At 40.7% G+C, this 144,179-nt stretch overlaps 1 protein-coding gene across 6 annotated transcripts; it reads left to right on the forward strand.

Annotated features, from left to right (window-relative positions):
- Nucleotides 1-48,590: 48,590 nt before the first annotated feature.
- WFDC1 (WAP four-disulfide core domain 1) lies at nt 48,591-104,106 on the forward strand. Of its 6 annotated transcripts, none has more exons than XM_072636189.1 (7): nt 48,786-49,422; nt 74,893-75,088; nt 81,822-81,905; nt 86,760-86,897; nt 87,318-87,365; nt 100,707-100,748; nt 103,699-104,106. In XM_072636189.1, exons 1-7 carry the CDS (start codon nt 49,267-49,269, stop codon nt 103,755-103,757), a joined length of 723 nt encoding a protein of 240 aa, XP_072492290.1. In that variant the 5' UTR covers nt 48,786-49,266; the 3' UTR covers nt 103,758-104,106. The 6 variants fall into 6 exon arrangements, with proteins under 6 accessions (XP_072492292.1, XP_072492290.1, XP_072492289.1 ...); XM_072636188.1 differs by having other exon boundaries at nt 48,792-49,422; nt 86,757-86,897; XM_072636191.1 differs by lacking the exon at nt 87,318-87,365 and having other exon boundaries at nt 48,591-49,422; nt 86,757-86,897.
- The last annotated feature ends 40,073 nt before the right edge of the window (nt 104,107-144,179 follow it).

The following is a 144,179-nucleotide window of genomic DNA, read 5'->3' on the forward strand; positions in this document are numbered from 1 at the left end:
ATACTATTTACATAAAAAAGAATATAAGGTCCTTAAGGGAGAGGACTGTCTTTTAAAAAATATTTTTGCCATCATTGATTAGCACAGTGCCTTGCCTATAGCAAACAATAAATACTTTTTCATTCATTCATTTGCCTCATTCTATCTTTGGACCATTCCAACTATTAGGGAGTTTTTCCTTACCCCAAGGATAAAATATGCCTCTTTCCAATTCCTCCTCATTGTTTATGGTTCTGTCCTATGGGACTGAGAATTCCTGTCATTCTACAGGGAAGCCTTTCAGAGTCTGTAGAAAACTAGCTTGTCCTTCCTCACCCCAACCCCGGCTCATTTTTCCCCCTCCAGGATAAACATCTCTAGGCTTTTTCACCATTCCTCATATGGGATGGCCAGGAGGTCCTTCACCCTATTAATTGCCTTTCTCTGGATGCTTTCCAGCATGTCCACATCTTTCCTAGAATGTACTGAACAGAGCACTGCATTCCAGATACTATCTCACAGCCTGTTATTGAGCTGAATGTTGATGTTTCTTAATTCTTCCATGTCAGTAGACAGCAAATTTTCTCCCTAACCAGACCTTTATGTCTTTATTTAACCCTGTCCTAAATATTTCAACCAACACTGCCTCTTCCCTGCACCAAATAGCTCATGAGGCTCTCTTTCCACTCTTCTCCATCTAAATGTATCTTCTCATTCTTCAAGGTTTAGGACAAGTCTATTTCTTGGACAAAGTTGCTCTGACCACTCTCCATGTCCTACAGTGATCTTTCCCTCCTTCAAATACCCATTAGTTCTGGTTGGCTGATCAGTAAACATTTATTAAGTACCTACCGTACTCTAGGCACTGTACGAAGAGCTGGGGATGCAACGAATGGCCAAGAGAAAAAACCCAGCCCTTTCTCACAAGTTCACAGTCTACTGGGGGAGATAATGTGCAAACCCCTCAAATGGCTTACATTCTAATGGGGGAGGCAACTCACAAATAATTAGATACATTCAAGATATAGACAGAGTAGATGGAAGGAAATTTCAAAGGGGAAGGACCTAGAAGCTGAGGAGACTGGAAGGGCCTTCTAGTAGAAGGTGGGGTTTGAGCTCAGTCTTGAAGAAAGCTGCAGCCACCAAGAGGTGGAGCTGAAGAAGGAGAGCATTGCAGACATGGTGAACAGCCATGACAAAGACCTGGAGATAGGAAATGGAGTATCATGTAAGTCAGTGTAGTTGACTGATAGAGTAAGAGGTAAGAAGACTGGAAGGTTAGAAAGGAGCAGGTTGTGTTCTGGGCAGGGAGGACAGTCAGAACAGAGGCATGGAAATGGGGGGTGGAGTGTCACCTTTAAGGAACAGCAAGGAGGTTCTCTCTCATGTGGAAAGGTATTGAGGAAATGAACCAAAGCCCCCTGTCCACTTTCCATTCCTCCAAACGATCCTCTGTCTTCTACCAATACTCCAACATCTTCCTGGAGCATGTAAAATCAAAATGTCCCTGGAAGCTCTTCATTGTTACAGTTGTTCAATCATTTCAGTCACATCCGACTTTTGCAAGCTTGTTTGGAGTTTTCTTGGCAAAGGTACTGGAGTGATTTGTCATTTCCTTCTCCAGTTGTTTCAGATTCTTTGTGACCCCATTTGGGGTTTTCTTGGCAAAGATACTTCGGTGGTTTGCTGTTCCCTTCTCCAGTGCATTCTACAAATGAGGAAACGAAGGCAAGCAGGGTGAAGTGACTCACCCAGGGTCACACAGCTAATAAGTTATCTGAGGCTGGATTTGAACTCATGAAGATGAGTCCTGCTGATTTCAGGTCCTGTGCTCTGTCCACTGGTCCACTTAACTGCCTCTTGAAGCTCTCCACTATTCCTTCATGACAATCCATTGACCCTTCTATATTATTTCAGTGACATGTCCTAGTAAGATTCAGTGGATTCCTCAGGGTAGAATACCTGAGAAAACTCTGGTGCTATGTCTGACCTTGCTATCTGACTGGATTTCAGAAGCCCTGGGTTTCCCTCTACACCTCTCTATTTTCCTTCCTATCCTCAGGCAAATTTCTTTCCAAAAAGAAACTAACAAGAGTTCAGATTCTCACTGGCCTGTTTTTTTTTTCATCTGTAAAATGAGGGAATTGGAGTAGATGACAGCCAGCGAGGTGGCTCAATGGATAGAGCATTGAACTTGGAGTCAAGAGGACCTGAATTCTAATCTTGCCTCAGACATTAGCTGTGTGACTCTGGACAAGTCACTTAACCACTCTCTACCTCAGTTTCCTCACCTTTAACAAAAGGGGAACAATATCTCCCAAAGTTATTGTAAGGATCAAATGAGATAATATTGTAACGGTGCAGTGAGTAGATTGCAGGGCATGGAGCCAAGAAGGCTTATCTTCCTGAGTTTAAGTCTGGCTTCAGACACTTACTAGCTGTGTAACCCTAGTTGAGTTCCCTGTTTGCCTCAGTTTAGTCATCTGTAAAAGGAGCTGGAGAAGGAAATGGCAAACCCCTCCAGTATCTTTTCCAAGAAAACCCCAAATGGGGTCACAATAAGTCAGACTGGACTGAAAAACAAGCCAACAACTTGCGAACTTTAAAGAGCTCTGTAAATACTATTATTATATTACCTCTGAGGTCTCTTCCAGCTCTGTGATCCTATAGCACAGATACGTTGTATAGGACAGAACCTGACTTCATAGGCTTTTATTTATTACTTACACTTTGCTAAAAAGCCGCAGACATTAGTAGGAGTCAGGTCACAGCTCTGTCCCTACACAGTCTTTTTCAAAAATTCAGTTTAAATGCACAATTTGAAACTTTCACCTGCCTAATGCACCCTAACTCATGGACTTTGACTTCCTTGCCTTCAGTTACTGAACCCAACCTCACACCTAACCCACTCTCTAAAACTCAACAGTCCTACTCCCACTGGAAGATCCAAGCCAGATGACTCCCTCCGAAGTCTCTGAGTCTCCTTCTGCCCTCCCTCCAATTCTGTTCCCAGGAAGCCTCTAAACCTCCCTTTCAACTGACACCAGTCCTGGGGGCTACTTCCTAATGAAAGTCTCCCTAGACGGGCAGATGTCTGCCTCATCTGCAGCCTTTGGGGCACACTGGTTTCTTCTTTATTTCTTGGCCCCATATGTGTTCCAAGAAACTTCTATCAGCCCTCAACCATGATAACTGTTTCCCCCCCTCACCTGTGGTTTATCATCTGGATCCCTGAGCTATGGTCTGTTTCTGAGCTATTTCTGCCTGTTTACTTGGCCTCCTGGTGGGGTAGTTGTCCAGTAACTGCTGCAATTTCATGCTTTTGTCTGCAGTGGGATACAGACATGTATATGGATGTTTCCTTCAACCTAACTTGGTTTGCCTGGCTCCATTATAGCCCCTGAGCCAGAAATGGTGGGGGAAAGAGACCTCCTCACCTGACTTCTGGCTCCATTATAGCCCCTGAGCCAGGAATGGTGGGGGGAAGAGACCATTCACCTCACTTCTGGCTCCCAGAAGTGCTGATCATTTGACATCTCAGCTGGCAGTTATATTGATGATCTAGTTCAGCTGGGAAAATTCCTCTAAGTTTGTCACATAGCTGTTTCATCTTCAGGCCTCTGGTCTTTATTTTAATTGTTCAGAACATGTCACCAGCTGCCTCAAATAAACTGAGGGGAAAAAAAGAAAGGTAGCAGGAAAACAGGGTGGTAAGAAATTTGATGTCCAAACCATTTAGAATACATAGGACTATTATCATCTTTGAAATAATCAGTTTTAACCTGCTGGATGGTGAATAGAAGCAGTCCCAAAGGAGAATTAAAATGATCAAGGAAATCTCTAATCTTCTGCATGGCTGTAAAAACTGCATTTCATTGGCTGTCAGCTCCCTGTCCTCAGCTACACCTCTCAGTCCCTTTGCAGAAATAAGTCTCAGGGACAATTCATCCCACTGCGTAAAGGTTAATGATGCATGAGGCCATTTCAGGTCTCACAGTGAATGATAAACTTTCAAATCTGCAAAGAGATTGGGGGCAGAGAGCCAGATTCGGAGTTTCTATCATCAGAATCATCATGAAGAAGGAATGTCTGTGAAGAGAGCAGTGGGAGGTGGCGTGAAACCTAGGAATCCATACTGCCTCTGGAGTCAGAGGGCAAGTCTGCCTCTGATACTTATTACTTGTGTGTCCTTGGACAAATTACTTCATCTCCTTGGGCCCCAGTTTCCTAAACTGTAAAATGAGATGGTTGGGCTAGAGGGATTTGAAGGTCCCTCCTGGTTCTAGATTTATGACAAGAACATGAACACAGGAATTCTAGACCTTGTTCAGCTACCAGTTGCATGACCTTGAAGTCACCAGTTGTGTGACTTCCTCTTTTGCACCTCGGTTTCCCATTCCTTTCCTTTCATAAAATAGAGGGTTGGATTAGATGATACTGAAAGTCCCTTAAGCCTCTAAAAATTTATGCTCTATCCCATTTTGTTCTTAAAAACAGCCCAGTGTCAAGGCCTTGAAAATATTAGGAGATACCATGTCAACTGTTCTTCTGGACATCAGGCTGATAAGTTAATCTTTCTAGCTTATAAAATGACATTGGTCTAGCAGGTCCTGAGGTCCCCTACAGTTCTAACCCATGAGTCTGAAGACACTGCTCCCCGAAATGTCATTGGTAGATCAGCCAAAGCTCCTTTCCATTACAAGCAATGACTGCCATGCTTGGAAGTTCATTGATTTCCTCTAACTCCTTCTGTGCGCTTTGCTAGCTCTGAACGGAGCCCTCTCCTGCAAATCATTCCCTTGCCCCACAGGACTTCTAGGCCATCTGCTGTGGGTATGCAGATGCCCTCTATTGCCATCTGGGTCCTTCACAGACAGCAAAAGGGAAGAAGAAATGCAAAAGTGGGAAGGAAAGACTACAGCAGAATTGGAATGTTACATTATATATATATACATATATATGTATACATATACATAATTGTGCCTAATGGTAGTCATCTCTAAAACAGGGTAGAAGGATAAAAAGGAAAAAAGAAAACAAAAGAAATTTATATGACTTTATCATATATTTAAAAGGAATAGTGAGTTGTACATAACAGATTTGCAGTTTTATGTGTCTTTTTTATTATACTGTGTTATGGAAATGTTTGTTTTATTCCATAAATTAAAAACAAAATTTGAAAAATTTAAAAAGAAAAAAAAGGAAGAAATGAAAATAACCTCAGCACCCTCTTGTCCAATTTCATTGAGTCCAACTCCCTCATTTTAGTTACTTGCCAAAGGTCATACAACTAGTAAGTATCAGAGGTGAGATTCTATGATGAATCTTGGAGATCATCAAGCCCAACTTTCTCATTTTATAAATGAGAAATTGACAGATAAAGTGACTTTCCCAGAGTCACACCCCTTTTGTGTCTGAGGAGAGATTTGAACTCGAGTCTTCCCAACTCCATGTCCAACACTGCCCACCATTTTATTCTTGTTTATTTTTATAATGGTTAGCACAATCCCAGCTCTTTCAGTGTGTGAGCCATGAATTCTCCTGGTTTAACAGATGTTGATTGTCTTGAAATAATCTGTTCCCTGTAAGATTGCTGATTCGAGCTGATTCCTGCTGATTCTGGAGTTTTCCATCACTAGAGAATTTCAGGGGAATCAACATGAAACAGAATAAAAAGTGCTGAATTTGGAATCCAAAGATTTCCGTTAGGATCTCACATCTGCCCCTTACCACTCTATGCAAGCTGCCTCATCTCTCTGGACTATAGTTTTTTCTATAAAGTGAGTGGGCTGTGTGATCATTTTCAGTTGTGTCTGACTCTTCATGACCCTATTTGGGATTCTCTTGGCAAAGATTCTGGAGGAATTTGCCATTTTCTTCTCCAGCTCATTTCACAGATGAGGCAAACAGGATCACACAGCTAGTAAGTGTCTGAAGCCATATTTGAACTCAGGAAAATGAGTCTTCCTTACTCCAGTCATAGTACTCTATCTACTATGCCACCTAGCTGCCCATGCCACAGCTTGTACTAGACTATTAAAAGGATTACTTAGCTCACAAATCCTTAGCATTATCCCAGTGAAAACCCTCCACCTCCTAACTACTTGGGAGTGGGGTAGAGTTCTAGAATAACCTTTGCCCTCATCTGGCCCCAGACAATATAGGGGTATTCCCCAGAGGGTCACAGGTTAAGGAAATGATTTTCTATTTAGGAATAGGACCTTGTTTTGAAACTGTAGGCCTTAATGAGTCATGTTGATTTCTTCGAGATGGAAGCTGTTTTGCTTTTTGATGGGGTAGGCTCCTCCTTGGTTCAAAACTTGGATTCAAAACTTCCTTCCTTGGAAGAGGGATACCTCTTCTCTTAACCTAGCAGATATTGATTAGATATTGATAAATCTCCAGGATGGACTGAGGAACAGCCTTGGATCCCAGCAAGAAGGTATGTTGGTATCCCACCAAGATACATGTGACCAAAAGTGACCAGTAGTGGTAGGTACAGCTTCCAGAACTTGACCTTCTAGGACTCCTTCTCTTGACTTTCTCCTTTTATGGAAGATGGAGCAGCATGGAGTATGGCGGCTTCCAAGAGTCTCATCAAGCAGATGTAGAGAGAAGGCTGGCCTTCTGTTGGGTGGAATAAAATCAGTTACCTCTTTTTCTCTTCCTCCTTGCTGTTAGTGGGTAAATACCATGACTTTGAGTCAAGGCAAGTCACCCAAGGTGCGGGACAGATATTGACTGAAAATTCTTTAGCATCCCCATTTCAGGAATAATTGTATGTATTAGATTTTCAGGATTATCATTAAAGACTATACTTACAAGTCATTTTTATTGGGTTTGCTTTATGATGCTGATCTTGGAACTGCCCCCTGATATCTCCTATGCTTGTAAAGCTTCAATTTATATTGAGTTCATCTGACCATTATTAAGCAAATATTTTCTCCAATAGTCCATTGTGCTTCATGGTTTCCATTAAATACTTCTATCTCATGCCTGCAATTGTGTCTTTGCTTTGTAGGTTTTAGTTTCCAGGCAGTCTTGGCTTTCAGGACCTGGGACATCCTGCCCCTGAAACACTGGGGATGTGAGCAGACTTGGGAGGAGCAACAGAACAGGGAAATGGAAAGCTTTCCTATCTTCTAGGAGAGGAAGATAGCAAGAGGACCTATTTCCAAGATCTCTTTCAACTTTCAAATTCTCTGGTTCTATGACCACTTACAATAGATTTTGTAGAAGGATTCCTGCATTGGTGTTGTTGGGACTAGATGGTCCCAGGCATCTCAAACATAGATATCAGGAATAATTCCTAACTGAGCACAAGCATGTAAACCTATGAAAAATTACTTCTGCATAATGAGGACAGTGAGGTAGTGCAGTGGATAGAGTGCTGGATCTGGAGTCAGGAAGACTCATCTTCTTGAGTTCAAATCTGGCCTCAGACACTTACCAGCTGTGTGAGCCCAGACAGTTTCCTCATCTGTCAAATGAGCTGATGAAGGAAAATGGCAAACCATGCCAGTTTCTCTGGCAAGAAAGCCCCAAATGGGGTTACAAAGAGTCGGACATGACTGAAAAACAACAAATGGACTTCATCAGCTCTTCTTAACCTAATCATCTAGTGGCAACAGCACTATCAGAAATGGAATTCAAGGGGAGTCTTCCAGGGGAGACTGTGACCTTAATGCAATGCCTTGCTTCAGAGAGCACAACTCCAATGGGCTGGCTATATTGTTCGAATGCAAAATGTACACTTGCCAAAAAGACTATTTTACAGAGAACTCACATGGGGTAGGTGAACACATGGTGGTCAAAAGAAGTAATACAAGGACACTCTCAAGGTCTCTCTCAAGAACTTTGGATTTGACTGTGCAACATGGGAGATACTGGCACAGGATCGCTCAGCATGGTGTACCCACATCAGAAAAGGTGCTGTGCTCTATGAGCAAAGCAGAATTGAGACAGCACGAAGAAAACATAGGATGCACAAATTTGGAGTGTCCACCCCAAATATTCATGTGAACTCTCTGTGCCCAGCCTGTGGTAGAGCATTCTGCCACAATCAGACACAATGAAACTTCACTTCATCATGGTGATGTCCTTTTGGTCCTCTTTGGGAACAAATAACAGCAACAATTGTGGTTTTTAACAAGTGACAACAGAAAGAGGTAAAAGCATGAAATACAGGAGGAAATGAAACTTCCTCTGGGATCATGCCTCCAAATCCTCATTAATAAAAACTGTCAACTTGTAGAGTTCTTTTTTTAAAAAACCAATCAGTGAACCATAATGATAAAAGCCAGATAGACTGGACTGGGAGTGGAAGTACCTATAAAAGGTGATTTGAGAGTGTCCGAAGCCCAGGTAGGATTTCAATGGATGAAGATGAGAAAGGGAACATTCTGGCCTTGGGAATGGGGAGCAAAGGCACAGAAATACAGAAAAGTATGGGATGTGTTCAAAGAATAGGTTCATAGAACTGAAAGAGAATTAACGATCAATCCTCTCATCTTTACAGAGGCATCCAGGTGACACAGCGGATTGAGCGCTGGCCCTGGAGGCAGGAAGACCTAAGTTTAAATTTGGTTTCAGGTTTGGGAGCTGTATGATACTGGGCAAGTCACTTCACTTTTGCCTCAATTTTCCCATCTGTAAAATGGGAATGGTCATCATACCTACCTCACAGGTGCTGTGAGGATCAAATGAGATAGTAACTGTAAAGTGCTTAGCCCAATGCTTGGCACATAGTAGGCACTATATAAATGGTAGCTTATATATATATATATATATATAAAATATTGACTGCTAATATATATTGTATATATATAATAATATATAATATAATACATAACATAATAATATTATATATATAATAATGAGGAGGAGGAGAATCAAATGAGATAACATTTGCAAAGCACTTTGCAAGCCTTAAAATTCTCTATAAACACTGTTTTTGTTACAGAAGAAGATACTGAGTCTCAGCCAACGTAAGTGACCTGCCTAAGGTCTCGCATGGATTCCAAATCCAGCCAAATTTCTCCTTTCCACCGTGCTACCTCAGCCTAGAGTACAAAAATAACAATAATAAAGCTAATAAAGTTAACTGACTTTGCAACAGGACTTTCCAACAGGACCCTTGCAGAGCACTTTTCTCTTGACAGTCTTGTGAAGCTAGTCATGCCAGTGTTATTACCATCCCTATTTTGCAGATGACAAAACTGAGGGATGGATAAGTTAAGTGACTTATCCACGTGACCATGTACAAGTAAAGTAAGTGGCGGAGTTTGGATGGGAAACTCAGATCTTCTGATTCCGAGGGCTCTGCTCAAGAAGGGGAATCATTTCAAATAAGGCTGGAAAGGGAGGATCATAAATTTATCTCCTTGCCTCAAACTCCCCACTCCAGCCCGTCTTCCAGTCAGCTGCCAAGCAGTCAAATTAGATCAACAAGCATTAATTAAGTGCCTACTCTGTTCTGGGCACTGGACTAAGTGTTGGAGATTCAAACAAAACAAAACAAAACATAGTTCCTGCAGTGTGTATCAATAAAATATATACAGGATAAATTGGAGAAAATTTCAAGAAGTCATAAAGATTAAAGAGGGCTAGGAAAGGATTCTTGCATTTTGTGAGCTTTAGCTGAGACTTGAAGAAAGCTGGGGGAAATTAAGAAGGAAGGGCATTCCAGGCATGGGGAACAGCCCGTCCAAATGCTTGGAGATGGGAGACTTGACAACATCAAATTGACTACTAAACAGTCTGGACTGGAATGGGAAGAAACTTAAGGCAAGGAGACGAATCTGCAGGTTGTTTTGAAAATTCAGACATGAGATGATCTTTTTAAAGCTTTGGTCTAATCATGTCACTCTCCTACTCAATAAAATCCAATGGTTCCCTATTATCTCCAAGATCAAATATAAAATTCTCAGTTTGGGTTTAGCCCTTCCCTATCTGGCCCCTTCCTAATTTTCTGGTCTTCTTGCACATTTCTCCCTTTCACATACTCTGTGAGACAATGACACTGGCCAAGAAGGCAAGAACCTGTTCTCCCTGGCTGTGTCTCATGCCTGGAATGTACCCCCTTCTCCATTCAACCTCCTGGTTTCCTTTAAGAGTCAGCTCAGTTTCCACCTTCTCTAACATTGTTAATAACCTCCCTATGTGATCACCTCCCATTCATCCTGTATTTTGTGTATTTATTTATATGTTGTCTCCTCCACTAAAATGTGAGCTTCTTGAAGATAGGAAGCATGCATGTTTCTGCCTTTCTTTGTATCCTCAGGGCTTAATCTAATGCCACAAGTAAGTGCTCAATAAATGCTTGTTAACTGACTGACTTTAAAAGTCTTCTTCCTTGTTTTGTAGGTAAAGAAATTCAGATTCCAAAGGGTGTACAAGGTCTCATAGGTAGTAAGTGGCAGAGTTACAATTTGCATCCAGATTCAGAGTTCTTGCTACTACACTATGCTGACTCCTAGAGGCTGGTGCCATATTGCCAAGGACTTTGAATGCCAGCCTGAGGTGTTCGGATTTTACCTGTTAAACAATAGGGAGCCAATGAAGGTTTTAAAGGAGGGAAGTGGCATAATCAGAGATATGTGTTAGTAAGAAAAGTCCACTGATAGATTCACTAGCACTATGGTCAATTCCATGACATCTCTTGGTTGTTCTAAAAGGATTTCCATTAATAGTTTACATTACCTCTCTTTCCCTCTATTAAGGTCAAGATTTAGGCAACAATTGCATATCAAATATTTGCACGTGAGAGACCTTGATATCAGTTTATGAGCTCTAATCCAACAAGCCCCCACAGGAAGAGAAGTAGAGATAAAATAGCACATCCTTCACTTTATGAATTGACTTCAAGAGAACTTATTAGCTCACATATTTGCTTCCAGAAATTCCATCATGCACTGTCTCCTACAAATGAATATTTGTTTCCAGAGATGCCTCACTACTCGTGAGGCAACTCCATGTGGCTTTTTGCTGTGCATTTTGTGAAATCCCTCGCCTAATCATGAGCATTCTTGTTACAGGGACCACAGAAGATTCCTCAAACAACCTTGGCAAAGATCAGCAGCCCAGAAACCAGGGAGGTGAACTATTTTTCACCTCAATAAAATATTCATTTCAAAACCATCAGTGCTTTTGAAGTGGATGTTTTTAATCACGTCGGGAGCCTTGCCAAATAAGCTCTCCATACAGCTTGAGTTTTCTGCTGTTCTAAGACTGACATAGAAATAGAGATGCACACCTGCCAAAGGTGCAGCAAGATCTCATTTGAAGGAAGGACATATGGTAAAGAGAAAAGAGCACTGGATTTGGCATCATAAGACCTGCTTTCAAATCCTACCTCTTACACTTTTTATTTATATGACCTTGGAGAAGTCATTTCCCTCATCTGAGTCTGTTTCCTCATCTACAAAATAAGTTAGACTAAAAGGTAGGTAAAGTCTCTTCCAGCTCTAAATCTATGATCAGCTGACTCAAACATGAGAGTGGTTCCCTTATCTCAGAAATTACAACCCTGGTCTCCAAGTTTTCATCTTTTGGACATGACCCTAAGTCAGTATTTTAATAATTTAATGCATCTACAATTTAATCAAATGATAGCTGATGTGACTCACAGCTCACCCCCATCTTATCTTTCATGATTCTTATTCACATCCTGACATAAATTCTTTAGCAAACTTATCCATCATACTAGAAGACTTTCTCTAGGTCTTTTAACATTCCATGAGTACTGGGGCTATGCTCCTCAGACTGTCCCTCCTTTGATCTTTGTCTGTTACCAGCCCATTTCCCTCATGATCATATGTTTCCTAGATATCATCCTTTACACCACCCCTTGCCTGCAACTCATTTTTGGTAACATGCTGCAGTCTACGTACAACCCTCCATGTGTTTCTATTTGTCCTTTGGGTCACCCATAATTTTGGTTCTTCTGAGACCACAGTGTTCTTTAATTTGTAGCCATCTGGCATCCCCAGTAGAATATTGGTGTTAAAAGCATGACAGACTTTTGTTTCAAAGAGCTGCTTGGGGTCATGGAAAGTACTGCAAATTCAATCCAGCCCACTCTCCTCTTCCTCCTCAACTATGGGCCCAGCTCACTGGCCATTTGCCATAACTGTCTATTCAAGACATATGTAATTATGCAATATTTTAATGGGTCAGTTGCATGTCATAGAGGGAACTGGACTTGGAATCAGAAGACCTGAATCTGAATCTTACTTCAGGCTCTTACCAGCTATGTGAACCTGAGCAAATAACCTCTCTCAACCTCAATGACCTTCTCTGTAAAACGTGAATAACATCTCCTATCTATCTTATACTGTTGTTAGGAGACAATATGTGTAAAACACTTTGCAGATCTCTTAAAAATATACTATGTGTGTTAGCTATTATCATTATAATAGTATAAGCAATAGTTTGGTTTTTCCAGTGGGAATTGTTAGGTTGCTTTCTTTGGAATGACTGTGAACCTCATGGAGGAGCCTTTATGTTATTTGGGGGGTTGATGTGATGATCACAGTGTCACTGCCCAGCAAGGGCATTTACAGGACCTCATCATCTTAATGAGCATCCTTTGAGCCTGAGTCTCAGTTGAAATCTTCATTTCATTCCTCTGCCTGCTGGAGAATATTCTATATCTCTAATTGAAATAGGGAGTATTCATCTACAGAACTCATTACTTCAAGCAGAAAGCTATTTCTGTCTCCTGAGTTTTGCTAGCGCTGTCTGCCTCTCGTTGAATTTTCCCATTCTGATTTATGTTGTAGTCGTGCAGTGGGTACTGGAATCTTTTGACCTTTTGACTTCTCCCCTTCTCCCCTAAACATTTGGGTTGGGAGTGGGAGGGGAAGGAGATAGCAGTGAGGAAAAGAAGCAGCATTTGTGTACCTATCTATATTCAAGAGATGCTCTATGCCTCAGGCATCAGGAAAGCACCAGATGTCTTCCTAATGTGGGTGATCCTGGATTGTGAGTGTGGCACAGTTATTGAATCACTGAAACAGAAGAGAGAAGGAGAGAGACAGAGGGACACAGAGACAGAGACATACAGAGAAAAAGAGACTGAGCATGTGATTTTATTGATTAAGGGAACTCCCAAGTATGGGCTCTACCTCTACTAACATAGACTGGAGTTTTCCCTTTGACTTAGAGATGTTTTGTTGCCTAAAGCATAAGAGTGACTTTCCTAGGGTTACATAGCCAGTGAGTGTCATTACTTGAATGTAAGCCTTCCGAGTTCTGAGACCAGCTCTCTCTCCACTTCACTAAATGTGGAAGTGGTCATGAAGATCCATGGGATTCGTTTTGGACAGACAGTCTTTATTTTACAACTCTGAATTGTTCATGTGTCTTACCCGCCTTGTATCTCTGGGAATCGTCTCTTCCTATTTTTGTACAACTAAAATGTCTCTTGCTTCCCTTCCCCATTCAGTCCTAATTAGATAGTACTTGCTTCCCCTGTCATTGTTTAAGCCTCACAATTCTTGCACATGATTGGTCTTACTGTAGTGCTTGACCTCCCCCCTCACATCCCCCACCACAACATTGGGCCATTCTTTGGTGCTATGAGTCATCAGGATTTATGCTGATTCATGCTCATTTAAACTGTATAAAAAGCTGGCACCCACAGTCAGACCTAAACCAGAGCCGTTAACATGGCATAGTGCTAGACATCTCCTGGCTAGTGAATCTATCTGTGCTACCCTGTATCCTAGAGACCCAAGGATAGATGCATGACGCTGATGTGTATCCTTCACCAAATAAACAACTTGATTCGACCTGTTAATTGGTTCAGCTCAGACATCTTGAGGGAGCCAGGCAGATCAATGTGATCGATTATTGAGAGCAGACCCAAAGTTAGAGAGTAATGAGAAGCAAGTTTAAGAGAGGAAAAGTATCTGAGTAGGTGCTCTTAGACCTGGTTCTGTTTTGACCGAGGCCTGTTTTTGGCTTTGGCTTCCTCCACTTTCTACTCCCTGATTTGGTTTATGTTTGGAAATCCATCCAATTAAGAAATCATCATGGTTGTCTCCCATGTCTAGAATGTCCTCTTCTGTCTCTGAGTCCCAGACTCTCTGCCGAGGTTCAGCTTAAGCACTGTCTCCGGATCCTTCTAGCTGCCAAGGCTTTCTTTCTCTTTCTCAAAGCGCAGGGTGTATACTTATCTCTTTATTTGTATTACTCCCCACAGAACAAAAGCTCACTGAGGGTAGGGATGACTGGATTTTTGTTTTTCTATCTCGAAAGCCTAGCATAGTGCCAGGCACATAGAAAACACTTAATAAATGTTTCTTGGTTGGTTGATTGAAATGACTTCTACGGTGAGGTAAAGGTGCATATCCTCTCTCTGTGTTGTGGATTCTGGGTTCTAGTGATCCTATCAGTATTTTGGGAGTTGTGATGATGGAGACTCAGCAGTTAAAGATGACTGATTGGCCTCTGTTGGTGTCATTCACTCATTCACTGACTAACTTGAGGTAAGTATAAGAAATGGTTGCATTTAGCTGGGAGGAGAGTGTCAGTCAGTTATTCCATAAGCATTGATTAAGCACCTACTGCTGCCAGGCATTGGACACCAATTAGACGCCAAGTAAGGCAAAAACACAGTCCCTGTTTTCAAGGAACTCACAGTCTAATGAGAAGACAACATACACACAATTGTGCACAAAGCAGATATATACACAGGATTTGCTAGGGGTAGACTCACAGGGAAGGCATTAAGATTAAGGACAAAGAAAGATGTCTTGCTGAGGGAGGGACTTGAAATAGGACAGCATGGAAAGTAGTATTTGGAGAGAGCTATTGGACTCAGTATACAGATATGTAGATATAGATATATATATGTATAGATATAGATATATAGATAGAGATAGAGATAGATACAGGCATAGAGAGAGATATAGATAGACATAGATATAGATCTATAGATATAGTATATATCTCTCTATAAAGATAGGGAGACAGATGGATAGATAAAATATATTATATATATATATATATATACACATATGCACACACACACACACACACACACACAGTAAGTGACAAATAGTGACAGGTCCTTGTGTGAATAAGCATCAGTATGTCCCTAAGTGACTGGTGAGATTGTTCTCCCCAGAAAGTATGAAGGACTGTGGGTAAGGCTGGTAACTCTTAGAAATCAGAGGAAACAGAAGTAGTAGGATGAGAGTATCCATGGAAAAGAATAGGCCTGTGGAGGTTCTGTCATTTTGCACAAGGCAGATGCAGCTGTGTGACTGGTGATGTCTAGAGTCTGGTCCTCATCTTGCCTGAGAAATGGTGTGGACCATGTTCCTGGGAGACCTGGGAGGAACAGCATGAACTCTGAGTGACTCAATGGCCAAGCACAATTCTGGAGAGCCCATGATGCTGCCGATCTTGACACATCCCACCAATCTTCTATTAGAGAGCTGATAAGCTCAAGTTGTGGAATGAATGAGTTGAACGAGTGGCATACATTTTTTGAAGATGGGCAATGTGGGAATTTGTTTTCCTTTACTATGGTGATTTGTTACAAGGGATTTGTTTTATTATTATTTTTCAAGGGGATGAGGAAGTAGAAAGAGAAACATTTGTTAATTGAAAAAAATAAATTTAAAATAAAGAAATGGAGAATCTACCCATTGGTACTTACATGAATTTCAGCAAGAGAATTTAGAAAGAAATAGCCAGCCTCTGTCAGATTGTTTTGAAAATCTAAGCCTGAAATGTCAGCAAAGGTCACAGAAGGCTTTGTGCTTAAGCTGTTAGAAATCACCTCTGTGTGATCGAATCTGTTGGATCCTTTCCCAAGAGCAAGTTTGGGAATGAGGTGGGAAGCAGGAGGGCAGAGGGGAAGCTGAAGGTGCCAAAAATTATCCTTGCCTCTTCCACAGTTTTTGTGAGTACTGGCTCTTTGCCCACCCAAAGAATTTAGGATCAATGGAGCTGAGAGTGTGTGGTATGATGATAAAAAACTTGGCTTTGGAGTCAAAGGTATTGCGTTTTAATGTGAGCCCTGAGTGACAACTTATTTCACTTTTCTGGGTCTCAGTTCCTTCATATGTAAAATGAAAGTTAGACCAGATGATCCCTAAGGCCACCCTCTTGCAGGTCTAGGGCTAAGGATCCTATGAACTCCAACTCTGAAGTACTGGAAATACAGGGTTTGTAACTCTAATAAGAAACTCTTGGAAATTCCCATTAAGAATTTAAATTGCTTTAGGCAGTATACTACATTTTTCAAATCATATTTAAAGGCTGTTGTTTTAAGAAGCCAATTCCTCTGTATCGTTCCTTCTTTCTCCCTCTTGGCCCTCTCCTGCCTTTGCCCTCAGTGCTCCAGTCCACAATAAGCATCTGGCCAGTGTTGGCTATTCGTTGACCTTGTTCTAGAATTGAACTGGGTGGCCCAGACAATCTTTATTGATACCTGCAAAGAACTCAGTTAAAAATCAGAATTCTACTGAAACTGAACTTTTGAGCTAGAAGGGACCTTCAGTGTCTGCCAGGTCACCATTTTACACTGGAGGAAACTGAGTCCCAGAGAGGCAAATTCCTCTGCAAGGATTCATAGCTAGTTAGAGACAGAACTGGAATTCATAGCCTTGTCATTAGAAGGTATGAATTCAGGTTTTAAAATGTTCTCTGTACATATAGAAAGTTGTGCGATACAGAACACAATGGGGTGATCAAGGGGTTTCCTCTTCTTTTTCAATGTTCTCTATTATTTCAAACTGCTTGTTTGCAAGTGGAGAGCAGGTCTCTATATAGAAAAAGGAAATATCAATACATATTTTCCCCACAGATCTACTTAATCACTCTCAGTCTCTGTCCTAATCTGTAAAAGGCGGATAGTAGAAGCATCTGTTTCACAGGGTTGTTGTGAGAATCCAACAGGTTAACAAATATACAGAGATCTGCAAACCTTGAAGTGCATATAAATGCATATTTGTTGTCATTATTATATAATTATATCTATATATTTGTTATAGGCAGAGGCTGAGGCTAAATGAATATTTTGCTAGTGACATGGAGGGAATCCCTGTTCAGGTACACGGGCTTTGACAATTCTGAGATGTTGTCATTGATTCTAGGGTCCTCTTATCGATGCCTTTGACTGGGGGGCTCTTCTTGGCTTTGTCACCAATCATCTCTGACAGCTTTTCAGGCATGGAGAGCAATAAGGGACCCCCTCACCATCCCAGGTGAGAATCCTTTAGTACCAAGCCAGGGAATATATGCATCCCCAAAAGCCAGCGTACACATGACCATCTTAAAAATGGACATAGACATGGACGTGGATGTGTCCACTGGCATGGACAAGATGATTTCTAAGGTTCCCTCTAGGGCTGATCTTCTGGTGTGATCACTAGAGGGGGATGAGCTCTCTGCACATGTGGTTCAGACCACCCAGCACCAGAGAGCATTGTGGGATATCTGCCAACTGGCATATTTTCTGCATTTGTGGGAGCTAATTTGCACCATGGAGCAGAGCTCAGACTCCACCTCAGAGACACTCAGCCGTTTCAAGGATGGTTTTGAAAGATTGCCCTCTCTGAGGTGGAAGGCCTGGAGGGTCTGGCAGTCAGTGGTATCATTAGCAAATCCCCAAGTTTGTAAGATAGTCACAGTTGCGAGGCAGAGGAAAACACTAGAGAGTCAGATTTATACAATTATATTTATATAGAGCAAACATAATATATTCATATATTAAATTAATTATTATAATTTAAAATGATATAATACATAAATACAATAAAATATAATTATGTAACAATAACAAATATGCATTTATACGCACTTTAAGGTTTGCAAAATTCGGTATATTTGTTAATCTGTTTGACCCTCACAACAACTCCATGAAATAGGTGTTATTATTGTCCTCCTTTTACAGATAAGGACACTGAGGCTGAGAGTGGTTAAGGGACTTTCCCAGGGTCACACAGCTAGTAAGTGTCTGAGGAAAGATTTGAACTCACGTCTGTTTCTGACTCTTAGTCCAACACTCCATCCACTGCATCCTTAGGTGCCTCTTAGGCCAAAGATCTCGCTCCAGTTCTTTTAGTATTTCGTTATGACCAATACGGAATTCAGGCTAAACTGTCCAACTGTTTTCCATTGCTGTCCTTTTCCATCTCACTCTTCTGTCCATCCTTTGCCTTTCCTATTTGTTTTGGGTCCTCAACAGTCTTGCTTCCTTGAAGATGATGGTGTTCCATGATTTAGAGTCATGTAGCATCATGTAAGAATACTGCTGTTGAAAACATAGGCCATGGTGCACAGTGAATAGGGCACCAGACCTGGAGTTAGGAGGATCTGAGTTCAAATCTGGTCTCAGACGCTTGCTAGTTGTGTGACCCTGGGCAAGTCACTTAACCCTGATTGCCTCCACAAAAAAAAATAGACCTTTGTGAGAGCCAACCAAGTGACTTAAATTAGGTAAGTGACATCTCAGTTTCCCCTACTATAGAAGGAGGAGGTTGAATGAGATAATCTCTAAGGCCTCTTCTTGGTCTAACATTCTGTGCTCTATGTTCCATGTTCAAAGCTCTCATACAGCTCTAAATCCTACGTAGCCTCTGGGAAGTCACTGAACCTCTCTAAAGTTCATCTGTACAGTGAGAGGTAAGAACTAGACCTCTACAGCAGCCTCCTTCTCTAATGTATTTGCTTTTGAATCTCCATTCCCAGAGAGGTAGAAATGCCTGTATCAGAGCCACCCTGAAGAATCTTTGCTGACTTCACAGGTTTGCTGAGGCCTGACTCTGCTGACCCATTGGATATTTTCTATCACTCCCTGTTGGGCAAACAGTATGAAAGAGTCTGGGATTTTTGCTTTATTTATTTCTTTTTAAGATAGAGGCCAAATCTAACAGAACAATTTGGAGATCCTTAAGTCACTTCTGCTTAGCTACACCGAGTGTTGCTCATGCAGGGTCTGTCTGGGCCAAAAAGATGAGAGCAGCAACCTGGGTCACTCAGATTCAAAGGCAGGAGTTCAGAGAAAATCTGTTGAGAAACAAAGCTGCACCTCCCCAAAAAGCTGAGTCTCCCAATGAAACAGCACCAACAAAATCTGGTTACATTATGATAGGTATAGACCAGTTGGATGGGAGAATATTAAAGAGAAGGATGTGGGCTTGATACGCCTGAAACAGAATGAGTACAGAGTGGCAGGGGAAGCAGGGAAGGGGGCAGAAATGGAGTCTACTTCAAACCTCAGTGAATCTAAGCTGGATCTCTCCAGGGACCATGTCTGAGTCCTCTCCATCTGAATTCATTTGACAGTGAGGATTAAAGATAGAATGTAGTAGCAGTCTTACACACACACACACACACACACACACACGTACACACACATGACATGTGTGTCATATATATGATGTATATCATTTGGAAGTTTACAAAACACTTTACATAGATTAATTAATTTGCTTTTATTACCTCCCTTTTACAGATGAGCAAACAGATTTAGAAAAGTTAAATGGCTTCCCCAGGGTCATACAGGATTCAAACCTAGGTCTTCATGACTCCAAATCCATTGGCTCTACCCATTATGCCTTTTCAGGTGATCATTGAATTCCATTCATGTTATACGTTAATGAAAACACATTAGCAAAAGATATGTTTATAGCCAATCTAGGGGCTGGGTCTCTGTGAGCCGAATGAGAAAAAAATCCTTATATTTGGACTATATTAATATGAGCTTGAAATTTCCTAAGAAATTGGTACATGTCAGAAAGAAACTGTGACTCTGGTGTATCCATACCCAGTGAAAATATCTGGTTTGTCAACTTTGATTGGAACCTACTCTAACCTATTGGAATGAAATGAAATAAGCATTTATTAAGCACCTAATATGGGCTAGGCACTATACTCTACATACATATACTCTATACATACTCTACAAAGATCATCTCATTGACGGACCTAGAAGGTAGGTGCTATTATTGTTTTTATCTTACAGATGAAGAAACTGAGGCAGGCAGCCCAGAATCACATAGCTAGTAAGTATTTGAGGCTAATTTGAACTCAGGTCTTCCCAATTCTGGGCCTAGCACTGTATCCACTGTGCCACAATGCTCTGATGACGGATCTTTGCAGAAAAGTAGCCAAAACAAAGACTAACAGTGACAGAAGTGTGTACCCACACTTCCATTTTGAAAGTAGACCTAGCGAGGTGGTGATCAATGTAGTCGATAAATCGATAAACACTTAAGTGCCAAGTGTGTGTCAAGAGCTAGCTACAGAAAGAAAGGCAAAAGACAGTCCCTGCTTTCAAGGAATTCACAGTCTGATGGAGGACATAACATGGAAACAACTATGTACAAATGTGAAATTTGTTGTTGTTTAATCACTCATCAGTCATGTCCAACTCTTCATGGCTCCATTTGGAGTTTTCTGGGCAAAAATACTGGATTAGTTGCCATTTCCTTCTCTAGCTCATTTTACATATGAGGAAACTAAGGCAAACAAGGTTGAGTGACTTGCCCAGGGTCACACAGGTAGGAAGTGTCTGAGGCCAGAATTTAAACTCATGAAGAAGAGTCTTCCTTGATTTCAAGCCCAACACTCTGTGCACCCTGGTGCCACCTGGCTCCTCAAACAAACATGAAATGGGTTAAACTGGAGATGATCAACAGAGAAAGGGCACTGGCATGAACCTAATTCTATGTGACCCCATGTTGTAGCCTGCTCAGATATTTTCATATCCTGACTCAGTCATTCAAAGCGTTAATTATACCTCCCAGTGTTGTGCTGCCTACAAACTGGGTAGGCATGCCCTTTCTGCTTTGATCCAAGTAATATATTAAAATATTAATCGGCACAGGTCCCAGCACAGACTTGTGGGGCATCTGAGAAGCCTGCCAAGTTGACACTGGGTTATTAACGATGATGTTCTGAGTCTGCCTATTCAAGTGGCTCCTCATTCACTTAATCATCATTTCTGGCATCTCTTGATTGTGTCCCTAAGAACAGCACAAGGGACTGTGGCAAATGCTTTGTTCAAATCCTGACAAACTTCAGCTCTACAGCATTCCTCTAATCCATCAACGGAGTCACCTTGTCAAAAAAGGAAATGATAAAACTACACTCGATTTTTGCGGTCACTGGTTCCCTTTCTATGTGCTCACTAGCCATCCCTTTAATAACAGACTTGAAGTTATGAGCACCTTCAGACCAGGGACTGACTTAGCCTTTTTTTGTTTCCTCAGTTCTTAGCACAGTGCCTGGCTTGTTTTGTTGTTGTCCAGTCATGTCTGACTCCCTGTGATCCCATTTGGGGTTTTCTTGGCAAAGATATTGAAGGGGTTTGCCATCTCCTTCTTTAGATCATATTTAACAGATGAGAAAACTGAGGCAAACAGGATTAAGTGACTTGCCCAGGGTCACACACAGCTAGGAAGTATCTGAAGTTAGATTTGAACTCACAAAAATGAGTTTTCCTGATTCCTAGCCCAGTACTCTATTGGCTGTATCATCTAGGTGCCTGACTCATAGTAGGCACTTAATGATGAATGGCTGACTCAATTGTATGTTCTGGAATTACACCAGGAGTTAAAGTGGCCCATAGTTTGCAGCTGGCAAAAGAAATGGCACACCATGCCAGAGGCTTTGCCAAGAAAACCCCAAATGGGGTCACAAAAAGTCAGACACAACTAAAATGACTGAAAATAGTTTGCAAGTACCATTTTTCCCTTTTTTGGAAAATTGGGAGAATAGTTTCCCTTCTGTGGGACCTCTCTAGCTCTCCACAACCTTTCAATGATCGCTGACAACAAAAGTTCCCTAATAACTGCTGCTTGTAACACTTTAAGATTGGCAAGGTACTTCACAGTGTGAATTTGTCTATGTTTTAACCTCGAAGCAAATCTGGGAGATTCATTTAGCTGAGATTTTTCTCTCTGCAGTAATGCCCCATTGCTATATTCAGGATAGTAGAATCTATCTGCCTCCATCATCTTCCCAAATTCTTGTTCATGAGTGCCCATTTCTATTGGATCTTCTTCCACTGAGTCAAAAATTTGACATATGACATCATGCTAAGGTAAAGAACATTTATTCGACTGAATCCAAGGTAAATAGCATAGTGTTAAATCAAGCAGAAGGCACACACCCCACCCATTTCCCAGACCACCACCTCCCAAATCTCCAGGGATTAAAGGCTGAAAGCATTCCTGTTTCTGTTCTCCAAACTGGCTTATCAGTTGGTCATTGCAATCTAGCAAACAGAAAAAGGAATATTACAGACTTTCCAAGTGGATGAAAACTGAAGCTTTGATGTTTGTGCAACACCTTCTCTGAACTACCTTCCCGGCTGCCTTTTGCAATGGCACGTAGAGTCCCCAGAGAAGAACTGACTCCTCCTCCTCCTTAGGGTTAATAGGTAACCATAAACTAGTCAGTGTTAGTCAGTCATGAGTACTATCAGTCATGAGCCCCAACAAGTGTGCTTCTCACTGATTATCATCTAGACTTTAATTAGCTTTTAGAAAAGGTATTTACCAAGCAGGTATGGCAAGGACAGTGGTCACAAAAGCAATCTCCCCAGACTGAGGGCACATTCCCCTCTTATATATACAAAGTCCATAGGAGGAATAGTCTTAAATTTAAAGCATAAAGACAGGGAGATACACAAGCAGAGAACATGTAGGAAAGGGGTAACCTACCATTTCTGGTATTTTTCTCCTTCTATGGAGTTTTAATGACATTCTCATTAGTTGTAGCCCTCTATGGGCTTTGAAGATCAGAGCCTTTCCAGAGTCCATACCTTATACTTCTCTCCACCCTGAGGGGTCCCGTTCTGCAAAACTGCCTTTTCTAATTTGTTCTTGATGTGTCAGCACCTGATGTACACTTCCAGAAGCCAGTACCACTCCAGAGAAGTTGTTATTACTGCCAATGGGAATTCAGATCATCTGAATTTTCCAAGTTCACAAAGGTGTCATCTGGTTGAGTTGGGGAGAGAGAAAATCTTCTTCTTCACAGCCCATGGGCAATTCCTTCTCAGGAATCTTTCATCAGTGAATTGAACCACCAATTAATTGATAGTCTCTGAACTAGTATTCTTTCAGTCAATCACAAGATATTTCTTGTGATGTCATCTGTCATCCAATAATCAAAGTACCTTATTTCTTTTAAAATAAAGACTCATTTGAATCTCATTTATACTTTCGATTGATTGATTCAACTCAGATATCTAGACCTTTTGTGATTAATTGGGTTAATTAATCTGCTCTGAATGAGAAGGCTGGAATTTTGCAGAAGGCTCATTGCTCCCTCTTGGGACCTGGAGGGGGAAACACCTCCCACTTCCACTTCTACCAGTACTGGCTGCACCTTAGTTAAAGGTCATTAAAGAGAGAATATCTCATGACTCTGGTCCAGTGGTTCTCATCCTAGGATCTATGAACTTGCTTTTCCTGAAAAAAATATTATTTTAATAACTACATTTCAATATAACTGGTTTCCTTTGTAATCCTCTGTATTTTATTGTACACATTAAAATCATTATTTTTAGAGGAATAGGGCCACAGGATTTGCTAGACTGCCAAGGAGACCAAGACACACAAAAAAGTTAAGAACCCTGGTATAGGCCCTCTTGGAACCCAGAGAGGAATATCTTCTGCTGATACTTCTACTGAGATCACTATGCCTTTTGAGCTGGACTACATTCAGGAGAGATGCTTTCACTGGTTCTAGCGTGAATGGGGCTCAGCTCCCCATCTCTTTCTTTTCCTCTTCCTTGATCTTGTTCCTTCAAATGCTTTCTGTCTATAGTTTCTTCTTGAGAATCCACGTCACCTTCTTTTCAACACCTTTGTGGATCACAGAGACTGTCTCCTAATCACCTACAAATATTCCACAGAAGCTACATATCCCCATTTTCTAGATGGAGAGACTGAGGCTCAGAGGGGTTAAGTGACTTGTCTCTGATCACACAACTGCAGCCAGAGGCACAATTCAAACCCATGCCAAAGAGTTTTCATTATTCCCAGGAATCTGGGATGCTAAAGGATGGATTTTTTAAAATTTATTTTTTGTTCTAGTGCAGGCAGTCCTTCCATATCTTCAGTACTTAGCACAATGCCTAGCATATAGTAAGCATTTAATAAATGCTTGTTTCCTTCCTTGCTCCCTCCCATCTCTCCATTCTTTCTTCTCTTTCTTCTCTTCCACCCTCCTTCCCTCTCTTCCTTTTTCCCTCTCCCTCCCTCCTGCCCCTCCACCCTCCCTTCTGTTGTTATTGATGCCAATGAGAATTCCAGATTGTCTGACTGTTAAAAGTTCACAAGACTGTCACCTGGTCAAGAACAGGGGAGATGGTTATGTAAAGGTTAAATCATTCTAAGCCAATAGCTTTACATTGGGAGTCAAGAGTCGGGTGGTGAGTTCATTAAATATAGATCTTTTGTGGACCAGTTAAGGCGATTACTGGGTCTGAGAATTCTCAGGATTAAGGATCAGAACAGCCCATGGAGCTTTTCCCTTGGCAACATGAGGCACCTTTGTCAGGAATGTGGGGAATGCTCATGCCTGCCCAAGCTCAGACGTTAGCCCATATTTTGAGCGAACATTGCTCTCTACCAGCAAAACAGTAGGCTGTCAACCTCTGACCTTCAGCATCATGGGATTTGGAACTGAAAGGGACCTTGAAGTTATTCCAACACTTGACAGAATAAGGAGGAAACTGAGGCCTAGGCAACTTAAATGATTTGCCAAATGTCTCTCAGGGAGTTGAAGTGTGGGTAAGAGATTGTGTTGACATCTCTTGTAACGGAAAATGATAGTCATGCTCATTTACTTGTCACTGGTGGTACTCATCTACACTTGTCTACGCTATTAGTCTACTTATGAAACTGCATGACCCAAAAGGTGTATAATATGGTCTGGGATCTGAGCACATGGATTTCCTTCACACCTGGACTCCTTCATAGGTTACCCTGAACAGCTGAGCTAACCTGAGCCTAAGAGGATGTTAAATCTCCTACTTCCACATAGGATTTTGGGACCACTGGTACTAGGGTAGGAAGAGGGACAAAAAAAGCCAAACTATGAGGGGTATGGAGAGGGAAAGCACTTGATCCCACACCCAGTTAGAAGATCTATATTCCAATACTAGATCTGATATTTATTCCCTGTGTTCCTGAAGATGCTTAAAGCCTCTGGGATTCAGTGTCTTCCTCTGAAAAATGAAGGGATTGGACCAGGTGATCTTGGAGTTTCCCTGCCTCTTTTAAATCCAGTGATGATCCTTCAATGACCTCAGAGAAGATCTTGTTCAGCTCTTTTAGGTCAGAGATTTCTAGCTGGAAAGAGTCTTAGAGGCCAACTGGTCCAGCCTCCTCATTTTACTTGTAATCTGGGTTTCTAGTCAAACCTGGAGAATTTTCTAATTGATAGAGAAAATGATGACATGACAATTTTACACTGTGCTGGTAACACATACACACACACACACACACACACACACAGAGACACACACAGATGGAGAGAGACAAAAAGAAACAGACATACAAAGACAGACACAGAGAGAAATGGAGAGACAGATAGAGACAGACACAGAGACCAGAGATAGACACAGATACAGAGAGAGAGGGAAACACACACACACACACACACACACACACACACACACACACACACAGAGAGAGAGAGAGAGAGAGAGAGAGAGAGAGAGAGAGAGAGAGAGAGAGAGAGAGAGAGAGAGAGAGAGAGCAAACTTTGGGTTAATTCCAGGGAGAGGAAAGAAAAAAGACTTTGGAAGTGGCAAACCTGCAGAGGAAGCCTGTTCCTCAACAACATCACCTCTAGCTTGCCTCTCTAGAGATTTCAGGGAATTTTCTTATGAGTGAGACTGGGACCTCTCTTTGTTGAACTATCTTGATCCCACTGGAAGAGCTCATTCATTCTGTGTATTTTCCATTGTATTCTAAGTCATAGAACTACAGTTTCTGTTTGCTGTCTGCTTGGATAAATGGGTTGGCTTCTTATGTATTATTTGTAATGGTGTTTTATATAACTTGAATTTTATGGGAAGGAGCCAACCCATTGGGTATAAGCTTGAGGTACCTTTCCTTTTAAGAGATAACATAAACAGGAAAGCAACAGGAACCTAAAATTATCCTCCTAGACAAGTGATACGGGTGAGCGGGTGGAGGGCAACACATAGATGTAATTCTTGTCCAGTGCCCTTTCAAAAGAGAACAAAGAGGAAGTAGCCTTGTGGCTCCTTCTCCCTTCAAAGCTAGAATCAGTCTCCCATTGAGAGGCATGGGCAAGATACTAGAAATATCTATCCATGCCTTCCTTCAAGTCACCTATTTAAGCATCCTATGTGGACACATGCATCTTTCATGGGAAGTATACCCCTTACATACAGATAAAGAAATCGAGATCTAGAGAGGGTCTGACTGAACCAAAGTTATGCAGAGTCAGGAGAAGCGCCAAGATTGCAACCCGAGTTTCCCTGCCCCTATTCCAAATCCAATTATACTAAGAGTTGATACAGCTTGAAAATATAAACTAATTTAACATAAGTTTACATAAAGTTGTGGACAGAGTCACAATGGGAAGCGAGGATATTACAGAACATTCCCAAATTTTGGAGATTGAAGCCAAGGAGTCTGATGTCTTCCCATCTCACAACATGTAGATTCACTATTCCTAGAGTGGACCCTGTGCCTTCCTATGCCTTTGTTTCCCCATCTGTAATTTTATCACTCCCCATCACTCCAATTTTTATTTACCAAAATCACACCTATAAGAAGCTGCATCCATACTGGTAGTTCCCTACCAATTAAACATGGACATTGATTTAAAAAAAAAAAAAACCCAGCATAGCAGAAAGAGTTCTGGAGGCAGAAATGTGGGCTCAAATCCTGGCTCTGATATTTATTACCCAAGTGAACTTTTCCTGCCTTAGTTTCCTTATCTGAAAAATGAGGGAATTAGGCTAGGGGATCTCTAAGGTCCTATTTATCCCTAAATCCTAAATTCTTTCAGGGTCCAACTCAAATACTATCTATTCAGTGAAGCCTTCCCAGATCCCCCTAGCCAGAGGTAATTTCTCCTGTCTCTTTGTTTCTATGACAATATCTCTTATGACATTTACAACATTCTACCTGACTTGATTGATCATTATTTGAGAGGATGCATGGTGCAGTGGAGAGGGTACTTGTTATCTCAGGGTAGGTTAAACATTCCCCTTGTAATCTTGTTTTAATTTTAAATTCTCTTAGTAAATCCTTTTTTTTTTGTAGACATTCTAAAGATTAAACAACTCTGTTCTTGTAAAAATATCACAAAATCCAGGTAAGCAAACTTGGGAATAAGTCCCTGAAAGTTTTTTGTTGTTGCTGTTCATTTTTGTATTTTTTTTTTCTGAATTGTAGAATCTTTTATTTCATTTGATGAATATCTTCTTTACTCAGTCTGCGTGGCTGCAGCCCAGCAGAGGGGGCTGAAGGTTCACTACCTTAGTCACTAAAATTTTCCACTCTAGTGAGGGTTCATGGTTTACCTTGAGAGCATCAATGAGATCCTTGATACTTTCAGCAGAATGCTTGCATTTTCCCCATGTCCATGCTCATCTTTCCTCTATTATACCACAGGTTCTGATCTGTATTTTTCAGTTGTGTTGGGGTTGAGGAGTATAGTGAGGTGAAAACATTGCCAACAAGGTATAGTGGCCCCATGCATAGGACACAGGATTTAAAATTTGAAGGAAATTTAGAGAGCATTTCCTTCCTCTTCCTTTGATAGATGAGGAAACTGAGGCCGAGAGGTCACATGACTTGTCCAAAGTTACACAAGCCACAAGCAGCAGAGCTAGATTGTGAATTCAGATACTGAACCTAAAAATGACTTCCCTGGATTAACAATATTTAGGAAGGAGTAGATAGTCTGGCATCCCCTCTCTGAAGAGATCAGAGAGGCCAGACTCATGATTCCAAACTCCTGCTTCCTATCTGACAGGAATCAAGGTCTCCCTTGGAGAAAGGGTGACCCAAGATGATGCTAGAGACCATCTATCCATGCCTCCTTGAGATCTATCTCTAGGCAGAGCCACATGGACACATGTAGCTACATAGGTATATGTATGCATGCATACACACACACACACACACACACACACACACATCTTACACCAGCACAATACTGAAAATCAGTTCTATGTCAGCAGGGAGGCAGTTCCCCAGTGTGTAGAATGAGTTATGTTATTGACCATGAAATAAATACAGCTCACTTATTTTGTGAGCACTTCAAGAGGAATAGAACTCATTTACATGTGTAAATCCTATTGTGTTTCTTTAAAAAAAAAATCACATGGCTTCATAAATAGTAGTACCCCGTCATCTATTCTGGCTAGATCATACCCCAGGGGATTCTGAGTCTGCATCTCAGTCACTTCCTGGGAAACAGGAATAGTCAAGAACTCGACCTTTTGGGTTGATGCAATAAACGCTGAGTAATGCTTTGGTTCCCCACCCTATGAAAGCTGAAAGGGTGGGAAGGATGGGGAGGACTGCATTAAATTAAGAAAATTGTCCACTAAATCAGGAAGAGTGACCCATTCAGTAGACTTTAAAGGAAATGACTCTGTCCTCTGTTTCTCTTTTCCTCTCTGCAGAACATGTCAACATTCTTTGATCCTCTTCCTGGTGGGGAAGAAGAGGGACTACCTTTCTCCCAACTTGGCAGGATGGCAGCTGAGAACATGTGTTGGATTAAGTGAGCCTGAGATCATGGATCTCAAAGCTCTTGTTGCTTCTTCTGCTTTGTGTTTCTTTCCTTAGAAGAGATGACTGAGCAGCGGTCCTTAGGTGGATATTTCCAGTCTTGATGCCAACCTTGTGGGTTTAAAAACTCCTGAGGTCCTCAGATGTTGCCAGCTATCACCACTTGGAGATGAGCTCTACAGGAGGATGAACCTAACCCCTGTCCTGGCTTGCCAGAAGACTTGGACTTGGAGGGATTTGTTTGGGCAGTATAGAGCTGAGTAAAGGTGGAATGCAGATCCAGCAGTTCCACAAATTTTTTCACATTCTGATGTTTTAAGTAGCAACTTCCAGGAAAAGCATAACAGTGTAACACCCATTAGAAGGCAAATAAGGTGGGTACCAGCTTCCCTTGGGTGTCCATGGCTTGGTGGCTCCAGTCTGCCATTCAAAAGTCCATACCCCAACTCTCTGTCTCTCTTTTTACCCATCTCTCTCAAGATCCTGCCTTGAAGTTTATATAGCAAGTAAGTCTCTTCACTTATGCAGTGTCTGGGTTCAGCATTCTCTCAGCTAATCAGGAATCACATCCCCTTTTCAGTAGGGCGAAGTCTATGAATCACTTCTCAGAAAAATGTTTGTTTTTTTTAAACACACAAAGTAAAATACATAGAATTACAGAGGAAACTAATCGTATTGAAATTGATTTTTTTTTTCCAGTTACACACATGTAAGTCAGGAAAAACTGGTCACCTCTCTTGGGTGAGAACGGATGTCATGACAGGAGAAGCAGAGAAGCAGAGAGACAGAGAAAGAGGCAGAAAGAGCCAGAGCCAGAGAAAGAGAGACAAAAACAGAGATAGAGATAAGTAGACAGATATGTAAGTAGACAGACAGATAGAAAGACAGATAGATAGATAGACAGAATGAACGTATGCTTAGAATGTGCCAGGCAGTGTCCTATGCACCAATGATACTACCATTACTACTACTACTACTACTACTACTACTACTACTACTACTACTACTACTACTACTACTACTGCTACTACTACTACCACCATCACCACTACTACTACTACTACTACTACTACTACTGCTACTACTACTACCACCATCACCACTACTACTACTAGCCCACATTTATATAGCACTTAGGATATCCCCACCACTGTGCTAAGCACTTTGCAATTACGATCTCATTTAATCCTCCTTACAACCTTCGGAAGTAGGTGCTATTATGAGCCCCAGGCTCAGGATGGGGAGTACAAAGAACCAGAGAGTATGAGGAAAGAAAGGCCCTAGCCTTTCCTTCAGAGACCAGGCTATTTAGGACCAAAGCAGGTTTACAGAAGCTTGGCTCAAGAGCTGAGAGGGCCCCCTTAGTGGAAAGGGAGATGATCAGCACCCTCGCTGGGTCCAACAGCAGCTTTTATTGTTAAAATAATCATTTCTTGTGTAGGGGGAAGTGGCAAGAAGGGGCACAGTAGAAAGCGTTCTTCTTGGGAGTCATGAGACCTGGGTGCTATTTCTGGATCTGCCACTAACTAGATAACCTTTACTATTTCTCCTCTTCGGTCTCAGTTTCCTCATTTCTAAAAGGTAGGGGTCTCCACAGTCCCTTCTAGCTCTGATATCATATGACTTCAGACTTTAAGGTGATAGATACTCTAGAACTCTACATAGGAAGCATCCTCACTCCCCCCACCCCCATTTTGATTTTATTGTTTTGATCAATTAACAAATTGGATCCGGCTTTCCACAAACAGAAAGATGGTATGTAAATAAAATATATTTACTTTCATTCTTGGAATGGCAGCAATGTAATCCAGTTGCCTGGTGCTTTCCAGAGGTTGATTGATTTTTTTCTCTTTCATTCTGATCACTATTCACTGTTCATTCAATGGCTACCTAAGGAACATCTTACAAGGTACAAGTCATTGTGGGGGGCAAGTAGGCGGGGCAGTGGATAGAGTGCTGGCCCTGCTCATCTTCCTGAATTCAAATATGACCTCAGACACTTAGTAGCTGTGTGGTCCTAGGCAAGTCACTTACCCCTGTTTGCCTCAGTTCTTTATCTGTAAAAAATGGCAAACCACTCCAGTCTCCTTGTCAAGAAAACCTCAAATGGGGTCAAGGAGAGTCAGATAGGATTGATAAATGACTTAACAAGAATTCTTTCTACTGCTTGCTTTGGAAGGGGAGATGTGTCATTAGGCAACTTCCCTGCCCTCAGGTAGCTCCAATTCCCGTGGGGGTGAGAGGACCTATTGATGTGATTGAGAAATCTCTGGGAATCAATTTCCTCATCAGTCAACACATATTTATTAAGCTCTTACTGCACAGAGAATAAGAGAGGTTGCCTAGATAACCTCTAAAGTTCCTTTCAACTCTAAATCCTAGGATTTCAATTCAATGAAACAAACATTTATTAAGCACCGACTGTATGCCAGACACTATGCTAAGCACTGGGGATACAAAATGAGGCTACAAACAGAGCCTGGAAGGAGTTCAGGATCTCATGGTGGAGGCAAGCATAGAAACTAGAAGCAATGTATAGGAGAAATAGGAAATAATTAACAGAAAAGATCCTAGAATTAAGAAGGGGTGGTGAAGGCTTTCTATAGGAGGTGGGATTTTCACTGAGACTTGAAGCCAGGGAGGTTAGTAGTAGGCATGGAGGAGGGAGAGCATTCCAGGCATATGGAGGACAGCCAGAGAAAACACCCAGAGCTAAGAGATGGAGTGTCCTGTTCATGGACTAGCTAGGAAGCCAGTGTCCCTGGATCGAAGAGTACATGTTGAGGGTGAGGATCCAAGAGGATGTAACAACAAGGCAGAATGTGCTAAGTAAGCAGAGGAGAGACAGTGTGGTGAACACACCCCTCAAACTGGTGCCAGGAGGTTTAGGTTCAAATACTGAATCAGGTCATGGGAAAATTCCCTAATCTCTCTGAGCCTGTTTCCTCATCCATAAAATGGGCATGACAATCCTTTTACCACCTACCTCATGGGGTTGTTGTACAGAAAGAGTTTTGCAGATCTTAAGATATAATAGAAATGTGCACTACCATTTTTATAGTTTCTAATCATAATAAGGGTGGCAGAAAGAAATTCTTAGACCAGTTCAACTACTTGTGTTTTTCCAAGGAAGCTAAATCCCAGAGAGCCGGGTCAAGTCCCTCAGGGTTAGCTGAAGTGTGTTTTGGCCCTTATAAGGCAGATGAGTTCTTGCCTGTTGAGTTTTCCAGCTATGAGCTCCTTACACTGTGAACAGCTCTAGGCACTTCCTTTTATCTTCCTTGAAAGGGAAGAGTAAGGGGGAGGGGCCTCTTGGGATTTGGGTTGGGAGTTCTAGGAAGCATGGAGCCTTTGCCAAACAGATGGCCTGACCTGTGGGGGATATGACCTTGGGGGAATGAGTAGAACTGTCAGGGAAACTAATCTCCCTTGCAGTCAATATGTTTAGGCAGCTGGACCTGTTGGTAAGGTGTCTAGAGACCTGGGACAGGGTTTTCATCCTGGCTCTGCAATTAGCTAAATGTGTGTCCTAGGGCAAGTTGCTGGCTCTTTCTGGGCTAGAGTTTCTTTATTTATAAATGCTTTGGACGAAGGCCATTGATTCTTAACCTTTTCTGTGCCATGAAACCCTCTAGTGAAACCCATGGACTCCTCAGAATAATGGTTTTAAAAGCCTAAAACGAAATACATAGAATTACAAAGGGAACCAATTCTATAGAAATAAAGATAAATTTTTTCCCATCCAATTTCATGGACCACCCTAAAAATATTCATAGGACCCCCTGAGGTGTCCATGGACCCCAGTTAACAACCCCTGGAGCAGGGGTTTTTTAAAGTCTCTTCTAGCCTCTGCCATGTGGTAATTCTCTAAGTGCTGATATTCCAAACAGCCTTTCCATCTCACTTTTGTTTTTCTCTTACTCTGTTTTCTCTTACTCTGAGCTGCCTCAAGCTCCAATATCTCACCCTGCCATGACCAAGTAAGTGCATATGTTTCTTCCATCATGGGAAATGCAACCCAAGATAAATCCCAGGGGAGACGAGAAGATGGGAGCCACATGATGGGTCCAGGGATTTCTGTGAAGAAATCTTTGTAAACCTAAAAAAAAAAAAGCCCTATAGAAACGGGGGCTAAAGTGAAATGATAATGATAATTCATATTTCTACAGTGCCTCACAAGACTTCATCCATACATCCACGGAAACAGCTGCGTATAGCGTAAAGACCCTTGGATTAGGAATCAACTGAAGGATTCGAGCCAGAATCGTTCCCACCTCTATAACCTGAGGCAAATCACTTCCTTTCTTGAGTTTCATTTTCCTGGTCTGTAAAATAAAGATGCATAAGTAGATAATTTTTTAGGTTCCATCTACTTCAAAATCCTAAAACAAACTATTTTGGGGGGAGCAGTTCTTTTTTTCTCTTTTTCCTTCCTTCCTCTCTCTCTCTCTCTCTCTCTCTCTCTCTCTCTCTCTCTCTCTCTCTCTCTCTCTCTCTTCCTTTCTTTCCTTTTTTTTTTGCCAGACCTATGATGTCATCCCTGATGGACTCTGAAAGTATTTTTTAAAAGTTTCTTAATTCATGTCCTAATACATCCCTGCCTCCACTCCTACCGAATGAGCACTCTCTTGTGTAATGGATAATCCCCAGAGTTGGAGGTATGCGTAGGCTCCTTATCTTGGGGATTGTACCCTGAGTCCTCACCAAAGAACAAGGATATTAATCTCCTTCAGTGGGATAGGAGTTAAAGCTTGAGATAACTCAGAAACTCCTTATTTGTCCCTCAGAAGGAGGGAAGGAAGGAAATAAGTATTTGTTCAACAATCCTAGGAGGTAGGCACTATTGTTACTCTTGTTTTACAAATGGAGAAACTGAGATAGGTTAAATGACTTGTCCGGGGTCATACATCTAGGAAGTATCTGAGGTCACTTTTGAACTCAGGTCTACCTAACTCCAGGCCCAGAATATGATTGGTGGCGAAGTACAGAGAATACTTCACCGGACTGAAGTCGGGAATCTGCCTTTCATATTTACTGGCTGTGTGACCTCAGACAAGATATTTAACCTCTCTGAGACTCAGTTTTCCTCATCTGTAAAATGAGTGGGCTGCACTTAATGGCCTATGTAAGTCCTTACAGATCTAAATACTCATTCCTATGGTTTTATCTACTCTCCCTTGGTACAAGCAGAAAGAATAGAGGTTTCCTTCCCTTCTCCATCCCCAGTAGGAGTGGAGACTATGAGCCCATGACTATGAGAATATGGGCTTGCCCAGGTAAGCCTGAGTCTGTACCTCAGTTCTGCCTCTTTTCGCTTTGCATTTCCTACCTTGAGCACAGGTTATCAGATTTTGGTCCTGCAAAATGGATGTTCTCAGCCCTAGCAGTGACCTCGTGACCTAGAGAAATCACAAGTTCCTGAGTTGAGTACTGGCTGCCTAGCAGGAGGTGATTTTCACCACAACTTCTAGGAGAAGACTTGGGTAAATCTAGAAGAAAGAGTGAGGCTGACAACTTGGTGCAGCCCTGCCTCACTTAAATCCAATCCACGCACAAGTCAAGTCATCACGCTGTGATGTCATGGGTCCTCTTCAAGAAGGAAGGACAGAAAACAGGGAGGAAGAGGACACGCAGCTAGGAGCATTCTTCTGTTCAGGCTAACGCCAAAGCCTCCTCTGGAGATCTGGGCATCCTGAGTTCCTGAGGGAATATGACTCGGCTGTGAACATGCAATATGTGTTCAGAAGTCTCACAAAATCATGTTTACCTCCTAGTTCGTTCATTACACATTCAATACGGGTGATGAATTATTGTTGATTTTTAAAGTATTTCTTAATGTCTTAAGTTAAAAAGACTTTTGAGTCTTATTATTCTTTTATTTATATTATATTTATTGTTATTTTTATTATTTTGTTATTAATATATTTATTATATTGCATTTATTATTCGATTATCCTAAGTATTTCTTTTATATAGTGGAAGAAAGAAATAGTTGTGCCATGCCTGGTATTTCCTTCATACTTTTTCTAGAAGGAATCTCTTTTAAGGTAGACCCTAGAAATGAGCCCTTCTTAGTCTTGGTTTTAGAGATTATCCTCTGCACCTCTAGTCTAGAGTAAGAGTGTAACAAGTCAGAAAACCCAAGAAGACTCTGATTCTCTGATTTGTTGTAAGGTTGTCCCCAGGATGAATCTGGGCTGGGTGTGAGTCCAGAGTAGGAGTTCCCTTTCCTGGAAGGGTCTCCTCCTGGATAATACTATTAAAAAAGATTGGGAAAGGAAAAGAGGAAAAGAGAAATTCAGCAAAACAAACCAATGCGTCAATCATGATTGTCGGCATATGAAGTATTCCACACACATGATCTCCCTCCTCCATTTTAAATATTATCAATCCATCATTTGACAGATGAGGAAACTGGGTGTGACTTGCCCCAGGTCCAAGTGAGTTAGCAGCAGAGGCAAGGCTCCTGATTCCCAGTGGTCTTTTCCAGTTTGCAAGCCATAGTGTGGGAGATTTGTGGAAGGTTTCTTCAACCAGCCATCGTCCCAATAATAAGGAGAGACACCTTCAGGGATCTCAGAAAGGGTTAATAAAAACATGATGGGAAGAAGGAAATAAAAGAGGAGGAAAGAGGGAGATGGAGTAGTTGAATAAGAAGAGAGGAAGGGGAAAGAAAAATAGGAAAAAAGAGAGAAAAAAGAGGAGTGTTCCTGGGGGCAGAGAGGGATGGCAAAGTATAGTCTCACCCTTCTATGATGGAGGGACATTTTCAATAGACACTCAGCCAGTGGTTGAGTTCATCATTTTCTGAATTTAGGTACATGTCAGATAATGATTTATTGCAGGACAATATGTTTTTGCCAAGTGATGCATTTCTTCCTCTAGGTGTTGAATTATTAGGGTCAAGGAGATGAAAAACCAAACCAAACTAAACCCTGATGCCAAATTAAAGTGCTGGTCCAGATCTGTTGCTTGGGAAGACTGTGCTGCTACAAGTCCTGCATGTCCTCTATCGGATCCTCTTTTCCAAACTGCATCAGTCTTTGACCCTGAGGTAGGGAGAAGAAAGAAATTCCGTTCAAGGCCTGAGACAGTCCTGACAAAAGCATCCACTCAACTGCAAGAACTCAATACATGAGCTCTCCTAATCTCCAACCCCACAGGCCAGGCCAGTTTGGATAACTGTCAGCACTAAGCCCAATTGTCAAGCTTTCTTTCAGATGAAGAATGCTTTTGTTTTCAGAAAGACTCATTTCCCCGCCTCTCTAAATGCTGTAAGTGAGGTTCATGGGACAGTGCCATTTTCCTGTTCACCAGGCTGGAAACTTTGAAGTCAGCCTTGACTCCTCTTTCTCCTCCCTCTTCCTCATCACCAGTCAGTTGTCAATTCATTGACCATTCTTTGAAATGACTCTTGAATCCTTCCCTTTCCCTCTATTCTCACAGAGTCTCCTCACTCTAGGACTGGTTGATTTAAAATAACTTCCTAATTGGTCTCCTTTCCTCCAGTCTTTCCCCTCTCCAATTCAAGCTGCTTGAGGGAGTACAATATAGAGGAAAGATCCCAAAATCTTGCTTTGTTGATGACTGGCTATGAGACCTTGGACAAGTCAACTAACCACTCGATGCCTCATATTTCCTCATTCTCAAGGGGTTAGATCAAATAAACTTCCACTTTTAAATCATAGGATAATAGATTTTTAATGTGGGTTCAAATCCTAGCTTTACCATTGATTGGTCATGTAACCTTAGGCAAGTCACCTCAAGAAAGGTTTGAATAAGTGATCTCATTCAAACTAAACCCTGATGCCAAATTAAAGTGCTGGTCCAGCACTTTAAGATAGAGATCTAATGGTAGAAGAGAATGGTAGGTAGGATTTGCATTCCAGAGCTAAATTCGAAGAATTTAATGTCAGGGAAGTCAATTGTTTCTTCCCACAAACTGTCCCCGATTTTGAATTTGATGCAAGATGGAAGATCTTTTTGTCTTGTACCTTTGACCCCTAAAAAGTTGATTCACTGGGCAGCTAGGAGTTGCTATAGATAAAATGTTGGACCTGGAGTCAGGAGACTCATCTTTCTGAGTACAAATCCAGCCCCAGATACTTATTAGCTGTGTGACTCTGTGCAAGTCACTTACCCCTGTTTGCCTCAGTTTTCTCATCTGTAAAATGAACTGGAGACGGAAATGGCAAACCACTCCAGTAAAGATTTGCCAAGAAAATCCAAATGGGGTCACCAAGACTCAGATATGACTGAAACAACTGAACAACAACTTAATTCTTTGAACAAAAGTATTTGGGTCCACAAGGCTCCTGTAAAATTTGACCTCACAAAGCGAACGTTGTCTCCTTTTTTCAGGATCTGTGATTTTGGTGGCATGGGTACTGATACTCACTCCTCCAATGCCAACTGCAACCCCTCTGTACCTAAGCTGATGCTTCCATGAGTTGTGGTAGCTAGCCTTCTTGGGATCAGCTTCTCCAAAACCAGCTCTGGTGGCCTTTTCACATCAAGCATATAGTCTATCACTTGGTCCATATTTGAGACCTTTTCAGCTTAGTAGGGTTTATGGGTTAGTAGCTGAGAGCCCAGGGTTATCTCAGGGCCATGATGAGGCATCAGAGGAGGACTGCAGTCAGGGAAGGAGTGGGCCATAATTGAGAAAAGACCTAGCTTGGAGCAATAGAGGCTTGCCTCAAGGTACTGGCATGAAGAATGGAGATAGGAGCAGGGGCTTCCTCCCCAAGGTGTCCCCTCTTCCATGTAGTTTTCTGTGGCTTTATCCTGTAGTCTTTTTTACCACCTTTGGGGATTTTACCCAGGCTGCCTAGGGTCCTGCTGCCATGTTAACCCTTTCCCAGGCAACCAGGTCTCACAGAGTAACTCTCCCAATAAAGATACTTTTCCCCTGACTCTTCCCCCTACCCATAGTGGCACAGATGGACTCTCATGGGGAGAATGGAGTTGGTTGCCATATCTCTCTGCCCCTGTACCTGGTGCTCACTCTCCTCTATGTTACTGACAACTAAATTAGTCCCAGGTAGTTATTCATAGCTACAGTTCTGGAGGATCAGCAGAGCTAAGGTTAGCATTTGTCTCTTTTTCTCTGTCTTTACCCCCTTCCTTATTTGTGTAACATTCCCTCCTCCCCCTACATCATGTGCCCAATGCCCTTCTTCTGTCCAAATCTGGGGACAAGGTGAGCTCTGATTATTCCTCAAGCCTAGTTCTGAGCATGTCTCATTCCCCTAGAGGCTCCGGGGTCCTATGGGGACTCTAGGCTTCCAGTCAAATCCAAGAACTCTTAGATTTTTATTATTTATATTTTAGTGTGACTATGTTTGTCTGTCCTATCTCCCAGGGGTATTTGTAGCTTAAGCCCGAACTCTCCTTGTCAAAGGACTTTTACTTCCTCAGCCCTCTATAATAGGATTTCCAATATCAGGGAGCAGGCAAGGGCTTTATTTGGGGCAGGAGACCAGCTGCCTAGCTGGAAGGGACCTCATTACTCAATCCAACCCATTCATTTGACATATGCAGAAACAGACCCAAGGGAAGGAGGTGACTTATTCAAGGACTCACCGGGGTCAGAGGCAGGATAAAACACTTAGTGCAGAAAGCACTAGCTTTGGAATCAGAGGACCTGGGTTTAAATTCTGCTTTTGCCACCTACTTGGATAACCTTGCCTTGGTTCCCTCATCTGTGAAAACCATCCCCCATCTAATGAGGTGGAGATGGGGGATGGGGGGTGGACCAGGTCACCTCCTAGGTTCCTTCCGGCTCTCAATCTATGATCCCATGTCTCTCTTCCCTGAACTACATCCAGCTGCCTCTTCAAGACCCTGTAGGTGGGCAGGCTTTGGCTGGAACAAGTCCCCAAAGTCTTCCTACCATTTATTAAGAAGGAAGCCCATTTCCTCCTCTTTGAACAGAGTCTTCGGCAGCTCCCAGCTGTCAGGAGCACAGCGGGCAGGCTTCACAATCAGGTACTCTCCGAGCAGAGGAGATGAAAGAGACTCACCATATTCCCCAGGGTTTGCTCGATGGAATCCAAGCCTGGCTAATCTTTAGGAAATTGCACTAATGAGTTCAGTCAGAGGGGACCCTGCAGGAGGGCTCCGGCTCTCATCTTAGAAATCACATTGGAGTCCTCACAGCTCGAATGACCCAGAAAAAAGGCCCCATAACCCCCTTGAACAAGAAAGCTCATGGCTTTAGGAGAACAGTGGGCTAAGCCATACCTCCAAGTGCTGATCCCTTAATTTCCCAAGTCCTCAAAGATTACATGCAATTAAATTGGTTACTGAGCAGAGAATTGTAATTTGCAAAGGATCAAAGGAAGATGGCTTGTATTTTTGTAACAAGGACTTTTTGTTCCAAGGGGAGAAACGGAACTTTTATTTCCATTCAAAAAAAATTTTTTTAATTGGCTGGATGTGGTGGTCAATGTCTGCAGTCCCTGAGAGTGAGTTTCCTGGATCATCGAAGCTCTCAGATTATGGACTACAGATGGTCTGAAGTCCAACAGGTGCCGGCACTTTGTATGGAAACAATGTAGCAAGCCCTTAAATGCAGCGGGGCATGAATCTGACCAAAGAGGGCTGAGCTGGCCACAGTTAGAAATGGAGCTAATCAAAGCTTCCAAGCCCATCAGTGGTGGAACTGGGCCAAGAGTGGCCTCTGTTCCTTTACCGTAGGTACAACAGGAAGACCTAGTCGATACAAATAAACTGTAATGATAATAAAAGCTCACATCTGTATGGTGCTTCAAGATTTGCAAAGTACTTTACAGCTACTATCTTATTTTATGTTCATAACACCCCCACAGGGAAGTGCTATTATTATCAACCCCATTTTACAAGGGAGAAAATTGAGGCAGAGAAGTTAAATGATTTCCCCAGGATTATACAAGCTAGTAAGGGTCTGAGGCTGCATTTGAATTCAGGTCCTCAGATCTTCCTGATTGTAGGATCAGAGCTCTATCCACTATTATTTTAAATATGTATACAGACAATGGAGTAACACTTGAATTGAAGAAGAGACTTGTCTTCCTGAGTTCAAATCTGGTCTTAGACCCTTCCTAGCTGTGTGACCCTAGGCAAGTCACTTAACTGTTTGCTTCAGTTTTCTTATATGCAAAATGAGCTGGAGAAGGAAATGACACACCACTCCAGTGTTTTTGCCAAGAAAACCCCCAGTGGAGTCATGAAGAGTTGGACATGACTGAAATGCCTGAAAAACTATGCACATACATATGCATTAAGCACACATTTGTGTAGACACTTAAGCATATGATTATATGTAAGACATGTTTCATATATACTATATACACTATATAGCATATCTAAACACTATATTTTCTTACCTAGCACATATATATTATACATATATACAGATACATAGAGATTTATGGACCTATCTCAATATATACATATATCTACACACATATGTATATAGACACATACATATACAGGAAGTATGTGTGTAGATATATATATATACATCTATGTGTGCGTGTGTATGTATACTTCAAAGTCCGCATCCCTTCTTTTAAATCCTTTGGAATACTGAGCACTTAGAGGTTTACTACCAGAACCAGAGAACCAGAGAGCAGAAGAATGCTCCTTGTCTTTTATTTGCCCTAAAGAAAACAGCCTGTAGGCATTCTTACGCTTGAAATACTCTCCAAAAAACACAAGCCAACTTTTCTATTTGCTATTATTTAGGATGCTGAAAACTCAGGAGGATCAGAGATTTAGAGCTAGAAGACTCCAGTCCAACCTCCTCATTTTTACAGATGAGGAAAATTCAACCAGAGTTAAATGTCTTAACCAAGGCCATACAGGCAGAAAACCAACATCCCCGACTTGAGATCCAGTGCTTATCCAGGAAATGAGTTCAAGAATCCTAGAGGTACTTATTGAGCGAGTGCCTATATCTGTGAAGTATACTAGGTTAAGCTCAGTAGAATACAAGTGTAAATCCATGGCCAAAGGCTCCCTCCCATCCCTATTCACACAGACTAGAACCAGTCCTAGGGTTCTGACCCTAAAGGGTTATTTCCTCTCCCCCACCTGCAGTTATTCCCAGAAAATCTCCAAAATAAAGCTTTCAGTTCATATCTAGATTTCCTCAACTGTGGGCAAAAGGGGTCTCTAGCCCTCCTCCATGCATTGAAGATAATGAATGTAATTCAGAATAAAATAAAAATATAGAATAGAAGAAAATAGAAAATAAAGACGATTCAAAAGACCCATAAAAGCTCACAAACAGATACAGAAACCCATAAAGCATTCAAAATAGTTCATAAGGTCCGTCAGAAGGGAAATGAATTTGGGGTTTTCATCAGGGCAAACTCTGATATAGTCTCTCTTCCCACCCCAGATTCCTTTGGAAAGTGGTGATGCTTTGGTGATGCTGAGCAAACAATCCTCTTCGCATCAGACCTGCACTGTCTAGAGAGCTCACTGGAATATCTAGGAATGGTAACATTCAGGGTAATTAATATTTTATTGTGTTTTATATTCAAGAGTTAAAAATATTTTCTTCCATGTAGTAATGTAAACAGTTCAGCTTCAGGAGTCTTTTATGATTTTTCATTTCTGTTTACCTTTTCATGCTTGTCTTGATTCTAGTCTTCGGAAGTCAGATTTTTAAATACAGATCTGGTCTTTTCCTCAACATGAAATCCTGAAAGTCGTCTATATCACTGAATGACCATTTTTTCCCTTGAAGTATTATATTCAGATTTGCGGGGGAGGTGATTCTTGGTTTCAATCCCAGTTCCTTTGACTTCTGAAACACCCCATGTGTTTTATATTCAAAATATAGAAATAATGCCTCTCTTTTCCCCCCTTGAAAAAGCCTTTGGTAGGAAATGAGCTATTTCCCTCTGATCCACAACAAATCATGATTCTTTTCTCAGAGTCAATTTTTCTTCTAGGTCTCAGGTCACTTTTCACTGTTCCTTCAGCTGCGGGGACCATAAGGGTAATCCTCTTTTGTCACGAAATACTTTGGACCAAGAAATCTCCTTACTCTCAGGGGTTCTTGACCTTGGTTGTATCTTGGACCCTGCTGGTGGTCTGGTGAAATAATGAAAGTCTCAGAATAATGACAAAAATAGAATAATACACAAATGCATGCAAAAACAATTATATTGAAATATAACTTCAATATAATTGAATTTTTAAAGAACTGGTTTACAAGTCCCAGGTTAAGAATGTTTGAAGATGTCCAGTTCCCAAATTCTTAACTTTCCAATATGAGATTGCCCTATGAGGCTTTCCCCAGGCCTTTCAATGTCCAGGAAGTCTTCTTTCACAGGCTTGTGGGCTAGATTCCAGGCTCATGTTGCCTCAAAATTCAAAATCTCCCCTCTTCTGCCCAGGAGGTTGGGCTTTGTGAGTGTCATTCATGAACTTGGCTTGTGGACCAAGTGAACGCACACATGTCTTCTCCTGTCATGCACATCTACAGGGGGGTCTATTAGCCCCTTGCAGATGCCATCTGTTGGACCAGGAGCCATTCTCAAGAACTCTGCTTGCAGGTCATTTGCAAATACTTGTAACTTGTTTGTGTCCCAACTTAACAAATTTCTAGTTCCTGGGGAGAAAAACCAGGAAGAGATCCAAATGGGTCTCTGAGATTGCTTCTAAGAACCTCCAACAAGAATCCATCCTCCTGAATCCCATTCAGGCAATCAGTTTGGAGGTAGCCCCAGTCACTGGTAACCACTCAGTAATTCCCTACGTCCTCTCAGCAAGGCATCAATGATCATGTCCATAGGGAGAACCCCTCAGATGTTTCCAAACAAAAGAATAGGGCCTTTAATCAGTCAGCATTCAGTCAACAACATTTATGACACATTTACTTGGACCAGGGACCATACTAAAGGTATGGTGATTAGAAAGAAAGGCAAAAACATGGTTTTTATTCTCCAGAAGTGTTCGTTCTGGTGGGGGAGACAACATTCTAACAATTTTACAAATAAAATTCATGCAGTGCGAATAGAAGTAAATTTCCGAGGGAAGGTGCTAGTAGTGAAGGAGGTGAGGGAGGAACAGAGAAAGAAAAGACCTTTGCAGAGGTGAAATTTGGGCTGAAACATGTCATCAAGATAATTGGGACCTCACCAAATTGAATCAAAGCAAGCAATCTCCATTTATTGAAGAAAAAGTGTATAGGGGGAGTTAGGTGGCACAGTGACAGGGCCCTGACCCTGGAGTCAGGAGGACCTGAGTTCAAATCCAGCTTCAGATACTTGACACTTACTAGCTGCATGGCCTTGGGCAAGTCACTTAACCCTGATTGCTGTGCCGTGCCCCTCCAAAAAAAAAAAAAAGTATGGCCCCTGCCCTTATGGAGTTTATATTCTAGCAAGGGATAAGAGTGACACTGATTAAAATACAAAGGATAAAATTATGTCAGCCAGTCAGTAAACATTGATTAAGTGCTTACTATGTGCCAAGTAAGCAGGTAGGTGGCACCATGGTGGATAGAGCGCTGGGCTTGGAATCAGAAAGATTCTTCTTCATGAGTTCAAATCCAGCCTAAGACACTTACTAGCTATGTGACCCTGGGCAAGTCACTTCACCCTGTTTGCCTCAGTTTCCTCATCTGTCAAATGAGCTGGAGAAGGAAACAGTGAATCATTCCATAATCTTTGCCAAGAAAACCCCCCAAATGTGCTAAGTGCTGGAAATACAAAGAAATGTCTAGGACATTCCCTGCCCTCTAGGAACTCACAGACTAATGGGAGAGGCAGCAGCAAACAACTATGTGTGAACAAACTTTATTCAGGATAAATTGGAAGTAGCCAACAGCCGGAAGGTGGAAGGTTCTGGTATTAAGAGGAATCAGGGTATTACAAATAATGGCATTTTTGTAGGTTTATGCTAAATTAGAGGTGCTAATTACTTACTGTACTCCTCCCCTCTGTCTACTCCCTTTCATCTTGAAGAGAAAGGTCTTTAATACTACAGGAAACCAGGATTTCTTTGGCACCACTTCCAAGGTAGATGGCAATTCCCCCCATTCCCCAAGGGCCCCCCCATGTCCTAGTAGATCATTTTCCAGCAAGTTACTAGATTGGAAGTATTCATCACCTGTGGCCAATCTAGTGATAAGTCTCTCCACATTTAGCTCATCCTCAAATGGAAGGCTCATGATCTGTTACCTCCTGGACAGTTTTCCAGCTTGGCAGGGCTTGGCAGACCTTACATCCTACTGAACAGCCTTCAATAACCCAGAATTACCTCCATGCCATAATTAGGCTTCAGATGAGGATGTTCATGGAGAAGGGAGCATGATTAGTCTTATTACCAGTCTCCACCAAGGTCTTCCTTTGATGCTTTGGCCAGCTCTTCAAAGGTTCTATATACTCACATGGAAATTATAAAGCTGGAAGAGATAGTCCCTGGGTTTATTCTCTCAATACTCAGCCAAGACCAATTTCTCAGAATACTAATACCTATCCATCCATCCATCCATCCATCCATCCATCCATCCATCCATCCATCCACCTATTATCTGTCTATTTATCCATCTGTCTATCTATCCATATGTCTATATGTTTGCCTATGTAGTTTATCATTTTTATATGGAACTATCATTTGTTTATCTGTATATGTAGTTATCTGTCAATTATATCAACCTCTCTATCTACATACCTATATCTATATCACTATATCCATATTTATATGGAGAAATATAAGTGTATACATTCATAGAGTGCTTTCTGATTTGTAAAGCAACATGTGAGGTGGGTAGAAAGTATGATCAGACCTGTCCCTCCATTTTATAGATCAGAAAATGGAGGCCTCTAGAGGTAAAGTGACCTGTTTATGGTCATACAACTAATATATGGTATAGACAGGACATGGACACAGATCTTCTCCATCTCTGGGCCTATTTCTTTATCTGTAAAATGGCATGATTGGATTAGAACAGGGTTCTTAAACTGCTTCATTTCACAGACCCCTTTGGCAAACTGGCAAAGAATATGGACCCTTTCTCAGAATGCTGAGAATTAAATTGAAGGAAATTCTAAATTTCAGTTAGAAGTTAGTGAAAATACTGAAGTGATGCTTTTTCTCATGAACTCCTTGAAATCTATTCCTGCCCCTTAGGGGTCCATGGATGAACAGGTTAGGAACCCATGGACTAGATGATCTCTAAGGTTCCTTCCAGCTTTGACATTTTATGTTCCAAAGACCCTTCCAGCCCCCAATCCTGTGAATTTCCTAGGATAAGGGAAGGTCAAGGTCTTGCATTTTCCGCCTACCTTATGCTTATCTCCTTCTGTTCTTAGTCTGAAATGACTCCTCTCTTTTGCTTCCAAGCCCAGTTAAGCAACCTGACTCCTCCTGCATTCCAGATTTTCCAGGTTTAGTAACCCAATTCTAATCCCTTGTGTCCTGGCCATTTCCTATTTGCCTCAACGTCTACACTCAGATCTTGGTCTCTTGTGTTTCTAACCCTGATCTGGTCATAGTCAATGTCACTTGGCATTATTGACCAGGGATTAACACTGCCCTTCCCTCCCAGTCCCCAGGTCCCACCATTTCCCAAATAGAGCAATGTGTCTCTCTGTGATAAAAGAAATATTTGTTGAGTGCCTGTCATGTTGCAAGACTTTGTACTGGGCAAGATAAAGATCCCTCAAAAAAGAGTTTAAAGTGGGATCTTTTCCATATACTTTATTAGGAAAGATAAATCCATATAATAGTCAAAATAGCTGACATTTATGTAGGTTTTAAGATTTACAAGGCACTTTGTATAATCTGAAATAGATATTATAATTATTACCTCTAATAGATAAGGAAATTGTGACTCAGAATAAATAATTTGTCCATGATTACACAGTTAATTGTGAGTATGATAAATGAGACACAAACCCAGGTTTCAACTTTAGTGTTCTTTCTACCATGACCCTATACAGTACAGATCAGGAGGACCTGAGTTCAAATCTCACCTCAGACACTTGACAATCACTAGCTGTGCGACCTTGGGCAAGTCACTTAACCCCAATTGCCTCATCTTGGGTCATCTCCAGTCATCCTGATGAATATCTGGTCACTGGATTCAGATGGTTCTGGAGAAGAAGTGAGGCTGGTGACCTGCACAGTCCTCCCTCACTCAAAACAAAGTCAAGTGAAAGTCATGTCATTATTTCTCTGATGGCATGGTCTTTTTCGGCAACGAAGGATGAACACACATACAGAAAAAACTGGGATGTAGAAAATGCAATGACCATTTATTAAACCTCTACTGTGTATGGAGCACCTTGCTAGGAGCTAGGAAAGATATGAAGTTTATATAGGATACAGTGCATGCCTTCAAGGAGCTTACAATCTAATGGGGGGATGACAAAAAAACTCAGTTATCTATGATATACAATATTTCAAAGCTCTTCATTTAGCAGCTCTCTAAAGTGCTTACCATGTGATATTTTGTGTGTGTTTGTGTGTGTGTGTGTGTGTATTGATGGACAAGCTCTACAGATTCAGCTAATGGATTTGTGTGTCAAAATCTGGACGATAGACATTTTTCATCCAGTTGTTTTTTCTTTTATGAATCCTTTATGGATCATTAGGTCAAACTCTTTTTAGAGCTCTTCCAGAAGGCTCTGCAGTTCTAGCATTTGAAGGAATCAGCATAATGGTATTTGCAAATAGGATCATTCAGAGGACTGAACCATTTATATGCAAGTTGGATTCTGTGCTGGACTTCCTCCATGATAGTGGTGAATATTTTTGTTGAGCATGTCTCCCTGATTTAATGCCTTGCTTGATATTAATTAATAATAATATTAATGATAATGACATTAATTAGTGGTTGTCAAACACAGTGATCTCTGTTGCTACATCTTTCACAGAATCTTGAATAATTTTAATGTATGGGTGGGAGACACCTTGTTGGAAGTGGAACATCAAAGTGGCATTTGGCTCTATGAAATCGAATGATTTTTAAAAATAAACAACAAACTAAGTACAGTGGGATCAGTAGGATGTTGAATTCTCTATATCTTTCAGCCAAATGTATGACGATAAATATGTGTGGCTGTACTGTGCAATATTGCTAGCAAATACTTTCCTGTTACTTATTCATCTTCTCATTGAGGATGCCTTCATGCATGTGCAGATATTCTCATAACATTTCTAAAAAGATAAAAAATAAGCATGTAAGTTGGTCCTTGCCAACAAATTTTCTTGGTTGTCTTTTTGGGGTTTTATCATATACCGTATGATAGACCTATAAATCTGATTCTAGACAGCTTGCATAGCATATAATCTATATGAATGTGGGCTGAGAGATTCTCCAAACCTTTGGTATTTTCTATTCCTTCATCTACTTTATGAATAGATTCCTCAGTTCCCTCAATGTGTCACCAGTTCCAGCATGGAACCCTTTGATGTACAATTGGTTTACTCCAGCTGGGTTTCTGATGTTTGTTTTCTGTAGCACCGTTTCTGCTTTTTCTATAAGCATGTTTGGAAATTGTGATGTTGGAGTTCAAGTATGGTTGCTTTATTACACTTGATGGTGAAAAGAGCTTGCATTAGATATTGTAGACATTTTCCATTTTTCTTCTGTTTGTTGAGCATACTTCCATTTTCATCCTTAAATATTTTTAGATTGATTGCTTACTTGGGTCCCTCACTAAACTCTCTTTAAAGGGACTTGACCCTCCATTGCTTCTCTTTACTTTATGAGATTATATTTTCTATCATTCTGGATATGGATCCACCCATTAGATTGTGAATTCCTTGAGGGCAGGGACTATGTTTTGCCTTTTTTTTTTTTTTTGTATCCCTAGCATTTAGCACAGTGGTAGCATATGGTAGGTGCTTAATAAATGTTTACTGAGTAACTGGTCATCTAACTCCATAAGATTTTACAAATGGGTTTATATTTTAAACTAGTGTCATCCTTGGTTGCCATACCTTTCTTCTGCTTGATGAGTAAGTTAAGTATTTTCTGTCTAGAATTCTTTTTAAAATTCTTTTGATGATTTTATTATTATGGCAATTGATCTTTATCTGTTACATTTGTTTTTTAAACCTACGCCAGTTAAAATTCTGTAGTCTGAGTTAATGTTCTTTTTCCTGTCCATATCCTATTTTTTAAAAATCGATAATTTGTTTAAAGAGTTCAGGACAGAGTTGTTTTAATTGCACACCATGTAGTTCCCTCATTTTTGTTCTTCCTTCTAGGTTTGGGCTAATTTCAACCTTTGCTCTAACAAGTAGGTGGTCTGACTATAGACAGAGAATTGATTCAGTTATCAAGAATTATTCGTTTAAATAAGAAGCCAATTCTTGGAGTCAAAGGGAATTCTTACCAGAGATTTCCTGGTTTTCTGGGATCACTATATCCTACCACCAGCACCTTTTAAGCTGCTTGTCCTGGACTCTCTTTTTAGTAGTATTTGCCCTAGGTGTAAAAATTCCCAGTTACAGCTCTCTAGGGAGTGTGAGAGGGCAGCTAGGTGATGTGTTGGATAAAACACTGACCCTGGAGTCAGGAAGATTCATCTTTTTGAGTTCAAATCTGGTCTCATCCACTTATTAGCTGTGTGACCCTGGACAAGTCACTTAAATTAACCCTCTTCGCTTCAGTTTCCTCATCTATAAAAGTGAGCTGGAAAAGGAAATGGCAAAGATACTCCAGTATCTTCGCTAAGAAAACTCCAAAATGGGGTCAGGAAGAGTTGAACAAGAACTGGGAGAGGGAGGGGGGGAGGTTCCGTGGAGGAGACTACATGTGAATTAAATTTTGGAGAAAGGAAGGCACTTCACCAGCTGGAAATGGGAGGAGTGGAGGGAGATGATGTGAACAAATGAAAAATTAGAACATAGATGAGGAGTGAAACTTAACTAAAAAGTGCTGTAGAAATAGGAGTTAATATTTTCACGAAGAAGGGTGGTTTCTTTCTCCTTTAATGCTTTTTCTCTGGTTAAAGGAGTTTTCCAATTGTAAAAGACCAACTTGATTTCATCAGCAACAGTTAAGTTAATACATGTGTTTCTACATTTTGTGGAAATGAAGGCTTATGAGTTCGGGACGTTTCCCCTCCTGGTACAAATCCACTGAACAGCACACCTCCGGGGAGGGGACGGAATGTCCATGGGAAGTGCTTATTATCTTGGAAAGCCTGGGAAGGCCGCTTATTAGAGGCGGCTCTGCCCACGTCTGTCTGCAAGCAGGGCTCCCCCCGCCCCTCTCCCCCCGCAGCTGTCGTCTGATCTGACGCTGGAGCTTTGAACGCAGCTCTCTTGCGTGCCAGATGTGGAGCAAGACTAAAAATAATCTCCCAGGCTATCAGTGAGGGAGAGACACGTGCTCGGGGTGAGCTCGGGATCCCAGGACCCCCATCCAAGTGGCCCAGCCTGCGGTCCCAAGGCCGAGCTCTGGGCAGAACCCCCGCGGGGGGAGTTGGTCCCCTCCCAGTCCAGGCTGCCTGCCTCCTCCGAACCCTTCGCAGCTCGGGCTCCGCTTTTTGCGTTGCCTGTGAAGAAAATGGTCCCCAGAAGTTTCAGCCAAGGAAGCCTGGCCCGGGGCTGGGGAACAGTCTTCCCGCACGCTCTGTGCATCATCTTGTTGCTATCAGAGACGAGCTCTGCCCGAGGGCTATGGAAACGGGCGGCGCACCTGAAGTTGGCAGAGAAAACCCAAGTAAGTCCCTGGGTGAGGGAGGACCCGTTACCTGGCCCGGGGCGGGTTGGTGTCCGGCAGTGACAAGGGAGGATAAGTTGGGGCTGGAGCCAGAGGTGCAGGCTCTGGAAAGTCGATTGTTAAATTTTCAGGGTGAACACTTACACCTGAGCAATCCACGCGCTGCCAACCGGGGCTAGATTTCATTGCTTTGGTGATTCTCCAGACTTTAAAAAGTGATGGAGAAAATGTTGGAAATGCAGACGAAATTTAAGTGTGTCCTGCAGTCAAGTGTGAATCATTGACCAGCAAACTCGTGGGGATAACATAGACAGCTTTGCTGTACCCTATTACACACAAGCCTATTAGAAAGATGCAAAACAAAAAACTGTGAGACCCAGTCAGGATGGTTGTTGGCAAACAAATCAGGAAAGTCTTCCTGGAGGAGGTAGCATCTGAGATAGGGTTTAGCGGAAAAGACAATGTCCGTGGAATCGGAAGACCTGAATTCAGATCACAACAGCTACTTAGACCTGTGTGTGTATGAGTAACCTCTTTAAATCTCAGTTTTCTCCTCTACAAAATTAGAGAACTGGACTAAAGGATCTAAAAATAATGGATGGAAGTTCGATAAGCAAAGGGAAGGGAGGGCATTCCAGGGATAGGGAATAATGTGGGCCAAAGTCTTTGTTGGGAAGGGTGGATTTGGGGGATAGGGAATAGCCCAGATTGGTTGGTGCAGGGATTTTATTGAAGGAAGTAATGTGGTTTAAGCTGGAAGGGCAGGGTAGAATAACATTATGAAAACTCAGTGGAGGAGTTTGGATTGACTCAGGAAGCAATTGTTGTTGTGCCTGAATGGGGTAACTCAGCTCCTCTTCTCCTGTCTGCCCCCGCCTCCCCTTCCTTCTCCTTTCCAAAGGAAGGCAAATTTAAATGGCCAAACGATGCCCACTTGACATGGGTTTCTCTCTCCTCTCCTCTCCTCCCCTTCTCTTTGCTCCCTTCCCCTCTCCGTCCCTCCTCTCCCCTCTCCTCTTCTCCCACAACCTTAGAGGTACTGCACTCAGAAGCTCAGATGCCCCTGGGCTCCTGCCTAAGGGCTCTTCTGGACCCACCTGACTTCAAAGTTATTCTCAGTAGTAACTGTTGCTGTTTCCCTCCCAGCCTGATGTCTTTCTTTTTCTTTGCCTCATTAAAGGGGCCATGCCCTGGCTACTTCTTAAACAGACCTATTCAATGAATAGTTTTACCTCACCCTAAGTGAGTAACTGCATAGCCTTGGGCCTTTTGGGGCAAGGTCTTCCAGTGCATCCTGGATCATCTCCAGTCATCCTGATGAATATATGGTCACTTGATTCACATGACTCTAGAAGAGACTTGAGACTGGTGACATTGCAAAGACCTCCCTCACTCAAAACAATGTCAAGTGCAAGTCATGTCATCATTTCTCTGATGGCATGGTCTTCTTAGGCAGTGCACAAACACAATTTGTTGTTGTTGTTCAGTCATTTTCAGTTGTGTCTAACCCTATGTGGGGTTTTCATGGCAGAGATACTCTAATGGTTTGCCATTTCCTTCCTCAACTCATTTTTATGGATGAGGAAACTGAGGCAAAGAGGGTGAAGTGACTTGCCCAGGGTCCCAGAGCAAGGAAGTGTCTGAGGTCACATTTGAACTCAGGACCATCCATCTTCCTGACTCCAGGAATTGCACTCTATCCACTATACCATGTAACTGCCCCCCAGGAAGCAGTGGGGAGCCACTGAAGATTTATTTTGAGCTGAAAGTTGACATGAACCGATATATGTAATATATGTATGTTATATATTATGTATACATACATACACACATAAACACACATATGTCTATGTACACATGCATATGTATAATATACACATGTATATATGAAAGGTTTTGGCAGCAGTGTGATGTGAAGGCTACCCAGAGAAGAAGGAAAGAATTGAAGTAAATATGTGAAAGGAAAAATGTGTCTTTTTTTTTTTTTTATAACTACTAGGAGATTCCCAAAATATAGAGGTTTGTCTGAAGGATCAAAGTGTATTGAAACTGAATGCGTTGTCCTAACTGAATGAATCAGCTAACATTTCTGAGTTCTACAATGTGTAAAGCATTCTTCCAGGTTTTGTGGAGTTATAGAGATGCATGAGATGCCTCTGATGCCCTAGAGAAGCTTGTAGTTTTATAAAGGTTGAGACCTACATACAGAAAAAAAGACTACCAGTACAAGATAGTGGATGATCTGTGCTAAATGAGGGAGTCAGAAAGCAAATTAAGAGAGGAGAAGGACCATTGTGGTCAGGGAGTGGTGCCTGAGATGGACAGTGATTAAGGGGAAAAGAGAGAGCACCCCCTGAAAATGGCAAGGTACAAAGGAAAAAGTTGGGAAGGCCAGTCTGGTGGAGTGGAGAGGCTGTTCTCCAGTCTGAGTCTCCTCTGTGCCCTTTCCTCTTCTCCTGACAAGAAGATTTATTTCTGTGGTTTATATAGAGCCTTTTATTCCTAAGAATTCAAAGGACTTTCTCATATATCATCCAATGATATCCCCAAGATGTCCCTAATGGAACAAATTTTATTATCCCCAGTGGAAGGAGGTGATGATATCCAAAAGAAAGGAGATAATATTTGGTAATGTTGACCAGTGTAAAACTGGTGACTCAAATTAGTTGAGCGATATGACAGAAAAAACACTAAATGGGGAGCTCAAAGACCTAGGTTCTTGCTCAGCCTCCACCATGTACTAGCTTTGTGACTTGGGGCTAGTCTCCTGTCTTGCCTACGCTTCAGTGGCTTCTTGTGTAAAATAGTTGACTCTGAATTCCCTTCCAACTTGAAGTCTTTGATCAAAAGTTACATGAGCTACCAATCTTTATAGGTGGTGCAGTGCGGGACATGGATTCAGGAAGACCTGAGTTCAAATCTGGCCTTAGACACTTCCTAGCTATGCGATAATAAAAATTGTTTGCTTCCCTCCTTCCAAAGTGGGAGATCCCTCCACTGATAGGTCTGAACTCAAATAAGAATAATAATGACAAAGAGTAAAATGATGGGTAATTAATACTTTTTTTCCTTGGAGATCTTTGATTTCATTTGTTTAGGAAGCTCCTGGCACTTTCTCTGCAATATGGAGTTGTTGAGAATTTTCTGGAATGCTGAGAGATTAAAGGTCTTGTCCAGGGTCACATAGCCAGTATGTGTTAGACATAAAACTTGAACCCACGTCTTTCTGATCCTGAAGGCCAGAGCTCTAGCTAATTCCGTGCTAACTCACTGTAGCTAATGTCACAGGAACATGAATTTAGATCTAGAAGGGACCTTAGAGGTTATGTATTCGGACTCTTGTACAGATGAGGAGACTGAGGTCCAGGGGATTAAGTGATGTACCCAAAGTAATATAGGTGGGATTTGAACCCACCTTCTCTAGCCCCAAATTCAGTGCTATGCCTATAACTTAAGGGACAGACTCATTAGCCTTTGAAAGGCAGTGTTATGCTCTCATGTTCAGTGACACAAACCTGACCTATGTTACTTTATACCAACCTCCTATCCCATTGGCTTAGCACTACTATGCTTGGCCTGGGATCCATGCAGAGGGAGGAAGGAAGGAAGAAAGGAAAGGAAAGGAAAGGAAGGAAGGAAGGAAGGAAGGAAGGAAGGAAGGAAGGAAGGAAGGAAGGAAGGGAGGGAGAGAGAGGGAGGGAGGAAGAGTGAGTGAAAAAGAAAAAGAAAAGGAAGGAAGGAAGGAGAAAGGAAGAAAGAAAATAGAAAGGAAGGAAAGGAGAAATAGAGAGGGAGAGAGGAAGACAGAGAAGAACAGAGGAAGGGAGGAAAAAGAAAGAAAGAGAAGGGGAGAGAGCCAGGGAGATGGTGCTCTGGATTCACCAGAGTAGCCTCCTGGAGGATGATGTCATCCCAGTTGCAGAAGGATCCCGAGTGTGACTCTGCCCCCTCCCTGGTCCTTGCAGCCTTATGCATTTGTGTTCAGTCTTCAAAGCTTCTGTGAGAACTTGGCAGCAGCCCCCAAAGTTCCACTGCCTTGTTGGGAGGCTGTGATGCCCAATAGGAAATCTTGCTAGGCTTCAGTGGGTTTGGCACGACCGTCTACATTCTGGTGCCTGTTAATTTCTTGAAAGTCTCCAAGTTTGTACTTTCACGATGCTCAGGTTCTGGCCCAGCCCAGGACCACAAAGCGGGGACCCTACCAGGGGACAGGAAGAAAAGGTCTGGCGTTTTCCCTGCCCCCTCCATGAGCTCTAGAATTCCATTTTCATATTTGGCCTCTTCTGATTACAGTGTAAACCACATACTTGAGGGTGTCTTGAATAAAGCAGGAAGCCATATGTTTGTAAATGGTTGGATCACTTTCTGCAGAGGTGGCCAGCTCAGAGGGGCAAATGCTTACTATTTCCAGTGCATCCTGAGGCTTCTCATGACTCTTGAGCGTCTCTGTCGTGTAGGCATGGTCTTGAAGATGCTTCTATTTGTTCAAGTGTCTTCATTGGAGGGAGTGAGTAGAGATTTCTAGTTCTAAACTTAGTATCTTGCATAGTGAACTGGGTAACATCAGGCCAACCGGGATGTGAAAAGTTAGTAGGGAAAGAAAAGCAAAGTGTAAAACATTCAGGAGTCCTGATTCTGTCTCTGTGCCGCTGCCTGACTTCGATCTCTCTCCCTTTCTCTCCTTGAGCTCAGTTTCCTTATCTGTAAAATGGGTGGCTTTTCTCTACTTCAATGAAATTAGAACTGGGAGGGACCCAAGAGATGATCAAGACTGATAACAATCTAAAACTGCCTAACTGTGTCTTGGTACCATCTTTGTTAGAATAAAGGGGACCCTGGACAATCTAGGGGAAAATGCTTAGTTTAAAGAAGTCTAGATGGCTCAGTGGATAGAGTATTGGGTTTGGAGTCAGGAAGACCTGAGTTCAAATCCACTTCATACACTTACTGTGTGACCCTGGGCAAGTCACTTAACTCCTTTTGCCTCAGTTTCCTCACCTATAAAATGAGCTGGAGAAGAAAATGTCAAATCACTCCAGTATCTTTGCCAAGAAAACCTCAGATGGGGTCACAAAGAGTCAGACATGACTGAGAAAGGACTGAACAAGCTACAACCAATTGATTATAAGCAGGGCCTAAATCAAAACTAAAATCCTGTGCCTTTGTGCAACGTGTTCACTCAAAACAATGAACATGGAATCACTGGATCTTATGAAAAGTACCACTGTGGTGTTGAGGGAAGATATTGGATCTGGAGTCTGAAGGTCTGGGTGCAAATCCCAGTTCTGCTACTTACCAGCTGGGCAAATCACATAATTCTCTGTGGCTCCAGACTTCTAGTATGTAACATGAGAGACTTGGAGTAAAGTACCTCTAAGAGACTTTCCAAAAGGCAGCTGCATGATAGAGTGGTTAAGACCTAGACTTGTAGTTCCAGAAGCCCTGAGTTCAAATCTTGCCTGGATACTTACTATCTGTGTGATCATGGGCAAGTCACTTAAACACTCTGCTTGTTTCCTGATCTTAAAATGGAGATAATAATAGCACCTCCCTTACAGGGTTATTGTGAATATCTAATATCACAGGTATATAAACCTTAAAGCCATCTACAAATACTGGATATCACTGTTATAATAAAAATAATATAATTAAATCATATTATAAATATTAAATAAATAGGTATTAAACAACAAATAAAATGATATATAACCCCATGTAAATATTAGTTATTGTTATAACAAAAATTATAGTATAATATTTTGAATAATATCATAATAAGCTCTTTATAAATGCTCACTATTATTATTATAAATAATAATTACAATATATTTAAAATAATATATAAACCCGATGTAAGTATTAGCTATTGTCATAATAAAATAATTATAATTAAATAGTACTATATTATTAATTAGATATTAAACAACAAATAAAAATAATATTATAGGACACCATGTAAATACTAGCTATTGTTATAACAGTCATTATAGTATAATATTTTAAATTCTATCCTACATAAGCTCCTTATAAATGCTCACCATTATTGTTACAAATGGTAATTACAATATATTTAAATAACATAAGCCCTATATAATATGAAAATAAATAGTAAATATTATTGTTATAATTATAATATAAATAATATATAATATAATTATAAGTGCAAATAATAATATTGCTCTCTATCTATGATTCTACCGCAACAGAGTTGTGAGGAATAACCAAAATAATGTATGTAAAATTCTTTGTTAAAGGCATCCATAGCCAAAAGTCACGTGATTGGCAGCTCATTCCCTTAAAATATGATATGGTAGAAGTCAACATGGTGCTGAATCCAAAGCGCTGGGTGTGGAGTCATAAAGCCTGGGTTCAAATTCCAGTTCTGTTACTTAATAGTTCTGTGAATGGGTAAATCACTTAATCTGTGACTCATTCTTTTCATCTGTAAAATAAAGAGTTTTGGATTAAATGACCTCTAAGGTGTCTTCCAGTACAGAATCCTGTTATCTTTGTAATATGCAGGTTGAGTCTTACTACCACGCTGACTCCTATACTCATACCATCGAGTCAACAACAAGCATTTATTAAGCACTTACTGTTTGCCCAGGCAAATACAAGAAGAAAGACACCAGTGTTAAGAGGAAGCTGGAAAGGGCAGGGAGGGTACCCCATGATTTGTCATGAAAAGAGAAAGTATGAAGGGTTGGGAGTTCAGCCTGGAGGAAAATGAAGACATGACTGGCCAGGGCCATCCATACCATGGAGGTTCTGGAGGAATTAGCCAATCAGAGAAAGGAGCTGCAGGGGCAGAAGGTATTTCCAGGGTGAAAAGTCCAAGGTGAAGAGGTTTCTGAGGCTTAGCAGAGGGAGTCTGGAGAGTTAGGAGTGCATCCTGGTGTGGGAACTTGAGAATGAGAACAGTGACACAACTATAACCTATTGGAGCTATATGAGATCCTATGTCAACTACTTCAACCTCTTCGTTTTGCAAATGAGGAAACTGAAGGAGTCCCAGAGAAGGGAAATGATTTACCCAAGGTCACTTGGCTATTTAGATGGGGAACTGGTCTAGAACAAGTTCTCCTGATTCCCAGTCTTATATGGTTTTTGAGTATAGAATTTCTCCTGGTGTAGGCTCCAACCCCAGTCAGCCCCATGGTAAGTCCTGGTCTTTGGAAAATAGCATAGTAGTGACTGTCTGTGAATTTGTCCTGACCCGTGGGACTTTTGTTCTACAGAGAAATGTATTCAGGCGTTTGACGTCTGCATTCCAGAGGAAGAGTAAATAATGTTTGAAGGAAAACTGGCTTGCTTTCTCAATCAGGGAAGATTGTTGTGAGTTGTGGTTTTTTTGTTTTTTTTTTTAAGATGGGTTGGTAAGTCTGTTATAATCTTCCAAAGAAAGTCAAGGGCCTCTTACATCGGAGGTAAAGAGATTGGGGAGGGCAGAAATCCTCATTTCCTGTGGTTTCATCCAAATGTGCCCTTCTTATTAGCCTAAGAGTTAAGTAACTGAATTAAGCCTTCCCTGGCTGAACTCTTTCTCCTGTGAAGAACTCATTTTGGAAATCTTCTTGGAGTTTAAGATTGGTCCTTTCCCAATGAAAAGTATCCAAAAGGTTATAAACCCTGAGCAAACCTGAGGCCAGAATTTGAGGTTAGGAAATCCAGGTCAGAGACAAGCAATGGTTACGTTCACAAGGCATTTTGAAAATAAACTTGCAAAGCAACTCAGAGGCAGTGTGAGCTGGTGATAGGAACCCTAGATTTGGAAGTCTGAGGGCCTGGTTTGGACTCTTGGCCCTTGGCCCTACTCTCTGTTAGATGTGTGATGTTGGATAAACTACTTCCCAGTCTGTGCCAGGGGTTCCTCCTTTGCAAGAGGACTGGGTTGGATTAGATTAGAAATTCCTAATTCAGAGGTCCATGAACTTTTTTCTTTTAAATATTTTGGTATTTACATTTCAAAAGAATTGATTTTTTTTGTAACCCTATGTATTTTTTGTTATGCATTTAAAAACACAATTCTGAGATAGAGTCCACATTCTTTACTAGACTTCCAGAACGAGAAACAGTTAAGATCCCTTGGATTAAAGGATCTCTAAGATCCCTTTGAGTTCTATTAGTCAATCAAGAAGCATTTATTTAGCACTCACTTATGTTCCAGTCACTTGATTAGGTGCTATCAATACAAAGAGAAAAGAAAAATTGTTCTTGCCTTCAGGGAGCTTACATTCTTCCTGAGGGGGTGACCTGTATATGTCTAATTCTAATAACAGATGGTGGGTCCAAGGAGCTGAGGCAATGAACCTATCCCCATTCTACTAATGGTCCGCTTTCTAGTCTGGACCCTCACACACAGTTCAGACCAGGTTCAGTCTTTGGGGACACTGGATTCTAATGACAAGAGTAGGCGCTGTTTTCTCAATTCTTAGTGTGTTCATTACACCTCCACATTAGTACCTCAGGGATGACTAACTTATAGCTTAGATTTTGTTTCCTATCTAGGGTCTTCCCAAAAGGAGAGCAGGAAGATACTCAGAGGTATGATAAATATATTTCCTATGCACTAACAGAATGCTAAAAGATGCTAAAGACTTACTTATAACAATGATAAGACCTAGACATAACATCTAGCTGCTATTAAAATCTGCCAGGAGGTTGAGCCATAAGCATCAGGACATGAAGCACTTTGTAAAACCACTGTATAGGTATTTCCCATTTCACCTCGCCTCTGTACTGCCTCCCTCAATTGTTATGTCCTTTAACCATCCAGCCAGGTATTGAAACCCTTCCCCTTCCTGGTGACATCTTTTCTGATATCCTCTGGGATATCCTTTCTCATAAAATGTCCCCTGTTCCCAGGCATCTCCACTTGAAGGATTCAAGACCTGTGAACCTTTCAAATTCATAAGTTGGCCTTCAAACCTAGACACATCCAAACTGAATCCATTCTCATTCCCCTGAGGTCAAAATCAAAAGGGCAGCCTCGTATCCAGGTCCAGCTCACAGTGTTTTAACTGTGATGGTGCCTGGGTAGTCTGACATTTCTGCTGGAGTGCAGAAGGGTCATTCCTGCCCCCACCCCTCAGAGGGTTTCAGTATCACATAGGGAGTTGAAAGAAGGAAGGGACAAAGGCAGAGACATCATCTTTTTAAAAGTCAGGTGAATCATTCTTCCTGCTCAGGAGCCAATAAGACGATGCTTCTGTATCTCCAAGCACAAATCTTGTCAGTTGTAAGTTATGGTCAACATGTGCTTAGAAGCAAGAGGAGCTTTGTATGTGCCCTGTTCAACCCCCATTAAACACATTTAGATATAATTAAAATACATTTTTGGAGAAAATGGCATCAGCGTTTGAGGGTATCAGAAAAGGTTGCATAGAAGGTAATGCTTGAGCTGAGTTTTAAGGGACTAGGGCTCCTAGAAGGTGATGGTGAAGAGGGAGCAGATTCCAAGCTCAGAGGAGTCAGTACAAAACCTCAGAGTTGGGAAATGGAATGTCAGTGCATGAAACATGCTAACTAAATTTTGTGACTCTAAATATGCAGAATGAGTTTTATTTATTCCTTTTAAAAATTATCGGTTCCTGTATTTATATCTCAGTCGTTTCTTGATGTACCCACCCATTCAGTACAAACAATTAGCTTTTCCTTGCAACAGTATAAAACATCTGTCTTTAACAAAGAAAAACAGTCATCAGTTCAGTGACTGTGCTTGGAACATCACCCATCCATGTTCTCTACTTCACCAATGAAAGGGAGAAAACATACTTCTCTTCCTCAGGGTCAAGAATGTACCCCATTTAGAGTGGTTCAGGATTCTTTTCTTTTACAGTACAGTAAATTACAATTTTAGGTGGTGTAGTAGATAGAGGGCCAGGCCTATAATCAGGAAGACTCATATTCCTGAGTTAAAATCTGGCCTCAGACACTTACTAGCTGTGGGACCCTAGGCAAGTCACTTAATTCTGTTTGCCTCAGTTTCCTCATCTGTCAGATGAGTTGGAGAAGGAAATGGCAAACCACTCCAGTATCTTTGCCAAGAAAATGTCAAACGGGGTCATGAAGAGTCAGACATGACTGAAATAATCGAACAACAACATATGCCAGGTACTGTGCTAATCCAGCCTGATGGAGAGGTCAAAGAAAGGAGTTCAAAATGAATGAAGCTGAGTGGGAAATGGGGCAGTGCTAGCAAATAGCAGAAGTCAGAATCTTTGGCACTCAGGGGCAACGCCTTCAGGTGTGCTCCATTGCCTTAGGTAATGTCTAAGGTACCCTCCGGCCCTAATGATGCATTTACTCTAAGACCTCCAAGCCAGATGGTTGATCCCACATCCCCATTCTCTTGGATTTTCTGGAATTCTCAGGAGAGAGGAGATTATAGCAAGTACTGGAGTTCCCACATTCTGTCTCCATGGACAAGGAAACCCTTCAGCAGCCCCTCATCTCAAATCTTGAGGTTCAAAGAAGGCAGAGTATAAAGCTTATCAAAAAGATGCTGGTACCAGTTGGGTTCAAGCTAGAACTGGGTCCTTAAGTGATAACCCTGAGCACTCTAGAGAATAAAACTTATAATTTCTTAGTTCTAGAACCAAGATTACTGACTCCTTTGGGGAAAAAAGCTCAGCAGCAGCAAATCCACACGCAGAGTGAGACATTTTAGAGTGGCATCTTCTCAAATTCTTAGAGGATAATGTTCACATGCCCTGAGCATGTTCTGGATGAAAATTTAGGAAGGAAACAGGCAGGGTTTTACAAGATAGACCTAGAGGTGAAGGGCAAAGATGTTAAACACATAGCCATCCACGCCCACAACCCTCCTGAGTTTGGCTTAACCAGATTAAAATGTAATTGGGAAATATTTAATAAAATAAATGAAATATAATTAAATATAGGTTATATTACATTTTAAAATTAAGTCACTGAACTGTCCCTCAATATCATTCCAATACATTCGTGTATCACAATTTATTTAGACATCCCCAATCTTTGGGTATCTACTTTGTTTCCAGTTCTTTGCTCCCACAAAAAGTGTGGTTATAAATATTTTCATGTTCTTCTTGTCAGTGACCTCCTTTACTTCCATGCCTAGCAGTGGAACCTCTGAGTCAAAGAGTAGGGCCATTTGAGTCACCTTATTTGCATAATTCCAAATGGATTTTTAACTACTCCAAGCTTCCCTTTAAAACAAAGGTCCATCTGTTCAACACCAATGTTCTTCCAGTGATGCTGGGTGGCCTCAAGCCCTGTTATACTAGAGTCTCTGAAAAATTTAAGTTGAGGGTTACTAGAAAGGCAGTGGAGAGGTCCATGGTGGGAGTGTGCAGACTGGAACATGGGACAAATGAACAATGAATTTTCCAGGAGGAGAAAGAAGAAAGGATGTCTTCATAGATAAATACATTGGATAAATAGAAATGAGAAATAACCAACTTTTCCCTAACATGCTCTGGTTAGCATTCAAAGCTGTTCACAAGTTCAACCCCTTCTTACTTTTTTAATTTTCTTCTGTGTTACTTCCTGTACTCTATAAGTCAATTCATCCTCTTCCCTTGTTACTTTTTCTTTGTACATCACCAAGTCATGGAATATCTGAGTTACAAGAGACTTTGGAAGGTGTCCTGTCCACCATGTACTTTACCAGGAATCCTCTCTAGAACAGTCCTTGAAAGCTGTCATTTGGCTTTTATTTGAGGACCTCAAGTGAGGGGAACCTCCTACTTCCCATTAGAGCCCCTTTCATATTGAGATGTCTTTCTTTGTTCAGTAGATTTTTCTTACATTACATTTATTAAGCACCTACTATGTGCCAGTCGCCATGCTAAACACTGGAGACACAAGGAAGGGAAAAGACAGATCATGATCTCAGGGAGTTCATAATCTAATGGAACAAACAACATACAAACAATTACGTGCAGACAGGCTGAAATAGAGATAAACTCAGAAGATGCTACTATTAATAGGGTTGGGGAAAGGTTTCTCGTACAAGGTAAGATTTTGGCTGGGACTTGGAGGAAGTCAAGAAGACATGTTGGGGAGGGAGAGAGTTCCAGGCATGAGGGAGAAATAGAAGATATGGAATTAGGAGTGTCCTGTTCAAGAAACAGCAAGGTGACAAGTGTCGCTTTGCCAATCACAAAGTATTTGCCAAGATTTGTCAGACTGCTGATCACATGGGGTGAGTAAGTTGTTAAAAGCCTGGAAAAGAGGGGGAGGGGCCAGGTTATGAAGAGCTTGAAAAGCCAAACAGAAGGTTTTATATTTGATCCTGGAGATAACTGGGAGACATTGGAGTTTATTGGGTATTGATATGGTCAGACTTTAGGAAGACCAATTTGACAGCTGAGTATAAGATGGGCTGTGATGGGGAGAGGTAGTCCAGATAGGAGGTGATGAGAACTTCTGCCAGAGTGGTAACATCATCAGAGGAGAGAAGGGGATATATATGAGAGAAGCTATAGAGTAGAAATGGCAAAACTTGGCAACATATTGGATATCGGGTAGGGTAGGGTGAGAGAGAGGTGTCACAGCTGACATAACTGGGAGGATGGTGGTCCCCTCAACAATCATAGGGAAGTTAGGAAGAGGTGAAGTTTCGGGGGGAAAGATATGGGTTTAGTTTGGGAAATGTTGGGTTTAAGATGTCTGGGACATCCAGTATGAGATGTCCAATAGGCAATTGGATATGTAAATCTGAGAGTTTAGGGCTGAATAAGTAAATTTGAGAATCATTAGCATAGAGATGATAATTGAATCCATTGGAGCTGATGAGATTGCCAGTTGAAATAATATTAAGGGAGAAGAGAAGGAGGCATAGGACAGAGCCTTGGGGACACCCACCATTAGTAGACTTGACCTGGATGGGAATCGTTTCCTTACCATAATCCTCTGGAGTAGGTAGGATGAAGTCCAGACTCTCCACTGTGGCATCAGAGGCTCTGAACAATATTGCCTTTCTGGTTTTCTCATCAAGTTTTATTATTCCCTCATATCCTGTGTCTGCACCTTTGCTCATTCCATCCCTCTACTTCTAATGCTCTTCCCCATCCTTTCTTCAAGGCCCATCTCATAGATTTTGTAGGATGTAGGTTTAGAACATTCCCAAGACTCTTCGGATCTAACCCCTTCATTTTACAGAAGTAGAAACCAGGGCCCAGAGAAAAGAAATAACCCCACCACCGCCACAGACCACACCAGCAGCTATACAGCAAAGCTGGGATTTAAAATCTTCCCTTCCCAAGAGTCTTTTTTGATCACTCTCTGCTACCCCCAATCAGATTTTCCCTCTGAATTTTTTTTTCACTCTTTATTTTCCATCACTTATGGATTTCTCACATTTTGCCTTACTCCAGTTTATTGTAAACCTGTTTTATCTTGCCTGTTAATTGAAAATTTTATGAAGGCAGAGCCTGTGTTTTGTATGTTTTGCACTTTTGTATACCCTACAATACTTTACACATAATAGATGCCTTATAACTGTTTGCTGAATTGAATCTGAGATATGTAGGGGGAGGTGAGCTTGAGATTCGATCATTGGAGGAGTACATTTTCTTCTGAAGCCTAGTACAAGGTATAAGAGAGATAATGTGATTTTTGAGAGAAGTGAAAATCAGAGAATAACTCTTATGTTCTTATTTATGGAAGGAAGAAAGCCTTGGCTATGTTGGGTGGATCCCTGTGGTGAGTTCACTTCTGGGAGCATATGGATAAGAGTTGAACAGGGGGAAGAAGAGGAGGAGGAGGGAGAAGGGAAGGGGATAAGCATCTATATAGTACCAGTTATGTGCCAGGCACTGTGCTAGGCAGCCTACAAATAGAGCCTTGCAAAAATCTTACAACAATCCTATGAAGTAGGTACTATTTATTATCCTCATTTTACAGTTGAGGAAAACTGAGGCAAACACAGGATCTTACCCAGGATCACACATCTTGCAAGTGTCTGAGCTGGATTTGAACACAGAGCTTTTTGCTCCAAGTCTAGTACTCTAGCCTCTGCATCACCTCGATGCGAGGTGGTCATCCTACAGGAAAGGCAGACATGGATGGGTTGTAATCTGGAGGGGACCCCATCCAATTGATGAGATCATAGAAGTTGTAGAAGTAGAAGGAGAAAGGAGATGTTAAAGAGTCTTTCTATGATCTCATAACAGTGTATGAATAAATTCCTTTTTCAGTTTGAGAAGATTCTAGAAGCTTGGCCATTGGATAAAGACAATTGACACCATACCAGAAATATGGCATGCTCCTTGACCACATATAAAAAAGAAATAAATCATTTAGCCCTTGAGAAGCCTTGGCTTAGGGGCTTTGTTGAGGAAACCACTATATGGGCAGAGGAGAGGACTTTTTCTCCTCTCCTTCCCTTCCTGCACCCCACATCAACCGTGCCACCAGAACTACTGGACACATAACAAATAATGGACCCTGGAAGCCCAGTTGTGTGGCCCACCAAACAGAACTGTTGTACTCAAGGGGAGATATGTGAAAGTTCTGGAAGTAGACCATGCTCTACAGTTCCAAGAGTCATGAATTGTTTGGGCCATATATGCTCCTTACATATCTGCTCCACTACTTCAAGTTTGTGCCCACTTTCCCTACAGACGTAATATATATTTGTGGAAGAGTTATGCTCCAGATTATGGAGAGGGCATTGTTTTTACTATGTCCCTTGAGTAAATGCCTTTGCTAAGAACTAATTAATCCTACTGGGTAATTGTTAATGGGAAACACCAGTGGGGGCTCATGAACTACAGGAATAGGAGTAGTCATCCACAAGATTATTCCTAGAACCTGAGAGAGCTGCCACTCTTTGGAGATTCAACCTTTGAGTGCAGATTGGGGGGAATATTCCAAAGGGAGTGTTACAACTACATATAAAAATTAAATAAGTTTAGAGTACAGTTTCCAAGTCATAATTAAGAAAGATGTGGTAGAGTGGAAAGCACTGGATTAGGAGTCAGAAGACCTTCCATCCAATTTGAAATCTAATCATCCTTTGAATGAACAAAATCACTGAGTAATCATATTCAATTACCCATGGGAATTTATGGCATCCTGTCCATAAATTTCCAGTGGTGAAAGTGTCTGGGGATTACATTGATCTTAGGAAGCTATTCCATCAAACAAAGACCTTAAACCATCCTGATTCATCAAAAGAGAAAGTTAAAGGACACACTCACTAAGTTCTCTTTCAGACCTAGAGTCTAGGATCCTATAAGAAAGTTGTGTTTCTATTTTGTGGCCGCTGTCACCATATGGTGCAATGTGTCCTCAACTTGTTATATCCACATACTTTTAAGACTTTTCCCAGTTTATTCATTTTTTGAATGAGGAAGGGAAAAAAGAAGGCAGAAAAGAAAGAAGAAAGTGAGGAAGAAAGGGAAGGAAGAAGAGAAGGAGGGAGGGAGGGAGGGAGGAAAGGAAGGAAAGAAGGGAAGGAAGAAGGCTGGAAAGGAGGGGGAAGGAGAGAGAGAAGAAGAAAGGAAGGGAGAGAAGGAGAGAGGGAGGAAGGAAACAAGCATTTATTAAGTGCCTACTATTTATCAGGCCCTATGCTAACCGTTTTACAAATATTATCTCACTTGATCCTCACAACAACCCTGGGTGGAAGGTGTCATCATTATCCCTGTTATATAGTTAAAGAACTGAGTCAGACAAAGGTTAAGTGACTTGTCCAGGGACACACAGTTGCTAAGTGTCTGAGGACAAATTGGAACTCAGGTCTTCCTGACTCCAGGCTCAGTGCTCTATGCTTCATCCTGGCTCTGACATTCTTTATTCAGTTCTGACATTCTGAATTTGAAGGACCCTTCTATGTTTTGTCCCCAAAATTTATTCATTTGTTTTCAGTTTTCAACAATCACTACCAATTTCCAAGTTTTCTTCCCCTCCTTCCCCGCTCCATCTACTCTACACATACATTCCTATTAAACACATTTTCACATCAGTCATGTTGTATAGAAGAATTAAAACGAAAGGGAGAAACCACGAGAAAAACAAAACATCACAAAAGAGAAAATAGTCTGCTTCATTCTGTGTTCTGACTCCACAATTCTTTCTCTGAATGTGGATGGCATTTTGCATCATGAGTCCTTTGGAAATGTTTTAGGTCCTTGCATTGCTAAGGGCTAAGTCTTTTAGAAAGAGTCCTTGCACACTGTGGCTGTTACTGTGTACAATGTTCTCCCGGTTCTGCTCACTTCACTCAGCATCAATTCATTTAAGTCTTTCCAGGTTTTTCTGAAGTCTGCCTGTTCATTATTTCTTATAGCACTATAGTATTATTGCATTCTTATATCACAACTTGTTTGGCCTTTCCCCAACTGATGGGCATCCCCTCAATTTCCAGTTCTTGGCCACCACAAAAAGAGCTGCTATAAATATTTTTGTACATGTGGGTCTTTTCCCCATTTTTATGATCTCTTTGGGATGCAGCCCTAGAAGTGGTATTGCTGGGTCAAAGCCCTTTTTGAAGCCCTTTGGGCATAGTTTCAAATTGCTCTCCGGAATGGTTGGATCAGCTCATAGCTCCACCAACAATGAATTAGTGTTCTAACTCTCCCATATCTTCTCCAACATTTATCATTTTCCTGTTTTGTCATGTTAGCCAATCTGATAGGTGTGATGCACTACCTCAGAGTTGTTTTGGTTTGCATCTCTCTCATCAATAGTTATTTAGAGCATTTTTTTATATGGCTATAGATAGCTTTAATTTCTTCCTCTGAAAACTGTCTGTTCATATCCTTTGATTATTTATCAATTGAGGAATGACTTATGGTTTTGTAAATTTAACTCAGTTCTCTATGTATTTTAGAAATGAAGCCTTTTTCACAGACGCTAGTTATAAAAATTCCCAGTTTTCTGCTTCCCTCCTGTTCTTGGTTGCATTAGCTTTGTTTATGCAAAAACCTTTCAATTTAATGTAATCAAAGTTATCCATTTTTTGTTCTGAGGATAACATGAGAACATGGAATGTGAAGCCCCTTGAAGCCATAAAAGGTTTAGGTGATTATTCTTTCAATCGATGGACATTCTTTCTCAGATTTTGGTTATTCCCCCACCTCAGAACTTTCTGGAATCTCTCCTAGACCCTAAACTCCAGGAAAGGAAGGGCTGAACTAATTTGCACTTGGTATTTCTACTCTATCCCCCATGCCTTGTAACGCTCCACACTTCATCCTATTGTTGCTGTCAATTCAGTTGTGTCCTACTCTTCATGACCCCATTTGGGGTTTTCTTGGCAAAGATACTGGAATGGTTTGCCATTTTCTTCTCCAGCTCCTTCTACAGATGAGGAAACTGAGGCAAGCAGGGTTAAGTATCTAGCCCAGCGTTACACAGATAGTAAGCGTCTGAAGCTAAGTTTGAACTCAAGAAGATGAGTCTTTCTGTCTCCAGGCTCATGAAGTCTATATATAAAGTCCATAAAGTTCAGGAACTTTATGCACTGTGCCACCTAGCTGTCTATACATCATAGCCACTTGATAAATTTTTTTGAATGATTTACAGAGTATACGCATATCCATTTTTAAAAATTATTTATTTTTTCCTGAATTTAGCAAGCACTAAAGCAAACAGGTATTTCAAGATACATAGCAGAAGAAAAAAAGAGGGTTGTTCATGGCAAATATCCATTCCTAGAGTTATTCAACAACAATCTTACCCTTTCTTAAAAACCTGTCACCAAAACATTACCTCGCAGGACATGAAATAGTAAAAAATACTCAACCCTTCCCTCATACCTCCCTGGACTAGTGGTTCTTGGTCATTCATCACCATCCATTGTTACAGCAAATAACCAGTAGAGACTTTATTTCTAAGATACTAACCTCATCTGTGCTATAAAGTGAGAGAAGACACATTGGATCTTTCCCCTTAAGGACAAGGGAACTTCCCAATGGATAATATTCACAGATTCATTTTTGCTGTTCATGCACAGAAAACCATCTCACAGCAATTTAGCAAATTAAAAACCGTTTTAGTTTCTACTCTTAATTTACTTGGAACTTTCAAGTGATAAAGCCTGATAAAAACACACCAAGTGGAAAAGTTATCCTCTCTCGCCTAGACACATGTAGGCAATGTACTCTTTATTTGTTTCTAAAGCAGAGAGCTCAGCCTGTCAGATTAACATGCAAATAATTTTGTGATCAGCTTGTTTGAGTCCCGTTTCATTAATTCCATAGGAAATGAGATAACAGGGAAAGGAACTGAGTTGTTTCTGCTGCTTACATCTTGAAAATTACTGACTGCAACCTAGCAATTAGGCAGTAAACGACTAGTTCTCCGATTAGCGGAAAGTGTCGTAGATAAAATGCTGGGGCCTAAAGTCAAGAAGACTCATCTTCATGAGTTCAAATCTGGCCTCAGACTGACTCTGTGACCTTGGGCAAGTCACTTCACCCTGTTTGCCTTACAGATGAATTTCTTCATCTGTAAAATGAGCTGGAGAAGGAAATGCCAAATCACTCCAATATCTTTGCCAAGAAAACCTTAAATGGGATCATGAAGAGTCAGACCTGACTGAATAACTACTGAACCCAGAATCTCATCTCTGCTTTGTCACTGATTAGACAAAGATCTTGAACAAATCAGTTCAGCTCAAAAAGGATACAGGAAAGCAGTGGATATAGGAGCAGAAGACCTGGACTCAAATCCTGAATCTTTTCCTTACTACCTGTGTGATTATGGACAAGACATAGAATCTATAGAATCCTAGAATTTCAGAATTGAGAAGGACCTCAATCCAGCTTGAATCTTGATAAATAATGACTAACATTCCCCAGAAGGCTACAAAAATGTGCATATCCTTTGACCCAGCAGTATTGCTTTTGGGAATGTAGCCCAAAGAAATCATAAAAATGGGAAAGGGTCCCATGTGTACAAAAATATTTATAGCAACTCTCTTTATGTTGGCCAAGAACTGGAAATCAAGAGGATGCCCATCAACTGGGGAATGGCTGAACAAGTTGTAGTATATGAATGTAATGGAATACTATTGTGCTATAAGAAATGATGAACAGGACGACTTCAGAGAGGCCTGGAAGGACTTACATGAACTGATGCTGAGTGAAAGGAGCAATACCAGGAGATCGTTGTACACAGTAACAACCACAATATGTGAGAAAATTTTCTGGTAGACTTAGCTCTTCACAGAAATGCAAGGACCTAAAACATTCCCAAAGGACTCTTGAGGCAAAATGCCATCCACATCCAGGGAAAGAACTATGGAATTGGAACACAGAATGAAGCAGAATGTTTTCTCTTGCGTTTTGTTTTGTTTGGGTTTTTCTCATGGTTTCTCTCATTCATTTTAATTCTTCTATGCAACATGGGTAATATGAAGATATGTATAATAAGGATGTGTGTGTAGAACCCATATAAGATTGCATGCCATCTTGGGGAGGGAGGGGGGGGAAAGGGGGGGAATATCTCAGACTTTATGAAAGTGCAAAATTACAAATTAATTTTAAAAAATAATAGCATGAATATAACACTTTATATGCATTATCACATTTGAGTCTCAGTGTCCCTAGGTGGTAAAGTGCTATTATTTATTATACCCTTTTTATAGGGCAGAAACAGGGAAGTTAAGTGACTTTCTCAGGGTTCCCCACTTTGTTAGCATCTCAGGCGGGCTTTAAAATTGGTCTTCTTGATGCCAAGCTGAATGCTCTGTCCACGGTACCACCGAGATGTCTGTAAGAATCTCACTCAATATATCAATAATCGGCTGCTCCATGACCTCCTGTGGCAGCCCATTCCATGATGGGAGAGCTCTGACTTTTAAATCTTTTCCCTTCTATTGAGCCTTTGCTGACCTCAATATTTTCCTGCAGACTCTTGGTTTTGGATTAGATGGAAATTCCCTTTCTGTTTTATGAATCTCTTTCTAGTCATTGACAAAATTGTAGTTGCCCAAACTCTCAACTGTGAACTGAAGCCATCTGCAGGGAACTGAGAGCAATTGGCCATCTTTGTTAACACCACCTCTCAGATGCTCCTTGTTTTTAAAGCTGAGAAGGAGGGGTCAATTAGTCCTCTCTGGATAGTCAAACAAGCCCCCTTTAAAATGCAGACAACAGTCCTTTGCCACAGATTGACAGGAGATCCCTTCTTGCAAAAGATGCTTGGCTGGTCAGACTCCTACCTTTCTCCCATCTTCTCCTATCCTTTTCTTTTTCCTTCCCCATCACCACATTTACCTCTGCCTGTAACTACCAACCAGTCTTTCCCCTGACATCAACATTGTCTTCTTCTGACAGGCATCAGGTTATTTGTTTTTTCCTCTGCTACGGTGGGTGGAATCCTGGACTTGGAATCAGGAGGATGGAGATCTGTGTCTGATGCTGACCAGAATTATGTGACTGGGCAAATCACTTAACTTCTCTGTAAAATGGGGCTCATAATACATGCAGGACGACCTTTGGGGTGCTTGAGATAATATGCATGGAGTGTTTTGCAAAAACATAAAACACTATACCAAAAACTTTGGCAGAGAGGTGGTACAGTGGATAGAGCTTTGTACACAGAGTCAGAAGGACCTGATTTTGAATCCTGCCTCAGACACCAGCTGTGTAACCCTGGGCAAGTCATTTGATGTCCCTGTGTTTTCTCATCTGTAAAATGGGAACAGTAACAGCACCCACCTTTCAGGGTTATTGTGAGGATCAAATGAGATAACATATGAAATGTTTTGCAAACTTTTAATTGTTATATAGACACTAGCTACTACTTTATTATATATGACATAAATGTCAGTTAAGATTATCCTAGCACCTGTGCCTACGGAAGGGAACGATCAGGTTGTTGTGTTTGTCCTTCGTTCTCAAAGAGGACATGACATCAAGATGATGACATGACTTTGAGTTGACTTTGATTTGAGTGAGGGAGGGCTGTGCAAGGTCACCAGCCTCACTTCTCTAGAGCCATTTGAGTTCAGTGGCCTGATATTCATCAGGAAGACTGAAGATGGCCCAGGATGCAATGGGAGACCCTGGCCCTTTTAGGCTGAGGTCTTATCACATTCTCACTTTGAGTGAGATACACCCATCCAATGAATAGGTCTCTTTAAGTAGTTACTCAAGGGATGGCCCCTTTTAATAAAAAAAAAAAATCATGCTAGGAGGGGAAGACCCTCAGTGTTCCTGGGTAAAAGAGAAATAGTTACTATTTAGTATTTATCTAGAAAGATCAGGTATTTAGAACTAGAAAGGACTTTCCTCTAGTCCAGCCCTTTCATTTTGCAACGGGAAAAAAGGTGAAATGACATCCACAGTCACACAGCTAGCCAGGGCCAGGTTTGAACTCCGCTCATCTGGTTTCATATCCAGCCTTCTTCCCATTATATCATGCTTGGGGTAAATGGGTGGGAAGGAAAAATTTGGAAGAAAAAGAAATATCTGCAAACTCAAGATAATAAATAAAAAGGTTGAAGGGACCTCAAGGGCCACCTAGTCCAACCTCCTTAATTTTAAATTTGAGGAAGCTGAAGCTCCAGAAGTTCAAATGACTTGCCCAAAGTCCCTGGAGGTAGTAAGTATCAGAGGCAGAATTTGTACTCGGATTCTCTGACTGCAGTCCGGGTGCTCTTCCTGCTCTGCCACAACTTTCCCCTTAGCTGGGGTGCAAGACCAGAATTTGGAGTCAGATGACCTGAGTTCGAATCTGGATTCTTTTGCTTGTTGCCTCTATAACCTTGGCTAATTCACTGCCCTGCATGGGCTCTTACTTTCCCCATTTGCAAAATAAAGAACCAGGTCCTTTCCAGCTCCTAAGTCCTATCATCCTAGGTTATACCAGATGAATTTTTCCCTGGGATATTTAAGTTTTTCTAGGAAATATTTAATATTTAATTTAATTTAATTAATTTAATTTAATTTAATATTTAATTTAAAAGTTTAAAGGTTTCAGGAAGTAAAAGATTTTTTTCCATCTTGCTTAATTTCCTGGGTATGGCCCCCATGCTGTCCCCCTCCAGGTCTTCCTATGGCTGCTTGGATCTCCAAAGTTTATGTTGGTGGGGGCTCAGAGATGATGGGAAGCAGGATCATGAGATTTAGCCCTTAAAGGGACCCTAGAGAGGAGAGGGTTCACATCCAGACCAAAGGATTATGGGCTTAAAGATAGAAGATGTCCATCAAAGGTCATTTAAAATGACTCCCTCATTTTAAAAATAAGGAAACTGAGGTCCAAAGAGGTCAAATAATTTACACAAGTAGCAACAATCAGAATTCAAACTTAGGTCCTCTGATTTTACGTCTGGTGCTTCTTCCATTATACTATCCTGGACCTCAGTTTCCCTGTCTATAAAATGGGTATGTGTGTTAAAAGTGACTTTCTCTAGATCACACATTTTCAGAGGCAGTATTCAAACCCAGGTGTATTCTGAAAAACAGATCTACTGCTCAGAGGTCCTGGGTTCAAATTCTAGTTCTCCTTCTTATTACTTATGGGACCTTGGGTAAAGTACTTGACCTTTCCAGCCATCAGCTTCATCTATTAAATGAGGGATCTGAACAAAAGGTCCCTTCCAACCCCAAATGTGTCCATACAGCCCCAGGTTTTTCAAAATTGGACTCCATGGGGTGATAAAACCTCAGCCCTGTCGAGTTTCTCTCTGAGTTCTTCCAGTATCTTAGCTAGTCAGCCACAGGCTACAAATGGTCAGAAGGTAGAAGAGTCTGCAGTTTGAGGTGACACAGTCACCAAAGGAACCAGACCCTTCCACATGTGGAGATAGATACCACCCAGGAGCTGTTCACTTGGCTAGTGGGGGGTGCCTGACATCCCTACATTTCCATGGTGGAAAGCTTTTAATGCAATGCCAGTCCCCATCAGAGGAACCAATTCCTCCAGGTACTTCCTTAGAGTCTAAGTTCCTTGAGGGCAGGGACTATCTTTTGCTTCTTTTGGCTTCCCCAGAGTTTAGTATAGTGCCTGGTGCTTAATACATGTTTATTGAAGGACAGTCCACTCAGGAACAAACTAGCTAGAATAAAGCTTAGGTAGGTAAGTGAAGGGAACAGAGTTTCAGATTTCTTTTTCTTACAATAGGATAGAAGCAAGCACTTTCTCTCGGTTCCTGGTGGCTGGGTTTCAGAAATTCTGTGAAAGAATTTTACTTGCTATTAATAACTGCTCAACTAGATGAGCTCAGACAAGCATTGTGCTGGTTTCCTCAGTGGGGAGAGAAGGTTTGGGAGCAAACTTGGAATCAGAGCAGGTCTTAGCTCCCTAGAGGCTCCCCAGGGAGGAAGCCAGACCCCATTCATGGCACCTCCTTCTGTCATCTTGGAGTGGATTCCAGGGTCAGAGGAGAGTCAGAGGACACAGACACCTCATCCTTTCCTTTAGACAGTAGAACAGGGCTAAATATGCTGACTTCCCAGGCCATTACCGGAGATGAGAGTTGAGGCCTCAGAGGAGAGAAGAGGGAAGAGATTTTTGCTGAAAGAAAATAGGTCACCATTCATTACTTTAAAAAGTAACAAGGCACTTAACTGCCTGGAACTCAGTGTCCTCCTAGGAGGTGGTTGGAATAGATCAGGGGTTCATATCTTTTTGTATATGTCCTGGGCACCCTTGCCAGTCTAATGCAGCCAATAGACCCCTTCTCAAAATAATATTTTCAAAGGCATAAAATAAAGTGGATGGAATTACAAAGGAGACCAATTTTATTAAGATATAGTTATCAAAATAAATATAATTTTCAAAAACTGAGTTCATGGACCCCAGTTTTAGAACCCATATGCTGGAGGGTCTCCAAAGGTCTCAATCAATTCTGCCATCTTATGAATTTGTTTGGGAAAAAAAACATTTTAAAAAATAAAGGAGGGGCAGCTAGGTGGTACAGTGGATAGAGCACCAGCCCTGGAGTCAGGAGGACTTGAGTTCAAATTTGTCCTCTGACATTTCCTAGCTGTATGACTCTGGGCAAGTCACTTAACCCCAATTGCCTCAATAAACAAACACATAAGTAAACAGATAGATGAATGAATGCATGAGTGAATACATAAATAAAGCGATGTTTCAGTCCAGGGCTATCACCATATTGGAACATTTAGGACATTTTTGTGCATTAAAAGCTTTATTCTGAGAAGGGGCCCATTGGCTTCACGAGACTACAAAAAATCTCCATGACACAGAAAAGGTTAAGAACCCCTGATTTAGAGTCAGAGGGAGGGATGTTTCCATTGTTTCTTTCCCACAAAGAAATAATAGTCTTCCCTCATGACAAAGATAAATTGAGGTAAATCACCCCACAAACCTTTATCAAACAGCTACTGTCTACAACAGTGGTGTCAAACTCAAATAGAAATGAGGCTGCATGTGGCACTGTGATGGATACCTCTGGTACACAAGGTCCTTGTGTTTAGCATGAGGGATACAAAGATAGATTTGACACAAATCCTCTCCTCAAGGAGTTTATGTTTTTGAAAGGGAGAAAGACATATATTCATACAGAAAATTCACCTAGCCCTTTTAGGCCTTGATTTTCCTATCTGTAAATGAAGGAATTACACAAGATGATCTCTAAGCTTTCTTTAAGCTCTAAATTACAAGAATGTTTGTACTATGATACAAACAGATTGATAAGTTAATGAGGACATGAGCATAGACCAAAGTATGAATGAGAAGTCCAGGCAAAGTGCTTATTTATTAGCAATCACATTCATTTTAGGAAGGCTTAGCAAAGACGTTACAGAGGAAATGATATCTGCCTTGAGTATTGAGAAAAAGAGAGGGATCTTGAGACCCAGAGAAACCATTATAATCTGGAGAGTGTTAACAAAGTAACAGGATAAAGCAGAATGGATACCAGAGACTGAAAATAGTAATAATGAGAGCCAACACTTATATAACATCTTAAGATTTGCAAAGTATTATTCCATGTTATTTGATTTTCAAATCATTCTAATGAAGCAAGTGCTGTTAATGTCCCCATTTTACAGATGAGGAAATTGAGGTTGAGTGGTTAAAAGGGACTTGCCCATGGTCACATAACTGGTCTCTAAGGCAGCTTTGAATTCATTGCTGGGATTTTAAGTCCACTGTTACCTACCTACTGTAGTTCAGAAAGGCTGTAATATAAAGTCCATGAGAGAAGTCAAATGAGAGAAAGCTGGAAAGTTAAGTTGGAGCCATATTCTAGAAAGCATTGAATGCCAAGATAAGGAATTTAGACGTTTATGATTTAGAAGAATTTATTCAATGGTACTGGCATAAAGGATATGTTATAAAAAGGTGGCAGGAAGACCAGTTAGGAATCCATCCTAGTAGACTGGGGAGAGGAGGAAAGAATGAGAGCCTGAACTGAGATAGCTGCAGTAGGGTGGTCCATACCCTCATAAATGACAATATGAAAAAGTATGAACTATTTCTGAATACACATTTAATTCCATTTTACTCAAAATGAATGTTTCTCTTTCTTTCATGTTCTCTCTGTCTTTGGGGGGAATCAAGGATTATGAATACCCCCTCCATACTCATGGTGGCCACCATCCCCGGAGTGAGCGCTGTCCCCCACCCCCTCAAACATTACCCAAAGGGGCTTGTGAAGTGACCAGCTGCCGCTCAGATTCAGTGTGTGAAAGGCACAAGCGTTGCTGCTTCAATGGGTGCATCTATGCCTGTCTGGAATCAGTGCAGCCTCCACCAGGTAAGCGTCAGAGTTAGGGTCAAGAGGAACAGTTTCCTTCAGTTCCACAATGGGGGTGGAGGTGGGGAATGAAGCAAGGAGAGAAGCCCTTTAATATAGCTTTTAGTAGATGCAGTATTTTTAATGCCTGAAAATCTCATCCTCCGTAATACATCTGGCAGTGAATGAATGAATGCATGCATGAATGAAGCCAAATCCTATGTGTTGAAATGGAGGTTCAAAGCCTCAGGGAAATAAATTGCATTGGGGATGTAGACTTTTTATACCCAGGATGAGGGTACATAATTTTTGAACCTTGCCTAGGTCATTAGAATGCCTTGTCCCTTCTCTGCCAGGATCCCAGCAGCATCACTCAGAATAGATCACTAGAGGTACCAGGTTAAATAGGAGGCAGCTAGGTGGTGCATTCCTGGAGACAGGAAGACCTGAGTTCAAATTTGACCTCAGTATTTCCTAGCTGTGAGATTGTTTGCCTCAGTTTCTTCATGTGTATAATGAACTGGAGAAGGAAATGGCAAACCACCACAGTATCTTTGTCAAGAAAACTCCAAATGGGATCATGAAGAGTCAGGCACAACTGAAAACAACTGAACAACATGTTAAAAAGAAAGAATTTAATGCATTCCATTGGTAGTTATGTTGGTGTGGCAAGAACACCAGATTTGGAATCAGGAGATCTGAATTTCCATCTCAGACACTCTTTGTGTGACCTTGGGCAAGTCACTTCCTTTGCTCTGGAACTCAGTTTCTCCATCTGTAAAATGAAAGGGTTGGAATACATGACCGCTAAGATCCCATCCATTTCTAAATCCCATGATCCCAAATGAAAGCTTTGTGGGGAGAACTGGATTTTTCTGTTCTTTATGTCCATCATGAAACCAATTTGCCCACAGTCAGCTTCCAGTCCCTTCCCTGGGGTGTGATTTCAGGTACCCCCTCCCCAAACATCTCACTGTCTTCTAAATTGTCCCCCCACTGACTGGTACCTGAGAATTCTGAGATACTTAGAGAGCATAAGGGCACACAAAAGGAGATATGGGAATGTCACACCTTCTTTGAACTGCTATTAGTGCCGAGATGCCTTAGTGTGGTTATCAGAGTCATTCCTGAGCACATAACAGAGCATGATTGGCAGTGAGTATGTGGACACCAGATTCTAAAGAGGGTGAGGAAGGACCCCTTGGCATGGAGGAGTTAGCTGGCATTGATATAGCCCTCTAAGATTTGCAGAGTATTTTACATATTTTATCTCATTTGAGCCTCACAGCATCTTTTGAGAGGCAAGAGGCATTATGCCCATTTTGCAGAATGGGCATGGGGATGGATGCACTGGAAGACAAAAATTCTTTCCTTCCCTATTCTGTAGGGCTGACCTACCTGCTAAGAGCCCTTGAAGGTGACTCATACCTTGCCTTTGTGGAGTGCTCATCACAGAGCTGCTGAGATCATTCCATAGCCCTATTCATTTTCCCCACTGAAAAGGATATTGAGCAACTATTTCCCTTTGAGAAGGCGTATTTACGAGAAATCGTTACCAGCCTCCATAGTAAGTGGTGACAGAATTAGAAATAGAGACTCATGTTCAGGCTAACTTCAAAGTCATGGGGGAGGACACATAGGACACAGTGTCTCCTGACTGTACCTTCGCATGCTCACTTTACTCTTCTTGAGGTGAGTGACCTCTTTCACCCCTCCTTCCTTCCTTTCTTCCTTGCTTCCTTCCTTTCCTTTCTTTCTTCCTTCCTTCCTTCCTTCCTTCTTGAACCTGTGATTTTATTGCTGTAAGAAACTCCCAGGTAAGAAAACTACTTCAGCCAATGTAGGCTGGCATCTTCTCTGAAGTCTGTCATCTTATGTCACCCAGAGCACTGGAAGGTTAAGTGAATTGGCTAAGGTCATGCAGCCAGTATGGCTGGTTTCTAGGCTGACTCCCTATCCACTTCACAGTGCTGCCTCTCTAACTATCATCATCACCATCATAACTATCACCACCATCAACACCACCACCACCACCACCACCATCATCTTTATCACCATTGTCATCGTTATTGGATTATTCTAGCATGAATGAATCTCTACCTAGATCTATCGAGGGCAAAGTAGGACTAGGGCTTCCTACTGATGAGTGCCTTGGGCTTCCCATTGTCAAATGAGGTGGGCATTTTCCTTTGATGTCTTTGTTTTTTGTCTGTTTTTTCCTAGAATATTAGTTTATAGTATTTTCTAAAGAACTGGAAAGGTCCTTAGAGATCATATAATTTGACACCCTCATTGTATGGTAGAGAAAACTTGGGTCCTCCAAGGAAAGTTAAACTAAGCTAAGAAATGGCAGAACCAGATACTATAACCTGGCTGTCCTGATTCCCATCCAGCCCCACTTTATCATTTTTCCCACATGGGAAACAAGGCCTGTAAGCCAAGGCTGCAGCAAGCAGGTATTCTTGGCTTTACAAGATGGCAGGCTGTTTGGATGTGGCTCCCGTATTTCCTTCTCCCATTGCCAATTTTTGTCCAGCCTACTAATATGTACTAGTTCTCTATGTATTTTTCAAAAAATATATTAAGAAATTTCTACAATGTCTTTAGGATAGCAGACTCTTACTAGTTGTGTGACCCTGGGGAAGTCACTTAACTCTATTTGCCTCAGTTTCCTCATCTGTAAAGTGGAGGCTATAATAGTCCCCTGTCTCACAGGGTTGTTTTGAGGATCAAATGGGATAATATGTGTAAAGCCCTCTGCAAAACTTAAAGACATATGTAAATGTGAGCTATTTTTACTGTTCATGCTCAAAAAAATGTTTCGAATAAATTTACATCTATACATGTACAAGTATCCCCTATGTAGAATTCTTCCCCATTCATAACCCCTATTCTTTTCTGCCTAGTGTTTAGTACACAAAGGAAAAACAAAGAAACGAAAGCACTTTAAGTCAGAAGACCTAAATTCTAGTCACACCTTTCCTTCTTACTAACTGTGTGATCAAGGGCCAGTCTTTTCATCCTCTCCCTGAGACTCAGTTTCCCCATCTGTAAAATGGACATAATATTTGCACTGACTGTGCCTATTCCTCATGGGATTGTCCAGGACTCTCTTCTCTTCTCCTTCTATACCATCTCTCATGGTGATCACACCAGTTCCCATGGATTTGGATATCATCTCTATGCAGATGATTCCTAGGTCTATACATAGCCAATCCTAACCTGTCTCCTGACCTCCATTCTCACACCACCTGTTGCCTCTTAGACATTTTGAACTAGATGTCCCCTAGGCATCTCAAACTCAACATGTCCTAAACAGAATTTTTATCTTCCCTGTCCACCTTCTTCCCAGCTTTCCAGTTATTATGGAGGACAGGGGTCCTCTGGAGCCAGCTCTAAACAGCTTGCAAGGGCCAAGTGTCAGATTTTCAGTGAGAGCCTTTATTCCTGAGAAATCAGCAGGGCCTGGGCTACTGTTACGTGACTGACTAGACTTAAGAAACTGTTATCAATGCATAGTAAACTTACAAGTGTATGTGCACACATTTTATACCTTTTTCTCCCAAAAGCCCAGCTGTTCATCCTTTTCCAGCACATTCCTGTGTTGCTCCATGAACATTGCCCTGGGTTCAGTGCGAGTGCCGTGGAAGGATTGGGAAAGGGATCATCACCAGGGTAGAGGCCTGGGGACCAGAGTTGATTTTCAGTTTCCTCTAGTTCTACCTCTAGGCATCGACAATGCTCCTAGAAAGACTTCCCTAGTTATTACTAGCAACAACGATGATGATGATGAAGATGATGATGACAGCTAGCGTTTATGTAGCACTTTAAAGTTGGCAAAGTGGCTTTAAATCATTATCTCATTTGAGGCTCACAGCACCCTAGCCTAGGGTACCACCCTTCCTTCATTCATTCAGGCTTCTCCCTCTCACTCACTCCACGTATCCAGTCTGTTGTCCAAGCTTGTCATTCCTGGATGATTGCAGTGGCTTTCTAACTGGCCTCCCTACCTCATCTCTTCCCAACACCAATCAATTCTCCACTTTGTTTCCAAACTAATATTTCTAAGCAGTCTGATCAAGTCACACCTCCTTCCTCAATAAACTCCTGTGACTCCCTATTACCTTAAGGATCAAATATAAAGTCTTTTGGTCAACATTTAAAGTCCCTCAGCTTGGATATTTCCAGTCTTGTCTTTCTTCTTGTGCTTCCCTTTCCTGCAAGCTCCCTTCCTTTTAGGTACACTGGTCTAGTGATTGTTCCTCACACAAGACACTTCATGCCTCAGGGAGGGGATAAATATGGATATGGTTCATATTATGATTGGGGGATATACATTAGGATACCACCAACACACGTGTAAGTACTGAGTAAATGAAGCATGTTGGAACGGGTTGCACAGAAAGTGTTTGACCAGGGAAGTCTTCTTGGAAGCAGTTCCTGGTGGTGGAATCGGCTCTGAACATTGGCATTGCCCCTATTGAAATTTTTGCTTCACCGGTCACTTCCTTGCATTCAAAAGCTATGAATGTTTCCACCTGACACAGACAGACTCTGTCACAAAGTCTGGGATAAAAGCTTTAGGAGAGAGAGTGCTGGAAGAAGTATTTACTATGGGGAGAGTACCATGTTGAGTACATGCTTACTAAAGTGTTAGTGACTTCCTTGGATATATTCACATTTTAAAAGAGGAATGAGAAAGGGAAGTGCTCAACCCAAAGGAGAGTCATAGAATTTTAAGACTGGAAAGGCCCTTAGAGACCATCTAGTTTTCTCATTCCTTCCTGATCCCTTTGAACAGGCAAGTTCTTCCCTCCTCTAGGTCTTCCTGTCCTCCTCTACCAGACAAGACCTGGACTATTTAGAGTGTGTGAATGCTACTGCACTTAAAACCTTTGAAGTTCCTTCCAGCTCTCAGCACCTAAGATATGAGGTGGCAGCTAGAGGTGCCATGGAGACTAATTTGTATCAGAAAGAGGACTTGAGTAGGACCCAAGATCTACAAAATTAGGAACTGGGCAAAGTTCAATCCCCCACTCTCCTTTCTGGAATGTTCAGTGCCTTGGGAGGCAATTAGGTGGTGAGGTGAATAGAGGGTTGAGCTTTGAGTCAGTAAGACCTGAGTTCAAATCCTGCTTTAAACAGCGGTTATGGAATTCTGGGGAAGACAGAACTTCTCTCTTGGAGTCACTTTTTTTTCATCTATAAAATGGAAATAATAACACCTACCTCACAGGTTGGTTGTGAGCGTCAAATGAGTGTGTGTATGTATCCACACATACATATACACACATGCATATACACACGTATATATATATATAACTACAGGTGCATATGCATGCACCCATGCAATACATGTATACCTTGCATGCATGCATACACATGTATACCGCACATGATATGTATATACATATCATATGCATAGATATATATATGTACAGTGTGCTTGCATATATACACAAGCTTGTGTGTGCATGTGCATGTGTGTGTGCATGTATACACACATATTTGTGGGTATATAAAACTAGGTGGCCCAGGTGGCTAGAGGGTTAAATTTAGAGCCAGCAAGAACTAATTATAAAATACCCAGCACTTATGTGGCTCGTTAAAGTGTACAAAGCACCACAATGTGAAGTAGATCGTGTCATCCCTGTTTTGTCAATGAGAAAACTGAGGCTGAGCTAGGTTGGATGACTTCCCTGGGGCCACATGTCTGAGGCAGGATTTGAATTCAAATCTTTCTGATTTCACAGACAGCACTGTCTTTATATAAACATACATGTGTGTATATGTGTATATATGGATGTGCCCATATTCACATGTACAGGCACATACACGTGTATTGTTACCAAATGGATCCTCTCACGACCTAAGCTCAAAATGATACCTCAAACGATTACTAGCGGCGTGATGTTGGCCAAGTCACTTAACCCCTGCCTGCCTCAGTTTCCCCATCTTTAAATGGAGGCAGTAATAGCACCTACCTCCCAGGTGGTTGTGAGGCTCAAGTGAGACTATATATAAAGCATTTTGCAAAGCTTAAAGAGCCGTAAAGGTGAGCTGTTATTTCTGCTAAATTCACTCTATTCAGTTCAATAAACATGTCTTGCTCCTGTGGTGTGCTAGGTGCCTTCCCACTAAGATGCTGGGAATTTCATGTGTTAGAACTCCAGAGTTATTTGTATTTTTACAAAGATTGAGAAGGGGGTGTGTTTAACTTAAAGCAATGACTCACCAAATTTTGATTCAACACATTTATATGTTTTTAAAATATTTTCTCTCAGTTACATATAAAGACAATTTTGAACATTCATTTTTAAAAATTGAGTTTCCAGTTTATTTTTCCCTCCCTTTCCTCCCTTCCTCCCTGAGACAGTAAGCAGTTTGACATAGGTTATATGTATACATTTATTTGTTAAGTAAACCAAATTTCAGAGAAGGCCTTCATTTGAGTCCCCAGCCCTGCATTCTAGGTCTCAGTGGGCAAATGAGCTGGATGGTGGGAGTGCGTCTTCCCATGATCCCTTGCATCTCATCACCTAGGCCCAGCCCCAGGTCCCATAGGTCCTGTTTGCCCTTCAGCCAAAGGTCCTTCCCATTTTCTAAGTTTTTCTACCTCTTGTGAGTTGATTTAGGGATTATTGGGGGGAGGGAGTGTGCTCCTGGAAATAGGGCCCAGCCAGCAAAGAAGCGTTTTTTATTGGAATTGCCATGATATGACAAGTGATTAACATGTGACCGTGTGTTTTATTAGTTCTAGACTGGCTGGTGCAGCCCAAACCACGCTGGCTGGGGGGCAATGGCTGGCTGCTTGATGGACCGGAGGAGGTTTTACAAGGTACATTGTGTGGTCTTCCCTGGTGTAGCTGACCGGGCTTATCCTTAGTTTATATGTTGCTGATCGGATGTCGAGATTCTGGGCCTGCCAAGTGAAAATTTCAGAATGGACCTGGTAACCCTTGGGAAGGCATTGTACCAAACATCTCCAACAAGGAAGGAAGGAAAGAAGGATTATATTTGTGAAGCACCTACTACATGTCAGGCACTTTGTTAAATATTATCACATTTGACCCTTGAAACAACCCTGGGAAGAGGGTGTATTTATTATCCTCATTTTGCGGATGAGGAAACTCAGGCAAGCAATCTTGTCCAGCTTGTAAGTGTCTGAGCCAGGTCTTCCTGACTCCAGGCCCAGCACTCTACCACTGAGTTATCTAGTGACCTCAGTAAACACAAAGAAAACTGCTCTTTGATATGAACTTGCAGATATCCTTGGTGTTACTTATACTGAATCAGTAGGAACCTTCAAATCATGCTTTATGAGGGTCCATTGAAGGGATGGGCAGCCTGGGGAGGGAACCATTTGGAGGAGGGGGTATGACAGCTATCTTCAAGTACCTGAAGAACTAAGTTGAAATAAAGACCTACATTTATTCTGCTGGATCCCAGAGGGCAGAGTTACCATGGATGGAGCTATGGAGAGGCAGATTTCAACTCAATACACATCAATCAGTCTGTCAATGAACATTTATTAAGTTTTTCCTATAGGGCGGCTAGGTGGATAGAATGCCGGGCTTGGAGTCAGAAAGGCTCCTCTTCCTGAGTTCAAATCCAGCCTCAGACACTTACTAGCTGGGTGACCCTGGGCAAGTTACTTGACCTTGTTTGCCTCAGTTTCCTGATCTGTAAAATGAGTTGGAGAAGGAAATGGCAAACAGTTCCAGTGTCTTTACCAAGAAAAACCTCCAATGGTGTCATGAAGAGTAGGACATGACTGAAAAAGTGACTAAGTAAGAACTGAATGAGGCAGATACTTGGCTAAACACTGGGAATACAAATGACAGCCCCTACCCTCAAGGCAGCTGAGGTGGGTTGGGGGTGGGGGGGTTGGGGGTTGGGGGAGGGGAGGGACCTGGTGATGATGATGATGGAGAAGTCCAGATGACCGCAGCATGATGGGAAATGAAGGCGCAGCTGGTGTGGGCACCTTCCTTAAATGGAGCTGTCTTACAGCGTACTGGGCATTTTGACAGCAGATTTGAGGGGCAGCTAGGTGGTGCAGTGGATAGAACACTGTCCCTGGAGTAGGAGGATGTGAGTTCAGATACAGCCTCAGAGACTTACTAGCTGTATGACCCTAAGCAAGTCACTTAACCCTTATTACTTCTAAAAAAAAAAGAAAGACATTAGATTTGAGATGGATAGGAATCTTAGATGTCATCTAATTTAACCCTCCTCATTTTTTTGTATGAGGAAACTGAGGTTTGGACCTAAAATGATTAGCCCAAATTTGTTCCACCAGTAATTGGTGGAGCTAGGATTTGAACACAGGTCCAGAGAACTTTCCACTACTGCTGCTAGGAACATGGAACCAGGCTGTCGCATTAGTTAGTGAGTTCCCCTGTTGTTGAGTGTGTATTCATGCTGTGACTGGATGTCCACCTGTTAGAGATGTTCTTAAATCTCCAACCCCTTCTCCCTCCCCCCTCCCCATAATGACTGAATGAGCTCTAAGTCTATAATTCACTTAAGTTCTTGGTGTCAAAGAACATAGCTTTGGGAGATAATACGTTCATCTAGCCTGTGGCACTTACTCATTATAAATGAGCAATACGCTCTTAGGGTAGAGGTTGAAATGCCATACAATTGGCCTAGGATTCAGTGGCTTTATTAGCTTACCTGGCACAATTCACTCACCTTTGTACCTGGTGTTTTTCCTAAAGTGTTGTTGTACAGTTGTTTTTCAGTCATGTCCAACTCTTCGTGTTGCCATCTGGGCATTTTTGGCAAAAACACTGGAGTGGTTTGCCATTTCTTTCTCCAGCTCATTTTCCAGATGAGTAAACTGAGACAAACTTGTCCAGGGTCACGTGGCTAGAAAGTGTTTAAGACCAGATTCGAGCTCAGGATGATGAGCCTTCCTGACTCCAGACCCGGTACTCTATCCACTCTAGCTGCTCAATATTGGGTATTAGTAGATGCTATAAGTATCCTCATTTTACAGGTGAGGAAACTGAGGCAAGCACAGGTTAGAGACTTGCCTAGGGTCACACAGCTAGTAAGTAATTGTCCAAAGCCAGATCTGAACTCAGTTCTTTCTGACTCCAGACCCACTGCACCACCTGAATGCCTTTGGGGAATGGGATGCTCCCATTGCAGCACAACTGGACCCATCCATGGTCAAACTGCCTCTCTAACCGCATTAAATTGAACTAAATTTGACCTCCAAATTCCTAGTTCCAGCTATCCAGCTGTGGTCCTACTTTCCAGTCTAAGCTAGCCTCCACTGGGCCCTAATTTTTTTGATTTACTTGACCTGCATGTTAGGAATGGACAGTCTTTGAAATTTGCCTTGGATTACTTTCTGCACTCAAAACTGTCTCTGGGGAGATGGGTGGGATGACTGCTTATCCTTCTTCCTCCTTCCCTCTTCCCCATCCTGGCAACTGGTAACTGGGCTGAGGGAGGGAGGCAGGCAGTGGGGAGAAAGAAATTGTTCAAGGGAATGGTGCATTAAAAAAAAAAAAAAAAGTCCTGGGATACACCTTCCTATCAGACTGCCTTCACCGAGACACCCAGTAGAGAGAAGTAGGGTAGAGAAGATGGGAATCTGATGCCCCCTTTTGGCCCTTGTGTGTACTTCTTGAACACTTACATCAAAATTTGTGAAACACACACAGGCACGTACACACACACACACACACACACACACACACACACACACACACACACACACACACACACACACACACACACACACACACACACACACACACACACACACACACACACACACACACACACACACACACACACACACACACACCCTCCCTCCCTCCCTTGCTCTTAAGGAAAGAAACATTTCTTTTCTCTCTGGTGTCTGTTTTAACTTGGAATTTTTCTTCCTTGATGATAAGTGTTCAGAGGAGGAAGTTAGTCCTCATTTTCCTCAGTTTCATCATCTGTACAATGGAGCCATTGCACCATCTCTAAGATCACTTCCAACCCTGACTCTATCCCTAAGTCCTTCTCCTTCTCTGGCAGGTTATATACTAAGGTCCCTCGGCATTCTGTGATTTTCACAATTCTCTCCCCTCTCCCCTTCTTTCTCCTTCATCCTCAGAGGCTCAGTATCCTCTGAGAACCTGGAGTCAGGAAGACCTAAATTCAAATCCAACCCAGCTGTGTGTCCATGGGCAAGCCTCTGTTTGCCTCAGTGTCCTCACCTATAAAATAAGGATAGTGATGACACCCACCCCCAGGATTGTTGTGAAGACCAAGTGAGAGAATCATTGTAAAGAGCTTAGCACAAAGTGCCTGGCTCGTAGTATAAACATTAGCCATTGTTGGGGATGGCTTGACCCGCACATGAATTGGATTTAAGCGAGGCAGTGCTGGGCAGAGTCATCAGCCTCACTCTCTTCTCCAGACCCTTCCAGGGTCTCAGAAACCATTCTCTAGAAAGTAGTTGACAAATTCATTACCTTAAAGATGTAAATGGATGATAAGGGGGAACGTTCTTGGGGTAGGGGAACCGGAGAGACTTGCATTGTAATAGGGATTAAAATCTTAAGCCAGAGGACTGAGGCTCTCGGTGGAATTTCAGGCTTCAGCAGTTCAGTTAGCCAACAAGCATTTGTTAAATACCAATGATGTATACCAGGCACTGTGCTAAGCAAGAGGGATACAAAGAAAGACAAAAGATAGCCCCTTTCCTGGAGCGGGGAGACAATATGAAAACAACTGGGTACAAACAAGGTATAGATAGGATAATTAGAGATAATTAGAGGGAAGATACTAATGTCAAAGGAGATAGGGAGTGTCTTCTTATACAAGGTAGAATTTCAGCTGAGACTTGAAGGAAGCCAAGGAAGCTGGGAGGCAGGTGAGAAATGTCTTCAAGTATTTGAAAGGATACCATGAAAGCCAAAGTAGCATAATGGATAGAGAGTCAGAAAGCTCTGGGTTCAAATCTTGCCTCTGGCATAGACTGTGTTACCCTGGGCAAGTCCCTTAACCTCTTGGTGTCCCCGTTTGTTTATCTGGGTGTTCCCAATACAAACTAATGAAATCATAGATCCAATCCCTATCCTCTTAGGGGAAAAAAGGAATAGACTTGTTCTAAGCTGAGCCAAGAACACTTGGTTGAAATTGAAAGGAGGCATTAGCCTTCTTTGTAAAGAAAAACTTCCAACATTTAGTGCCGTCTAAAAGCGAAATGTGTTACCTTGGTAGGTAATGAGTTCCCCATCACTGGAGGAAGTACTCAAGTGGGAGAAGTCCAATACTCACTTGTTGGGAATGTTGTAGAGGGAATTCTTGCTTAGGTGTAGGTTGGCCTAGAAATCATAGGTTCTTAGCCTGAGGTATATGAACTTGGGTTAATTTTAAAAATCTATTTTGAAAACTGTATTTCAATAGAATTGGCCTCCCTGGTAATCTCATGTATTTTATTTTATGTATTTAAAAGCCATGATTCTGAGAAGACGTCCTCAGGCTTCATCCAGGACACCAAAAATGGTTCAGAACCTCTGGTCTGGATGACCCTGAGTGCCCTTTCAGTTTTGTGTCCTTCTTGGGAGCCTGAGGGACTAGCTGAATGAGGTGAAGCCAGGCCTTGCAGAAAGGGGCCACTTGGCTGACCTTGCACTGGACAATAAGCCGGGTCTTCTCTCTCTGTCTCTTCTAGCAGAGGCCTGCAGCACCACGGAGGATGGGGCCGAACCTCTCCACTGCCCCACAGGCTACGAATGTCACATCCTAAACCCCGGCAACTCTGCGGAGGGCATCCCCAACAGAGGGCAATGTATCAAGCAACGGAAGGCTTCTGGTCAGTTCCTCAGCAGTGGCACCTACCACATAAGGGGCATTGAGCTCAGCACAGAGGAGACACAGCTGGCCCAGTTCCTGCCCTAAAGGAGCTTCTGGTCTGATAGGGGGAAGGAGGCAGGTGCAGCCTATACTCAGACAGCCAGTAGAAGGTAGAAGGTGATGGGGCAAAAGAAAGATCTAAACAGTGTTGAAGGAAAAAGGAGAGAGCTCTGTCACACTGGGAGGGCTGGAGAAGTCTTCATGGATGGGAAAGCATCTGAGCTGGGTCTTTAAGAAAAATAGGGACTGGAACACAGGAGGACAGAGGGAAGGAGGAAGGAGGTTATTCCAGGAATGAGAATGACTTGGGAAAGGCATGGAGTTGGGTGAAAAAGAACAGGTGATGGGGGTTGGCCTGACTTGTTTAATTTCCTTGCAGTGATTTCAAAGACCTTTTCCTTTACTGAAGTCCTAGCTCCTAAGGCAGGTCAGAAAACATTGGTATATTCCTACTCCAGCCTTTTTCTAATTCCAATATTCATTAGCTCAACCTGTCTCTCCTTCCTTCCTTCTTTCCTTCCTTCCTTCCTTCCTTCCTTCCTTCCTTCCTTCCTTCCTTCCTTCCTTCCTTCCTTCCTCTCTCCCTTTCTCTCTTTCTCTCTCTCTTTCTTTCTTTCTTCCTTCCTTTCTTAGTAAATCGGTTATTAACCAGTAATCAGAATTAGGTGACTTGTCCATGATCACACAGCTAGTAAGTATATGGAGTTCAAATTCAAACTCAGGTCTTCCTGACTCCAGGGCTGATACTCTATGCCCTGCTCCACCTAGCTGGCCCCACCTTTGCTTCCTGTAAATTCTTTCCATCCTTCACAGGTCTACTGAACTCACAGGATCAATGGATTTAAGGTTCTACTTTCCCTGTGAAGAGTTCCCTAACCCTTCTATTCTGCCCCACACTCGAACTCCTCTAGACCTGCGTCAGAGATCAAGTACCTGTTCTCCAGTTGTTTCATGTATGAATCCAGACCCCATCCCATCAGCTACCTCTCAGATAGATTGTATGTTCCCTGGGGCTAGGACCAGAGGCAGGTGATATGGGAGCCCTTTCCAGATGAACATTGTTCTTCTGTTACTTGCATTTTCTAATACAGGTCATTCAGCCTTCTTATTACTGACAATTAATTTGACTAATTATTAATTACAATTAATAGTTCCTTAAGAATTCAAAAGTGATTTATGTGTACACATACACACACACACACACACACACACACACACACACACACACACATATATATATCACCTCATTTGACCCTCATAACAACACTTTGAAGTAGATGTTATTATTATCCCTATTTTACAGAAGAGGAAACTAAGTCTGAGAGCAATTTAGTGACTTTTTCAGGGTCACGCAGCTAGTATGGATCTAAGAAAGGACTTAAATTCAGGACTTCCTGGCTTGAAGTCAAACACTCTCTCTCCCTGTGCCACCGTAACTCCATTAAAAGGTCATGTGTGTTACCTCAGAAATCAGGAATCTTTAAAAATTGTATAAAAGCCCATTGAAATCACATTCAGATATTCTGATCTTAAAAAACTGAAGTCTTACTTTTGTTTCCTTGGTTTTATGGAACAATCAACCCATGAACAAGAATTAATTGAATACTCATGTGTATGCTAACTGGGTGCTTTTAAAAATGTATATAATAAATTTTACACATAACTTTCAAAACTGTCTGCCTTCTCTGTACACCCTTCTTAATTTCCTTCTGTTCCTTTCTATGCATTAAAAAAATTTCTGTGACCCTCCTTTTTCAAAATCACTATTGATAACCCCTTGCCCCCTCAACTCCCTCCTTTCCAGCTAAAAGAAAAGGAAAAAAACCCCACCCTTGTCACAAATGAACATAATCAGGTCACACAATAGCCATGTCCAAAAATATAAACCTCTTTCTGTACCTTCTGTCTGTCAACATGCTTCTACCATGCAACATATCTGTTGCATTCTGTCTGTGCAACATGTCTCTGTCAACATGCTTCATCACTGGTCCTAAGCAGACATGACTGGTCATTGCATTGAAAGGAGTTCTTAAGTCTGTCAAAGTTGTTTTTTCTTTAGAATGTCGCTGTCCTTGTATAAATAATTCTCCTGGTTCTGATCACTTTGCTCTACGAGTTCATATTACCCAGGATTCTCTGAAATCATCTCTTTTATCATCTCTTTTATGGTGCAATAATATTCCATTACATTCATTTGCTTCAGTTTGTTCAGTCATTCCCCAGTTGTCTAAGAGATGACCTGAGGTACCTGCTAAGATTCTTTTTTTTTTCCCTTTATAATCCCTCCCTTAGGATCAGGAAGTTTGCTTTGCTTGTGACCGTTCCCTACATTATTCTCCCTCTTGACTCTTTCCCCACCCCTGCTTGTTTTCTATTGACACTGATATATTTCTATATTAAAGTGTTTGTATGAATGTGTATATTATATTCAACACTCCTTTGTCCATTTCAGCTGATGGTCACTCTCCCACTCTTTTCTCCATGTTTGTATATTTTTCTTCTCATATGCCCCAATTATGATAAATGACAAAGTCTTCTTTCTATACTAATGTGTTCCTTCCCCTTGCCCCATCCTCTTTTCCCTCTCCAAACCCTCAGACTAAAATCAGGACTTCTGTTTTTCTTATTTAACTCTCTCAGTGTCTTTTGCAAGGCTTTTATTGCTCTTCCCAGTTTTTCCTCCACCTCTCTAACATAATTTTGAAAATTTTTTGAGCTCTTTATGGCCTTTTCCCAGAACTGATCCCATTGAGTGGGCTGGGATGTAGAAGCACTGACTTCCGTGTCTTCCCCTGATGGTGAGCACCGTTCTTCCTCATCAGAAGGGAGGGGAGGAGAAACCTGCTCACCAAGAAAGTAACCCTCAATAGTCTTGGTTTTTTTCCCTTTTCTGGGCATTTTCCCAGCCAGTGACTTGAGCTCTGAATATTCTCCTCACACCCACCTCACCTCCGGATCCTCCCAGGCAGTGCTTGGGGTCTGAGGCTCAAATGCTGCTTCCCAGCCTCAGGGCTTTGGGCGGGGGCAGGGCTGCTATTCAGTGTGAGATCAAGTTCAGCTGCCTGGGTGGGAGTAGGGCCGCCTTGCGGGCTCAGTTCCCTCAGGGGGTTTATGCAGAGACCTTCAACAATGGATCCGGGCTCCTGCCTGCTTGGGGAGCTCCAGTCTGCTTCCACCTCCGCTGTTGCCTCCCGAGGGGGCCTGAGTATGGGGGCACCCCACTCCCCTCTTGACCCACCAAAGAGACCTTCTCACCGACCCCCGTCACCTGTGGGTGGAGGGACCCGCGCGGCCGCTGGAGATCCCGTCCCTGAAGTCCACTCGGATCTGTTCCCCTCGGTGCCGGGACAGAACAGGGCTGGGCTGGGCTCCGCGTCCGCAGCGCGACGGACCTTTTGTGAGAGGTTTGCAGGTCCCTCTGGAACAGAAATCTTATCCGCTCTGCTGTTATGTGGCTTCTCCTGTTCCCGAATTTATTGGCAGCTCTATACTACAGATATTTCATGGGCTGTGGGTTTGGAGCTAGCGTATTTGTGTGTTTCTACTCCGCCATCTTGGCTCCGCCCCCCCTCAATGTCTTTTGAAGAATACATTATCATACAACCCCATTCCAATTGCTCAAATTAAAAAAAAAAAACAAAAAACAAACACCTTTCTAGGTTTCTCTGCACTCATATTTGTATTTCAAAGTTCCTCCTCAGCTCTGGTCTTTTTCTCATAAATGTTTGAAAGTCCTTTGTTCCATTAAAAGTCTATTTCCCCTCTCCCCCTTTAGGATTATATTCAGTTTTGCAGGGTAAATTAATCTTGGCTGTAAGCCTACCTTTTGCTTTTTGGAAGATTGAATTACAGGATCTCCTCTGTTTTATGGTAGGAGTTACCTGGTCTTGAGTAATTCTGACTGTAGTTCCTTGGTACTTGAATTATTTATTTCAGGATGTATGCAGCATTTTTTTAATGTGGAACCTCTGAATTTTGACTATAATGTTCCTGGAACCTGTCTTGGTTCTTGGTTCCTAACGAAGGGATCAGGGATCTTCACTTTGTCTTTTGGTTATAATAGAGCTGAACAATTTTCATTTTGTACTTTTTTGATATATAATAACCAGACTTTTTTTAAAAGAAATGGTTTTCAGGAAGTCCACCAATTCTTAAATTATCTCTTCTTGACTAGCTTTCCAGGTCAACTGTGTTTTATATCAGATCTTAAATTTTTTTCCTATCTTTTATTTATTTTTTTATTTACTATATGATGGAGCCAATGATTTCTTTTTGGTCTATTCTAACTTTCAGAGTCCATTTCTTGATTCACATTTACCATTTCCTCTTCTAAACTATCAATTCTTCTTCCATTTCTTTCCTCCAGAAAATTTTTTTAATTTATTGTTTCCTTTCGTCTAATTATTTGGTGTAGTCCTTGTAGAAAATCCATTTTTTTCCTTTGGGTATCTGTTTGCAGTTGCTGATGAGCTCTCTCATTTTGGAGAACCTCTCATTTGTAATATTTTTTATACTGCCTAGTGTTGTCTTTGATTTACTGATCTCTTCAGCTTTAGTTCCTGAATTAGGGTTTTGTGTAAAGGACCAGGCTCACCATCTGCTACCCTTTTGGATCAGATGGTTGACCCTGCTCAATCTCATGCTGGTTCTTGCACTGATGTGGCCTTCTTGGATCTCTGAAGTTCAGAATGCTAGATCCTTAGGCCCTTTTCTGGTGTGCTTGTTGACGGTCTGAGGACATTGCTTGATGGCCCTTTTAGTATAGATTAATAATAATGATAATAGCTGATTCCAAAATGTCTCTCTTACCAGTGACCATTTGTTTCTTGTCCAGTGAGATGTAGGCTGTTGCACTGACTATGGTAATATTTTGTCAGGTTGTTCATTGCTTGCCATGTCCAGTGCACTTTGGCTCTCTCATAAAGGAAATATTGGTGATACTTGCCTAGTGTGTCTTAGAAGATTCTTATTCAGGTACAGGTTGGACATGATGGCTCCATTGTCCCTTTTATCTCAGAGATTTTACAGTATATACATTTGAGAATCCAGCCCAGTTTACAAGCTCCCACTTTTCTTTCATTTGTTAGTTCTAAATCATTTTTTTTCCGACATAATATTTACCATCCTCCCCATATCTACATTCACATTGATTTGGAGGACCTTGACACAGCAGAGTGGAAAGCTGAACCTAGAGTCAAGAAGATCTGAATTCAGATTCAGCATCACACACTTACTACTTGCATGACCCTGGGCAAGTCATTTAACTCTGTTTGCCTCAGTTTCTTCATCTGTCAAATGAGCCAAATAAAAAAATAGCAAACTACTCTGGTATCTATGCCAAGAAAACCCCAAACGGGGTCACCAAGAGTCAAACATGACTGACTAACAGCAACACATTCTTCATGTAATTTGTTCTTTGCCACGGATGTTCACTCATAAGCTGCAGTTATCTCTATCGTGGGTCCATCATGAACACTTCAAGGCAAAAAGACCAAAATGACAGGAATATATCGTTATCCAAAATATGTCTCTTATGAGTGAGAATTTAACATTTCTTTCACTTCAAATAAAAATGGTATATTCATTTTCATTATATACTTTAATTTTACTATTTTTCTCATATCAAGAATATAATTTGTATAGCTAGGTCCCAATTAGTCCAGATAAGGAATCCTCTGAAGTAGCTGCATTATTTAAATTTCCACTTTTTGAAGTTATAATATGGTCATCGGTTCAGGCCAATGAAAACATGCAATGAACGTTTTAATCTGTTTATCAACATAACAGTAAAGGAAAAGAACAACGTATTTTTGATTCAATCTTATTACAAAGTAATAGTGCAGTTATGGGAAGCAAAATTGAAAAATTATTGAATATTGTACCTAAAGATAAGCATACACTGATGATATGGCACAAAGAGCTTTATTGTTTAAAATGCTTTAGCGGCATAGACTTCTCTCCTGAAATCTTCAGAGGTACACTGGACAGTGCAGAGAGTTGTATACACTTCAAGGGGAATTTACATGTTCACATCCTCACACAATGAACCAAGTATAATCAGATGACCTGGGATTTTATCTCAAATCAGCAATACCTTGGACGTGATATCGTTGTCCTTGAAATGTTTTCTAGTAGCTGGGCAGGGAGGAGAAGTGAGGCTGGTGACCTGCACAGCCCTCCCTCACTCAAAACAAAGTCAAGCGCAAGTCATGTCGTCATTTCTCTGATGGCATGGTCTTCCTCAGCAATGAAGGATGAGCACAAGTAGCTGGGCTAAAATCCTTGTAAACTAGTCTTTAAAAACAGCTTTAGTCACCCATGCTTTCTTATTTAACCACCAAAGGAGTGGAAGGGATTGATGCTATTAGACTCTCAAAGCAAGGATTTCAAAACCAGTTGATTTTAAGATCCCCTTCTGCATTTCAGTCAGTTGTTCATCTGTGTCTGATTCTTCATGATCCCGTTTGGGTTTTTCTTGGCAAAGTTACTGGAGAGATTTGCCATTTCCTTCTCCAGCTCATTTTACAGATGAGGAAACTGAGACAGACAGGATGAAGTGACTTGCTGAGGGTCACACAGCTAGGAGGTGTCTGAGAGCCTACCTCCCATTAAAAATGTTAGATAATCTTGAGACATTTAAGATCTAGGCTGAGTCTTTTCTTTCTTCAAAAATGTGAGTTCTAGAAAGTATCTCTTTCCAGAATAAACCTGCATCATTCACATTAACATTTTGTTGATCAGTGCATCCCCCTTCTTTGATTATTGTCTTTAAAAGATCAAGATATTTAGCTGCTACGTCCTCATCTGCACCAGACACCTCTCCAGTAATTTTAGCATTATACAATTGAATGAAATTTTAAAAGTAATCAAGCAAACCAGCACTTGCAGTAAAAGTTTCTTTGCTGTCCACTTAATTTCCCCTTTCTTTCACTGCCTTAAATATACTCAAAACTTTTGTCTGAAAAGCTGCTCTGCTAAGAGGAATTCATCTTTTAATGACAATCTTCAATCCATGCAACTAAAAGAAGCTCCATTTCTCTTCCTTATAATAGTCTGCAAACCACAAAAAGGGGGCTCAATTCTGCTTTTTTCTTTTAGTTTGTTTGCATGTTTTAAAATATTCTATAGGCATGCTTACATCTCATTCTATATTAGAATTACTATGGCCATGTTCGTGCCATTCAGTTATATCATATTCCTGTTTTAATGCAATAATAAGTCTCTTCTTTTTTGCACTGGCAATGCTTCCCTCTGAAGTATTCTTTCTTTTGTCCATTTTGTTAAGGGCTCTTTAATAAAAAAATAACATAACTTTTGGAAATATGGTATACATCCACACAAGATGATAGATGTGCACACTAACCACTTAGGGAAACATTAAAACCCTTAACTGTTCATCAATTGATAAAATTGATAAAATATTTAAGGCTTATTATGCACCTCATACTATGCTAAGGGCTAAGGATACGGAGTCAAAAGACAGTTCCTGACCTCAAGGAGCTTACAGTGTAACTGAAGAGCTCACAACATATAACGGGACTAGCTCACACGAATTTGGTTCACATTAGATGTGACCTGATATCATTTCATAATTCATATCAAATTAAATTTTGCCTAATTAGATTTCTTTCTAATACTGACCTAGCTTTACTCAGCTAGGTGGTACAGTGGATAGAGCATTGGACCTGGGGTCAGAAAAGTTCATGTTCCTGAGTTCAAATGTGACCTCAGATTTCTACTAGCTGTGTGACCAAGTCACCCATCCCTATTTGCAAGTCACTTTGCCCTATTTGCCTCAGTTTCCTCCTCTGTCAGATGAGCTGGAGAAGAAAATGGCAAACCACTCCAGTGTCTTTGCCAAGAAAACCCCAAATGAGGTCATAGCGAGTCAAACATGACTTAACAACTAATAACGAGCAGTACTCAAGTCTTGTAGCATCCAGATTTGGTGAGAAGGAGGGAAGTTGAGGGGAGAGGAAGATATGTGGCTTGTAGTATTTAAACCAATATGATACTTTTAGGAAACAACATTTAAGCCTAATTTATGCATCTTCCAGTTTTACTACCTAAACTTAAGATATTTCTGATAAAAGTGTAGTCTGCCAAAATGATTCTCAAATTTCCTCTTCAAATTGGAGCAGAGGAGGAGAAAGATAACTAGTGATTTCTTTGTGGTTATATGTATATATATATATATATATATATATATATATATACATATATATATATATATATACACACACACACACATACATATGTGCATATATATACATATATACATACATAGTTATATATACATATACACATATCTTTAAGAGAAGTTAGAAGGTATAGAAATCATGGGATTTAGAGCTGGAAAGAACCTTATGGAGAGTCTAGTCCAAGACCCTCATTTTATAGAGGAAAAACAGACCCAGGGAGAGCTCAAGGTCACACAGCAAATAGACATCAGAGCTGAAATTCCAGCTAACATATTCTACCACCAGATTCTTTCAACTAGACCAGTGGTTCTCAAACTATGGTCTGCAGATCTCTGTGAGTCCCCAAGACACTTTGAAGGGATCTGCAAAGTCAAAATTATTTTCACAATAATACTAAGATATGATTTGCCTATTAAAATACTCTTCTCTTTTCCAACTACATATCTGTGTGAAACCAGACTTTCTTCATATACTTCAACCAAAACAACATGTCACAACAGACTGAATGCAGAAGCAAATAAGAAAATCCAAAGAAATTTGCAAAAAATATGCAAAACAATGTCACTTTTCTCACTAATTTTTTTTTTGTTTTGGAAAATATGGTTATTTTTTCATTAAAATATGTTATTTATGTTAATGCTGTAGATTTACCATGATTATTTTAATTCAACCAGCAAATAAATATTTTTAAAATGTATCAGGTTTTAATTTCTAATATGGTAAATATTGCAATATGTCTTATGTATAATTAATGTTTATTATAATGATAATATATTTAACACTTGTTCATATTTTATTCTAAAATTATACATAAAATAATATAATATGTTATAATATAAATTATATATAATTGTATATAATATATAATTACATATTATAACAAACAAAATAATACATACTATATAAATAAGACAAATTTAAAATAACACTTTACAAATAAATTGAAATAAATATATAAAAGATATATTTTACAAATAAAAACAAATACACAAAATATGTATTTTACAACTAAATAAAAATAAATATTAAAATATACATTTTACAAATAAATAAAAACTCTTTGAGATGTCAGTAATTTTTAAGTGAGTAAAGGGATCCTGAGACCACAAAGCTTGAGAACTACTGGACTGGACCAATCTAATTTGACCCTATGGCAATAACAATTATACAAAACAAACATTGCTTAAGTAACTACTGTATACAGGGAGTATAATTTTAGATTCTGAACTTAAATGTCGTGTCTTTATAACTACACTGCATGAAATCAGTCGTAAAAATGAGTCAGACTCTTTTTACAACTTCTTGTCTCATGAATTCACCTAACAAACAAAACAAACAGGAACTCCAGTGACAAATTTAAACTTTAATTAGCACTAGTCTAACTTTATGGCCGAAGTGATCCATAAAAGGCTCCTTAACAGAGACTTCATTTGTAATCTGGTTACAATTTTATTTCCTGCTTCTACGATAACTAGATCAAATGAAAGTTACTGTGATGGTGTCGAGGAAAGTGAGCTGTCTTCAGATTCTGAATCTGTTACTTAATCCATGCACTTTGGGCAAATCGTGGTTTGGTAGAAAAGGCATTGGACTTAGGGAGGTACAAATCTTGGCTTCAGATCCAGCTCTCACACTCAGTCACTAGCTGTGAGACTGTAGGCAAGTCACTTCACTCTATAAACCTCAGTTTCCCCATCTATAAACTGGGGACAAGAATTCCTATAGTTCATGGGAAAGCACTTAGTAAAATGTAAAGGGCTATAGAAATGTGAATAATTATTGGTGATGACAATGTTGATATTAAGCTGGACAATTTCTAAATTCCCTTCCGGCTCTAAACTCTAGGATCCTGTGTTTCAGTATAATTTATTTAATATAACATAACACATTACCTTACATTTTATTCTATTATTAAATTATATTATTAATATAATTTGTAATTTGTAAAGATGCTTACCTAATAGCATGTTTATAACTGTCCTCATTTTATCTTTTGACAGACCTTGAGGTTTTTTCTTTATTTTGGTTAAAAAATTTTCCTTTTTTTATTATTACAACTTGATAAACATGAACATCCCCATATACAAAGAAGAGCAGAAAAAGAGGAATTGAAGTATATATCGAATTTAATGTTATAGTAACAGCACTGCCCTCGTTGTCTGTGACCCTTCTGAACTTCCTTCTGCTCTCTTCTGAGTATTGTTAAGTTATTTCATTGATGTTCTTTGTTCGTTTCTTTGCCCTCTGTATGTGTAGGACATACGTGTTGTCCATGAAGGCCATGTGTAGGACATGTGTGTTGCCCATGAAGGTCATGTGTATATATACATGCTTTGTCTAATCGAGGCTCACAAGGAGGCATAAATGTCAGGAATCTTGCCAGATCTGACCCTGAAATCATAGTTTGCTAACCTGCTCTAATAATAATACATGGTCAATTTTTCTTAAAGTGCCATACGCTACTGAAAAATATGTATATTTCTTTTCCAAAAAATGCATATTCCTTTGCCTAGAGGCAAACAAATGGTGCACTAGATAGAGTGCTAGACCTAAAATTCCAGTTTTTTGATCCCAGGTAAGTTATTTAACCTTTCTATCTCATTTTCCTCAATTGTAAAATGAACAATAATAACACCTCCCTCTCTGGGTTGTTATGTGGATCAAATGAGATAATATTTATAAAGCACTTGTCACAGTGCTTAGTAGTTAGTAGGTTCTTAATAAATGCTTATTTCCTTCCCTTCCTTCTTCCCCTTTCCCAGTTCTATCATATCTAAGTTTTCTAAAACTCTTTCAGATCCTAAACATATTTCTTATTTATCTTTTTGTTAGAATTGTCTAGTTCTGAAAGGGGTACATTGAGGTCCCCAACTATTATAATTTTGTTATTTCTCCCTATAACTGAATTAGATTTTTTGTGATATATATATATACATATATGTATACATTCACATTGAATAGCATAAAAAAGCGAATTGAATATGAAGCCCACTCCCAGATGATGGGTTATACAAGGATAAGTAGACAGAGACAGGTCAAAGCAAGCAGCTGCCTTTGACCAATAGGAGATAAAGGCATATCCATATCTATATGGATATAGATATATATATGAAGCTAATTGAATATGACTATTCAATGAGCATACACATATATATGTGTAGGTATACACACAAAATATAGGTATATACATATATAAATACACACATATATATAAATGATATTATTTCATTACCTGTGTTACCTTCAAGCATAATATAGTTTTCCTCTTTTAAGCATCTCTGTTTTTGCTATTGCCTCATTTGAGACCATGATAGCTGCTCCTGTTCATTTGTTTTTTAACTCAGATGAGAGAAAAAATTCTACTTCAACAGAATGCCAAAATGTTCCTCATTTTAATCTTATATTTCAATTGTGTTTTCTTAAATAATATATGGCTAGATTCTACTTTCTAATTCAACTTCCTTTTGATGGATGAACTCATCCTATTCCCACCCATTACTGATTGAGTTTTTTCCATGATTATATCTTCTTTTACTTTTTCTTCTCTTTTCCCCTATTCCCTCTTTACAAGGAAGAAGGTGACAAATGAAAAGAAATGTTATCAGCTTTAGTTATTTATAACTCAAATGGTCTTATTCCATTCCTCTCTTTCTCTTAACCTTGCCCAGAAGCATCCATTCTTACACTTATTTCCTCTCCCTCTATAGAATCTTAGCACTTCATCATCATTTAGCCCATTTCAGTTGTTCAAATGTATTAACTCTTTTGTGTTTCTCTTGTTTCCAATATTTTCATTTCAGTGTTTATACTGTACCCAGCTCTGATCTTTTTTACAAGAAATAATTGAAAGTCCTCTGTTCTATTAAACACCCATTTCCCCTGTGTAATTATACTTGGTTTTTCAGCATGTTACTTTTGGCTGTAAACCCTTTTTTGTTTGTTTGTTTAGAATTTGGTATGACCAGGTTTTTTTGCTTGCATAGTAGTAACAGTGTTGTCTTGTGTGATCATGACTGTGCTTTCTTGGTATTTGAACGTTTTCTCTCTGGCTTGTCTACACTATTTTTACGCTTCATCTTGTAAGCTCTGGATTTGGGCTATCATGTTCCTGGGTATTTTCAGTTTAGGAGTTCTTTCAGAAGGTGACTAGTAAATTCTTTCTATTTTGTTTTCTTTCGGGAGATGCCTAGTAAAGTCTTTATATTTTCACTGTCCATTTTGCCCTTTAAGAGAGCTGGGCAATTTATTTCATGACTCTTCAAAAATAAGGCATCATGGTTTTTTTTCCTTTTACGTTTTCAGGGAGTACAATATTTCTTAAATCATCTTTCTTTGACTTTTGATAGGTCAGTTGTTTTTAATAGTAGATACCGTCTGTGTTCTAATTCCTCTATCTTTTGACTTCTATTTTTTTATTGTTTCTTGAAATCACTGAATTCTGTTTGCTCTGTTGTATTTTTGAGGGAATCTACTACTTGCATAAGCTTTCCTACTTTCTATTCTAAGCTATTTTATTCTCCTTCCAATTTTTTCCTCAAGCACTCTACTTTTACTTTTTCTTTCACTGCATTTCTTCTAATCATTTTTAAACTCCTTGTGGTTAAGCCATTCTTTTGAAGTTCTGCTAGCAACTTTTTTTGGAGTAACTCTTTTCTTCTTGGATCACTTCTCAGACTTCTCTTCATCCATAGTATTTCTATAATGTATTCAAAATTTTATTCTACTTCCTCATATTTCTAGCCTCTGGTCCTAGATTGACATTCCAGGCTCTGCTCCATCTGGAACTATTGGAGGTGGTAGTCAGATCTCTTCAAGTCCTCTAGCCTCCCCTTAGTCTGGATGCTGCTGCCAATCTAGCTCTGGATTTTGTGGCTGAGGTAATGCAACATCCTCTTCCACAATCCCAGGCTTCTGCCTTTATCTTGTTTCTGCCAAAGGCAGCTGCTTGCTTTGTCCTGTCTCTGTCTACCTGTCCTTGTACCGCCTATCATCTGGAGTGGGCTTTATCCCTTTCTATGGCCCTGATAAGTTGCAATATAATGTCAGAAATTGCTCAGGATTCCCGCAAGGTCTCCTGGAGCATGTGTGTGACTGGTTTTTGAACTTTCCCTGTTTTCTGCTTATAGTAATGAGTGCTCCAAAGCATATTCTGCTTAGCCTCAACTCCCTGTACAAAGATCTACTGGAGACTAGTTCTCCCCTCACCAACAGGACTGTTCCAAGAGATCAGGACCCAAGATCCCACTGGTTTAAGATCCTGTTTGTGAGAGATTGTCCTAGCCTCTCCTCCAGTGCATCTGGTTTCAGGCTCTGTTGATTGGATCCATACTCTATTCCCATCCCCAACCCCCATACCCTTTCCAAGTGCCTGCAGGCTTTTGGCCATATTTGTGGGTCTTTCTAGACTGCATGGAGGAGTCTACTGATGTTTCTCTTTGTTCCCCTTTATCTTTGTTCCATCTGGTGCCCTTTTAGATCTTTGCTGGGGTGTTTATGGGGGAGCTAAGTTTCTTTAGGACCTTTCAAGTTACCATACTAACCAGAAGTCTTTCTTGTTAACTTTCCAGATGGACAAAACCTAAAACATAAAACTTACAAGGAAGTTGTGGGTAAGACAAAAGTGTGTCCTTCTTTTGTTCATTCCTGTGTTGTGAGCACATGAAAGAAGGCAGAGTGCCTTGTTGTGGTTGAGGAATGAAATGACAGTTGCCAAAGGAAAAAAAAAAGACTTGAAGTCAAACAGATCTGGGTTTGAATCCCAGCATTGTCTCTTACTAGCTCTGGTCCTCTGGCCAGTCATTAAATTTTTCTGATACCTCCCCCCACTTTTTTTTTTCCATTTATATAGTGGTGGTAATGCTTACAAAACCTCCTTCACTGAGTTGTTTTAAGAATTAACTAGCATAATCTGCTATGAAAGTTCTCCTCTGGTAGCCCATTATGACATGGGAATGACCCTGGGCTCTGAAAGGCAATACCAGCTAGGCATAACCTTAGAAGGTCCTGCCAGACTGGGAGGGATTTAATTACTGGCCAGAGAGTGGCATTATAGCTGTCACCTGAGGACCATGTTTGTATATTTTTATGTATCCCTAATACTTAGGGGCTTAATATATGCTCTTTTCAGCCAAATGACTCTTTTCCTTCTCTTTCTTTCCCCCTCCCCCCATCTTCCCTTCTTCCTCCATCCTTGCCAGTCAAGGGAAGATGCCTTTTGAAATAAGAAAATTTACATGCTAATCTGTTTTTGGAAGCTGCTCTTATGTATCCAATTTTCTTAAGATTAATGGAAGGCTGTGAGATTTGATACTGCTTTGATACTGATTTTTAAAAAATCTGTGATTAAATTTAATCTCATAGTGTAAATTAAGTGTGAAAAGGGGCAGGAATCTTAAAGGTAATCTGGTCCATCTCCCTTAGTATATAGCCTATGTCTTATAGCTTAATGAGTGGCAGAAACCAGATGAAAATTCAAGCCTTCTTCACACCCTGTCCATTGCTCTTGGCATTAGACCACAGTGCCTTTCTATTTACATTTGTGTCTTCTAGTCCTTCCTTCCTTCCTCCCTCCCTCCCTTTCTTCCTTCCCTCCTTCCTTCCTTCCTTCCTTCTTTCCTTTCTTCTTTGCCTCCTTCCTTCCATCTTACTGTTCACTCAGCCACTATCGGTGTTGTTCCAACTGTGCTCAAGGCATTGTGCTGGGTGCTGTGCAGGATACAAAGTTGTTCAAGATACAGTCCCTGCTCTCATAGAACTTAGAGTCTGGTATTTATTTAAATGCTTCAGTGTGGGCTCTCCTTTCCCTAGTGCAGATCAGAATCTCTCCATGTCTTCTTACTGTGAGTGATTCTTATCCATGCCTTTCCATAAGTCCTCCTTGGATGACTGATTCAAGGCTTCCAAAAGCCCTGAGTTCCTTTATATTTCATGGCTTATGGCAGGGCATTCGGGCTGTCAATCTGCTAACCATTAATTGGACCTCTATGATCATCCTACCTCCTTTTCCAGACATCACTGTCCTTCAGGATGTCTTTTCCACCAAGCACAGTGGATACAATGTTAGATTTGTTCTTAAGACTTGGGTTCAAATTTCCCCACTGCTACTAGGTATCAGCATTTTTAGGAAGGTCACTTAACTCTGTTGGGCCTCAGTTTCTCTCTCTGTAAAATTAAGGCATGGGCCAGATAAGCTCTGAGGTCCCTTGTAGCTCTAAGTCTATGATGCTATGGTCCTAGGGACAGGCTCCCTTCTACTTATACGTACCACATTCCTTTCTCTTGTCCATTGTATTATCTGTCATTGGGATTCCTCTGGGATCATAATACCCCATGATTCATAACCACAGTGCGTCAGTTAGAGAATTTAGATATTAGAAATGGGTTCTGGCAGCTCAGAGCAGCTGGGGTTCATTGAGATGGTCTAATATGGGAAATGTATATATATATACATATAATTCTATATTACATACATATATACGTATATATGTATATATATAGTACCTAGATACAAGGCAGAATGTGATGTGACCTACATAAACACCAGAAGCTACAGGAATGAATATAAGTAAGAGAGAAGGAGAAGTCCATAAAGGAAAGCTTCTTGGAGATGGTGGCATTTGAGTTAGGCCTCAAAGGAGTTTGATAGATTTGGGAGGACATTGGATGGATATTGCAGTGATGAGAATGACAAGTCAGGGAGGAATAAAGAATGTTTGAGGAATGGTAATTAGTCTAGAAAGGTTGGGTTGCATAGAATGTAGAATGCAACAGATAACAGAAAAGGCAGATTGAGGCCAGGGCTTTGAGGGCATTGTGAAGGCCCAAAACAGGAGTTATTTTGGTGACAGTAATAAAAATAGTTACCATTCTGTAGTGTTTTATAGTTTACAAAAGAAATTTCTCACAACCACCCCATGAGGTTGGCAATACTATGTATCTGATATTTGTGTGGCATTTTAAAGTTTGCAAAATGCTTTACATGCATTTTCTCATGTGAATCTCACAACTACCCTAAGAGATGTAGGTAGAATAGATATTATTCTATTTTTAGAATGAGGAAGTGAGGCTTAAAGATCTTTTAAAAATGACTTATCCTTGGTAACACAGCTACTAAATATCAGAAGTGATTTTGGGACCCAGGGTCTTCCTATCTTGGAATCTATCCACTACTCATCTGTTAAATGTGGACAATAACACCTAAATCATGGGCTGTTGTGTGACTCAAAAGGGTTAACGTGGAAAATGCCTTGCAAAATCTTTAAATGCTATATAAATGCTAAATATAATTATTACCATTATTATACCAAGGTGCCCTTTTTTCACATAATGAAACGGAAGCACAAAGACCATGAGGTGACTTGCCTAGAGTCATACAACTAATATCAGAACTGATTCAAAATGAGGTCTTTCAAATGTAAAAGCAACATCCTTTCCACTGTACTGGTCTGTAGGGAGTAGGGAGATACTGAAGGCTTTGTTTGTTTGTTGTGAGGGGAGTCTGAAGGGAGAGAGGGGAAAGTTAATAGAATTATTTTGATCTAATTATCATTTGTTTTACAGGAAGTAATTCAAATTTTGTGGTCCGCTATGAGAAAGAACAACAGAAGCGTTTGCATTAATCCAACAGACGAATTAAAAATGAGTGGACAAATGAAAAGTTATGCAAACTTGGTCCCAAAGAAGAGATATGAGAATGCAACACCCTCCTTGCTTCATAGAGGTGGGGGACTATGAGTACGGAGCATTTCATGCAATGTTTAACTTGATTTGTTTGTTAGCTAGTTTTGCTGAATTATTTTCAGATATTTTTCAGAATTTTCAAAATTCACTATTTTCAGAATTATGAAAAAATAATTTTTTAATTCTTTATTCTAAGGATGGCTCTATGCAGGAGGAGGGAAAGGTATATTGAGGAATGTAGATGATATAAAAACAAAGATTATCAATAAAATTGTTTTGAAATTAAAAGGTATGAATTTTAATATGAAGGAATTTTCATCTTGGGGCAGTTTTGACCAATAAGAGAGAACTCAAGATCTTTGTTGTTCAATAGAGGAATAGGAGAGGGGTCTGTCACCATTTTAAAGATTTCTAAATGAGTAGGTACTTTTCCTACAGACAGACTTGATGGAAATTTCTGGAAATCACACAGAATTCAGAACAAGAAGACTTGGTTTGACTCCTTGGGCAAGTTCCATTATCATTCGGAATCTCAATCTCTTCTTTCCATAAAAGGGAGAGTTTAGTTTTTTCCAACTCTGAGCTCTAACAGTCCATAAACTTAGGACTGTCTATTTCAAGCTGCAAGAGACTTTAGAGACTATTTAGCCCAACCCTCATTTTACAGATGAAGACCCCAAAGAAGTAAGTGATGGTCCCGTGGTAGAGTGAAATAGTCAGGATTTGAGCTCAGTTCTTCTGACTCTAAATTCATTCTTCTTCCCATTATATTAGGTCAACTTTTTATTATTGCCTTAAAGGAGTTTATGGGGCAGGTGTAAGATATTTCATATGCTGTAGCCACAATATCTCAAGATTGGAAGAGCCCTTAAATGTCACCACATTCAATTCCTCTCCAAATCATGCATTCCTCTCATATGAATCATACAAAGTAAGCACTTGGGTCCTGTAGATGAGACATGAATCACCTGGGTCAAAGAGTGGACAAGGAAAGCAGAATGAACAAGGTAGTGCTTGAGTCTTGAAGAATGAATAGATTCTTTATGTTTCTGGACCTAAATGCCAAGAATGTTCTCTAACTCTCCTGAGCTCTTTCCTTCTTTTACCCCTTATCTTTCCTGAATAGAATGACCACTGACCCATACTGTCACAGATTTGAGAGAATAGCAAATAATCCCTTGATTCATATTTGGGGACCAGATTTGGAAGTAACCATCCCACAAAATATTAGAACAGGAAAGGATCTTAGAGGTATCTAGTCCAGCTCTCTAATTTTGCACTTGAGAAGATTGAAGCCAGGAGAGGGGAAATAATTTGACCATAGTCACGTACCCAATATGAGTTGGGATCTTAACCTGAATCTTCAATATCTTTGGACTCCAAGTCCAATTCTTTCCATTTTACCAAGCTTCCTGCATCTTCTGGGATCAATGGGACCCCAGGGTAGGAGAATTCTTATGTTTAGACAGCTAGATGGTGTAGTGGAAAGAGTGCAGGACCTAGAGTCAGAAAGATCCAAGCTCAGATTCTCCCTCAGACACTAGCAGTGTAACCTTGGCCAAATCACTTACCCTTTGTTTGCCTCAATTTCCTCAACTGTAAAATGGGGATCATAATAGCACCTACCTCCCAGGATTGCTATGAGAATCAAATGGGACAATATTTGTAAAGTGTTTAGTATGATGCCTAGTAGGTGATTAATGAATACTTGCTCTCTTCCCCTTCTGCCCCACCCAGCATGATTTATTAAGGATGTTGTTGCTCTGTCTGACAAAGTAAAGAGCAAATCCCACCAGACTGGATTTTCCTAAGGCCAAATATATGAGAACACCCTGTCTTCCACTTGTGACTATTTAGACATTGGCCAAAAGGGGGAAAAAAGGTCATGTTATACCAAACCCCTTTCTCTTTGTTTGCTTCTTCCACTTTCACAGTTTGTTCCAGATTAAATTGAATATTGAATGCTGGTGGATTGAGAGGGTAACGTTCAGCTGGGGAAGGGTGAGAAAGGGCAAGGAGAGAAATAGGAAATGCATCAACCAATAAGATTTAGAACTAGTTCAGTCACACACTGTTTTATAGGAAGAAACCTTGTCCCAGGTGGCATTGTTTCCAAGGTCACAAACATGGAAAATAGCACAGCTAGAAACTCAGCCCAGATCCTTTGACTCCAGACTCCAGAGCTGTGCTCTTTCCTTCACACCAAGGGGTCTTCTCAATTGACTTTGTGTTTCTTATACAATAGGCATTGGAGGCAAGATACTCATCGGCAATAGTGTCTTCCCTCAGGGAGTTTGCAGTGCAGTTAGGAGACTGACTCCAGAAACTAATATGGGAGAAAAGATACCACAAAGTAAAAAGGAGCATGGGCCAAGTGCCCAAGGAATGGTGCAGATGGGAGAGAGTACCTGAGGGTGAAGTCAGCAGACAAGGATTCATGGAGAAGGGGGTAGAGGGATTATGTGTGTGTGTGTGTGTGTGTGTGTGTGTGTGTGTGTGTGTGTGCGTGCGTGCGTGCGCTCGTCCTTTGTTGCTGAAGAAGACCATGCCATCAGAGAAATAATGACATGACTTGCACTTGACTTGGTTTTGAGTGAGGGAGGGCTGTGCAGGTCACCAGCCTCACTTCTCCTCTAGAGTCATCTGAATCCAGTGACCAGATGTTCATCAAGATGACTGGAGATGACCCAGGATGAGGCAATTGGGATTAAGTGACTTGCCCAAGGTCACACAGTTAGTGAGTATCAAGTGTCTGAGGTGAGATTTGAACTCAGGTCCTCCTGACTCCTGCACTGGTGCTGTAGCCACTGCACCATCTAGCTGCCCCAGGTGGGGGGGGGGGGGGTGGGGATTGATCTAAGCCTGAAGGATGAGTAGGAGCAGGATTTCAATAAGTAGGAGATAGAGAAGAAGGGATTCCAGGTAGGGGGTACATCATGAGCAAAGGCATGCTAGGAAAGCTCAGGCTTTGTTGGAGGAAACAATGAATTAATAAAATTGGAAAATCCCCCTCCCAAAAAAACCCAGCGTTTAAGATACCTTCCTATCCATTAATACCTAAACTTGTCATTCAGGGTAGGTGTGCCCTATGTGCACTAGGGTGTCTCCACACCTACTTATATGCCATTTTGAATGCTGGCCCCCTACATGATGGTGAAAAAGACAACATTCCCTCCTGTCTCCTTTTTTCTATCTGAGTGTCTGTCATTTTGAATCTCCTCATTCAGCTGGTTATCAACCTGTTCCTGTGTTAGCCTCCAAGTATGATCTTTCACTTAATCCTACTTGCCTCAGTTTCCCCATCTGTAAAATGAGCTGGAGAAGGAAATGGCAAACCATTCTAGTATCTTTGTCAAGAGAACCCCAAATAGGGTCACAGAGAATAAATAAATAACCTTTCTCTGGAGTTTTGGCATAGTAAGATATTTAGAAGACCTTAAGAAATGATTCTAATGGTAGAATTTCAAGTCACTGGGAAGATATTTTGAGGAGTGGGTTCCCTTTTTACATGGCTTCTCTCAAATTATGCTGTGTAGTCTCTCCATATGCCTTTTTCTTATTCTGGTTCTAACCCTGTCATCATCTAATCAAATACCTTTATTTATTTATTTATTGGAAAAATCAGCTCAGGCCCAGAAGGTAGAAATTACTTTCTCAAGGTAAAAATAAAAAAGATAAACAGCAGAGCTGAAATTTGAAACCAGTTCCTGAAATGCCAGAAGAATCTTTTCTTCATTACTCCACACCAGAGACAGTCTCTGAAGTCAGTCAACTAAGATATCCCTGTTACATGCTCTCTTCAGGTCCCACTCAGGCACTGAACAGAGCCAGCTCATGGAATCTCAGAATCATGGACAGATCTGTCTCTGAGCTTCTTGATTTGGGGAACTACATAGAACTATTGCTGATACTGCTGACAGACACTGGCCAAAAAAGGTCATGTTACATGCAATCCTTTGCCAAACATGCCTCTTCCACATAGAGTGTCAGAACTGGAAGGAACTTCAGAAAGCATCTTGTCCAACCCTCCATGCTACAGATGGGGAAAGTAAAGTCAAGAAGGGGCATTTGACTTAACCCAAGTCACACGGCTCATTTTCAGCAGAGCCAGGGCTAGAACTGAGTTCTCCTAATGACTGGAGCATTGCTATTTCCCCTTTACTATGCTCCCCATCTCTGTTAAGTGCAGTGTAGTGTACTGGGTAGTAGGTAGTACCGAGTACCATATAAAAGGCAATTGAATCCTAAATCTGATGATGATGAGAACAATGATAGAACATTTATGAAGCATTTACTATTGCCAGGCATTGAGACTATAAATCCAAGAAAGCAAGATAGCTCCTGCCCTCAAGGACTTTATAATCTAATGGGAAAAGACAATCTGTAAAGGCGAGCAGGAAAGGGGTGTGTGTGACGTATTTCCATGTCTGCAATGCTCTGCGTCTTCAATTCTGCTGATTAATTTCCAAGCCCCATCTGTTACAGGAAGCTTTTCTCAACCCTGTAATTCTGGTGCCTTCCCTCTGTTAATTATTTCCCATGTATCCGGTATGTAGCTTGCTCCGTATATTTGTCTGCACATTGTTTCTTGCATTAGATTGGAAGTTCCTTGCCTTTGAATTCAGGGCCTGTCTTTATCTCTTCTTATAGTCCCAGTGCTTTGCACAGTGCCTGGCACAGAGTAGGTGCTTAATAAATGTTTAGTGATTGATTGATTGGCTGATAAAGGTGGGGCATAAGTAGGGCAGTATGGTTGGGAAATGGTGACGTGGACGTGTCCCAGAGGTCTGGCTTCTGGTAAAAATAAAGCAAAGTTTAACAATCAAACTCTGGAGTGATTCCATGGGCAGAGAGTCCAAGGGTCGGTCTCTCTTCTCTCTCTCTCTCTCTCTCTCTCTCTCTCTCTCTCTCTCTCTCTCTCTCTCTCTCTCTCTCTCTCTATCTATCTATCTAATAGTATTTTCTTTTGCCCCTAGTGAGTTCAAGGTCCTTGTGTGATCTGGATGAGAAGGATGAGGATGAGTACAATGGGGCATTAGAGGAAGTATTAATGTGATTTACCCTGGTGCTAAATTTTTCCCTTCCCCTGACATCCCTGTATGTAGCAGAGAGGAAGTCCTTTAAGACGAGGATTAGGATTCTCAGTTAATCAGACTATTTGATCAATCTGCTTCCCCAACCACCCTGAAGGAAGGCAAGGGCGATTTATGTTCTGACTAAACAGTTAAAGTGAACGAAGCCTCCTGACATTTTCAACTATGACCTTGAAGAGAGAGAGTCTGACTCAGGGCATCAGAATGTCTCTTCCTATATCTCTTATTAAAATCTTAATAAAATCAACAGCACTTGGAGATTGAGGTTTTTTTTCCCCCTCTTGTGGTTAGTTATTAACATCTGATGAAAAGACTAAAGTATAAAAAGTCACCTGGTCCAACCCATTTCTGAACACGCCTGCCCTTTACGATATGTTTGAAGAACGGTCATTCAATTATTTGTTCCAAACCTTACAGGGAGGAAGTGCAGAGCTGGGACTCAATCCCCACTCAGTTTCACAGAGAATTGGAATGGACCTCAGCTGCTATTTAACTCACACCATACATGAAAAGAATCTTTACTGTATCACACCCAGAATGCTAACATTCAGCCCAGCCTCAGCTTCAAGGTTTCCAAGGAGGGGGCACCCCCATTTCTCACTTGTATAATTCCAGATCCATTACTCTTTCCATTATATCATAAGCCCAGATCACCTGGCACCAAGTCCAGTGTTTTTCAACTATACCATGCCACCTGGAAGAAATACTAATCCCATATCTAATAATAGCTCACATTCCTATAATTTAATGAGGTTTGCAGAACGCTTTCCTTAAAGTAGCCTCATAAAAGAGGTAGCATGTTATCCAATGTGGTGCCCCATATGGCACCCACACTCCCCTTTGAACATTTTATGTACTCTCTCCAACCTATTTTCATGATGCCAAGTATAGAAAGTTTTTGGGGGCAAGGAGGCATACCATGGTCATTTTGCAGCTGCAACTCACTTTTAGCGGTCATTCTGGTATGGGGAATTACATGTCTACACTCATAGGCATAGCTCCCATTTACTTAAATCAGTCACAAATATTTACTAAATGAGAAGAAAAAGCAAAAATAATCATAAAAAATTACAGTAGAGACAAAATCAAGACTACTTGATAACATCTTCCCCCAAACCTGGGTCATATTCTTCCACACAACGTCAGGGGCACAGGAGGAAAAAGTGGATGAAACTTAGAGAAATCTAACTGGGAGATACATGAACAGGGAAATGCACAAGCCCAAGGCAACTTATGACTCTAGACTGTGTCTCTTTAGGGAATAATCTGCACCCTGTGTCACATGTTGGTTGGGACTACTCCTCTTTAGGGTTTCTCCATTGCTTATCTGCTGAAGACACTTCTTTACTACTCTTGGGCCATTAAAGTAGCATTACACTCTTTAGCTAACAGCAGTCTTAGGTCTGAGTCTTCAGTTTCCAAAATCTGCTCCTTCAACTAGGTCATGAGAGAGTGTAACCCTCATTCAGTAAAAAAGGGAACCCTTTACATCTGGGGTCTGTGAAACTATTCAGGTTGACACTCTCAAGCCATGGAATGCAGAAAATGTCAAAAGAGACAAGTCTTTGAGAGATTTCCCCCTCTCAAGTTGTAGATGCTAGAAGACAAGGAATCCTTTCCTCCACTCAGCTCTTTATTCATCACAACGGGTTTACCTTTCCTCCAACCACTTCTTTCAAACAGCAGAACTCCAATCAGATCCACTCTGTGTCTCAACAGGAGCACTTCCTGGTCAGCCTCTCAGTGACTTGGCTTCACAGCTGTGTGGGCTAAAGTATTATTTCTTCTGCCTTCTTATGTCCTAGCTTCTTTAATCTGTTTCCTAGACTGTTTCTTTGGTCACTGACTCCTCATTTGGTTCTCATCTAGAGCTGTCTATAATATTTTAAATAGCTTTTCCTTCAGATTTAATTCTAATAATTTAATCTCCAAATACTCCACTATTTATTGACATTTAATTCTATGTAGTCTTTTCTTTTACGAAAGTCATGCTAGTCAGGTTCCAATTACTTTCTGAAAGTCCTATATTAGAATGTTAGATATCTTCTGGCATTTTACAGAAAATGGATGGGATTTTTATCTTTTTCCTCATACACACACCCATGTTCCCCTTTTCTCTCTTTATGGACTAGCTTACTTCCTCCAATCTATACCCAAAATGCCAAGTACAGGAGCTTTTCTCGTTTGGAAAGCTATGGCCTTGGCTACTATTTGGCTATAACTTGCACTCAGATTCTTAGGGATAATCCTGGTTTAGACCAGGATTTAGACAATTACATATCTACACTAAAAACTGTAACTTCTTAGCCCCCACACGTGTTCTTCCTATTTATAGAAGTAAGTCACAATGACATCATTAACTCTTAAACATGAAACATTTAGTAGACAAAAATGCAAAAGTAATAATCGAAACATAAAGCCCTTTCAGAAACCTAGGTTATAAGTAAAACCATTATTGCCCCTCTTTTACAGATGGGAAACTGTCATGGAGAGGACAAGTGATTCAATTTCCCAGGACCACAGAGTGCAAACCTGGCAGAGGTAGTATTCAATTTCAGGGTCTTGAGTATAAGCACAGTTTTACTGTACCATAGCTGCCTCTGTCAATCAAAAGAAAACTAAGGTGTAAGATTCATGAATTCTCTTCAGATGCACTTGATTTGACTCTCATTGAGATTTTGATGACTGATGATTGAGATTTTGGACTTTTAAAATATGAGTGTTTTCAATATGCTTTGAAGAATATATTTCCAAGGGATAATGAAGTGATTAAAAAACAAACATTGTAATGAATAAATCCTAAAAAGGAATTTTAGAATTTAATCTTTCCTGAAATGGAGTATGCCTCTGAAAGGAAGGGCACTTGTATAAGGCATGTATGTCACTGTAAGTTTTGTACAGGCCCTGAAGTGTTTTAATGCTTCCCCCCTGCCACTGCCTTAACTTCAAACCAAGAAAGCCCAGCTAGTATGTGGTTTTCAAAGTTTTTCACTTCTGTAGGACTGCAAATAATAATAATTACGGCAAACCACTCCAGTATCTTTGCCAGGAAAACCCCAAATGGTGTCACAGAGAGTCACCTAAATGACCAAACAACAAACAAGCAGACCTCTGATCACTAACAAATGCATCATTTCACATGGCCAAGTACCCATCTAAAGTATGTTTTAAAATGAGATGTTATTATAATTTAGACATAAATTGACTGCTTTATGGGATTTGGGGACACATAGTCCTTGAAAATCCCTCCCTCACTGTCAGGTGGGGTTGACACATATAGAACTGGTTTGGGGAGGAAAAAGATTAAGTTCAGTCAATCATTTTAAAAACAACCCATTTGGAATTTGACTCACTACCTGCTAATGGCATTCATTATTTCAGAACACGTTTATGAAGTCCTTATTAACATGTCAAGCACTGTTCTGGAGCTGAAGAGGTACAAAGGATTTTTTTAAAAAAGACATTAACCCTTCTCTCAATGAACTTACAGTAAAGAGGTCAAGACGATTATACAAATACACATAAATTAAATAAGAATATGGTCATTAATAATATACAGCTATCTACTTAAAGCCACCACATCTTTTCCCAATTAATCAGTAAACATTTATTAAGTACCCACTATGAGACAGGCACTATACTAAGCACTAGAAATACAAAAGAGGCAAAAAGATAGCCTCTACCCTCAAAGAATTCACAGAATGGGGGAGACAACAAACAAAGAAACATGCAAATAGAACAAATTGGAAATAATTAAAAGAGAAGAGGCACTGAAATTAAGAGGGGTTGGGAAAAGCTTCCTATAGAAGAAAGGATTTTAGTTGGTACTTAAAGGAAACCAGGGAGATCAGTAGGAGCAGAGGAGTGAGAGCATTCTAGGCTTGGGGGACAGCCAGAGAAGAAGCCCGGAGGCAAAAGATGGAGAGTCTTGTTGGAGGAATACCATGGAAGTCAATGTCACTGAGTCAAAGAGTACAGGGTGGGTTGTGTTGTAAGAAGATGGGAAAGGTAGGAAGGGCTCAGGTTAGGAAGGGCTTTGAATGTCAGAGGATTTTGTGTTAGTTCCTGAAACTGATAAGGAACCACTGGAGTTTACTGAGTAGGGAAGAGTAGTGACATGGCCAGACAAGAAGTGGTATAAAATATATTATTTATGGTGTATATACTCAGAAAATGAGGTAGGCTGGTGAAAGAAGCATCGCCATCAAGGACATCACAGATTTATTGAGGGATTGTGATAGTTGGTGAGAAGAATACATTGTGCTATTATCTGTAAAACTCCCTCAATCTCTGGTCTTCCACTGCACTCATGAGCACTCATTTTTTAAAAGACAAACTCTACATCTTATTGGAATAAATTCAAACTGAAGCATTTTTTCAAAACAAAACTTTGTGGCAGACATCATTACTTCCCAAGGCTATGATTTAACACATTAAATTTAACCTTCATGGTATCACTTTTCTGACAACCTAATACAAAGAACTGTGTTTAAAACTCATGAAACAATAGAAAATATAATCAATGATTTTCAAGGATGTGGAATGCTAAAATTCATGACTGGCTAAAAAATGACATGGAATTTTGTTTCGGTGGGAAAGAAAGATAGCTTCCTCTCAGAAGAAAGAACTTAATTAAAAGCACTAAAGTATCTCAATGGGGATTTCTACAGATGTCATCCAACAGATTTAATTATACATCGCTGGTAGTTACACACATTCCACATTTCCATAGCGCTTTTATTAACAAGAGAACCAAAAAACAAAAAGAGAACCCAACCTAAAAGCCATCTGAGTCAGCAGATCTTTGACTAAGCAGATATATTTTCTATAAGAAATGATGAGCAGACAGATTTCAGAAGAATTTGGAAAGAACTTCATGAATTAATACTGAATGAAGTTTGAAGACCCAGGAGAATTTTGTACACAGTAATAGCAACATTGTAGGATGACCAACCATGATAGACTGAACTCTCCTCAGCAGTATAATGATCTAAGACAACTCCAAAAGACTCATGATGGAAAATGCTATCCACATCCAGGGAAAGGACTATGGAGTCTGAATGCAGATGGAAGGACACTATTTTCTCTTATTTTGTGGTTGTTTTTTATTTCTCATGGTTCTTCCCTTTTATTCTGATTCTTCTTTCACAACATGACTAAATGTAGCCAAGGACAACATTTGTTTAAAATGTAAACTTGTGTAAAATCTAATAGATAGGATGGTGCAAGATTATAAGTAACACTGCATCGTAAAACATAGGGAGAAACTTTATAGGAGGAAGCTTTTTGACAGTGGAGGAAAAGTCCAACTTGAAGAGAGTTTGGCAAGAGATAAAAATAAGCAAAGTTATCCTAAGAGCATTTAAAGGTGAAAATGAAGGACCACAAATAAATGCAAGATGGAAAAGATCTGAATACTTGTTTGTTTAGAACAAACAATAAATCCTCTTCATCATTAAAGATGGTGGAACCAAGACATTCAGACTACTCTAAATGTAATATTCCATAGCATTTATTTTTATCATACACAATGGATTGTAAGATACAGAGTACAAGATCCCTTACTTTTTGGTGTGTTTACCACAGAAAGGCATTTGATTCAGTAGTGCAACATACCACCTGGCCCTTCTTCCTCCAAGGTGACTCTAAGACATATGTAAAAATTATACAAGACTCCTTGAAATACATAACAACAGAGATAACCTTGATCAATGACCCTCCAATGATTAATAACAAGCAGGGCACTAAATGGAGTGGTATGTGTCCCAAAGCTGTACAATTCAACAGTGAGATGTAGCAGAGGATGCAAAATGAGGAGGGATTTCCTAACAGTAATGCAATCTTCCAAATGCCCTTTTTCTACATGTCATTGTACATCTTGCACCAAAGCCTGGAACATTGTAGAATCTTCTTAATTAGATCCATATACACTCAAACTATTAACTATTCACACAAGAAAAACTAAGTGGATGAGTAATAGCTACGGTCCAGATTATGCTGTTGAATGAACAATTTATAGAAGTCATACATTTGTATGTGTATACATGCACATACATATATACACACACATATATACACATACACATGTACATACATATATTTGCAATTATGTGTGCTTGTGTGTATGTCTATATGTTGAATGTGCGTTCGTCTCTTGTTGCCAAAGAAGACCATGCCATCAGAGAAATAATGACATGACTTGCACTTGACTTTGTTTTGAGTGAGAAAGGGCTGTGCAGGTCACCAGCCTCACTTCTCCTCCAGAGCCATCTGAATCCAGTGACCAGATATTCATCAGGATGACTGGAGATGACCCAGAACCCATCCTGGGTCATGTCTATATGTATGCACACATGTGTATAGGTGTCTGTGTATATGATAGACACTATAAACTGATAATGAGTCTTACCTGGAATTGAATAGGAGTTGAAGAACAGGCTGGATAGCCTTCAGGAAACTGTAAATCTCTTTTAATGACCCTAATCTTCTTCCTAAAACAGAGTCCAATCTTTATAACATCAGTGTTCTTCTAATGTTATTGAGTGACTACAAGTCAAGGAACACTACAGTCACAAAGAATTGAAGTTGAGGACCATCCAAAGGACAATAAAAGGGGTAAAAAGTAACTGCAATCTGGCCAGAACATACTTCAGACAAGGGATTATGAAGGAGGTGGGGTGAAAAGGATGTCAACAAAGAAATGGCTGAGTAAAAAAGAAGAAAGATGGTCTTATTATATGACATGTGAGAAATAACCAAGGAACAGCCTTTAGGCTCCATTAGTGTTCAAAGGTGCCAAGAGAAATCAAGAAAGCCCCCCAGAGCACTGGGTCTACTATGTGTAGAGAGCTCTGGGGAGAAGAAAGACAAGAGCGCCCCAGGAAGGACAGGCACTGATGAGTTGTGATGGGCATCACTAGAGATAAACCCACATCAATGAGCTCATAGTTCAGTTTGAGTGTGGAGTACAGCACGTTAAGATTTACAAAGTACTTTATTCCTAATGTCCTTGGAAGGTACTTATTGCTAGTTTTATTTTGTCCAATTTTTTTTTAAACTCATGATTTCTTCAGTGTGAGGCATTCCAAATGAAGAGCTTTCTCCCCCAAAGACCAGCATCTCCTCTACAATTTATAGTTTTAGGAAGGAAGCAAGTATTTACTTAACACCTACTATGTGCCAGCCATTGTGTGCTAAGTATTGGTGGGGTTTATTTTGGTTTTACAAATATTATCTCATGTTTAGCATGACTGTACATGCTTAATCTATATCAAATTACTTGCCTTCTCAAGAAGTGGGAGGAAAGAAGGGAGAGAATTTGGAACTTGAAACTTTAAAAAACAAATGTTAAAAATTGGTTTATGTATAATTGAAAAAACATTAAAAAATTAAACAAGAACAAAAAAACCCAAAAGAAGCAAACACCTCACAACCCCAGGAGATCGCAGTCCCAATTTGCAGATGAGGAAACTGAGGCAGGTAAAGGTTAAATGACTTGCCCAGGGTCACACAGCTTAGTAAGTATATGAGTCAGGATATGCTCTCAGGTCTTCCTGACTCCAGGTCCAGAACTCTATCCATTTGGACCCAAGTGTTAAGTCCCAGTTTCTGACTCTAAAACCAGCTTTTCTACACCATTTCACAATTGAAGAAATTGAGTGAATTACCCACAGTTCTGCAGCCTGGAGCCCAAGCCACGTTCACCTATGCCCAGTGCCTGACATGTATATAGTAAGCATTTAACATATGCTGTCTCTGTCTCTGACTGCTTCTCCCCAAACCCTCAATTTCTATGTTAGGCACTATTGAAATGAGCTCTTTTGCAGGACCCTTTCTTGATTTTCTGTGGGGACAGTGGAGTTTAGCTGGGATTCACTGCTATCACCTTGGTCTCAGTTGTTGACTTCCCCAGGTCACTGTCCAGAAAAATCTTCCCTTCCCCCTGGTCTGAATACCCGCCCCCCGCCACTCCCACCCCCCCAGGAGGATCATCTAACAAGGCCTAGTAGACATTTATAACAGCTGACCTATAACCAAGCCCCTAAATGTTCAGCTATAGCTAGGCTTTAGCATTTCTAGCTCAAACTGCCTGTTCTTAAGATAGGGTGATCAGCTCCTCATTTGAAACTATTACAGGAAATCTTACTTCTGTCCCACCATCAAATAAAACGCAAAGGAATCTGGTGGAGCCCTTCATGCTGAAGTTATAAATGACCTACTCAGGTTATACCTCAAGTTACAAGTGACACTCTTCTCTCTCACCCAATCGTTGGCAAGTGTTACTGATTCCACCTCCTCACTAACCCTTGAATTCATCCCCTTCCCTCTACTAATACCAAACCACCTGGGTTCAGACCTTCACCAGCTCCTGCCTACACCATCACAACATGCTCCCAGTTGATATCCTTGCACCCAGTCATTTCTCTCTTCCACATAGATATCAAATGGATATTCCAAAAAGCTCAGGTCACTCCCAGTACTTCCAGCACTCAGCACAGTGCCTGGGCACATAATAACATGTACTTAATGTTCATTGACTGACTGACTGACTGAGAGACTGACTCTGCTGCTTAAGAGCCTTCAGTGACTCCCCATTGCCTTTTGGATAAAATACAATCTCCTCTATCTGCCATTTAAAGTCTTCCACAGTCTGACTCCAATCTATCTTTACAGGCTGATTATATATTATTCCTCCTCATGTACTCTGTAGTCCAGTCAAACGGGCCTACCTTCTCCCTGTACATAACATTTCATCTCTAAACTTTGTGTCTTTGCATAGTCTGATTCCATGATTGGTATGCTCTCCTTCCTCATCTCCACCTCTTCGAAACTCTGGCTATCATCAAGGCTCAATGGTCCTTCAAAGGGTCTTCTTTTTCTTCTACTTCTTCTCCTCCTCCTCCTTTCCTCCTCCTCTTTTTTCTGGGTTAAGTGACTTGTCCAGGGTCACATAGCTAGTAACAGGACCTTTCTCAATGTCACTTGTTAACTTCCCCACACCCCCATAATCATTGCTTATATACTGTCATTTGACTATATTTGCTTATCCATGTATAGGCAGTATCCCACCAGTAGAAAGTAAGTTTCTTGAGGGCAGGGATTGTGTCACTTTTTTAAAAAACATAATTCTGTCTCCAATGCCTAGTAGAATGTCTGTTTCTCCTCTCTTAAGTGACAGAATTGAACTAGATGATTTCCAGGTGCCCTTCCAACTCTAAAATGACATATTTCTACAAATGAAGCTCTAATTTATAGAATTTGAGGCATCATCCAACTAGATGGTAAAGATATTTAGAAAAAAGGAAGACCCCATTCTCAACTCCAAATTCTCTCTTCCTCTGCTGACACAATAAGAAAATATTTATTTAATCTTTGTTGGGGGTGTAAGCTCAGTTCCATGTGGACAGTCTCGGGCGGGTAAAGGTGAGAGCTTCTAAACCTTAGAGTTCTCATGAGGCCCCCCAGGGAACAGCAGGGAATTGAGGTGTGAGACCAAGCATTTCCGCCTCTTCCTGTGAGAAAAGTGCTGGGAGAGAGCATCCCCGCCCTCGAGATTGACCCAGATCTGAGCACACCTATTGTTATCTAACAGGCACGGTATTCAGGTGCAAACTATGCGGCAGGAGAGCTTAAGTAGGGTCAGGAAAGCCTGAAGGCTCTTAGCGCTGAGGGGCCCTTAGAGGACAGAAGGCCCCTCTTCCCTTTTCCTCTCTTCTTTCTTCCCTCTACCCTCTCTCCCCACTTCCACTTCTGCTTTCATTCTCTTACTGTAAGATCTTTGCCTCCTTGGGAGATTTCCCTCTCTCCTAAGGAAGAGTTCCCCCTGCACATGTAACCAAGACCCTGAATAAAGCCTAACCCTCGTTCGACTCTGGAAAGTCTCTTCTCTCATACGTTCATCCGGTTTGGCCAGCCGAAGACCTGCGATAGGTAAGGTAAGACTCAGGTAGCCCTCAGGCCTCTAGGCCTCGCAAATCTTTGTATCAGAAATGCCCTTCTGACTTGATTGTCCCAACTGCATTTTTAAGGGACTTCCCATTTCTCTGGTATATTGCCCCCACAAAGATAATCTTGGAATTTCAATACCTAATACTGCTCCGTCCAAGATTTAGTAACAAATTTCCTTTAAAAGCACACAGGCTGGACTTCTAGGAGCCAAGATGCCTGAGTAAGCAGTAAACTGCTGCAACTTTCCCATAGTTACCTCCAAACAACCATAAAATAGAGCCCCCAGACAAATCCTGGAACAGCAGAACCAGCAAAAAGATGAGGTGAAACCATCTTTTAGCCCAAGAAACTTAGTCCAAGGATCAGCAAGAATGCTCCCATTTCACTGAGGTGAAAAGGGAGTGCAATCCAGGATAGGGAGTGTCCCAGCAAGCCAGCAGCAAGCCACACCTCAACAAACCAGTGGGAGATCTTGGGCCCCAATGTGGTGGAACAGGCAAACAGCAACACCAGGACTCCACATGAGCCTTAGCATAGCCAGGAAAACAGGCAGGCTCCAGCTCCAAGAAATACCATGTGCATCAGTGTAGCCCCAGGCAAACAGGAATCCTCCAGATGCCAGACCTTCACATGCTTCAGCACAGTCCCAGGCAAACAGGTAGACTCCTACCCTGTGGGTGCCTAAGCAAACAGGCATGCTAGCATGGCCCGAGCAGGCAAACAGGCATCCTCCAGAGGCCTGACCACTATGTGCTTCAATGTAGATATGGGGAAATATAGAAGCACCCCATGAGCCTCAGCACACTCCAGACACCACCACTGGGACCGCAGCTCAGTGCCAGGTAAGCTTGCCAGAACCCTACATTTTCCAACAGTGCCAGCCAACTCCCATCACACCCTCTCAGCTCAATACCAGACATGAGAGTCCCCTTCATGGGCTTCAGGGAAACATCAGCACAGTACCACGTAAACAGCCAATACAACCACTAGCACAGGAAACCAGAGGAAGTGCCCCTGCACCCTGGGAGCAGAGGTCAAATTCAAAAGAAAGGGAAAGGCAAAAACAAAAAGAATGAGCAGAAAATAACAACAACAAAAGAAGTTGACCACAAAAAATTCTTATGGTGACAGGGAAGACCAAGACACAACCTTAGAAGAGCACAACAATGTCAAAACAGCTATGGGCAAAACCATAAAGAAAAATGGGAAGTGATCTCAAGTCCAGAAAGATCACATGGAAGAGCTCAAAAAGGAGCTTAAAAATTATATGAGAGAGAGAAGAAAAATTGGGAAAAGAAATGAGAGTGATGAAAGAGAATTATGAAAAAAAATCTCAATAGCTTGGAAAAAGAAAACAATTGCTCAAAAAGTAGAGTTGGCCAAATGGAAAAGGAGATAGAAAAATCCACTGAAGAAAACAATTCCTTAAAGAGTGTACAATTGGCCAAATGGAAAAGAAAGTACAAAAGTTGATTGAGAAAAACAACACCTTAAAAGGTAAAATTGGGCAAGTGGAAGCTAATGATTCTATGAGACATCATGAATCAATCAGACAAATTCAAAAGAATGAAAAAATGGAAGAAAATGTAAAATATTTCATAGGAAAAACAACTAATAAGGAAAATAGTTCCAGGAGAGACAATATCAGAATTATTGGACTACCTGAAAGCCATAATCAAAAGGAGGACTGAAATAACATCTTTCAAGAAATTATCAAAGACAACTGCCCCAATGTCCTGGAACCAGAAGGCAAAATAGGCATGGAAAGAATCCACTGATCACCACAGGAAAGAGGTTCCAAGATAAAACCCCCATGGAACATTATAGCCAAATTTCAGAATTATCAGGTTAAGGAAAAAATACTACAAGTAGCTGGAAAGAAACAATTAAAATATCAAGGAGTCACTATCAGAATCACACAGGACCTGACAGCTGCAACATTAACAGAATGGGGGTCGTGAAACATGATATTCTACAAGGCAAAAGAGCTAAGACTACAACCAAGAATCACTACCTAATAAAACAGAGCATAACATATCAAGGTGGAAAAGTGGTCATTTAATGAAACAGAAGGATTACAAGCCTTCATAAGAAGACCAGAACTAAGCCAAAAATTTGACTTCCAGTATCAAGATCTAAGAAAAGCATAAACAGGTAAAAAGTGAAAGGAAAATTTAAGGAATTTAATAGAACTAAACAGTTTACAGCCTCACACAGGAAGATGATACTTGTAACTCTTAAATATTGTGTCACTAACAGTATAGATAGGAAGAATATACATAGACAGATGATACATGTATAAGGTGAATTTGAGGAAATAATATAAAAAATTAAAGGATGAGAAAGAGGGTACAATGGGTGCAGAAGGAGTGGAGAGATAGAATGGGGCAAATTATCTCACATGAAGAGGCGAGAAAGACCTAATTACAGTGGAAGGGAAGATGGGAGGGTGGAAGATGAGCATTACTTGAAACCTATTTTCATGAGTATTGACTCAAAGAGGGGATAATATACACAATCAGTTGAATGTAGCAATCTATCTTATCTGACAGGAAATTGGGAGGGGAAGAAATTAAGTAAAGGGGGTGGGATGGGACACTGACATAAGGGAGGGCAGACTGGGGAGGTGGTAAACAGAAGCAAAACACTGTTAAGGAGGCAAAGGCTAAAAGGAGAGAGAAGACAAACAGGAAGAAGAATAGGATGGAGGGAAATACTCGGTTGGTAATCATAACTGTGAATGTGAATGTGAATGGTATGAACTCTCCCATAAAACTGAATTGGATACCAGAGTAAATAAGAAACCAGAAGCCTACAATATGTTGCTTACAAGAAACACACTTGAAGTAGAGAGACATACATGGAGTAAAGGTAAAGACTTGGAGCAGAATCTATTATGCTTCAGGATTGCTAAAAGAAGTGAAAGCAATCCTGATATTAGATAAAGTAAAACCAAAAATAGATCTAAATAAAAGAGATAAGAAAGGAAACTACATTGTACTATCAAAGACAATGAAGCAATAAAATTAGGAGATCAAGAAATAGCCTACATATCAGATCTATGGGGGAAAGGAAGAATTCAGGACCAAACAAGAGAGAGAGAGAAATACAAAATGTAGAATAAATAATTTTGATCATATTAAATGGGAAAGCTTTTATACAAACAAAGCCAATGAACCAAGATTAGAAGGAAAACAGAAATCTGGGAAACAATCTTCACAGTGTCTCTGATAAAGACGTCATTTATCAAATATGTAGAGAACTGAGTCAAGTTTATAAGAATACAAACCATGCCCTAATTGATAAATGGCCAAAGGATATGGATGGGCACTTTTCAGGTGAAGAAATCAAAGCTGTCTGTAAGCATATGAAGAAATGCTCTAAATCACTTTTGATTAGAGAAATGCAAATTATGACAACTCTGAGGTACCACCTCACACCAATCAAAAAATATGACAAAAAAGGAAAATGATAAATGTTGAAAAGGATGTGGGAAAATTGTGACACTAATGCACAGTAGGTGGAGTTGTGGATTGATCTAACCATTCTAGACATCAATTTGGAACTATATCCAAAGGGTTATAAATCTGTGCATACCCTTTGACCCAGCAATACCACTGCTAGGTCTGTATCCCGAAGAGATCGTAAAAATGGGAAAATGTTCAAAAACATTTATAGAAGTCCTTTTTGATGGTAGCAAAATATTGGAAACTGAGAAAATGCCCATCAATTGGGGAATGGTTGAACAAGTTGTGGTATGTGAATGTAATGAAATATTATTGTGCAATAAAAAATGATGAACAGGAAAATTTTAGAAAAACCTGCAAAGAGTTGTATGAACTGATGCAAAGTAAAATGAGCAGAACCAAGAAACCATAGTACATAGTATCAACAATGTTGTGTGATGATCAGCTATGAATGATTCAGTTTTTCTCTGCAACACAATGATCCAAAACAAGCACAAAGGACTCACAGAGGAAAATGCTATCCATATCCAGACAAAGAATAGATGAACTCGGAATGCAGATTGAATCACATTTTTAAATTTACCTTATTCTTTCTTACGGTTTTATTTCTTTTTGATCTGTTTCTTCTTCCACAGCTGTGAAGAATATGGAAATATGTTTTACATGAAGCACATGTAGAGAGTATATCAAACTGCCTACCATTTTCAGAAGGGGGAGGGGAGTGAGGGAAAATATTTGGAACTCAAAATCATGTAAAAATGAATGCTAAATTTTCTTGATATGTAATTGGGGAAAAAATAAAATAACATTTTAATTTTTTTTTAAAATCACAATCTCACAAAGCTTATTGACAAGTCAAGGGGAGCAAATACAATACAAATCATCATCCATTGTAGAGAACTGAACAAGCATGTATTAATATTCGTACTATGTGCTACGTATTGTACTAGGTACCTTATAAATATTTGATTTGATCCTCACAACAACCATAGAAGGTAAGTACTGTTATTATTCTCATTTTACAGTGGAAAAAATTGAGGCAGGAAGAGAGGTTAAGTGACTTGCCCTGAGTTACATAGCAAACTTCAGGTACAGCATGCTGTGCACTATTCTACCTAGCTGCCTCATTGAAGGGAAAACCATTTCTAACAGTGGATCCCAGTGGATATCCCCTTTCTCAAAAGTCTGTACTATCACAGTTGCTAGCAATATTGCGCTATGTAGGACTCCAGCAGGGAATGCCTGCCAAGGGATGAGGTGGGGTGTTGTTCCTCCACACTGGTACTTCTTACCATAGCTACCTTCCTTGATGTGTTATTTTTCCTATAGTTTACACCTCTAGAACAGTCAGGAGATATCAATAGATTTGGCTCCCTATTGGAGTTCTTTCTATGATCCTACATTAACTGCTGGGTAGCTCAGCTCTTCTGCAGTTCTCCTCAGTTGCCAGAAGATGGCAATCACTCCCTTTCCCAGGGGACCAGCTCTCCATCTTCAGAATTCCTGGTATCTTGCATCACAGTTCAGTGTCTCTGCTTCTAAACTCACAGAGGTGGTTCTTGCAGGCCTCAGGAACGACTTGTCCAGTATTCAGTTAGCTTAGGGTAACAATGAAGTTTGATGCTTTCACTCTTTTAGTAACATGTGTCTGCCTTTGTCACTGCCTCCCACAGACTCCCAGTTTTAGAGGCTTGGGGGAGAGAGAGCAGTCAGCGTTTTCCCTAATTGTCTCTATGTTCAGAGCTTTTTCCTGAGCCAGTCAGCCAGAACAATTCAAATAATTCAAGTCTGCTTTTGGTAAAACAGAGGAAGAAGCTCGGAGAAAGAATGGGAAACTTTCCTCACTAGGGAGAAAAAAAAATTATAGTCTCTGCTATGCTTGTAAGGAAGTTGTTCAGATATTTCAATCATGTTCAACTCTTTGGGACTGAAATTGGGGTATTGTTGGCAAAGATACTGGAGTGATTTGTCATTTCCTTTTCTAACTCATTTTATAGATGAGAAAACTGAGGCAAACAGGGTTAAGTGACTTGCCCAGAGTAACACAGGTAGTAAGTATCTGAGGCAGGATTTGAATTCACGTCTTCTTGACTCCAGGCCTGGTGTTCTATCCACAGTGCCACCTAGCTACTCCTAGAATCTTTTAGAAGATGGTTTTCTTTAGAATGTTTGTGCACATTTGTTCAGGGTTCCACTTTGCCTATTTTTTTTTTACAAGCCCTTCCTCCCTCTCCCTACCTTTGACCTCAACTTTAGCAGGTGTCTACATTTCTAGACAGCTGGTATTAGGTAGTTTCTGAATCATTGTCAAAGGACTTCTTCAAAACTAGGTAGTTTTCAAGGTAGATGATGTCACTTTTCTCTCAAGCCCAGAATAGTGATCACAGTTGGAGAGTAGCAGAATGGTTCAATAGAGAGTGACCTTCTCAGTTTGGATCACTAAGTTCATCACCCTCATTCTGCAGAAGTGGAAACTGAGGCCCATACCATAGATCCAATGTATCACCCACTCATGACAGAAATACTAATGATCACTGATTTTAATGACAATTTAAAGTTTTGAAGGTCCATCTAATGCAGAGTGAAGTAAGAAAAGTCAGGAATACATTGTACACCATGGCTACAACAATGAAAATGGAAAGAACATGGGTAGACCAGTGGAATAGGTTAGGTACTCGAGACACAGTAGACAATGAATATAGTAATTTGTTGTTGCTTGATAAATCCAAGGACCCCAGTTTCTGGGATGAGAACTCACTGTTTGACAAAAACTACTGGGATAACTAGATAACAATGTGGCGAAAACTGGACATAGACCAATGCCTCACACTGTACACAAGAATAAAGTCCCAATGGATACATGATCTAGGTATAAAGAGTGATACTATAAACAAATTAGGGGAGCAAAGAATAGTGTATTTGTCAGATTTATGGAGAATGGAGAAATTTATGACCAAACAAGAGATAGTAAACATTATGAAGTGCAAAATGGATAATTTTGATTACATTAAATTGAAAAGATTTTGCACAAACAAACTCCATGCAAACAAGATTAGGAGGGAAGTAGAAAACTGGGAAAGAATTTTTGCAACTAGTGTCTATGATAAAGGCCTCATTTCTAAAACATGGAGAAGTGAGTTAAATGTACAAGAATACAAGTCATTCCCCAATTGATAAATTGTCAAAGAATATGAACAGACAGTTTTCAAAGGAAGAAATTAAAGCTATCTATAGTCATATGAAAAAAATGCTCTAAATCAATATTGATTAGAGAGATGCAAATCAAAACAACTCTGAGGTACATCACACCTATCAGATTGACTAACATGACAAAACAGGAAGATAATAATGTTGAAGAAGAAAGTTGGAACACTAATTCATTGTTGGTGGAGCTATGATCTGATCCACCCATTCTGGAGAGCAATTTGGAATTATGCTCAAATGACTACAAAAATGGGCATACCCTTTGACCCAGCAATATTGCTTCTAGGTCTGTATCCCAAAGAAATCATAAAAATGAGAAAAGGGTCCCACATATACAAAAATATTTATAGTAGCTCTCTTTGTGGTGGCCAAGAACTGGAAATCGAGGGGATGCCCATCAATTGGGGAATGGCTGAACAAGTTGTGGCATATGAATGTAATGGAATACTATTGTGCTGTAAGAAATAATGAACAGAAGGACTTCAGAGAGGCTTGGAAGGACTGATGAACTGATGCTGAGTGAAAGGAGCAGAACCAGGAGATCATAGTACACAGTAACAACCACAGTGTGCAAGGAATTTTTCTGGTAGACTTAGCCCTTCACAGCAATGCAAGGACCTAAAACATTCCCAAAGGTCTCTTGAGGCAAAATGCCATCCACATCCAAGTAAAGAACTATGGAATTGGAACGCAGAATGAAGCAAAATATTTTATCTTGTGTTATGTTTTGTTTTGTTGGGTTTTTTCTCATGGTTTCTCCCTTTCATTTTAATTCTTCTGTGCAACATGACTAATGTGAAAGTGTGTTTAATAGAATATATGTATAGAACCTATATAAGATTGTATGCTATCTCGGGGAGGGAGAGAGGAAGGAGAGGGAGAAAATATAAGACTTATGGAAGTGATTGTAGAAAACTAAAAACAAATATATTAATAATAAAAAAGAAAATGTGAACAACCACAAAAACAAAATCAAGTGAATCTTGTAAAATTATAAAGAAAACACAATATGGTTCAAAAGAAGAGCTATAAGAAGACATTCCCACCCCCAGCACTTTGCAGAGATGGGAGGTTCATATGTGTTGTACAATGCAGATATTTTCAGATTTTTTCATTGTATCCATCAGTTATACTGATTTTTCCCTTTCTTTTTCTTTTTTTTAATCTTTAAAAAATACTGTTTTTTTTATGGGATGGATCTCTGGGATGGAGAGGTTAAGGAATTCTGGGAGAAACTATGGTGATACTAAAAAAAAGACATCAACAAAACCTCACTTGAAAAAACAAAACGTTTTTAAGGACATTTGTGTGAACTTTCATTTAAACCTCGCAACAACCCTGAGAAGCATATACCACAGATAATATCCCTATTTTACAGATGAGGAAACTGAGGATCAAAGGGATGAAGAGACTTGCCCTAGGTCATTTGGTTAGTGTCAGATGCAGGATTTGAATAAATTTTGGGCAGCATTTTCTGCCCAATTTCTGTATTGTATACACAATACCACTAGACCCAGTTTTCCTAGGTCTCTAATACTTTCCATTACAACATAGAACCTCATAGTGAGAAAGATTGAAATTGTGTGGCCTGCCCTCTACCTGATTTGTGGTATGACTTCCTTCTTGTCCACACTGAAGGATGAGAGTGCACCTGGCTGGGGAGAGGCAAGAAAGTGTTTGTGGAGCTTGGGAAATAAGGGTGATATGAAAGTAAACAGCACTGTTTACCTTTTTACGATAAGCAAAGAGCATTCTAAAAATCAGCTTAGTCAAGTTTAATTGAGTGTTCCTTTGTCCCTGAAGTGGAACAGAGCATTCATGAGGGTCTAGATCAGTGTGGAAACCACAAGGACTGGGACTAGTCGGTAGTAGTATTGCCTAAATCTACTTGGGAAACAATTCATGTCCTGAGAAGACGACCAGGGTCATTCAGAAGCAGTGCAAATCATGGCTATCTGGAGAGTCTAAAGAAATAATAAAAATATCTTTGTTCTTCAGTAGAGTTAACATTAATGTGTTTCTTGTGGGATTTCCCCCTACATAGCTGCCAATATTTGCTTCGTTGTCCCCCCAAATCTTTCCTCTACCATAAGAGAACACTTAGAAAGAAAAAAGTTGGGATCCAATTCCACAAACGTTGAGCTCTGCTGTATGTCAGGAGCTGTCCCCAAGCCAGATTGCAAAAGTGAAAACCAATACAGACCCTCCCCTCAGGAGCTTACTATCTACTGAGATTAGCTGCCAGACGCAGCTAAGTGGAAAAGTGGATGAAGTGCCGGACTTCTGGTCTAGACCTGAGTTAAATCCAACCTTACACACTTTCCAGCTCTAATGACCCTTAGGAAGTTATTTATTACTAGTAATTTGCAGATTACTAGTAAGATAAGACTTCTGGAAGTTAGAGACAAGGAGGGAACATGTTGTAGATACGGGGAATGTCTTACATGGATGTACAGAGAGAGGAGACTTCAGATCCAATTTAAGAATAAGCTAACAGCATACCTTGGCTGGCATACAGATTGAGTGGGGGGGAATAATGTGAACTACAGCTGGAAAGGTAGTTGGGCTTGCGATTGTAGATGACCTTAAAAGCCAGAGAAATGAGTTTGGTATTATCCTGGAGACCATGGAAATTCTTTGAAGGTATCTGAGCAGGTGCATAATACAGTCAAACTTACTTTTTAGAAAGATTGTTTTATTAGCTTGTGTGCAGAAGGGATTGTGAATAGTGAAAAATCATTTAGGAGACTACTACAATAGGACCATGGCTATGTCTTGAATAGGGGTTGTTTCATTAAATGTATGTCTCTGGTGACTATCAAAGTACTTGATACATAAGAGGCACTTAATAAATGTTTATAGGTTGAGAGAGTGAATGGAAAGAAGGAAACATTTAAGAAATGTAGAGGGACACAAGGGGCAACTGGGAAAGGAAGAGTCAAAGGCTGGGATTTTGAGCCTAGATAAATGGAATAATGGTGCCATCATCAACAGAAATTATGAAGATGGGAGGATGGAAAATGTCTTTTTCTTAAAGGCAGAAAATGTTGAATTTGAGGCATTAATTGGATATCTGGATGGAAATAAATGTCCAGAAGGCAATTGGGAGCAACTAGATGGCACAGTGGATAGAATACTAGGCCTGGAGTCAGGGAGACTCATTTCCTTGAGTTCAAATCTGTCCTGAGACACTTACTATCTATAAGACCCTGGGCAAGTCACTTCAACCTGTTTGCCTCAGTTTTCTTCTCTGTAAAGTGAGCTGGAGAAGGAAATGAAACTCACTCCACTATCTTTGCAAAGAAAATCCCAGACAGAGTCATGAAGAGTCAGACATCATTGAAATGACTGAGTAATAGCAATAAAAGCTGGAAATGCAGAACTGGAGTTTAGGGGATGGGCCTCTAACATCGCAGACTCGTAGAGTTGGAAGATCTCCCACAGGTTGAATTTCCTTCACATATCTCTCCTAAATGGCAACCCAGTGTCTGCCTAAAAACCAGAGACCAGCTACCCCAATAATATAGCCCATTCTATTTTGGGGAGCTAGTCATTGTTAGAAAGCTCTTACTTGCATTAAACCTAAAATTCACTTCAGCAACTTCTACCTTTTGCCTCCATCTACGTTAGACCTCTGGTCCCAAGCAAAATAAGTCTGTGATGGGACCAGGGTTCCCCCACTTTCCTGTAAAAAGGATTAGTTTTCTCTATGAGGCAACAAAGCTTTCTCTGGAACCTGATAGTCTCTGCTTCTCTTGAAAGAATTTCCTGGTCACCTAAAGACATAAGCAGTCCCACCCTTGAGAATTTGGTGTCCCTCTGACTTGGTGAATTTCTGCAGGAGTCTATATGAGTCACCATGCCCTGCCTTACTAATTAGATGAGTTTCCTTATGGGTAGGAGGAGATGGGGATAAGTCCAGAGAAGCTAAAATGTCACTCCTTTGTTACATATCCTTGCCGTGCTGGGACAAAGTAAACCTCCTTTTGTGAACTGTTAAATGACTTGAAAGTGTTTTGTTTTGTCCCAACATCAAACCTGAACTAACATGTATTGACATTACACCTGCCTCTGTAAAGTCCAATACCTCTGAAACATTCCGGTTCTTTAAATACTTGAACATAGTTATCATGTCTTGCCAGTTTTACCTCCCAAACATCTTTTGGATCTATGCCCTTTCCACAAATCAGTAGTTCTGGCCATCAACACCTTCCACCTGTACTATTATAACAGCTTTGTAATTGTTCTTTTTTCCATTCTCTCTGCTGTCCAGAGAATTCTTTTCAGAGACAATCTGGGTTAAGTGACTTGCCCAGGGTTATACAAATAGCAAGTGTCTGAGGCTGGATTTGAACTCAGGTCCTCCTGACTTCAGGCCAGTGCTCTATCTACTATACCACCTAGCAACCCCCAAAATAACATTCTTAAGAGACAGTTCTGATCATACTATTCCTCTGCTCAAAACCCTATAGTTACTCTTTGCTTCTAGAATAAAATATCATTCCTCTACCTGACATTTAAGTCATTCCATAATCAGGTTCTAACATACTTTTTTAGCCTTATTTCATATTATCCCTTTCATAAACTCCATTCTCCTATCAAATTGGATTACTACCTGTTCCCTGAACTCAATATCCCATCTCCCATCACTGTACATTTGCCCAAGTTGCTCCCATTTCTAAAATGCTGTCACTTTTCATTTCTTGCTTTGAGAATACTTATCTTCCTTCAAGACTCAGCTCAGGTTCTGTCTTCTCTATGAAACCTACCCTGATTGCCTTAATAGTTCTTTCTCCTTTCTAGTCTATATTTACTTATGTATGCATGCTTATATGCATATATGTTAATATTCCTGTAGAAGAACAATGATAATAGCTGGCATTTATAAATATCATCTCATATAATCCTCATATAATCTCCTTGGTGATATTGACACTTTTATCCTTGTCATTGCATCTTCCGTGCCTAACATAGCACCCTGCGCATACCGGTTACTTAGTGAATATTTGTTGAACTGATTCAAATGTCTCCCCTTCCTGCCAAGTCTCTTGTCTCTGGGCTAAGCAGTTCCAGTACCTTCAGCTGTTCCTCATATGACATGATCTCAAGGTCCTTACTTCTGGATATGCTCCAGCCTTCCTAAGATGTGGCAGTCAGAACTGTACACCATATTCCATATGTGTTCTCACCTGGGCTGTTGTTGTTATTTGTCCTTTGTTCTTGGGGAGGAGGACCGTGACATCAGGGAGATATGCCATGACATGCGAGTGAATTGGATTTAAGTGAGGCAAGCCTGTGCAAAGTCACCAGCTTCACTTTCTCCTCAAGAGCCATCTGGGTCCAGTGGCAAGATATAGATCAGAATGACTAGAGATGACCCTGGAAACAGTGGGAGACCTTGGCATTAGGACTATTACCTCCTTGTTCCTGGAAGATCTGTCTTTCCCCATGTAGTCTAAGAGCACATATCACATTCCTGACTTCTATGGGGCTAAAAGTCCATTAAATCCCTAGATTCTGACATACAAAAAAAATTCTTTTCTATGACACAAAGGTGCATTATATATTCCTTATCAGTGTTCCGCTCCCATGCTGTCTTCCTGTTATCAGTAAGTGTAGGTTTCAGGTTCATTTAGAATATAGTTGAGGTTTATTAGAACAGGTTGAACAGGGATAATGAGGTAAGAGTACAACACCCCTGCCTATAATCTAAGGTAAGGCTTTGTCCTCAGTGTAGTTTATAAGCTTCAGGTCATTTTAAGATTCTTTTTTTAAATCACCTTGGGTTCTAAGCTTAAAGGAAAGTTTGGAGTCCTGTTGAAGGTGAAGGAATCCTAGGGTTTGGTTAGAAAGAAACTTAGTGACCAGATAACCCAACTCTATTTTACAGAAATTTTACAGAAACTGAGCCCCAGGATGGGGAAGGGATGAGCCCAAAACCATCCAGGTACTTAATAGGGAAGATGGTATTTGAACTTAGGAACTCTGATTCCCATTTCACCATGCTGCTAAAAGAGAGGTTAGATCAACCTGCCCTGTCTCCCATACCACAGTGTCCTATACTTTGCATACTTTTGTTAATACCCCTTCAAAGACTTCCAGGAGCCAAGATGGCAGAGTAAGCAGTAAATCACTGTAACTCTCTCATACAAACCTCCAAACAAAAATAAAATAATGCCCCAAAACAAATCCTGGTACAGCAGAACCAGCAAAAAGAGGAGGTCAAACAATTTTTTAGCCCAAGAAACTTGGAAGGTCTATAAGAAAGCTCTGTTCCTAGGGTGGGAGGGGAACTGTCTTAGGCTTCTAGTGCTTGGGGCTACAGGCCTTGGCTGTTTAGAAGCCTGGGACAGTGCCCCTTCCACCCCAGGAGCAGAGTTCAAGTTTAAAAGAAAGGGAAAAGGCCAAAAAAAGAACAAAGAATAACAAAAAAGTAATCAGACTGCAGAAAGTTATTATGATGATAGGGAAGGCCAAAATACAAACTCAGAAGAGGACAGCAATGTCAAAACACCTATGGGCAAAACCCCAAAGAAAAAATGGGAAGTGTTCTCAAGCCCAGAAAGAACTCATAGAAGAGCTTAAAATCACATAAGAGAGATAGAAGAAAAACTGGGAAAAGAAATGAAAATGATGCAAGAAAATTATGAAAAAAGACTCAACAGCTTGGAAAACTGCTTAAAAAGTAGAATTGTCCACATGGAAAAGGACAAATCCACTAAAGAAGACAACCCCTTAAAGAGTACAATTGGGAAAATGGAAAAGAAAGTACAAAAGCTAATTGAGGAAAACAATACCTTAAAGTTCAACTTGAGAAAGTGGAAGCTAATGACTCTATGAGACATTATGAATGAATCAAACACATTTTTTTTAAAAAATGAAAAAAATGTAAAATACCTCATGGGAAAACAACTGACCTGGCAAATAGATCCAGGAGAGACAATATCAGAATTATTGGACTACCTGAAATCACAGGTTGGACTATCATAATCACAAGGAGGATCTGGACAATATTTTCAAGAAATTATCACGGAAAACTATCCTGATGTCCTGGAACCAGAAGGCAAAATAGTCATTAATAAAATCCCCTGATCATCTCAGGAGAGAGATCCCAAAATAAAAACCCCAAGGAACATTATAGCCAAATTTCAGAACTGTCAGGCCAAAGAAGAAAATACTAGAAGTGTCCAGAGAGAAACTATTAAAATATCAAGGAGTCACAATTAGGATCACACAGAACTTGGCATCAGAGGTAATGGAACACGATATTCTGGAGGACAAAGGAGCTAGGACCACAACCAAGAATTATTTACTTGGCAAAATAATACATCATAATACATCAAGGGATAAAGTAGTCATTCAATGAAACAGAAGGATTTCGAACCTTCATAAGGAGAAGACTAGAACTAAACTAAAAATTTGATCTCCAATATCAAGACCTAAGAGAAGCATAAACATTTAAAAAGGGGAAAGAAAACATAAGGGATTCAATAGAACTATACTGTTTACATCTCTACACAGAAAAATGCAACTTTTAAAAATTGTATCACTAACAGTACAGATAGAAGGAACATACATACATAGATGATACAGTATAACATGAATGTGAAGAAATGGCAAAAAAAATTAAGGGATGAGAAAGAGGAGCATAATGGGTGCAGAAGGAAGGGAGAGGGAGAGGTGGAATGGGAGAAATCACCTCACATGAAGAGGTGAGAAAGACCTATTATGGGGGGGAGGAGAATGGAAGGGTGGGCAATGGGCATTGCTTGAACTTTACTTTCATCAGTATTGGGTCAAACGTTGAATAATATGCACAACCAGTTGAATATAGAAATGTATCATGCCTGACAGGGAAGTAGGAGGGGAGGAGATTAAGGAAAGTCTGGTGGGAGGGACTAACAGAAGAGAGGCCAGACTAGGGGAGGTGGTAGACAGAAACAAAACACTGTCGAGGAGGGAAAGGGTAAAAGGAGAGAGATGAGAAACAGGAGGAAAAATAAGATAGTCAGTAATCATAACTGTGAATGGGAATAGGATGAACACTCCCATAAAATGGAAGCAGACAGCAGAATAAATTAAAAATACCAGAATCCTACAATATGTTGTTTACAAGAAACACACTTAAAACAGACACACACACACACACACACACACACACACACAGAGAATAAAGGTAAAGGCCTAGAGTAGAATCTATTAAGCTTCAGTTGAAATTAAAAAAAAAAATCAGAAATCCTGATCTCAGATAAAGTAAAAGCAAAAATAGACTTAATTAAAAAAGATAAGGGAGGAAACTACGTCTTGCTAAAAGGTATCACAGACAACGAAGTAATATCAATACTAAACATATATTCACCAAGTGGTATAGCATCCAGATAGATAGAGAACATTAAGAAATGTAAAATGGATAATTTTGATTATATTAAATTTAAAAGCTTTTGCACAAACAAAACCAATTCACCCAAGATTAGAAGGAAAGCAGAAAGCTGGGGAACAATCTTTAGAGAAAGTGTCTTTGATAAAGGCCTCCTTTCTTAAATATATAGGAAACTGAGTCAAGTTTATAAGAATACAAACCATTCCCCAACTGGTTAAATAGGTTTAAATGGTTAAAGGTTATGAGCAGGCAGTTTTCAGATGAAGAAATCAAAGCTGTCTGTAGGTATATGAAGAAGTGCTCTAAATTACTTTTGATTAGAGAAATGCAAACTAAAACAACTGTGAAGTATCATTTCATACCTATCAGAATGGCTAATATGACAAAAAAGGAAAATGATAAATGTTGGAGAACATGTAGAAAAATACACAATGTGGGGCGGAGCCAAGATGGTGGAGTAGAAAGACACACATACGCTAGCTCTGAACCCACAGCCCATAAAATATCTGTAGAAAAGAACTCCCAACAAATTCTGGAGCAGCAGAAGCCACAGAACAACAGAGCAGACGAGATTTCTGTTCCAGAGTGACCTGAAAACCTCTCGCAAAAGGTCCTTCACGCTGTGGACCTGGAGCCAAGCCCAGCCCTGCCTTGGCCACGTGGTGCTGAGAGAAACAGATCCGAGCAGGCTTCAGGGACAGAATCTCCAGCAGCCACGCAGGTCCCTCCACCCACGGGCCCCAAAGGATGGTGAGAGGGTCTCTTTGGTGGGTCGAGAGGGGAGTGGGGTGCCCCCATAACTCAGGCCCCTCAGGAGGCAGCAACAGAGGTGGGAGCAGACAGGGGCTCCCCAAGCAGGCAGGAGCCTGGATCCATTGTTGAAAGTCTCCGCATAAACCCCCTGAGGGAACTGAGCCTGTGAGGCAGCCCTGCCCCCACCTGAGCACCTGAACTTAATCTCACATTGAATAGCAGCCCTGCCCCCATCAAAAGCCCTGAGGCTGGGAAACAGCATTTGAATCTCAGACCCCAAGTGCTGGCTGGGTGGATCTGGAGGCCAAGTGGGTGTGAAGGGAATATTCAGAAGTCAAGTCACTGGCTGGGAAAATTCCCAGAAAGGGGAAAATAAATAAGACTATAGAAGGTTACTTTCTTGGTGAACAGGTATTTCCTCCCTTCCTTTCTGATGAGGAAGAACAACGCTTACCATCAGGGAAAGACACAGAAGTCAAGGCTTCTGTATCCCAGCCGACTCAATGGGCTCAGGCCATGGAAGAGCTCAAAAAGGATTTTGAAAATCAAGTTACAGAGGTGGAGGAAAAACTGGGAAGAGAAATGAGAGACATGCAAGCAAAGCATGAAAAACAAGTAAACACCCTGCTAAAGGAGACCCAAAAAAATGCTGAAGAAAATAACACCTTAAAAAATAGGCTAACTCAATTGGAAAAAGAGGTTCAAAAAGCCAATGAGGAGAAGAACGCTTTCAAAAGCAGAATTAGCCAAATGGAAAAGGAGATTCAAAGCTCACTGAAGAAAATAGTTCTTTCAAAATTAGAATGGAGCAGATGGAGGCTAATAACTGTATGAGAAACCAAGAAATCACAAAACAAAACCAAAAGAATGAAAAAATGGAAGATAATGGGAAATATCTCATTGGAAAAACCACTGACCTGGAAAATAGATCCAGGAGAGACAATTTAAAAATTATGGGCCTACCTGAAAGCCATGATCAAAAAAAGAGCCTAGACATCATCTTTCATGAAATTATCAAGGAAAACTGCCCTGAGATTCTAGAACCAGAGGGCAAAATAAGTATTCAAGGAATCCACAGATTGCTGCCTGAAAGAGATCCAAAAAGAGAAACTCCTAGGAGCATTGTGGCCAAATTCCAGAGTTCCCAGGTCAAGGAGAAAATATTGCAAGCAGCTAGAAAGAAACAATTCAAGTATTGTGGAAATGCAATCAGGATAATACAAGATCTAGCAGCTTCTACGTTAAGGGATCGAAGGGCGTGGAATAGGATATTCCAGAAGAAAAATACACAATGCACTGTAGGTGGAGGTGTGAACTGATCAACAATTCTGGAAAGCAATTTGGAATTATGCCTAAAGGGCAACCAAACTGTGTATACCGTTGGACCCAGAAATACCACTACTAGATCTGTATCCCAAAGAGTTCATAAAAAAAGGGAAAAGGACATACATCTGCAAAAAATATTTATAGTAGCTCTTTTTGTGGTGGTCAAGAACTGGAAATTGAGGGGATGCCTATCATTTGGGGAATGGTTGAACAAATTGTGGTATATGAATATAACGGAATCCTATTGTGCAATAAGAAATGATGAGTAGGCAAATTTCAGAAAAACCTGGAAAAACTTGTATGAACTGATGCAAAATGAAATAGTAGAATCAGAAAAATGTTGCACCCAGTATCTGTAACATTTTGTGATAATCAGTATGAATGACTCATCTCTTCTCAGCAACACAGTGATCTAAGACAAATATAAAGGACTCATGAAGGAAAATGCTATCCATATTCAGATATAGAACTGATACACTCTAAATGCAGATTGAAGCATATTTTTTTCTCCTTATTGTTTCTGTGGTAATTTTCTTTTGATCTGTTTTTTTCTTTCACAACTGTGACTAATATGAAAATGTTTTACATGATAGCACATGTACAATCTATATCAAAGTGTATACCATTTTCAGAAGAGGGAAAGGGAGGAAAGGAGGGAGAAAAGGGAGAAAAAAAGAGAGGAAAGGGAGGGTGAAACTCAAAAATCTTGTAAGAAGAAATGCTGAAAAACAATTTCAACAAATAATAGGGAAAAAATAAAATACTATTTAAAAAAACCCAAAAACTCAACCCTATAAAATGGTTCCATAAGAATTTTTATGCTTATCTTACAGGTGAGGAAACTGAGGTTTGGGGAGCTTTGTTCAGGGTCACAGAGCTGGTTAGAGTTAGAGCTAGCTAGCATCAGAATGTAAATTTCTTTGTTTCAAGTCCAGTGTTCTAAAATGAATGTCCCCATGACCCTCATTCAGTCAGTAAATATTAATTAAAAACCTCCTATGTGTCAGAACAGATGATAAGTGCTGGAGATACAAAGAAAAGCAAAAAACATTCTGCTCACAAGAAAATTATAGTCTAAAGGGGGGAACAACATGAGAATAGCAAGGTACAAAGGAACTACATACGAGATACATTGAAAATAATCAGGAGGAAAGGCAGTAGAATTAAGAAAGATTAGTGAAGGTCTCTCTCTAGAAGGTATGATTTATCTGGGACTTGAAGGAGGCCAGAGAAGCCAGGAGGCAGGGCTGAAGAGGGAGAGCATTCCAGGTATGGGGGACAGCTGCTAAAAATGCCCAGTTTCTGGAGATGAAATGTCTTGTTTGAAGAACTGAAGTGCCTATCATTGGATTGTGAGAGTACTTGGTAGGAGTCAGGGGAATAGGAGTAAGATGTAAGAAGGCTGGAAAGGTTGGGGTAGGTCCTGGTTAGGAAGGGCTTTTAACATCCAAGGATTTTATATTTGATTCTGGAGATGATGGGGAATGACTGGGATTTATTGGGAGGTGACATGGTTAAACCTATGCTTTATGAAGATCCCTTTAACAACTGAGTAGAGGATGATTTGTGGTAGGGAGCGATTTGTGGAAGAACAACCAGCAGGCTATGGCAATCGTCCAAGCAGGAGGTGATCACCTGTGTCAAGGTGGTGATAGTGTTCAAAGATGAGAAGGGATCACATTCAAGAGGTGTTATTGCCTGGGCAATAGATGGGAAATGGGGAGTGAGAAAGAGTGACGTGTTGAAGAGGATACCTATTTGTAAGTCTGGGAGACTGGGAAGATGGTGGTACCCTCAAACAGTAATAGGAAAGTCAGGAAGAGGGGAGAATTGGAGGGGAACAAATGAGTTCAGTTTTGGACATGTAAGTTTTAGCTATCTACAAGACATCTTGTCTGAGCCATCCAATAAGTGGTTGGTTATGAAAGACTAGAGATCAGTGGAGATTAGGGCTGGATAAGTAAATTTGAGAATCATTGGCATAGAAACAATCATGGAATCCATAAGAGCCAAAGTGAAATCCTATCAAGGAAGAAGAGAAGAAGGTCCAGGACTGAGCCCTGGGGGCACTCTGGTTTCTTCATCTATGACATGGGGATTATAATCCCTGACCTCATATGAATATTCCTGAATCAATGCCAGAAGGAAATACTCTTAGCTATTTTCCTTGTTAGACAGATGACAGTGTTGAGCAATCCCCAGCCCAATAATATATAATAAGTGCTTAATATCGTTAAACATATCATTTGATTTGAGATCTGAGAACCATTCTTCCGTGCAAAGGAAGCCAACTCATACAGGGATTAATTTTGTTATTTTGGGTCTGATACACTGATATTTTAAGCCAACCTACTTCAGAGAAGGATTAAAATGGACCATTGACATTTTAGGTAAGACAATCCCTTCACTCGGTGACTATGTTAAAGGATTTAAGTTCAGAAATAATCAAATTCAGAAGCCTTTGGTTACAGTCTTAGCTCTGCTGCTAACTAGGTGGGCAATTGTGGGCGTCATTTAACCTCTGAACCTCTTATTCTCTAAAATTGGGACAATAATGCGCAAAGTGTTGGTGCACTGTGTAGAATACCAGCCCTAGATTCAGGAAGCCCCAAGTTCAAATCCTGCCTCAAAAACTTCCTAGCTGTGTGACCCTGGGCAAGTCATTTAACCCTATATGCCTCAGTTCCTCACCTGTAAAATGAGTTGGAGAAGGAAATAGCAAACCACTCCAGTATCTTTGCCAAGAAAACTCCAAATGGGGTCACAAAGAGTCTGATATGACTGAAATGACTGAACGGTAACAAGAAAATGCTCTAATTACCAAGCTCAGAGTTGTGATGAAGTTCTTTGTACAAAGGTGAGTCACCCAGAACTGAGAATCAGACCTCCTAACACATCCCACCTCCCAGTTGAACTTCTTCTGAAAAAACATCTTAACTGTGTAATCCTCTTCCCTTTGAATGGGAACAGATTTAGTGAAGACTTCTCAGCAGTATGGAGACTCCTCCCTAGAATACAAGAGACCTTAGGTTTCAATTCCTCCGGAGTCAGGTGATTTTCATATAAGGCTATACAGTGCTTTAGGATCAATAATTGGCTATGGCTCACTAACTCCTCAATACCTAATTTGCATATGCGCACACAGTCTGCAGTCCTCACTTTGGTCCGCCTGATTTGCATAAGTTCTCAATGCCCAATTTGCATGAGTCATCAATGCTCATTTGCATATGTTTTCAATGCCTAATTGGCATATGATGATGTGTATTTTGGGGGCTTTGTAACAGTCTGGGGAACGTGAAATCTGAACTGGGTTGCAAAAGGGATTGGTTAGATTTCGCTCCTGGAATGTAAGACCATGCTTCTCAACCAATGAGAATAATGGCCAGCGGTGGGAGGGGCACTTCTGCGTCAGGGTCTATATAAATTGCCATTCTGCTTCTGTAAGGCGCCTCCCAACTCCAGCTTTACTGCTGAGGGGATCGCCTGCTTCTCAGGAGAACCTAATACAAGAGATTTTCTGTTTTCACTTTGAGATGCCTCTGAGCAGTCAATTTGAGTAAGGGGCAGGGCGGGGCGGGGGTCGTGCAATCCCACACACCTCCAAGGACTAAGGCTTCAAGTTCAGAGATCATCAAATTTAGAATTGTACAGAGCCTTAGAGATCATCTAAGTCTAATCTTCTCTTTTTTAAGGTGAGGAAACTGAGGCCCCAGTAGGGGAAGGGAAGCATAGTATGTGCTTTAAAAAAAATGCTTGTTGAAGCTTAAAACAAAGGGAGTAACTGACTGGGACTTGAACCCTGGTCTTATCACTGTAAATCCAACAGGCTCTTACTACCAGGGGTAGGCGACTCTGCCACCAGGACCTACCCATACTCATCTCTCATCCCCCTTATTCTCCAAGTTTGCAGCCAGCCTCTCTCTCCGACTTCAGTTGCACTTGTCCTGAAAATGAATGAAAAAGAATTTGGACACTTTCAAAAGGAGAGTAAGAATAACTGGCTTTAATTATAGCTTTGAGGTTTGAAAAATGCTTTACCTAGATTAGCTTTTGATATGTCTAGTTATTTCCCTCTTGTCTACCTTCATTAAAATGAAAGGTTCTGGAAGGTTGGAATTGGTTTTGTCTACCTTTGGAGCCCCAACACTTAAATGTTTCTTGATGATCTAATTTGATTTGCATAAGTCCTTAATGTTATCTATGGCAGCAGTATCCTCATTTTGAAGATGAAGAAACTGTGGTTTAGAGGAAGTTAATAAATTGCTCCTGTTCGTACAGCAGCTTTGCAAACCTTAAAGGGATATATAAATGCTAGCTGTAAGCTGTAAGTCAACAGATTTCATTAGCTTGATTAAAGAAACATGTATATATTTGCATATATATGAATATTATATACTTTAACAAAATAATTCCTTGCTCTGTGTCCCCTACAGCTGTCTTTCTGTGTATTTGTGTCTCTCTGTCTCTTTCTCTTTTTCTGTCTCTCTGTCTGTCTGTCTCCCTCTGTTTCCATTTCTCTGTCCCTGTCTCCGTCTCTCTGTCCCTGTCTCTCTGGCTCTGTCTCCTCCCCCTCAAAGGACTTTCTGGGTTTTGTTACTCTTTTTTTTGCCCTTCCCACTAAAATCTTCCCTCAAATCTCATCATACCATGAACACTGGCTTGTCGAATACTATGCTAGTGTCTGTGATGGGCCAAGCATCAGTCACTAGAGGATCAGCTTTGCTAGATAGAGAAGCTCAACTATATCCACTCTTCGTATTCTGCTGTACAGATGGGTGATTGTGGGTCTGGTAAGTTAGAGAGGGGCAGCTCCTGGTACTTCAGTGAAGGAATCAACTAAACAAGCATTTACTAAGTACCTACTGTGTACTAGACACCTTGTTGGGTGCTGGAGACACAAAGACAAAAATGAAACACTCCCTGCCCTCCAGGAGCTTACATTCTCTAGAGGAAGGCATACATATTCAAATAATAGACAAATGAATACAAAGCAAAGTGAAGGAGGAAGTCCAGGACGTTGGTGCCTGAGGGAATCAGGAAAGACTTCATGTACATGATATAATTTGAACACAGTTTTGAAGGAAATGAGATTCTCTGATTACTGCTTTTGCTGCATCCCATAAGTTTTGATATATTGTCTCATTATTATCATTCTCTTTAATAAAATTATTTATCATTTCTGTGATTTATTATTCTTTAATATTAAGTACTAACTTAATTAATCAGAGACTAGTCTGATTTTTAATCTTTGTTTCCATGGTCCTTTATTAAATGTGATTTTTATTGTATTATGATTTGGAAAGGATGCATTTAACATATCTGCTTTCCTGCATTTGATTATAAGGTTTTGTGTTCTAAGGTCAATTTTTGTAAAGGTGCCATGTACCCCTGAGAAAAAAAGTAGATTTCTTTCTATTCCGATTCATTTCTTTCTAGGTGTCAACCATTATGTAATTTACTCATTCTTTTCATCTAAAGGAAATGAAATTCCAAAAGGCAGTGATGAGATTTGAGTGCATTCTAGCCTTGGAGGACAGTAGAAAGGTGTAAAGAAGGGAGATGGATGGAATGTCATGTGTGAGGAACACCGAGAAAGCCAGTTTGACTGGACCCTAGAGGCATAAAGGGGAATGATGCCAATTAAGGCTGGAAAGAAGGGTTGTAGAAAAGAGATTGCTACAGCTCCTCGCTCTCATTTCAGCCTCAACAAAAGAGTAACAAATTTAGAATACTGACTCATTTTTCAGCCTCTTCTACCAGTTACCAAGGAAAACTGATTATGCATTTGTCATGCACACTTTGGGTTTGGTATTAAGGATACAAATACGAAATAAGACATATTTTGACCCTCAAGGAACTCATAGTGAAGTAGGAAAGATAAAGTATGATCATAAATAACTATAACATGATTTTACACAAATATCAATATGTCTACTCAGTCATGGATTTAATTATTGAAGCCATGCAAGGGCTGAAGAATCTTTCTAGGAGATTATAGGTTAAAGAGAGGGAGAACTCACTCTCTCCTTTAGGCTCGACCTTGGAAAGTGAAATTGCTAGATGTTTCTATCTACTCTTTCTGCCCTCCTGATCACCACTCTAGGCTGTACTCCCTATAGAGACTTCTCAGCACATTCATAGTCAGCCAACAATGGAGGAAAGTGATTTGACTCTACAGAGCTCATCCCCCTCCACAAGACCAGCAGTGGTGATCAGCTTGCCTTTCACATGAGGCACAAAAGTAATCCTGGCTGCAATCATATTATAAAGACAAATAAATTAGTTTCAATAAGATTCCTTCTTTTTTAGCTCAGAGCCCCCAGTTAGGATAGAAACCTGGTTTTTGGACTGAAGGTTCAAATTTCTGTCCTACTCTCCTATTTCCGTACAAGTTCATTGCATACTTTTCATCTGCCTTCCCCTTACCAGATAATGATACATACTATGAAGATCATAGGATAACAAGATCTTGGACTTGGAGCTAGAAGAAACCTTAGAAGCATCACATTCGTTAGGAATCATCCTTTTTCTTTGTCTAAATTAATTGGTTTGTGTACTAATTGGAATAAGAGAAATAAACTTTGGATTTAATACCAGTACTCTCAGGAAAGCAAGAAAGGAAAGACACCTCACTTTCTTCATAAATTCCGAGTCAGTGAATCAGTTTACTACTGATTGGACATACCCCATGCTCTAGTCTCGGGTATCCCATCTGCCTGAGTGGATGATTGTGCTGGCTGCCACAATGGGACCTGCTCATTCTCAACATTATCCATGGGTAGTCAATCCTCTTTGGCCTGTCCCTCTAGCATCCAACCACAAGTGAAAATGAAAATGACACTTCTAGAAACTCTTCCTCTAGCTCTTATATTCAAATACATCCATGCGCACACAGAGAGGCTGCCATGGCAGAGAAATCTTGTCCTTTTACCTATCAGGATGGATCCAGTAGAAGAAAGTGAGGTTGGTGACCTTGCACAGCCCTCCCTGACTCAAATCAAAGTCAAATGTTAGTCATGTCTTCATGATGGGGTTCAGACTCTGGAAACCTCCTTGAAATCCCCTTGAATCTTCCCACTTAACCTGGCCTTTCATACTCAGATCTGTTACCCTTAACCTAGCCTGGCCCTCCATGGTCTGTTACCTCTTAATTACCCCACCTACTTCCCACTCAAGACCTGCACTGTCTGGTACCTCCCAATTGCCTCCAGCTGTTTCCTACTCTTGATTACATCACTAGTAACCCCAGTCCCATCAAGATCCTCCTTAGACCTTCCTTCCAGACTATTGAACCACCTTTCCCACAGTCTTTCTGTATATAAGTTTCATCTTACCTCTATGAAGGCACTCAGGTTCAATACAGCTCAGACTTTGTCTAGCTGAGAGTCTGTCTGGCCTGCTTGTTCATACAAGGGTTACAAATGCTTAGGCTCCTTAAGCATCAACCCAAGGTGGTGAATCTTTAACAAACTTTGTTTTTCTTTGGCTTTAAGAAGGCTTGTGTTGAATTCATTTGAGCAGGACCCAGTGCATGGTATTTTGGGGTCCCCACCATCCTGAGCCTCAATAATCATCTTGATGTCATGGTCCTCTTTGAGAACGAAGGACAAGCACAACCTGTGAGTGAGTAGCAGCTCTACTCCTTCTCTTCCTCCTCCTCCTCTTCCTCCTCCTTTTCTTCCTCCTCAAGTGTTGCACCCCAAAAAGCTGCCTTTTTTTCTCTGGATTTACTGGCTACATCTCTTGCTCAAATGTCAAGACAAACCCAATTCACTCTGGAGCTCACAGACTGGACTACAAGTCCCCACCCACCTAGCACAGAGTGGATTTAAATGCCAAATAGTAACTATTTCTCTTTTACCTAGGAACCCTGAGGGTCTTCTCCCAGTTTGATTTTTTTTTTTTAAATTAAAGTGGCCATCCCTTGAGCAACTACTTAAAGAAGCCTATTCACTGAATGGGTTTATCTCACTCAAACTGAGAATGCTATAAGACCTCAGCTTGAAAGGGCCAGGGTCTCCCATTGCATCCTAGGCCATCTCCAGCCATTCTGATGAATATCAGGCCACTGCACCCAGATGGCTCAGGAAAAGAAGTTGAGACTGGTGACCTTGCACAGCCCTCCCTCACTCAAATCAAAGTCAACTGCAAGTCACGTCACCATCGTGATGTCATGGTCCTCTTCAAGAA

The sequence above is a fragment of the Notamacropus eugenii genome, chromosome 1 (genome assembly GCF_028372415.1).
Source record: "Notamacropus eugenii isolate mMacEug1 chromosome 1, mMacEug1.pri_v2, whole genome shotgun sequence".
NCBI classification, from domain to species: Eukaryota; Metazoa; Chordata; class Mammalia; order Diprotodontia; family Macropodidae; genus Notamacropus; species Notamacropus eugenii.

Bases quoted from the DNA above. Each gene is read 5' to 3' on its own strand.
- WFDC1 (XM_072636188.1), top strand. From the start codon at position 49,267: ATGGTCCCCAGAAGTTTCAGCCAAGGAAGCCTGGCCCGGGGCTGGGGA. The intron at 86,898-87,317 runs GTCAGTTCCTCA...ATTTCCTTGCAG, and splicing joins CAAGCAACGGAAGGCTTCTG to TGATTTCAAAGACCTTTTCC. The intron at 87,366-100,706 runs GTCAGAAAACAT...TTAACTTTCCAG, and splicing joins AGTCCTAGCTCCTAAGGCAG to ATGGACAAAACCTAAAACAT.